At 41.2% G+C, this 144,179-nt stretch overlaps 1 protein-coding gene across 2 annotated transcripts; it reads left to right on the forward strand.

The window, feature by feature from the left end:
• The first annotated feature begins 4,623 nt into the window (after positions 1–4,623).
• Positions 4,624–110,399, forward strand: MPPED2 (metallophosphoesterase domain containing 2). Of its 2 annotated transcripts, none has more exons than XM_065636357.1 (7): positions 4,624–4,703; positions 9,565–9,808; positions 43,548–43,729; positions 63,857–64,082; positions 104,060–104,175; positions 106,862–106,975; positions 110,215–110,399. In XM_065636357.1, exons 2-7 carry the CDS (start codon positions 9,681–9,683, stop codon positions 110,331–110,333), a joined length of 885 nt encoding a protein of 294 aa, XP_065492429.1. In that variant the 5' UTR covers positions 4,624–4,703; positions 9,565–9,680; the 3' UTR covers positions 110,334–110,399. The 2 variants fall into 2 exon arrangements, with proteins under 2 accessions (XP_065492429.1, XP_065492430.1); XM_065636358.1 differs by lacking the exon at positions 4,624–4,703 and adding an exon at positions 5,770–5,860.
• Positions 110,400–144,179: the final 33,780 nt, after the last annotated feature.

Here is a 144,179-nt window from a genome sequence, read left to right on the forward strand (position 1 = left end):
GACGTCCTCCTCTGTCCGCAGATGCTGGCAGAAGACTGGAGTTTCACTTGCTTTTGAGAAGCTTCTATGGAGAGGCCATGGATTCTTCCTGAAGATGTAGGGTTTGCCAGAGTGTCAAACCAGGTTAGTGTATGGGCCCATATTTACGAGAAAAAAAGTCAGATTAAAAATTCGTAACGGTAGAGCTTACAAAAAACAAAAGCCAAGAGGCATTTTTTTTTTAAAGTCAGTTTTTAGGACTTAATTAGCTGCTAGTTCCAGTCTGTGATTTTCTTAAGGGAAAGAAGCTTTAAGAGCTAAAAAAAACCCCAGTGTCTTCAAAATTTGAATCCTGTTTTTTTCTTGGTTTGTTTTTATATCTAATACTATGTTTTTCTGGTTTTTTTCATGTTGTTGGCCAGCAAAGGCACTGTGACTTATGGGATAGTTTTAATCTATTCAACTATATTCTGCAAATTTGGAGTGTAGTATCTGCTCAGTGAGGCATGAAGCCTAAACTAACAGTTTTCTCTGGTTGTCCGGTTGCCTTCTGTTCCACAGTTGCTGCAGAATTTCTACTTTAATGAGAGCAATAAGCCTGGTAAGATAGAGTTTTTGGCAGAATCACAGTGGTCTGTTTGAAATCTGGAGAGTCTGGTGACTTTCAGGGTGGATTACTACCAGTGGATATCCACCGGATCAAACTCTACTTTCTTAAAATGTTAACACTTCAAAATATACATTGTCTAGCACTGTAGGTAACTTACTAGCGCACCACCGTGCCCCAGTCTCTGCAGGATGAAATTGGCTTCTTTGTGCAATACGGAAGAGAAACCTCAGCACTCTGATCTCAAAATGGCTAAAAATCCAGGAAATACATGTATTAAAACAAGCAAAACCCCCTTGATGCTGTGTCCAAACTAAAAGATAAAACACACTGGCCCAACTTCTTCTGCAAGTGTAGCATGTCCTGTGCGGGTCTCGGTCCTGCACTGCGGACTCCGGCACGCTGGATGGTGCCAGCGTGAGCTCTCAAGAGACGGCGCTGTGGACCAGACCAGGGAAGCGATCGGCCTTTAAACCCCTTTTGCCTTTTTGGAAGGAGGCTTTTTTAAAGACCGAATTTGTTCTTTGTGTGCGGTTTGTACCCCTGAAGTATGGGAGCAGAAGTAAGTAGCAGAGGAGTGGAGGAGTTGTGGAAACACCCTTGAAGAAGCATTGTTGATAATTTTATTCAGTGAGACATGGCCTTGTAACTGTGTCTTCCCTCCTTCAGTCAAGACAATGGAATATTCTTGAGACAGCTTATTCTGAGAGTGCCCTCAACCATCAACATGCAGCAAATTGTGGAGCACAGGAATCCACTACATGATGTAGTACCTCCTGACCAGGTAGGACCTGTGTCAGGACAGTACAGTAACCACAGACCAATGTCATAATAGACAGTTTGAATGTTGTGGTTTATTTTTTTCTTTATTTTTTTTTTTAAATTCCTTTCTATGTAAAAGGTCACTCAAAAAATCTTATTATTTAAGGAACGAGTCCTCAGAGGTGGATTTTAAATTATACCTTTCTTGTGTTGCTCCACAAATACTTAGGGAAGATGTTTCCCAAAGCAAAGAGCAAAGGAAGATGGGCATCCGTGGTTCACTCTGGACTACCCTACGTGTGTCTGAAAAGTTGTGAGCTCTTTCTTGTGCTTGGCAAAAACTGGAGACAGTGGTACCTATGAAGTGTATTAGAGATGACATAATAGATTTTGAAGAATCTGTATGCTTTTCGTGATATTGTAATGTTTTATAATTTCTGACATGCATCTGCTGCATCTGTACATTAGATGATACTCACTTTGGGTTTCTAAAAGTGAAAAAAACCAAAATCCAGAGCAAACTCTGAACATGACTAAGGTTTCATGTATAACATACACTTTTAATATTATGAATAGGAAATATTAAGGTAAAGAAAAGCTGCTTATTCACTGGCCTGAATTTCACCCAACTAGAAAAAGCAGTCCTGCAACACAGTAAACAGTTTGTTTACTTTTTAAGTTTTCAATTTTTTCTCCGAGATCCTCTCATCAAGTGTGTATTAGTAAATACATGTTCCAGCCAAAATAAAGACATTTTCTGAACTTACAGGCTTGCATTTTGACGCTGCTCTTGTGAATTAGAGAAGAAAGGCAAGAAAATGAAACTCTTTTCCTCAGAAAACCCTTTAATCAATTTCAGAAAAATGGTGTTTTTTTTTCCTTTTTTTAGCAACCTCAGGGCCAACATGTTTCTAGGAGTACGTCTAGAGCTCTAGTTTCTAGAAGTACATCTTTGGAAAGCATATAGTTCTTGGGGAAACAGAAAACAAGTAGTTTGTTAAAAGTAAGAGTTTTGTTATGTGCTCTTGACAGAAAATGCTTCAGAGTTTTCAAGTCATACATTAAAAACCATGCTCCCAGTGACTGTATTACAGCTTTGTGTTGTTGCTGAACACGTGTTGTGAAAAAGATGTGGCCTTAGAATCAGGTCCCACTCTGGATTCATGTGAGCAAAACCCACATACCATCAGCTTTCAGGCCACATACCTTGCTTTTTATGGGGAATGGTGAATTAGGTAAATGCTTATTTTGGTACTAGGACACTGAGACACTGGGGCCATGTCTGATTTGTCTGTCACGATACAAGGAATGAGAAAAAAGGTCTTTGAGCTTTCTAATTCCCAGTCACCTACCCAGGCTCCTAACCTGTCTCTCCCCCTGTGCTAAAGCTCATTTTCGCAGTGCTGGGGTCTCCAGATGTGGTATGAGGACGCAAATACAGGAAAAGTCCTTCTGCTGCAGCTGCAGAGAAGGGATGCAGCAGGATCAGGATAAAACCCTCTCTTCACCCCCCATATGTTTATATTTAAGCTGGCAGCGGTACCAATGAAGCTCTCCTGTCCTCTTTGTGTCCCCAGTTGCTCATCCCGCTCCCTGTCTCATTCCAGCAGGAGCCTTTGTGGAGTTATGGAGCGGATCGGATGGGGAGACTGACCCACACCAGAACAAACTGCTTTTCCCTGCTGCAAACCGGATTGGTTTCCCAGGTGGGGTTCCCTGTTCTCACACCAGGACTATCCAGGGACAGAAGTGGGGTAAGTGGGCTGAATGCTGGATTGCTTATTTTACAGCAGCGTCAGAGTAAGTCAGCTAAAAATATTTGTGGAACTATGGCCTCAGACTCCATTCCAGGCAAAGATTCCCCGGAAATGTTGCTTTGATTTAGTGTGGAGGACGACTCATCTGTGGGCCATTTTGTCTGAAACAGGAATCTTCTTTTGGTGGTTCGCAGCACTTCTATTAAAAGGGAGAATTACAATAGTAAAAAAATCAGACTGAAAGGTCTAATATTGAATTTGGAAAAAACTTACACCGTTTAGTCTTTTTTCAGGTTTTTTAAAATTTATTTATTATTCGCCAAGCTTCTAAACGGGACAATCCATCCTAGTGCATGTCTCCTGGTGGATTTCTGTCTGGCAATACTGTGGACCCTTCTCATTGTTTTCAACAACAAAGAGAAACCTGCCTAGTTGCCACGCATATCTGAAGGTTGGCCAGAGTCAAAATTACTTATTTAAAATATGTAGGACACTACTTATTCTTAGAGGCCTGTCAGAAGCTTTTATTTTCTGTCAGCTCGATTACTGGAAATTATTTAGAATTTTTTCCTTTTCTTTTTTTTTTTTTTTCCTCCCCATTGTAAGTGTATGACTGTGGAAGTCCCTCCTTCCGTTTGCAGTCTTGAAAGTAAAAGAACAAACACCTCTAATCTTTACTTTGTTACTGTTCTGGCTGTTGACACAATTGCTGTGGATTTTGGAAAAAAGAAAGAAAAGAAAAAAAACACACCACAACACCGCAAAAAAGACAAACAACAACCTCCCCGATTCCACTTCTCCATAGAAAAGCCCCAATTACCCTAAGATGGTGTTCAGCCTCAAAGGCTGACCCTACGGTAGTGCTCCTTCATGGTTTTTTTTCTGGTTGCTGCGGTTAGCTTATCTACAGGAGCAGAGCACCGCATTAATACCTAATGATGAAAGGTGCGGGAGATGTGAAAACCTCTTTCGAGGATTTTTTTTTTTTTTAATGTTGTTGTTATTTATTTATTATTTATCTAGGCAGAGGAAGAGCCGAGCAGCGATGCGCGGTGCCGGGCTGCGTGTAAGCGCTGCGACCCGGGCGCTGCCCCGCGGCGGCGGGGGGGGGTCCCGGCGGGTTCCCGGTGCTCCCCGCCCCGCTCCCCCGGGGCCGTGGCAGCCGGTACCCCCCTTGACCCCGGCTGGGCAGCAGAGCCGCTGCTCCTGCCGGCCCTTCCTACCGGCTCGGCGGGGGGAGGCTGTGCCGCACTTGGGAAATGCAGCAGCGATCGCTCCCTCCCTCCCTGCCCGGGGGGGTGAAGTGCGAGGCAGCGGGAGGAGCTGTGCGTGTGTGTGTGTGTGTGCGCGAACAGCGCTCCGTGGCCGCCGTGTTTCCTGGTGCGTGCTCCCTGACCCCAGTGGCAGTCCCGCTCATTGCACCGCGCCCGCCCTTGCCGCCGCCCCGGCCCCGGCCCCGCACCCAGGCCGCCGGGCACCGCCGCGGGGTCGGGCGCAGGCTCTGCCCCGGCCGCGCCCCCGCAGCCCCATGGAGCAGCCCCGCTGCCCGCGCTGAAGGCATCCCCGACCCGCCCGCAGCGGCAGCCGGCGCGGGGAAGGTGAGCGGCCCCGGGTCGGTGTGTGTGTGCCGGGGGAGGGGCGCGGCGGGGGGCAGCGGCGCACAAAGCGGCGGGTTAGAGGTGCCGTGTCATGGACGAGAGCGGGGCGGGGGGGTGCGGGCAGGAGCTCCGGCGGCGGCGCCGGGGCCAGCCTCCTGCAAACAATAATGAGGATAAAACCGGCCGCCTGCTCTCCCTGCCTCCCCGGGCGCGACCGCCCCGAGCCCGCTGGGTCGGGTCGGGTCGCTGCGGCGGCGCTTCCCCGCAGCCGAGGCGGCTTTTTCGGCGGCGCGGAGCCAGCCCGCTCTGCCCTCCTCCCCCAGGCCGTGCCCCCGCTGCCCTCCGCCGCCCTGCTCCTCGGCCGGGGTGGAGGCGGGGGGCGGTTTGCAGCGCTGGAAGTGGCCGGGGGGCGGTGTGCCGGCTCGGGGTCGGGGCGGGGGGCGCCGCGGCGGGGCCGGGAGGGTAGGCCGGGGAGCATTGTGCTGCCGGGGCCAGCGGCAGCCCCGGCGGGCGCAGCGCCGAGCAGCCGCCGGGGAACGGGGACGGAGCTCCCGGAGCGGAGGGACCCGGGGGTGGGGTGGAGGCGGGGGGGTGACACCGCAAAAGTACGGAGGGTAAAGCGCTTTGCTTTGCCGTTCCCCGGCGGAGTTTTCCCTTCTCCGTTTCGCCGGCGGGAGAACCCGCTTTGAAACCCTGATCCTGGAGGCCTCAAGCACTTGGAAACCTTCCGGGGGTGGGGGCGAGATGCGGGGGACGGCGCGGTTGGCACTGCCGGAATAAAAAGCGGCGGGCATCCCCCCCCCCACCCCGCGGCTCGCTGTGGAGTTTATTGCATCCCTGCTCCGAGCATCCTCCCTCCCCCCAGGAAAAATAATTTCGGTTCTGTGCGTGTGGTGGGGTGATGTGAACTTTGTGCGCCGTGGCACGTATCGCGCAGAAATTGCAGAAATGCCCCCCCCGGAGTGGGAAGCCGGGGGGGCAGGGCAGGGGGCGCGGGGCGGGGGCTGCGGCACACGCCGGGACGGGGCCGCGCCGGAGCCATTGGCCACCCGGAGCCATCAATCACCGGGGGGGCGAGCCCGGCGCCCCGCGGGGCCGCGGCCGGGGCGGCCCGGGAGCCGGCGGCGGGCGGAGGTGGGCAGCGGCCGGGAGCCCAGGTATGGGGGCTCGGCGGCGGGGGGAGTCGGGGTCCGGCTCCCCGGTGCCTCCGCCTGGGACTTGGTGGGCAGGCTGGAGCCCGGAGTTGTCCGCGAACTGCGGCGCAGCATCGCGGGGGCTGTGCGGACAGCTGTTAAATGGTCCCCGCGGCGCAGGGTGGTGACCTGGGACAAACTGGGGGTGCGGGGGGGCCCCGGCTTCCGCGGGGGCTGTTGCAGCGGCCGGTGGCCGCGCTCCGGGTGGGCGTAACGTGTTTTGTTGCTGTGGCACTGTCGGGATAGTGGCTGTCCTAACAGAAGGTGTTGACACGGAATTAACCCTTTCCCTCTCCTGCCGTTCACGATTCTCTTTGACACCGCGAGACCAGCCAGAAGGCAAATCTCTGAAATTCAGATGAGGAAGGCGTAAATATTTTATTTGGTGGGAAATGGGTTTTTCGCGTGCGTGCGGAGCTCTCCGTGAAATGTAACGCTGCGTTTTGGAATTACTTGTCTGCGCTTATTTCCTGGTAGTTTTTCGACACGGCAGTAGTGTGCTGGTTTAAAATGAGCTGCGCCTAAGTTTGTGTCAGCCCTTTGAGCAAAAAGTGCCGGTTTGTACCTGTAAAACCGAGCAGATGTGTACAATAGCACATCTGTCTTGCTGTCGGTACGTATCCACACGGGAAAAGGATTGTTCCTCCCAGGATAATGGCTGTATCTGGGATGCTAAAAGAAAAAAAAAAATCTTCATTTAGGTTTTTAATATAGTCATTCTTACTTAAAACTGCCACATAAGGCGTGGAAGATATTGCGCGTTGTTTGACTTGACAGATGTGAAAAATAACGCAACTTTCATTCTTCTGCGCTCATCTCCTGTATGTGATCTTCAAAGAGTGGTTCCAGTTGGAGAAAGAAGAATGGTACTGATTCAGAGTAGCTTTTTTCTTTTAAATCTTGGGCCTGAAATAAATGTTTTTAAAGTTTTGAAGTGTTCAGCTCCTTTTTGATATTTTCTTCAGAGAAGTTCACAGTAAAGCAGGTAATAATTAGCTACTTCTGGTAGGCGAGCTGTAGTAGTCTATAGAGCACTAAATGGAAATAAGAGGATTGAGACAGACGCCAGCTTCAAATGTGATGTTTTTCCAGTCCAGCATTTGTTGTTGAATTTCATTTTAAAAGGATGCTTTGTTCGGCTTTCTCTTAATTTAAGTGTAGAGATTTATTCTTAAGATTAAAGATTGGGACAATGGGAAGCAATTGCAGCTTATATACTTATAATCTTACTGAAAGTCAACTTTTATGTATTTAATACAGCTATTCAAGTATCCTCTTATAATTTGTTTTATGCTAGTTAGTTGTAATTTCTTGCTGTAACATGGATTGTTATAAACCTTGCAAAAATGCTTATTATCTTTATGTATAATTCACTCTTATGAACAAATTGGATTTTTTTCCATGAGTGAACTATAATATGAAATTTAATGTTCTGACCTTTCTAACTGAAAATAGTATGATTTAGCTTTTCGGAAAGCCCGCCTGTATTTTTGTTGTTGGTTTAACGTGTTGTTTTATATTGTAGCTTTTAATTACGAAAAAATAACATTAGACGTGTAATTTTCACACTGTTTAATTTATGCAGATGCTAAAGTTCTTGCTGTGTAAAAGAAAAACTTAGTTTTTTTTCCCTGGGAGCTGTGATGGGTAGCATTCCTGTTAATGACAGTCATTTCTCTTAACAGGAAGATGTTTTAATTTGTATTTACTTTTCAGTGCAGGGCAATTATGCTGCTCTGTGTTGCACGCTCTTTCGCAGCTCACATCTCAAAAGAATTACAGTACTTGGAACAGGACTGCAGTTTGAAGCAGGTGTTGTGTTTTACTGTTATGCAAAATAACCCTAAAATATAATTGTAAGGGAAATTAAGGAACCAGCTGCAAACTTGGTCTGGTAATCACTACATTACGATTTGTGAGCAGTTGTTGCACACGTCTGACATCATTTCTAACGCAGCAAAGATTTGGCTTAATCAAGCTCACCTTGCTGATTTTTTTACTCCTGAAACTTATGCTTTTTCTTACAATAGGGGATTAGTGCAAAGACCAGGGTGTAACCTTAGTTATGGAGGTGTACTGTCTCACTAGTGACTCAGTTTTTAAATGGGAACTTAAGGGGTTAGTTTCATCTTCATTTTTTTTTTTCCCTTCAAAGAAGATGAAGGATAGAACACAATTACTGGAATGAAGGTTGCAGAATGTCTTAACCCAACTAACATATGGAAGCCTACATAGGCCCGAGGTTGTAAAATAGTAAAATAAATGGCCTATAGCAGGCCATCTGCCATTTGCAGGGCATTTTTATCGTGCTTCATGCCAAACTGGAAATTAGTCTTTGTATTAAAAATATATTTTGAATACAAATCAAAGATTCCAAATGTTTAACGTTACACATGGCAAACACATTTCTATCTGGGAGCTAAGAAAAGTCCAGGAATATCACACTGGGAAAATATTGCTATTTCGATGCTTGGGGCTGAAGTCATTCTCTTTCCTGTCTCTTTGTCTTCCCAGTAAGCACCGATTTACTTCTGTAAAGTACACACCAGATATGACAAATCCACTATTGTGTGTGACAGCTAAAGGGGAGGATCAACTGATGCAAAGTGTCGTGATTTCGTGTAAGTCCTTGCAGCTGGGATGGCGTGCCCAGCTGAGGATCTACCTCATAAATAGTGCTTGTAGAGAGTTGCTCATCTTGAAAGTATTCTTCGAGCATCAGCTGATCAATTTTCACAAAGTCCCTCTGAAAGGAAGGCAGCTGAAGTATCCTCAGTGTATTGATTGAAGGAATTGAAGCTCAGATTCTGTGCAGGGAGCTCAGCAGAGATCAGGTTTGGGAAGTTTCTGGCTATTGGGGTTGTGCACATCGAGAATGCTTCTGGTCTTAATGCAAAATACGTTTAAGAGCACTTTAAAGAAGTGAAAGATAGGGATGCGGAGAGGGAAGAGCATAGTTCTTTCATCTTATGCAGAAATATTTATGTGTAAAATCGCACTTGAACCTGTCAGATAAATCATTACTGTCTGGTGATGAATCAAAACCAGTTTTGTTGCTAGTGCACTACAACATGGATATTTTGTTAACGTTGTCTAGGTTACATTCTAGCCTTTCTCTGGACAGATAAAAATTTGGGTTCAGAGTTATTTGGGTATACCTTTTGCTATGCAATTGTAAATTTCCCTGCTTTGTATCAGCTTCTCATAAGTCTCTCAGATGTAACTTATTTTGTGAAGCTAAAACAAGGCCTTGAAAACAAGCGTGTGTATTTGTGGAAAGCCATTTGTCCTTCAGGAAACTGGGTCCACTTGTTAATTTTCATGGTTGCAATTAGCAGGAGATGTTATGTGAAATAAAGACTAGTAAATGTGGAGTATTTAACGGGAGCTTTCAACACTTTTTTTTTTTTTTTTTCTCTCTTTCCTGAAGAGAAAGCCTTGCTTTAAGCATTCATACTTTGGATGTATTTATTGATGTTGGTGTTAAATGATGAGGTAATTTAAAAAAAAAGTGAATAGTAGAGCTTAGAGAGTTAGGTGATGGGTTCATCAAAAATATAGAAAAATAAATTTGAACGGGAACCGAGAGAGGATAGAATAATATGTCTGTGTATGTTTCCATCTCCTTTGAGTTCACAGCCGGGTGTGCTGTGTTTCTCTCCTGGCAGAGGCCCGCGGAGTTGATGAGGAGCTGCTTGGCGTCGGGAGCTGCTGGGAACACGATGCCCAACCCCGCTCCTGGCCTTGGGAAGCTGTGAGCTGCTCATGTCCATAAGGAGGAAGGATGGCTCATGGAATTCCTTCACAAGGCAAAGTTACCATCACGGTGGACGAGTACAGCTCCAACCCGACGCAGGCGTTCACGCACTACAACATCAATCAGAGCAGGTTCCAGCCTCCGCATGTGCACATGTGAGTATTCCTGGCGTTGCCTTTGTGTGTGTCTGCCTGTGCGCTGGAACTGAGAACTGCTGTGGAAGGAGTGGGTTGAAAGCTGGAAAAATTGGTTAGTCGCATTAGCTACTAGGCAAAATGGTTGTCACATTTCTTACGTGTTTGAGAAAGCCGGCTCCATCATCTCCTGGAGGTAACTGCTTCCTGAGGCTCACTGGGCTTTGGGAAACTTGCCCCAGCCATGACTAACAGGTACATTTTCTGAAAGTTGTGTCGCTTGAGGGACCCATTGCTTTAAAATTTAAGCTCCCTTCCCCAAGCCCTTAACACTTCGGCTGCGAAATAGGCCTAACTGGGACTAATTGTCCCCCCCCCACCCCGATCACTGACTCCTTTGTCCCGGTGTGTGCCGCATGCTGCACTCCACTCCCAACCGCCAGCACAAAGGGGCTGCCCATCACCTCCTCCCAAGTAATACAAATGCTGCGATAAAACCACGTCCCTGGGCTGAACTTAAACCAAGCGAAGCTTGGGCAGTGGGGACCTGAAGGCTCCTCACCTCACCTTGTTATTCCTGGGGATTGTGTGACCCGCAGGATCATTCTGCTGCCCAGTACCAAGGCACAATGGTTTGTGTTAAGAGCTAAGTACCAGTTTTAACTCTGAATTTCCTTCCCATTGTTTAGTTAGGTTTGATCTTTATCGCTTATTTCTGTAAAGGTTCTTTTTTTTTTTTTTCTTTTGACATTACTAGACTGAAAAGCACGTGAAACTAAAACAAAGACATCTCTTGACCTCCTGCCTGCCATTGTTAGTCAGGATTTTGAACGATGCCACACTATAGAATTTGATAAGGTTTTTGCATAATAAGGGGGGAGAAGTTGTATGGTACTTCATTGCATTTTTGTTATGTAGAAGCCTGCCGGAAGAGTCACAATGTAGGAGTTCAGCACCTTCTAATAGGATTTCATGTGGTTACAATCTTCCTAAAAGCAACTTCAGGAAGGATGCTGAAGAGTGGCTGTCATGCATGTGACTTGTCAAGGTGGAAAAAGTTTTCATTAATTACATTTGATTTGTTATTACAACGATCATGTAACCCTTCTCTTAGATATATTTCCATTTCTTGAGTCACTTTTCAGACCTTTTGTCAGCAAATTTCCATTGCATGTTTTGCACTCCAGGCTGCACTTCTAAGTACAGATTCCATGCAGAGACTGATTCAGAGCAAACAAAAGAAATTTAGAAAACAGTTTTAAAGAACCCCTTCTTGTTGACATTGATTTCAGTGAGGACTGATTTTAGGACCAGCTAGGTGTGGCGTTCTACATTGTAAAAATTACTTATGCTTTGTTTTGTAAACATTTATACAGCTACATCCCTAATAATTCGTGTATCTCATAAAAAAAATTGATATGACGGATGTCTTAGAAGGTATTGTACTTGTTTAGAGAAATTGTATAATTGAAATAAATACTGAAACTGTAAAGTACAATACAGGGGTAGTGTTTGAAAGAATTTTTAATGGAAACGCTACAGCTTTCTTAAAATCAGTAATTTGGTTCTAAGGAAGGGTGTGACGTACTGAAGGGGAGATCAAAATTTAGAAAAAATGGAAGGGGTTTGGTCTCAGATTTAGGATGGAAGCAAAGAAAACAATGTTGCAGTGCAGGAGATGAGTTCAGGTGTAGGTCTGGATGGCGAATGATGCCTTTAGAAAACCAGTTGAGGAAAAAAATGGCAGGATCCTACCAGGTATCTGGAGTTGTGAATAGAGGAAAGCAAAGAACTGAAGATGGACAATGGCTGTGGGTTTGTGTGATGGGAAGCACCGTAGAGTTATTTCTGAGTAGGAGAGACTAGAGCATGTAGTAGCTTCTGAGGAGCTCCTTACTTGTCTTGCCAATGTTTTGTAATGGAAGAAGGAATTTCTGAAAGACTATGTCATCAAGCAAGAAACCTGAGTGGAAAATTGGTAAAAGCAGTATTAACAAAGAAACTGTCATATTTTTTTACCCTGTTGTATCTTTGCTAGTGCCATATTGCTGCAGCTGCCAGGCTCGTTCGATTTGATATTACAGTCTGCTTTTCTTTTTTGCTATCTTAATGCATGCATTTTTTTTTTTTTAATAAAAGGGAGCTTGAGGAGGTTTTATTCTCTTGTGAAAAATGTATTTAAAAAAATAGTGAGATGATGAAAAATGAGTAAAGCAACACAGGAACTGAGCATTATGACACGTATGTGAATAGCAGGGCGATATATTGCTACAGGGTCCTGCTGCGTGCCATAAATCAGCGGCTGGGTGCAGCTTAAGGACAATGTTCTTTCCTAAAGGATTTTTTTTTTTTAAGAGCTTTCTTTATGGATATGCATCTTCATGTGCAAAGATGAGAACTGGATTCTTGGTGTGTACTGAGACATTTCTGGTCCTAGTATCCTTTGGGCTGGACTCTCAGAGTGAATAGAGAGTCAGTGGAACATCACCAGTGTACATCTGGCGGTCAAGGCACCGCTGGCGTTGCGCTGCCTCTTTCGTGGGACACGTGTCCTGCGCTTTTTCGACCACTTTCATTTTGTGCCTTTCACGTGACAGCGTCATGTAGTTCGATCAGCAGGGGTACAGTTCTGTTTCATCACCTTTATATGTATTTTTACACCAGCGTTTTTAAGTGAATCCGTTTACATGTACTCTCAGGTAAATAAGCGTGTATTAAAGCTCTCTTTGCTTGGGCTGGCTGTGACAGCAGTTTTGTCTGTTACTTAGGTATAGTATGAATTTTGAATCAGTTTGTCCAGTCTTTGTGTTTTATTTCTCTACTAACTAATGTTTGAACAGGTGTCCTAAAGACAATTTATACTGCACGGTTATTTTGGATAAAGGGATATCATGTTAAATTAGTCATCTTGGAGCCATGCTCCCCTCACAGGTTTCACTTATTTTCTGGGGATGTTATAAAATGTTTGTATTTGAATGCTAAGCCACATTTACTTTCACTTAGTTTTAATTAACTGCATCACCTTAGTTCCCTGCTTTAAAGGGCAGCTGCAAAATAATAACAATTATAATGGGCCTGCCTTTGCTTCTCAATGATAATTATTATTCTGCAAGTCTTCGTACTTTCCCTTTTTTTTTTTTTTCAGGAATTGTGACTTCAAGAGGCAAATGCTTCTTGCTTTCTTGGTGTAGTGCTGCCAAGTGTTACGTTTTGTGGTGTGGTTTGTTTTTATTTTTTTTGTGTTTGTTTTTTTTTTTTTTAAAAAGACACTTGTAAGGCTGTTTAGATCCTTGAGATGTTTGTTCTGTTTGAGGCTGTGGTCAGTGGTGCCCAGGACAGCGGTGGGGCAGCAGCAGCGGGACACGGGGTGGGGACAGGATGGGGACAGGCAGGAGGAGCTGTCGGCTCCAGGGGCTTCATCCTGTGAAACTACAGCCTCCAAGTAAAGAGGGTAAAAAAAATTTCTCCTATTGCAAGCAAACAGTAGGAAAAAAGTATAAATTACTGAAGATAATTGAATTAATCATTTGATTAGGGTGTTCCCCTTTTTTTTGTAAGGCTTATATATATATATATTTTTTTTTTTAAAAAAACTCTTCAGCTTTACAGCAGCTACCGCAGTGGGTCTTTAAACCATTTTAATTTAACAGGAATTACTAAGGCTCCGTTTTGGGGAGTCTTCCCATCTCACACTTTTTTTTTTCCCCCTCAGTCCAATGGAAAGGAACAAAAAAGAAAGTGGGACAAATCCAAATGGAACATTATTTACTTATGTTTTAACCAGAGCGAAAAAAAATCTTCCTGTTTGGGTACAACACGCCATTTACTTTCACAGGGTAAAAAAAAGGGGAGAGTGAAATAAACTTTGTTGTGGAAAATGCGGGTTTTGACAGACCCAGCTGGTGAGGGAGTTTTGTGGAGATAAAACTACCTGCAGGCTGAGCCTTTTAGAGTTCATTAACTCTCCTCTGGTCTCAATGACTTGGTGGATTTTTTTTTTTTTTTTTTTTTTTTTAAGGATACTTGGAGTACACATTAAAACTTTGGTATGGCTTAAATTCCATAGTAGGGGAGTAAGAAAGATACGGGTTTCTGTGCCAGAGCAAAAGTCTTCTAAATGAGTTTATGCATACCTGGAGATACATTGAACAATCTGTAACTGTATAATTTTACTGCCTTTCCTGTACTGGAGTAATTCCCCATGTGAATATTCTTATTTTAAAGCAGAGTATAAACAGTGTTATATATTAGTAGAACTATACATGTATAGTTGGCTAAAGTATTTAAATGTATGACTATGTGTAAATGTGTATATATAATAATAGTAATATAAGAATATAGCTGTAAAATCATAGAAGAAAAAACTTTGAACTGTGATGAGACCTTAAATTGTTAAAACCTAGAGATCTTATTAGACTCCTAACCTTGAGAAACAGAAGCTTGCTTTTTTTTTTTTCTTGGGGAAACCATCCTGCATTTAATAGGTTTTGTGAAATCCCACTGAGATTAGTGGGAAATCATGCATTTGATTTGTAAAAATCTAAACTTTTGTTTCATAGAAGATGTGTGATAAATATTTAAGGGGAGGGGAAGGATTTGGTATTAGTAGAATACGAACTCATTTGACATTTACAGAATGGTGGGGCTTGTATATGTAACAATATTGGTTTGAGAGAATACAGAAATTCAATCTTAGGCTAGTCAGCCGTACCTGGTGTGACTGGGCAGGTTGTTTCACTTGATACTGATGCGACAAGGGCTCATAGTTTTGGTGGAAATTGTTGCTCTGTCCATTAATCACACTTATAAAAGCATACATAGCTCATAAGCACCTAAGTTCATTATTTTGTTTTCTAAATGAATTGAAAAAACCAGTACTCCTTGAAACAATCAAGTCACATTTAAGCTCTAGTAGTGAAAACATGAGTACATTGAACAAGTGTCGTTAAAACTTGAATCCTACGTTCGGACACGGGGACTTTTACTGGGGTCAGGGCTCACAGTGGGTCAGCTCGCAAAGCTTGTGCAGGTTTGGTCTCCTGTCCCTCAGTGACACGGGTGGCTACAGAAACACGGCGCTTCACAACCCGGGTGGCTACAGAAACACGGCGCTTCGCAACCCGGCGGTGAAGTAGAACAAACCTGTTTTTCTGAAGCTCCTCAGCAGCTGCCCCGGAGCAGCTGAGCTTTCCCTGCAGCGGCCCGGGGATTCCAGCAGAAAGGAGCGGAGGAGACAGCTGGAGGTGAGAATCCTTCCAGCTGTCCCAAATTAAACACAGGGCCATTAGCTGGTTGCGTTTGCTCATCCTTCTGATACAGAACAATGGAAGCTGAGCTGCAAAGGTGCCGATTTTAGTTGTCATTAAGAAAACTCCTTTACTGCTGTGCATGTGGCTGTGTGAGCTAAGAGCTCTACCCATCTTAATGATTTTATGTTACTTATTTTGCAAATATCTAAGCATAAGTTCTAAACTTGAATTTCACATGTAAAACGAGAATAAAGACTTTTTCACGAGGATACACTTAGATTTAAAGCCTTTTGAGATGCTGGAGTGGAGTATGGTGAAAGTGAAGTGTTAATACAGTGGTAATACAAGGCTTGGGGTTTGCAATTTTGTAATTAAAACTCAAATTTAGGCCCCTTGTATTGTGTGTATGCATTGTAGTCATAATATGCTAATCTCTTTGGGAAAATTTCTTAAGATTCTGACCTCCCTTTTTGTCATTGTAAAAAGGAATAATACCAGCCTACCTTTAAAAAAATGTAGTGATATCCGTGGAAGGCTGATGCTGTAAAACTGCCGATATTATTATTATTATAAATGTAGGACAGGCTTAAAATAATTTTTTGTCACGGTCACTCTATTAGTTACTATATTTCCAGATTGCCCTGTCCTAAGGTGGAAGGCAGGTCTGGTTTAAATTGGTGATAAACCCCTTTGCCTCTAGTGCTGGTGGGAACAGGCTGCCAGAACAGTCTCTGTTCCTATCAAAATCAATCTGTCAATCAACCTCAGCGTGAGTTACCGGCCTCGTGTGATTACCAGGGGCTGTCTGCATGTAAAGCGGTGCCTGTGGGTTCCTCGCAGGGCTGGGAGGGCGGGGGGAAGTTCTCGATGGACAGACAGACTTCAGCACCGAACCTGCTGCTCCCCAGCTCCCCGTTCCGCTGCCACACGCTTTGCCACCTCCTTGGTAGCGTTGGCAGAGGCTGTGAGGCTGCTGTATAGATCATAGCACTGACGTGGTCTGAGTTTTATGTCCATTTAGTGGTGTTTTTTTTTTCCACAATGAGCTACTTTTGGTGACCTCTTTGTTGTAGCCTCACCAGTGGTGGGCGACAAGGGTGAGCTTACGGACCAGCCAAGGGTAGGAGGAGATGGACATTTCTTTACCTTCTTCGTTGATGAAATCACGCTGTTAAAACAACACCTTGGAGAGTCAGTCTGGCCTCTGTGGTAAACCCTGACAGGGAGAAAGAAAGAAAGCAGGTTGTTTTTAATGCATGTGTATGTTAATGATCTCTTATGCTGTATTAATCATATAAAGACGACTTTAATTGTAAAGGCCTGTTTCAGTAGCTGAGCTCTGTAAATGGAAAATTTCATTACATGATCTGATTCTGTTCCTTTAGTGGTCAGTCACCCTGAGGGACACTTGATGTAGGGTTTCATGTCTATGTACAATACAGTGTGTTCTTATCTTCTGGGAGGTGTGTGATGGGATCTGACCAGGAATGTTTTCTGCACCAGTAGTTTGGCAAAAAAGATGGATATACCTTAAAATCAGGATGTTGTACTGTCACTGAAAGGTCATCTTTTTTTTTTTAATATCAGGGTAGTAGAGACATTCTTGTGGAAGCAGCAGATTCTTGCTTTCGTGTAATGCTCGGAGGATGAGAGTGCCATCTGTCCTGTGGAACAACTTCTAGAGCGGAGATTTCCAAACGTGGAGTTAACTCTTTACAAAGTTTGCAGGCCCCACACTGGGAGTCTCATCGTAGAGTTTTTGGCTTGTGGTTTTCTCCCACTAGCAGAATGAGGCTGGTCCTCCCTGCCAGCAATGATGGGAGCCTGTGTTCCTTGTGACAGACGGCTATTCCAAGCCCAAGGAAGGTGCTACACCTACCTACCATGCATTTTCTCATTTTAATTTACAAACCTTTGTTAGAATATCTTGTTGGACAAATAAGCAAAAGGAAAGCCTTGTAAACAATGCAGATTTTAGGGGTCTATGTTATATGTTAAATTACTATATGCAGCTTACTTATGTTTGATGCAGAATTATTTCAGAAGTGCTGGTGATGAACATTGATTTTGTACTGAATGTCACAGGGTAACTTATTTAGTTTACATTTCCAATCTTAAGCTACCAGAGGTGGCTTAATTTCCTAGTCAGTTGCCTAGCATGGGTATCCATGGAAAAATGTAGAAATGGAGATCCAGCATGTCTCCTTCCCAGAAAAGCATCTGATGGGTTTTGGCTTTCAATTCTTAATGTCCTGGCATAACTTGAGAAAACCAATGTGCTTAAGTATAATAGAAATACAGTGAGGCAGTGGATTGGGAAGGCTCCTCAGTCGTGCATGATAAAATCATTCACCTTTTAGTTCATGCCAGATTTTTCCCAGTCCCTATAAAGGATTCCAGCAAGTTGTGAGTTTTTGTCCTTGACGTATTGGCTTGTTGTTTCCAGTCGTTTGAATCATACTTGGCATACGTGTTGTAGTTTCATGGACATCATTGTGATTGTTTCTGCTTGCAGAAGGCCTCATGCTGGCCTTCTGATTTTTTTTTTTCTGTAATATTTGCATGCAGATAAGTGGAAAAAATAGAGGAAAGAGGAGGGAGGTAACTATGCTTGCATAGATGTCATAGAAGATATTTCAGGAGATGTAAAGAGCTTGTTCTTTGCTGGGATTTGGAAATTCAGGTCTTGCCCATTTACTTTTGGTTTTGATGTGGGCCATTCAGATTGGAATTTTTAGGTCTTACATTGCAGAGGGTGAGTTTCGTGATATTGTGTGTGATTGATTTTAATTATAAAATGAGGCGGCTGTGGCCAAAATGTGTGTGTTTAAAACACTGAAGTCAAACCAATTCTATCCTGTAATAAATGTGACTAGACTTCATTGAATGATTTTTATTTTGATGCCTTTTTCAAACAAGACGACAGTGTATTATAATCTTGTACCCAGTAACATGTACAGTAACTGGTAACAGCACCAAGCGGTTAGAGCAGAAAACAGCAAGCCCGGATTCCAAACAATAAATTTTAGGTACCTGGTATTGCAGTCATTTTATTTCTCTCGTGAAGAGTTGACCATAAAGCGTGATCTTAACCTCCATACAGCTGGAGATTTCTCGCGGTGCTGTATGTGTCCTGCAGGATCTGCTGTGTGAAGGTTGGCTGAAACAAGGTGCTGGTGGGTCAGTGTTGCTGCACACAGCTGGAGCTTTCGGGGTGGGGGCAGAGGAAATGGCTAGAGAGCAAGTCAACCTGTAATCCCCACATACAGTCGTCCTCTTCATCACTCTGATGGATCAAGCCCATGTTATTTTTTCCCTTCTCTTGTAGATCAGAATGCTGTCAACAAGACTTCGCCTGTGTACGCTCCACTGACAGCAAAACGCTTGCCCCTATTTTTATACATCCTATTTCATAGTGGGCGTGTTGTCTAAATTTAAATCGTCACGTTGAGGGGAGAGACAAATAGGAAAATCCCAACTCTCTCCTGTTTTTACCAAAATATTTTTTAAACGGTTATGCTGTGTGGTGTCTTGCAAGATTTGTTTTTTCCCAGGTTGTGGATTTCATATTCCCTCTCTTCCTCGCATGCTGCTTGGTAGTAGGGCTGCCGAGATTCCTCCCCTGGACGCTGACAAGGAAAAAACAATACTGGAGGCTTCCTTGCAGCAGAGTCCCCACTTACTGTACTGGGCATTAACTTATATCCAGCACATTAGACTTAAAAGCACAAAGCCATTAAGTGTAGCGCTCCCTTCCCAGGAGGGCAGCAGATGGGGGGAGAAGCGGGGAGGGCAGGAGGAAGGAGTGTGATAGAGGGACTTTATCTGATGTATTTGTGAGCCAGGAAACTTGCTATTTACCACGTTTACAATTTCTCTGGTATAAGGAATTGAATGTAGTGACTGGGATCATCAGGGTCAGCACATTACTCCTAAATGTTTAGCTATTTTATCAGTTTATGGGAAGGAAAAGGTGCTAGTCCAGTGTATCTTCCCTCGTGCTCCTTTCATATAGGGAGCACAAAGAAAAAAGTCATTACTTTTTAATTACTCCAGGCTTCTTTGTTTCTTAAAGCACATTCACTTTTGGCCAGCAGTGAGAATTACCCAAGGGTTATTTTCTTTCCCATTAACGGTGGGATCGTAGTTTTGGGGAAAAATCATTGTTCAGAATTAAAATTTCATGTGGTCCAGCATATTTAATAAATAGGAGCCTTGTCCTGTACTTGTTAAATGCAGTGATTAGTGACACTCTTACTGATTCCACTGGGACAGGACCAGTCACTTAGAGATGCCAGATTAAGTGGCTCCCTCAGTTTTAAATTATGATTCTTTCAGGGACTCCTTTTCTCTGGTTGTTAACAATGTATGTACAAGATTATGATAATTAACACATATTAAAGAAGAGGGAAATTTCATCTTGATGGCTTATTTATTTTGCAAATTTCAAGTCAGCCAGGCATTAACATTTCCCTACTGGTGGAAAGGAGAAAATAAATTTAAACTATATAAATACGTAATTATACATTAAAAAATATATATGTATATAGAACTTGGATGTAATAATTTAAATTACTTGGAAGTTTTTGAAATAAATTGTTTTCATTTTGATTATATTTGTTTTGACATTAGTTTGAATTTTTTCCATCATCTTTTGTTTTTAAACAATGGTCTTTACCACTTTGAAAGGAAGGCATGTTTATAAGAAGAACAAATTTTATTCTGTCGTTATTATTCTGTACCTTGAAAGTTTCCACTTTGCACACTGTCTTTGGGCTACTGAGGGAAAGTTATGAGTCGTTGCAACTTCTCAGATCTTTTGGAGGTTTTATTTTAATTGTTTGCACAAAATTCCTAGTTTTTCTGCTAGAAACGTTGACCGTATAATGAGGCTGCACAGATCTAATACTGTAATACGTGTTTCAGACACCCTCTGAGAATTAAAATGATGATGATAATCCTTTAGGGGTGGTATATGATTATTTTTTTTTTTAAATTTTCTTTTTCTTTTTGGCACTGTCACCTTTGACTATGTTCTGCTGGGCGTCTTTGCGTTGCTGCTTTGAGAGTGCTGCTGTGTTAATGGAAGGATCACACATACTGTTCCTCTCAGAACCTGATATATCATCTTGGCAACAGAATGAAGACCTTTAACTCTTGGAGTTTTCATCATTTGTTGTTAGTTGTCCGTTACCATAAATTTTATGCCTTCAAGAAAACAAGTCATTTTAAAAAATTTATGTAAGTAGAGTAGAGTCTTAATTTTCTCTGAGCCAGAGGAGAAGGGAAATCCTGGCATTGGTTTCAAGGAATTTAAATAGTCTGTGTTTGGGGGTTTTTGTTTTGTTTTCAGGCTCATTTGTTTTAGGTGTTATTAATACAGAGCATATTTTCTTGAAAAGAATCTTTGCATTCAGTCTAGATTGTCAAGAGGAATATTAAGATGAAAATTAACTTTGGATCTCCTGTCTTCCTTGATAGTCTGTTCATTCCATCATTTAATACTGTGATATGCAAGAGTCACTGTTTTCAGTCAGTATTTCTCTTGGAACGTTTTAAAACTACATTCTACAGAATGGGAAAGACCTTTTATGAATCATTTTATTCAGTGTTATAGAGTTAGAAGTTGTAAACTGAAACACACAGAGTCAGGAAGTTGGTAGATGTGTTTTTCTTTAATTAGTTCAAATTAAATGGGAGCCTATAAAATATTTGATACAAGTGGCAATTTTCTGGCTTTTTAGTTATAAAGAGGCAATACAATTTCTTTAGGGTCCAGACACTTGTCCAATAAATGTGAGAGGAATGCATTGGAGGTGACTAATATAGAATAAATGGAAGATGAAAAAGGGATAAATGATTTCAAATGCCCAGAAATAACCAGAGATAAGATGTCAGCCTGAAGTATAGTTCTTAACACACCTTGCACCTGCAGCTGTATTTCATTTGTTAAGATCTTACCATCTGCATGTGTGTTTAAAGGCAATTTCGCTCTAGCATGAAGCGTAGCAGGAATACACGGCACATTATTGCTGCAGCAGTAGTATCGGAGTCTGTCTTTCGGGTTCGTATGTGTTTTATTATTTTCTGAACAAAAGCTGTTTTAGATTTTGAGCTTGCAGGCTTGTGCCTTGTAGCCGTTCCCCAGGGAATCGGGCAATGCTGACCAAGAGGCTGCACGTTAACGTACCGAGGCAAGGTCATCTGAACCTTTCAGTGCTGTGCCCACAACCCAGCGCTTAAAAGGCACTTTTTCCCCCCCCCCTCTTTTTTTTTTTTTCCATTCTTTACAATTTTTTCTTCTTTTGGGCTTAGTGTGCTTGTGAGCAGTGCCAGACAGTGCGCTGGGAACAAATTCTCTTTCTCCACGTGTGCACGCAGAGCTATTGTAGTTACTGTCAGAGCTTCCCTCATAAGTTCCCACAAATGACTCTCGTCTCTTACCTGTGGGGACTTCACGTGGAAGCGGGAGGGTCGATTAGTCTCTGCCACCGTTCAAACCGGAGTTTCTTCAGAGAACACCAGTTGCCGTGGTGGTCTTTGTTACATTAATGTCTTTATAGCAACTAAAGCGGAGTCCTTTGTGGTTTTTTTTAAGGCACTAAACAGCTGTCAAGGGGTAGAATTTCTGTTTGTTTAGGGATAGGTTAGACAATGAGCTCTAAATGAAATATTGGGTATCCTGCTATCTACCCCGAATCATCTAATCTTAAACAATATACTGTGTGTTCATAGGGCATGAACAGTGCTGACAAGCATGTTCAGAGAATTTATGGATTTTTTTCATCTCTATTTTCCAAGCAGAAAAAGGCAGAGAACTAAGTTAAAGTGTTGGTTCACTAGTGGTGTAACTTAAGTATATATGATATATCAGCTACAATGTATGGCTGCTGGAGTTGCCATCCCCAGCACGGTGATTTTCGCACCCTCCTGAAGGCTCTTGTCCTGCAGAAGGGGCAGTTGAATGGCGCATGAAAACGTTCCTGAACTGCTGTAATTTGTACGTCAGTGTATTAATCTAAATGAAAATCAGCTCCAGCTTACTTGAATACTTTGACTTGAAACAGATGATAGTCAAGAACCATGTTATGTGGGTGGCTGTACCTGGGGAGAAGTATTTCTTCCCGGAAAGGGTTAACAGGCTGCCCAGGTAAGTGGTGGAGTCATCATCCCTGGAGGAGTTTAAAAGATGTTTAGATGAGGTTCTTAGGGACACGATTTAGTGCCAGAGTTAGGTTATGGTTGGACCTGATGATCTTGAGGGTCTCTTCCAACCAAGATGATTCTATGATTCTAAACGTTTATCTAAATTTTGTGGTCATTTTTGGTCTAGTACTATGGAAGGCTTGTGTTACTGTACATGTGACTACAGATGTGTCCACCTGTGTTCTTCGAGTATGACGAAGCTGAGGTCTGTTCTCCATGGACATCACGTGTTTCACCCATTGTCCATTTGCAGCTGCCGTAGGACAGGATCTCCAAGTTGTAGCAGGCATTGTGGCGACTGCATTAGTTGCAACATGAGATTTTAGTGATGTCGGTTCAATGGTTCTTGCAGATCTCATAACTGAAATGGCTTTTAAAAACAAGTGGGTATGGTATTAAAGCAGTGACTACTTAGGGTATAGGAAAAGAAGAATTCTGATGCTGTTACTGATGTTCCTGCCTGTGTTTTTGAAATGAAGTCTTCTGATCTGTTACATAGCTACGCTTTTTCCTCTGGGGAGCCTCGGACATGTCTTCTGCAATGTGTGATACTTAATCAAGTTACGAGTTCAACTGTACAAATTAAAAAGAAACCTTATTCATTAACGCCCATGTATCTTTTGGTAATTAGTAAAGGTGGTATGGGTAATTACAAAAAAGACTTGAAGGTAAATGGAGACATTTTAGTAGGTTTTTTCCTCCACTGCGAGAATCTGACTTTGCAATGGCATGGGCGGACACCAGCCCACATGCGCAATCTAAGTAGGTCTGGATTCTGCATTATAAGTATGCACTGGATACAGGGGAGAAAACCAGCACATTCTCTCAGGATGCTGTTAGGGCCAAGCAGAATCTCATTAGGGACAACTTCAAAGATCAGTTCCTCAAGTCCATAAAAACAAGTGTAAATTATCTTCTGTGAGCCTGCTGTTAGCAGTTGCACTGTTACATTATGCATGATTCCAGACTGCACGTGGTATGAACAAACTGCGCTATGTTAGCGTGTTTCATTTTTATGCAAAACCTGGCAACTTTGCTATTTATTGGTGTTGTTTTGGCTAATATACTATTTGACTTAAAATTTCCTATTAGCTGTTCATAGTGACACAAGGTTTGAAAAGGACTTCTGAGGTTCTAGAGTGCTTATGTTTTTACAGAGGAACAGCATATAGACAACTCCCTGCATTGACAGCTTTACTTGCTTTCTCATTCTTTTGCTCCCCGCACTTAATAAGAAGGTGTCTGATTCTGACTCTCTTGGAGTGAATCTTGAAGGAGCTTCCTGTGATGCTGCTCTGCTGTACTTGACCTACATGTTTATGAAAATACTAAGTATGAAAATACTTGTGCTTTCAGTGAGCTACTTACTCCATCATATACATATGTAAGGCCCATTTGTAATTGTGACTGGGGAAATGTTTTGAAATAGCCAAGTGCAACCTCTGTGCACGGAAGTTTTGTCACAAGTTTCAGTGGCATCAGGATTTTCGAGTGTCTCTTCATTATTCTTGCAGAAAGAGTAAGATGCTGTGGAGTATTTTCCAAAACTGACCTATATTGCTAAAAAGGGCAAATTATCTTTTAAATTTTGTTTTTCCCTTGTGGTATTTCTGCCTTTTTTAATTTGGCTTAATCACTGATGTAGCCAAGAGAAGAAAACATCTGCTTGTCCACCTAGTCAAGGTTCACCACATGTTAAACTCCGGAATGGGTCAGCAATCTGATTTGCACTGTGGTTTCACAAAGAGCTGCAACCTGGGGCTGCTTTAAGCTGCTCAAACTAACATCCCTTCAAACATCCACTGTGGTTTGAGAACTGGTTTAAGCCACTGCTTGTTAAATTCATCATGACAATGAGTGTGTGAAGCTGTGGTTTTATGAGGGCTTTTTTGCCCTGGTGTTTTTTTAAAATTTTTTTTATTTTTTTTAAAATTTTTTTTGGGAGGGGTAGTGTACTGCGAGTTTGAATAGGCCTCACTCCTTTGCTCTGCTGTTCTGTTCTCCCACGTGTATCTGTCTTGTATATGTGACATATTGGGAATTCAGAATAATCCCCTGGAGTGAGAGGAAGAGAAACTGTGTGTAGCCCAGCTCAGTTCTCCAGGCTTTCTGACCATCCGTCCCTGCAGACAGTTGTACTGGCACAGCTGGGGAGATGGGAACCAGACTTGGCGAGAGGGGACTGGGAGCAGCAGAGGTTGGCACTGGTGCTGAAAGCGAGGTTATCCAACGGTGTACCTGCACTGATCAGTAATGGCCTTGTGCTTAATGTATGGCTGACTCTGAAGTTTGTTTGGAGAAGTACTTCACGATGCAGATATGAAATTGTTGGTTTACCTGTCTTGTGGTGTCGAATGGTTTAGAGTTCAGTGTTCAGGTGAACTGGTAGTATGAACCCACGTGGGACTTTTGTGTTATTTCCAAACAAGACTTAAACAATTTCTCACCATCGTTCAAATCTGCAAGAATAATCTGAGAGAATTTCAACATCCCGAAGGGCCTGAGTGCATCTGTGGCCATCAGTGGGGACTTGACTTTCTGCAGGGCCAGAGCAGCGCTTTAGATCTTGGAGGATGCTGAGCTGCCGACTGTCCTGGTCTCTGGACCTTCCCTGGTGTGCTGGTTTGACTGAAAATGAGTTAATTTTCTTCATGCAGTTAGAAACCTTTCTTTTTCATAGCTAGCATGGTTATTATTTGGACTTCGTTTGAGAACAAGAGACAACACCCCAGCACAGAGTTAATGTTTTTAATTGCTCTGGTCTGAGAGCCAAGGATATTCTGAGCTCTGCCCACAGGTGTGAGGCATCAAGGAAGGGGGGCATGGATGGGGCAGAGCTTGACTGACATCCAGAATGATGAATAAGAGTGTTCCATCCCATTAGCATCATGCTTCAGATTTAAGGAGAGTTGGGATCTCTCAGTCTCTCGCTTCCTGCTTTATTCACTCTTTTTGCCGGAGCTGGAGGAGTTCTGTTTGGGACGTTTAGTTCAGCTTTGTGCCATTTTGCAGAGGCTTCTGGGCCTTGCCTTTTATATTCTATTGCTATTATATATATGTATATATATGTATATATATGTATATATTTACTAGTAGTGTATTAGTAATCCGTTATTTTATTAAACTGTGTTTATCCCAATCCAAGTTTCTCCCTTCCCTTTTGATTCTGTCCCCTATTTGAGGGGTGGGGAGGGGGTGAGCGAGTGGCTATTGTGGTTGTATTGCTAGCTCGGGTTAAGCCACGACACCTGGTCCTGAGGCCCCTGGGAGCCGCAGACAGCCCGCGTGGTCCCACTCCATCTGCGCTCACGGGCCGGGATGGACGAAGGATGCTCTTTGCCACGTGGAGCCTTGGACAAGATGTTCTGCCCTTGAAACCCCTTAATCCTCATTTAGAGCTCCTACCTGTGGCTCCCCTGGAAGAAAGGGCAGTTAGGCTGAACACAGGCCAAGTCTATTTTAGTGAAGTTTGCTAGTGTAGTTTTAATGTTAATCATGTTAACAGATCCACCTAATGAGGACACAGATTATGCTGGTAAAAAAGCTTCTACTCTTTGACAGCAAGCAGCCGGATGGAGAACAACTATGGAAGATAAAGGCTTGCTCCTTCCTGGGTTTGGGTTTTTTGTTTTGTTTCATACATACCAGGTCTATTACTGTTACAAAAACACAGCAAAACTAATTTTCTCTAACTGACATCACTTTCTGGTGCAGAGTTGTCTGAATTTTAATGAAATTAAAAAATGTTAAGTTCTTTACTCTGGAAAACTCCCAGCCGCTTCAGCTGCCTTTTAAAATCTAATGAGCCAAAAAGCCTCCTTTAATTTTTTTTCTGTGTTTAAAAAATGAAGGAATCAAAAAACCCACGTGGCATATATTTGTTTCTACATGTGTGTATGTATGTACATACGTGCAGAGCCGGTGCTTACCTGTTGCCCAGAGGGAATGTTTACATGTGGTAATAGCTTTGCCATTCCCTGGAAGCTTTTGGCATTCTTTTGACTTCGATTTCAAAGCCTTTAAAACCCTGACACGGTCTGTTTTCTCACTAAGGAATGATCAGTTGCATTAGTCGTTCAAGACTGCGTTGGGAGGAAGCCTTCGTTTGACATCATTGTTTAGGTCTGGCTCTCTGTCTGACCACAGCGGAGGATGTTTGAAATGGCGATAAGAAGTGGCAGCGATAGCCGTGCTGTAGGGTTACTGGGAGGGCATGGAACAGCGTCTGGCCATTGGGCTTGAGGGGTCTGATTCGCAGTTGTAATGGGTGATTGAAACGTTCTTCTCGTAGAGTTGGCAGTTAACGTGGCATTCGTGTCAGTGCGTGTCCCTCGGGAGAAAACGAAGTGGTTGTAGGAAAACAAAAAAAGAAGTCTGTAAAACTGAGCAGAGCATAACTCTGTTTTTCATATACTGCATGGTCACTTGCTGCTTTTAAAGTTCAGGTAAAGACATGAGGCCATGAAAGGCTACAGTTTTGTTCATGGAAGATATATAAAAATGGCGTAACAAAAAAGCATGTCTGGTTGGGACTGAGATGCTGGGAAGGAAAGGTGTGAAGGTTGTGAAATATAGTCCCGTAGCACAATAAAGAAGCTCCAGTCAGCACTCTTGTTATCTTAATATATTAAGTTAATTGCTTTTCTGTTTTTCTTTATTAGTTTTGTTTGTTTGCTTTTAATTTGTGTGTTTAGGAAGACTGTTTCCCAGCCAAGCCAATACTGTCTCTAACAAAAGCAGTCCTCTAGAAGTCAAACATACGATGCAAGATCAAACCATGTCTGGAAATAGAGAAAACTCTTGTTAGACCAAGGAGTTTCTCATTTTTCACTTGTACTGGTGAGCTGAATTGGCTTGTGGAGGGGCCACACGACTGGCAGGGCTAGTCCAAATCAGCAGTGGCAAGGTGGGCACAGGAGAGCAGCTGGGTCTAGATCTAGGTCTAGGTCTGCACCGCTGTCCTGTGAATATTCATTCCCTCCTAGGTCATGATGCCTGAGTTGGACATCTCGACTTGTAGTACTGGCTCAAGACAGTTGTCAGCGCAGTTGTGCTGTGAATGGGATTGGGAAGAAGTTTGACTGAAAATACACCTGGAAATGAGGAGTGGTTGGGAGTGGCTGTGACCAGCCAAGTGTCTGTAGGCTCCGGGTAGAGGTTCTGGGTTAGTGGGGAGGAAGAAGGTCTTTTCTCCTTTTTTTTCCTTTTTCCTGATGAGTACCCATGAAATGGCTCATTGCTCACGTTTTACACTCTGACTTTTAAGGAGGGCTAAGTCCGTGCTTGTGTATTTTACACTCTTAGCTTACAACAGTGGCCTTTACCAGATCTGTGAATGGGATGGATGCTAAAGGCGATTGTCTTGATAGTCTTCCTGATACAAGGTGTGATCTCCAGTGGGTCAGAGCTTGGTGGGACACTCATGAAAGAGAGATTCGCAGACTGGGAACCATCAGGGAAAATCTAGGAGACAATATGTCTTCATGGTTAACAGTTTCCCCTGTTTCGCTTAGTGGTATGAAAAAATCACAGCGTACTTTACGCAGTCAGCAGCACTTCAAAACAGAGAAGTGGCTGTACATTGAATTATCCCCAGGGTGCAGCTTTGACATCTCGTTAAACTGCTGACAGGCCATACTTAATGTCCCAGGGCTGAATTCCCTTTTTACCATGCTGCAGTTGTCCCTCCACGTAGAACGCGCTTGGACGGGAATTGCATTTTTGCCATCGAGTCAGAGACCTTGTTAAATTCCTGTGAGGTTAGATTCCCTTCGGACAGCCGGCTTGTCCCTGGCGAGCGCAGCCAGGCTGACCTCTGTTACCGAGGGCTTGGGGCTGCCGTACCAACTCCTGGCAGGTCGCCTCGGACCGAGAAATAATTCAGTGGCAAGTCTGTAATTCAGACTATTCTCTGGACATGGTTATTGAGCAAAGGTCAAGGGCAGAGTGACTTACTGGATCGCGTTTGGGGTGTGCGTGTGCACAGAGGGAGAGCAGCTTGTAAGGAAGGGTGTCATGACACGGTGAATGTCATTGATCTACGTGGAAAAGTGATTGTCGGCTGCTTTAATTAGCTGTTTTACAAAAGATATACACCTGTGCTTGTTAAACTAAGTTTTATTTGCTGCTGTCTTGGTGACACACTAAAGGGTGTGCAGGTATCAAATCATAGTAACAGCAAGGTGAGAAATGGTCTTTGGGGAGATTGTGACATTTCAGACAAGAAAATGTCATTTGGGTGGGCGAGGTAAGCATAGCTCTTTGGAACTGCATGATTTTCTCTTCATGAGTTAAAGATCATCGTTATTTAAAAAAAATCTAACATGTTGCTTGACAAGGAGAGAAATAGATGTGATCCTTGTTACTATAGGTAATACCAGTGGAAAAAAAGCAAGTTCGAGAGATTTCTTACGCAAAAGTAGGTGCTACTGGAAAGCCTCTGAGCGCGTTGCCATTTGGTTTCTACAGCCGCCTGCAGACAAAGCCGTTCTTGAGGACAAGTTTAGAGCAGTTGATTTTCCAGAAGGCAGAATGATCAGAGCCCCTTAATTTTAGAAAAAGCCACTTTTGCCCTTTAAAGGGGTGCAGTTAGTCTCAAGTATTCACAGTCTGCAGAAGATAAAGGAGCTCCAGATTTTCTAGGCCAAAGTAAACCAGCAGAGGAGAACTAGATGGAATAATCAATTGCAGAAGGGATTTCTGGAACAGACTGGAGGATCTTGCCAGTTTTGCCCTTCAAGGCAGTATTAGTTATGAAACCGTCTGTAAGCCTGTTCTTGATTGCCAAAAAGTGTGGAGGGAGGAAGGAGGGGAAAGGTTGCAGGAAATTAGTCACTTTAGCCAAAGAGCTGAGAATCTTAACTGCTAATTTTGTTTAATGTAGATGACTGTTAAAGAATCCATGTGAACAAACTAGTTTCCCTCAGCTCACGTTCTTGTATGTGAAATCCTGGAGATTTCAGTGGCAATGCCAGAACGCAGAAATGGAAAGAAAACCTAAAAACAAATGGGTCCAGACGTAAAGGGAAAAAATGGTTAGGACAGCTGTTGCTAGGTTTTACAAGTTGTGGGCTTTTTTTTTTTTTTGTCTCCTTGAGCAACTTACTGATTTAGTCTGTTTCCTTCCTTAGAAAATACCCTCATACTTCCAAGTCTGCCAAAGATGCTGTGAAATTTTAGTTAATACCTGTTACAGAATGTTTAGTAGGGATTTCTTTTTTTTCCTGAAAACTTATAGAAATATATATTTTTTTAAAAAATTTGCAGTTCCCCATAGCCTTGCTGAGCTGTTGTGGAATTCTGTTGTACTGTGTACCTGGAAGGTATCTTTTCATGCTCCGTAATGACAGGGAAAAGAACTGGCATTTCATTTGCATACTGAGAAAAATTACAGTGGATGGCTAGGTGGGTGCAATTTTGCTCGTATTCTTAGTCAAAGCAAAAATGGTTTTGATTGTTTAAAAAAAACCCGACAACCCACCCAAGTTAGTATAGCTGAGGATGAGTGCACCCTGATATTCCATATATTTATGTATTTTGGTTTTGCCAGTTGGTCAGTTTTGCTGTGAATTTTTAAGTAGCTGAAGCTTTCCTTAAGTTTTTATTACTGGAATACATACTAAAAACTTTGAAGTTTCTTTTCCTTTTATGTACTAAGAGGAGTATGAAGATGAAAACCAAGTGTATCCATATAGGGAAAGCGATTCAGTTAGTTCCTACAGAAAAGGCTGTTGTGCAGCTGGTGCTCTGAAATTCCTCCTGGTGTAGACATTCGTATCCCGAGGAAAAGTGCTTAAGCTAAATCAGAAAACAGGACTGTGTCTAATAAATAGACTCCTGGGGGAGTCATAGGAAAAGCTATGGTACTTTTAATTCACGCAGCCTGGCTTACTTCAGAGTAACCTCCTCGTATTCTCAAGCTTGAAGAAAACTGAGGATAAATAAAAACAATGAAAAATATTATTTTGCATTAAAAAAGGTGTGGAGTTGTGGGGGGTTTTAAAGTGTTTTTTGTTTGGGTTTTTGAAGTGTTGTTTGTTTGGGGTTTTTTGTTTGTTTTTAGTCGTTTAGGTTTTGTGTGTGAGTTGGTTTTTTGATTTATAGTTCAGGGGAACTGCAGCATGATTTAGCTTATTAATGACAAGTTTTGTGGAATTAATCTCTGTGCATGACACCTTGTGTACCGCTGACTTTAAGTATTGCATTATTCAGTTTGTGCCTTACCAGCACCCACCACAACAGGGTGAATGTCACCCTCCTTGGTTATTCCCATCTAAATGTAAAATGATGGTTTCTATTTGTTCTGCTGCAGATAGATGTTTCATAATTTTTACATGTCTAATGCGTTGGTTGAAGTAATGAAATTCTGTCTTTCGTTTTGAAGTGTAATCAGTGAGATTGCATTTGCATCGCTTGTAACTGAATCACGTAAGTGAAATTACATTGCCCACATCTCATTTTGCATCGTAAAACGTTATGTGCCGCAGCTTATTTTCCTCCTTCCCGGAGCTTTTCAGGGCGATATTCTTTCTCTAAATTTCAAAGCTATAAAAATTTGCTTTTTTGTACTTGGCTTAGACATTACTTTCTGCAGTGCCCTTCTACGTCTGCCACGTGAACCAAATTTTGATGGTGTGCAACATACGGCTTTGGAAAGCAGCTAGTTTTCAAAGCTCTCGAGGTCTTGTGTTCTGTTGCATATTAAGTGATTACTAAGTAGGTTTGTACAATTAGCAACAACCTCTGAGTCATATGTGATAATACCTTACTGCTGTTCACGTGTAGAAACTGCATCTGGAGGGGTTTCAGCTTATTTGGCTTTGGAGTTGACTTGTAGATAATACTGAAATCAAAATGATTCTGTTGTTCTTCCCTCTTTTCTCCTGCCTTTGTTACTGGCATAGAAGCGAAAGTAAATGCATTTTTAAATTGAATTTTCTGTAAGTATCCCTGAGGTAGATTTCTATCTTGGCTATAATTCATTTTTGGATTTATTTGATTTTTGAGGATACATATTTGGAAATAAATGGTTTAACACAGTAAGAATAATTGCTAACTGCAGAAGTCAGTAACAATTCTCATAAATATGAATGTCCCAGATATTCCCACTGAGGACTTTTAAGTCATTAATTTTTATGATAGAAGTATAAGCAAAACAAAAATGTTCTTAGATAACCTATAACACTGTGGTTGCCCACAAACCCTCTGCCTGTTAACTACATTATTGATAAAACCTCCTGATCGTATATATGGCAGTGTTTCTCATAATATTTTCTGAATGTGATGTGTGTCAACTGCCATAGACAAGTTATAGTGATGGTGCAATAAAAATATTCAGTGCTGGTTTTTATCCATAGGATTTTTTTTTATTATTGTTTTCTATAAGAGGGCATTGGTGCTGAGTTCAGCAGTCTCTATCGTGTAAATACTCATTGCTCAGGAGAAAGTGTATGAGAACACCAAATCATGAGCAAAATTTGAAGAAGAAAATAAAGGGGTAAAGAAAACAAGTCAGAATGAATTGTGCATTTCTAAAGAGTGTCTCCAGCTAAAGCTACATTAATCCAGTGTTCTGCTAGTGCCAACGTGAGATTTTATTCCCCTCCCTGCTATAGCTTTATCTACCAAGCTTTTTCTCCCTCAAACTAGTGTTTGTGTCTTGAAATATTGTGGAATGTATACTATTTGACCTGTGGTTCCCTTGTCATAAGTTGTTTAATACTGGAGAGAGAGAAAAGAGGGAGAAGGCTATCTGGTATAATCTTTTTAGCTGGGAATGTATTTGGCACAATCTTTTACAAATAAAAGAACCTGCTTTCCGTGTCTAAGGTACAGCGCACCATGGCCCCCTCCAACCTGGTCACCAAGGAATTCACAGCATGTTGTCGATTGAATCCAGTTCTGTCTGCAGCTGGGTTTCATGTTAGACATGTATGTCAGGGAGACGATGTTGGCTGTAATGAAGACAATTGCACTGGAAGGATAAAGGATAGAAAGATAAAAGTGCAAAATTTTGTCCAGTAGATGCCCAGAGTCAGCTTTAATGTTTCTGTGTCTCCAGCAAAGTTACTGCGAAGGGTTGAGAGCGTATCTAAGAGCAGAACTTGATTCTGGTAATTTTTTTCCCCTACTTCGAAGTAAAACATGCAAATACATATTTTCTATATATCTGGAGACTGATTCAGATCTCTCACCAGTCTAAATCTAGAATTCAAGTTGAGTTTAAGATGACTGGTGTCAAAATTTGTGGCAATGGAATTACTAGGAGTATAGAAATACCAGGCCAGCTGCATGACTATGTAACATGAAAGCTTATGTCATTTCAGTCAAGCATTTTAATGTACAGAGCTTTTCAGTGACCTGGACGCTGGTAGGAACCTGTATTGTGGTGTTGGTAGAAGCTACTTAATCTCACAGAATCACAGAGTGGTTGGGGTTGGACCTCTGGAGATCATCCAGTCCAACCCACCTGCTAAAGCAGGGTCACCAGAGCAGATCACACAGGAAGGTGTCCAGCTGGGTTTGAATGTCTCCAGAGCAGGAGACTCCACAACCTCTCTGGGCAGCCTGTTCCAGGGCTCTGGCACCTCAAAGTAAAGAAGTTTCTCCTCCTATTCAGATGGAACCTCCTGTGCTTCAGTCTGTGCCTGTTGCCCCTCATCCTGTTGTTGGGCACCACTGAAAGGAGTCTGGTCCCATCCTCTTGACATCCACGCTTGAGATATTTATAAACATTGATGAGATCACCTCTCAGCCTATTCTTGTTAAAAACAAAGACTTAACTTTAGAAGGAGAGCTAAATTGCTGTCTACATTTTATTATCTTCCCTGCAGAAAGTTTCTTAAACCTTAAGACAGGGTAAAGGCTGAAGCCTTTGACAAGGGCTGATATAATTGATATAGATGAGACTGAGTGGCAAACGGTCTTTTAAGACAGCATAGCTATTATGATGATTTTTATTCAGTAGGAAAATAGTGTTAAGTGTCTGAATTTCGATGGGAAGCATTTTACTACTAATATCTTCAAAAAGTTTGTTAGAGCTTAGATGCAGTAGGGAATATACATCGTAACAGAGATGGAGTTTGGTACTGGTTCAGATCCACAAATGGATTTTGTAGGTAACATACAGTGTCTGCCCATTTACTTCCTTAAAACAGTATCTGATGCTGCATGAATGCTAAGAAATTTCTTTTTATTTGAGCTCTGTGTTCCACTCTGTTTGTTCACCAGTCTTCTAACATCAGTGGCAATTTCATAGGCGTGTTGATGGCACTCTGAGCCCTTAGTAACTTAAAAATGGGAACCGGTGGTGTTTGCCCAGCGTGACTCGTCCTTCTTTTGAACAGGTTTCTTGGACTCAATTCCATCACCCCTGTGGAAGTCAAACCATAAGGCAGAGCAGCAGAGATGCAGGATTAGTGCTCTGTTTAGGAGAGGGCTGACACTTCACATCCCTGGAGAGCGTGATGCGTTCAGATCGGAAAGCAGAATGATTGAGAAGGCAAAGTGCAGAGTTTCTTACTTGCACTGTATAGTTAACTTGTGGATTAAAGAAGAACACTTGCATTTCCTGAGCTGTGAGTCAGTGAAATTTCAAGTAATTACTATACTTTGGACCAAGTATATATTGGGGGGAAGAAAAAAAATCAGAACCAACCTCAGGTGTTTCTCAGCAAACACTCCAGGCTCAATCCTGTAGGTGGTTGAACACTATTGGTTTCTGAAACATGAAGATAGGTTTTAGATTTCATTGCAAATTCTGCAAGATAATCAGTTATCCTCAAAATTTTGTATGACTTCAAGTCCAGTTGCCTTATTACATATGAGTTGTTTATTGCTGAATTTATCACCTCCAAGAAAAAGTATTGAGTTATGCTTATGAATTCTGTACATTCTAGGACACTCCAGATTTCATTCTTAATACAAATGGGCATAAAAAATGGAGTATATTATCTTATAAAATTATTTTTTTTGACCGAACCCTGTGATTATAAGTCCTCTCATTAGTTTGCTACATCTGTCCCTCTGATCAAAATTGTCCTGTTTTCTGAGAAAGACGGCATTTTTGATATGTCAAGTTAGAGTAAAACCAATTATATTTAATCTGTCCTGGAGATCTGCCTCTCTTTGGTTTGGGTTGTTGGTAGTTGGTTTGTTTATTTGGGGGTTTTTTTGTGTGTTTTTGGTTGGGGTTTTTTGTGTATGTGTTGGGGGGCAGTGTTCTGTGGTGTGTGGTTTGTTTTGTTTTGTTTTTTTTAAAAAACTGTTTTACTATTGAAGCAAGAGCTAAAGCCTTCTCTGTGGTTGCCACCCTAGAAGTAAGTCCCCCCCGTTTTCTGACTCATGAAATTGAAATAATTGGAGGGATACTACACATGAATTTAGCCTTACTCCTGCTGAAATCTAAAAATGTGAATTTTTCCAATCTCATTTTCCTTAAATTAAAATTGGATGTAAATTCTCTTCTCTTTGGGGTTTTGGATGCCAGATCATATTTTGAGTATATTGAATGAGTAGGTGTTTGTAGAGCTTATAGTAGGGAAATAAAAATGTGCCTTTGGTGTGGAGAGCTTATTGATGTACCTTCCTAGTAGGTGCAGTTTCTTCAGCAAATGAGTTCTTTTGGAATGGAAGGAAAGTAAAATTTATAGCAGTCCCCCAAGGACAACAAGGAAAGAATGTGGGAAAAGTGCTTCTTAATGACTTTTAATTGAAACCATACCAGCACAAAAAATGGTGATTTACTGTTTTGTTTAAAGCAGAAACTTGTGCTTGGACCTTAGAGTGATGCTGATACTGGTGTTTGATACTGTTTTCAGTTCTGTTTTGCTTTGCTAACCTTTGAAAAACCACTGACACCTGAATTTTAGAAGGTATTTCATCAACTAAGAAGAAGTTTCATCTGCAAAGGGATAATTAATAGGATTTTCGAAAGTGCCCAAGCAATTCAGTTTCTGAATTCCCATTAATATCAAAGGAGGTTAGGTACTTCAGAAAAAAAGACCAAGTGACTACTTGCCCCCAAACAACACCATAGAAAATGTGGATTTTACCTCCTCCTGGTTTTATTACTGACCAGAATCTGGGATTAAGAGAGTTCGGACTCTTAATTAGTTGAGGTTTATATTGGGCTGAGAGGATGTATTATTATAAATTCTTTATAAAGGAGGGTTTTCTTAAGTTTGCTCAAATGATGACAGTGGATAATGTAGGTCTTTTCTGTTTAATCTCATAAATCTCACTGGAAGTAAAACAGCTCCAAAACCTGTAATAAAAAGATCCATCATTTCCCTGCAGCTGTAATTGTTGGAAACGTTAGCAGTAAGCTGCTGAATGGTGCATTGAATCCTCCTGTGGGTTTGTAAATGTTAATTTTTTTTTTTTTTTTTCACATTGCACCGAGACACAATTAATGCAATTTCTGAAGTAAATATCAGACCTCTGTACTACAGTTTCCAGAACTCTCTCTAAGGTTCTGGAGGTTCCCAGAAGAGGTGTGGCTTTCTGGCTAATTTGGGGTAGTCTGTTGATAGATACGTGTGCTTGTATAAATAAGATCTACCAGTGAGAGTGTTGAAAGCGATTTGCATCCCTTCTAGTCAGAGAAGAAACCAGATGTTTTCTTGGTGTTTGACCATACTGGAAGATGGAGTCAAGTTAACAAAAGCACTAATATGTGTGATTTAAACGATTAATGGCTGGCTGCAGCCAACTAAAGCAATGCTCTATTTTGGCATTCATTGTGTTTATTGAGAGGAAATGAGTATTTGGCTTTGTGTCATTCAGCGTGTGTTGTATCACAGAATCAGCTCTGTGCATGTATACATTTTTCTGGCTGGAGACGTCTGAGTATCTACATGTTGCGCTGAATTTATGCTGTAAGAAGTTGCAGGCAGTCTGCCTGTCATTGGAGGGTACAACACGATCAGCTAATCTACCTGTCCCCTTCATCCAAGTTTTTGTAGTTTCACTTTCAAAATCAGGAGATCAGTTATGACTAAGAGAAGTTATCTATTTGCCAAACCATTTTATAAAATAGTCACCACAGCTTCAAAAATATTTATAAAAGGCTCATTCTGTTTGGAATTTTAAAATTCAAGTTATGAAGTGATAACGGTTCCACCTGGAGGGGCCACCGTGAGGTCTCTGATACGAGGCGGGTGTGCCAAAGGAGCTCCTGGAAGGGCCCTCAGAGGTACCGAGGTGGCCCTGTGGACATCGCTGCCCTGTGGTCATGGCTGGGTTTTCCTTTCCTCCCCGAAGGCGGGTGTTGGGCTGAAGCAGCCATTGCCACCACCGTGACGTGCTGTTGCTGGAACATTTGCTCTGCTGGGTTTCCTTCCAGTCCTACCACCCTCTTTGGCTTTTTCCCCAGTTTGGTTGCTGCCCTGTTGGCTGAGGAAAGCCGTGGTAACCTCTGGTGTCTAGCTTTACCCATGGGTACTAGCATTTCACGCAAGAATATGAAAAAGGTGATTGGCAGCTGGGTGTGGTATTCTCCTTCACCTCCTCCACCCTTTTCCAGACACATACTTTTAAATTTTAATCAGTTTCTATCACTGGGCCCTCATGTAGAGTCATTTAGGATTGGGATCTACAGCCGTGCTTGGGAAACCAGCATCTGCCCTGTGTTGAAGGACAACCATGGTGAGGTGGCGCGAGGAGATGAGGACGCGGGGCCCGTTGGACTCGGGGAGCAAAGCCAGCTGGTGGGAGCAACTGGGGAGACACAGCCGTCCATGCTGGGGCCATGTCGATCCCAGTGCGGGTGGCTGAGCCCGCAGCAAAGGAGAGAGTGCTGGGCAAAACACATGGGACCTGGCGAGTCCTCGGAGAAAAGCCAAGGCCTTGGTCACCATCCCAACAGTCTTATAGCCTCCCATAGTGTAATTTGCCTTTTTTTCTGGATTCTTGTCATGCAAGAGCCTTGGTCTTGACTGTGCGCTGTTGGGTGTGGTGTGTGATGGCCCTTTAGGGGTGTTTTGTTGTGGTGAACAAGGGGATGCACTCGCTCTGTCACAGCTGGGCAGCTGGTGTCCCCACACCTGCATCCCGCAGCTGGAGCACCTGGGCAAGGGGAGATGTTGGGTGTGGAGATGGGTGCTGTCACGGCGATAACTGTAAGAAGTAAGAGTGCTTCAGCAGAGGGAAAAAGGAAGTGCCTGGATCTTCCAAGACACCTTACAAATTTGGGGAACCGCATCCAGAGCCGCTGTGGGAGGTGCAGTTGCAGAGCAACACAGGCACGGAAAGCTTGGGCCCTGGTAGCTCTGGAAGACCAAGGCAGCTCAAAATATTTTGAGTAAGTTCTAATGAGGAACAGGAGCATGGTGTTTGCTCTACACTTGATACTGGAGTTTTATTTTTATTCTGGCTGATAGTGTATGAAGTCTTTAGTATCGTCTCATATCGGCCCGCTCAACTAAACTAAATGACTCTACATTTTGAAACTTAGGTTAACCTTATGAGGTGAAGATTTTAAATTCAGATGTTAAATTTTTGTTTCAAAATGTAGACAGACAGTTTGATTTTGATATAGTCCCTCTGGTCTGTGGCATTGGTTCTAAAATTATGAATTTGGCCCCATGTTCCTGCGAGATTTTTTTTTTTTTTTTTTTTTAAATAAGAACAACTACACATCTTTTATTTTCATTCAATTTCTTCAACATCTGCAGGGCATACAGATGCATTTCATGCTTTTTTCTTCAACTGAGCACCCTATTGATATATTTTAACAAAAATAATTAAGCCATAGGTCTCACATGATCACCCAATTCCAGGACCTGGGACTGGCTCTTAAGTGAATTAAAAAATATAACAATATAACAAAGCTGCAAGATTTGGCTATAGTAACAAATACTTGAAGTACCATAGCAAGGAGTTTTCACAGAAATTGCCATTATTCTCTTCTCTTGAACTTCCCATGCCTGAGGGAGCACGGGTAGAGGCAGAGGTATGAATTCTAAGAGAGGAAAAAAAAATATAGGAAATACATTGCTTTTGTTTTCCGGTTTCAACAAAATTGTCTTTTGTTGTCTTAGCTGAGTAGAAGGAACTAACAGCACTCAAACGTAAGCTTTTAAAAGTGTTTCTGCAGAAAAAGTTTGTCTATTAATCCTAAAATAAATATACCAAGCTAAATGGCTCTTTGAAAAAGTATTTGGTTTACAAATTTTGAAAAAAGGAGTAGCAGGAAGAGTGAAGATTTTGCAAGCAGAAGCTAGACTGGAAATAAATACAACTCTGACTATTCATAGCAAGTGCAAGTAGGTGTTTTTGTAAAAGCTAGTAATATAGATATGTTTTTAATTTAGAATAGTTACTAGATAGCATGTCTCCAAATGACTTGCAAAACAGTAGAGGAAGTGCAACAACACATACAGATTTGATGTGGTACAGAGACTTCAAAGTCTGTGCTTAAGTCGGTCTACAGTGAATGCTAATTTAGATGTCATAAAAAGCAAACCCACAAATTCAGTCACAGATATAACCCAATAGAGAAATTATTGGGAGATGAAAGGACAGCATACGACATGACAGAAACCTGGGAAGGACATGGGCCCGTATGTCACGGGTCTATTCATGCAGCTGGTGAGCTTAGGAAAGAGTAAAATTATGTTTGTGGCTTCTGCTCTGACCATTGACTTGTTCACCTGTAGCAAAGCCAACAGAACCAGCTTACAAAGGAATGGACTGTAAGTAGTAACAGTGCTGGTTTGAGCCGTAGGGTTTGGAGGGGGTGGAGGGATTTTTAGCATCTGTAAATGTTTTGTCAGGCATAGGTGCTGCATTCATCCGAGTGATTTATGCGACTTTAGGAACTGGAAATTCTTCCTGGCTTAATGCTTAAGATTTTTATTCCATCTTCATGGATGAATTGGTTTCTTGGGAATTGTCCTATGAGGGGGGATTTGTGGTCTGCATATCTCAAAACCCAGGAGAGTAGGGAAGTGGAAAGGCTGTGGGTTGAGCTCTGGAAGCACAGGCGTTCCTGGGGACCGGCTGACCCAGCCAGAGCCCTGAATTTTCAGCATTTGCACTCAACCCGTGCAGAATTATGCTTTGGAATCAAAACCTGTTTTCTTTCAGAAAAATGGTGCTTGTGTCTTTTCTAAATTTTCTTTGAAAACAAAATCCTGGTGTAATTCTGCCTGCAGCGAAGTCTCTTGGAGGACTGCACTGCCCTTGTCTCTCAGAGGTACTTTCGAACGCTGCTGATTTATAAGACATCGCTATGAGTAACTAGTATAAGCTTGGGCCAAAATACACAGCTAACCTGTGTGTTCATGGTATGATATCCAAAGTCAAGGCCTTTGCCTCCATGCACCTGAAAGGCCCCACATTTTCCTCCTCTGTGGGTTGCTGAATTCAGCCCTCCTACCTCGCTGTCAGAATCCCTTCAATAACTTCTGCATTGTTGATTGTTGTTTGATTATTTAATCTCAGCTTTTAAAACATAAAGCCGTGACAAAATTTGTGGTCTCATTAGTGAGACCTGAGCAAGGCAAATCAGAGCCTAATTTATGTTGCTGTTTGATTCGGCTGCAGCAACGTGAGAGGAACTGTGAATGTGAGATTTGTACTTGAGGGACTCTAAATGAGAACAACTGGTGGTAAGGGCAGTTTAGTAAAGCCAAGTAATACTCTCATAAACAAGGTCCTTATAGAAGTGGATGGAGATAACTTTGTCCCTTCTGATTCCTAAACCCTTGTCATAAATGCGTTAGATGTGACAGATCTTACATTATTGTCATGGTGTTGGAAAGCAGTCATTGCTCAACTGCCTGACGGGATTTCATTCTGGGTCTTACATAAACTTTTGAAAAAACGCCTCAGTGCCTTATTTTCTAAGGTGCAATATATCTTAGGAGAGATAAGTACCTGTTCACAGCTCTCTGGAAAGGAAGGTAGATGCCCAAAATAATTTGTTAACTAATTTGTCGTGATACTTGGCTATTTTGTTAGGTTGTTTTCCATTTCCTGATTACTATATTAATCCTAATGTATGAACGTTTAAATTACTCTGGAATAACATTTATTGCATCTTTCCCTGGGTATGCTTTTCCAAATGCAGCATTCAAATAATCCGTGAAGTGTTTCAGTCTGCCAGCTCAAGAGTATTGTATTGGTGGTGATGGGGAGTGTCAAAGTTGGCTGGTTGCGCTGTGTTTGGAGCACATGGTGCAGAATACATTGAATTTCTTAGGTACGCACTGATTCAGCAGAGACCGGTGGTGGGCAGGGTTGGAATAATTTTACCTCCTGAGGGTTGGAGGCTTTACTATTACAGAGCTTTTAGAACTGCCAGTGTGTAACGCCCAGATGCTGGGTGGTGAGGTGGGCAGACCGCAGCAGGACGGATGGCCGCGAGCGGCACGGCGCCAAAACCCGCGAAAGGGTCGCGCTTCACCTCCCGCGGCAGCTGATCTCGCGGGGTCAGAGGCCAATCCTCTCGTGATGTAGTGAAAAGGAAAAACCTTGAGTTGCTGTTTGCCATACTCTAGCTGTGGATGAAAAGAAAACTTGAGCCTTTAGGACTGGCAATAACACCGCTTCTATTAAGTTTCTGTCGAAGGCCTATTTTGAGCAAGATAAATTGATGGGCTGAACACAATAACCTTCAGTATCTCACTTTCAAATACTTAGTAGGCAAGTGCTACTGAAGAAGTGAAGAAATTAAGCTAAGATGTAGGAAAAAGGTTACTTGGCAACATCATAGTGTTTGTAAAAAGGAGAAAGGAGGGTCAGGAACTTAATGAATTTTTATTATAGACTTCTCTGTAAGTAAGTTATTGCATGAATAGAAAAATTCTAAAGCAGATTTTGGTGTCACACTTTTGATGGGGATTGCCTAAAGCAAACCAGGGTTTGTTTGGAGACAAACTGCAGAGAATATCCAAAGCTTAGCTGCTGTGTGTGAAAATTGGACTCCCCAGGTAGTGCTGGCCATGGCTCATGCAGAGACGTTCTGAACAAGGTATGTGGTACCAGTGTAAGCTGGTGTTCGTTTTTTGTGTTGTCTAGAGAGGAAATGTTAATTTGGAAACCCCAGTGTTTCCTGTGGGACATATTCCTAAGAAGTTTCAATTTATCTTCTGTAACTGGGAGGAAGACACAAAAGCACTGTGGCCTAACATTACGGTTCTGCCCAGCTTGCCAGTGTGATTTGAATGGTTAAGTGAGTTTTCCTCTGTAATAATAGCCTTATTACTTTCTTACCCTTGCAGAGAAGGAAAATCCATGGATTGCTGGCATGCAGATTTTTGCGGTGGTAGTAGTAACCAGTTGTATGGCTCAACTAATAGTACCTGGTGCTTTTGGTGGAATAGGAGGTGCAATACCAAAACCAATAATGTTATCTACCAAAATGTCCCTTCCCATCCTCTCCAGTCTGCAGTAAAATCTGGTTTTAAAGTAAAGACCATATTAAAGTAAACATCATCTTGTAGGGACTGAATTTTGCAAATTAATTCAGTGGACCATGGCAAACAAATGTGGTACATTACCTATGGTAAATACAGTTTGATTGGAAATACTTCGTTACGGTACCGAGGAAAACGCTGTCTAACAAATAATATATCTCCCCCGCCCCGCCCCTGTGCTAAAACTGTAGCTTTTAGTAAATATTCTACCAAATCTAAAAGACTCAGTAAAATCTTGCTCTATGTTCATGTGAATATATTTCCATTGGAGACCAGTACATATCCATGTAGAGTGTGATTTCTGGAACCACTATAAATTCCCCAGTGTGGGGAGCTGAATTGTTCCCTGGAGGATGATTTTCATCTTTCTTACCTATGTAGGGAGCCTAAGTTAAGACACTGGTAGAAGTTTACACACAGTTCAGTGTATAGTAAATACTAATTTAGTTTACTAAAAAATACAGTTCGTTAAACGAAGGCCTACTTTAAAAGTCTTTATTTTCTTAGGATTTTTGCTTTATTTTATATTACTGGTCTTAAACCCTCATAGTTGTAAGGAGATGTATGAAAAACAGGATAATAGTGATTTGTGCTAGTTACTTGTTTTTCTTTTCAGTATGGAGGGTAAAACTAATAAAACCTGTTTAATTTTCTTCTTTCTTTCAGGCACCGATTTTTGAATATCTACTGTTATGCAAGTTTTTCCCAATAAGTCTTAGAACAGCATCATTTTGGGTGCCTTGAAATACTTAGGGCTTGGTTTCAGTGCTCTGGTGATTTGAGATGTGAGGGAACCATTATTCTGACATAACTCCTACACACCTCATGTTTTCTAGCTGAAGCAAAGATCTAATCATGATCAAAGTGGCACATCAGTGGAATGGGCTGAAGTTTTGTAGAATTGGGATGGGGTTTTCTGTGGTGTTAATCCAGATGCTGTGCTATTAAAATGTTGAGCAAATCAAATTACAGTAACTCTGCAGAGAAATAATTCCTGTTACAAAGTAGGCAATTGATTGCCTTGTGTGTTTTAAGTTATTCTGTGACAAATCAGAAGTTCTAACCACTGAGTATGCATAAAGCGCTTCCCCTTTTACTTTTCTTTGTTCTGCTTAAATTAAAAAAACAAAAATGAAAACACCTCAAAACCAAACTTAGTGTGTCGTTGATAAGATCAAACTAACAAATGTAGCTTGCAAGTAATCAGTTGAACTACATTTTTTAACATCATTGGCTATAGAAAAAAATGTTTTATCTGTAGTTGCTTAGTGCTCTACCACATCAGTTCCTGACTTGATAGATTTTTGGGAAGATTTTGTACGAGAGCAAAACGTTGTCGTTAGGCTCAGTTTTGCAATTTCCAGGCTTCATCAAAGCGCTCTTGAATGTACCTCATTGTGTGTAAACAAATACTCCTGCTGGGATCTGTAGGTGTGCCTGTGCCCTTGAACAAAATAGATGCTAAGCTGCTCAGCTCAAGTGAGAGCGTGTTGCTGGGCCACCTGCGAGACCTGTTATTAATGGCCCATGTACCTGTTCATGTGAAAGCAGATGATGGAAAAAAATACATCTGAATTCAAAGTCTCTCAAATCTGTTTTTTCTGATGTTTAAGTTAACTTTGATATCATAAACTGGCCACATCTTGTGTATTTTTTTTAAAATCTTCCTTCCTTACCAGGTAAGTATTTAAGAAGCACTGTGGTCCTTTCTGGATTTTTGGCAGCGTTGCATTAGAGTCGTTTCTTTCAGCATGGTGTGTGTAAATGTGTGTGTGTGTGTGCGTGCACGCTTACGTAGAGATGAATCTGTGTTGATACCTGAAATAATAGACGTGAGGGTTTTAACCTTGTAACTGTTACGAGATCTTTATGTGTCTGCTTTAGGGTCGACCCTATCCCATATGACACTCCAAAACCAGCGGGCCACACGCGATTTGTCTGCGTCTCAGACACACACTCCAGAACAGATGGCATCCAGATGCCTTATGGGGACATCCTTCTCCACACGGGCGATTTCACCGAACTGGGACTGCCCTCAGAGGTTAAGAAGTTTAATGACTGGTTAGGTAAGGAATTACTGCGTTTTGGTGACCCCAATTAACCTCTCCTGTCCAAGTGTCAGTCACTGCCTCCTAATTCAATTAGAGCACTTGAAAATCCCCCCCTACCCTTGCTTCACTTGTCCTCATGTGATGTGCTGTTTCTAGCCTCAGTATGATTCTGTTAATTAAGACAAATGTAGAGACTTTGCTGTATTTCTGCATTATCTTGGGCGAATAGATCCTGTCATTCCACAGCAGGACTGTGTAGCCTTCTGTGTGCACTGGGGGGTGGTGGCACCTCATATGAACGCACACAGCGTCCTGTTTGTTGATGCTGAGGGGTTTTATGTCCACAACCAAAAGGATCACTCACATATTTTGGGTTTACCATAATTGAAAGCAGTGCTGAAAGCTACAACATATTTGGAAATGATGAAAGCCCTTCTTCCTGCAGTACAAGATGGCAAAATCAATACTATTTGGAAGAGGATAATTTTTTGGGGGTGGTATTCACATGATTGCCCGTTTGAGTTAGAGTACTGGCAATTTAACTTCGAGTGCAGGCACTCAACGCCTCTGTGGTAGAACACCTGCTGTATTCTGCTGTATTTGACAGCAGTGCCTTGATAGCGTGTTGCTACAGTTGAGGGCAATGAAATTGCAACAGCAGAAAACCAAAATGAAGGAGGGGTACTTGTGCAGGATGCTCGTGATATAAATGCCACTGGTAGGCTGGCCGTGTACTGCCAGGTCACCACTTGCACTAGAAATGCTCAGAGATGAGGGTGACTCGTGCAGGTGATCTTCGAGAAACGTTAGAATGAATTTACAGCATTATTTAAAAACCTTTGAAAGCAAGCTTTGTTCATCATGCTTTACATCCATCGCTGCTCTCTCCTGCCTGCTGTATGGTGGCCACATCTTTACATGCCTTTAATAGCATCATTTTATTCCATTGGAGTTCCTTGGCTGACCCTTCAAGAGATAAGTGAAGAACATTTGGATTTACAAAAGGATGTTTTAAATAGAAGAACTTCCAGACTCTGTCTTTTCGCCCTCCTTTGCATTTTCTCCATACTGTTGTTTTATCTTCCATCTGACCCCCTCTGATTTCCATAGCCCAGTTCTAAAGAATGTTTTTCCTTTTTATTGCTGCACATGTGGGACTTGGGCTTCCAGATACTGCCATATTACTATAATTTAGTTTTATTGTTCTTATTTCTAGGGAGCTGTACTAGATTTTATGGGCTCAAAACTCTCTCTAGGAATATAGTTGCAGGACTGGGAAGTAAGATATGGTATGAAAAGTAGGTGGGTATGTACACAGGTTGAGGGAAGAGACACTGTAGGATTCATCTTCCTCAACTTTTGTGTGTTCTTTGTGATAACCTGTAGATGCTGGTGTTGTGGAGGAGGAGCAGCAAGCATCAGAAGGGCAGTGTTGAGGCTGCACAGCTGCTCTGGGAGCGGGCGGTGTGGTCCTACCTACCTCAGTCCTGCTCTTCAACCAGGTTCAGTTCTTACCGGTGCCAGGCAGCTCCAGGAAAGGAATTGCTTTCTGGAGAGCGTAGACCTCCTAAGTCTACCCTGAATACACTCGTAAAAGCGGGGTCTGGTTGCTAAAGTTCCTCTTTGGACCTCGGATCATTTCACAAGTATTGTTTTGATACAGCCAGAGCCCATGCCCAGTGCTTGGCATTTGAAAACGCGAACTCTGTACTGCTGAAAGCCAAAGCAAATAAACTGCTATTGGATTTTCACCCTTTCACAGGGAATCTTACGGTATTGGCAGCCACTTGGCATTCCTTGTATTTAACAGGTGTTTCATGATGATATTTTATCGCATAGATCCTTGGTTTAATATTCTTGACAGAAGAATTATAACCCTTGGAATAGGTTTTGTTCCAGCCTCAATGATTTACCATGGGGCTTTCTTAGCATATATATAATTCTTGTAGGAGTCAGTATGGTGTTTATTTCAGAAAGCAGATTTTGTGTTCTTTGGCAGTCAGTGTCATTGAAACTGGAAGCTTTGACTGTGAGGACCTGCCGGCATTGGCCTCAGGCATTTATATTTCAGGTACAAAGAAAATGACTTTTTGTTATTGCATTTTATTTTTTTTTTTTTACATGCACAGAGACCACTTGCATTTTCATGTATATGACAATACCCGTTATTAGGTTTCTGCCATAAGGTGAGGCAGCAAATTGATTCCCCAGAGGAATCTTGTTGGTGAATACTTGCTCTAGTGCTGTCCTCTCCTCATCTGGAATCAAAATGCTGTGAAGTCAGGCGTGCCCTCTTGCCACTTTATTTCAGGCTCCTATCTGCAGTTGGGAGTAATCGTGCTTTACTATTTACTATGTATATTCTGAAGATTAATACCTTCAAGGCTGTGAGGTGATGGCATGTAATAGTTTAAAAAATATGTACCGATGGCAGGCAGGATCAAGCAGGATTCCTTTTTCTTCTGCCATATAGTAGGAGGCATCTTTTTTTCATCGTAGTTGGTAGGAACCTTGTTCCGAAGCAGTGCACTGAGAACTCCCATCCCATACAACATTGTCCTTATGGAAAGGGGTTTCATATCTTGTGTGTGCATGTTTTTCTCCACCGGCAGTCGTGCTGTAAAGCAGTAATGAAGATAAGGCACCTCTATCATTCATACCTTGAGGGAGAGAAGTGAGATCAAGGCCGGTTTTGTTCTACAGCTTATTTTACCTACCCTGTGGTAAAAAAAAACCAGGACATCATCTCCACTACGATTAGATAGTGGGATAACTAAGACACAATAACTGTCCATAATTTTCTTGGCAGTAAAAAGCCAAGGGACAAGTTAAAAAATGACTATTCTGAACACCTGCCTCACTTGTCCTTCGCTGGTTGTTACGTGTGCCAGAGTTATAGTTACACAGGACTGAAAGCACTTCCATCAGCCCTACAATTCCATATTTTATGGATCACACATCCCTTTGCAACTCTTCAGGCATCTCACCGGAGAAAAACGTTGAGAATTTTGACCATCCATTTCATTAACAATTATCCTTGTCTGTGCAGCCGCATCACGGAACATGCTTTCTACACCCTCATTCCTGCTCCTCCTGGCGCTCAGCCCTTCTGGCAACTTTTACTGATTCCTATGGTTTTTTTCCCTTTGGCTGATAAATTTTCATTATTGGTTTTGCCTGAAAGTTGTCTGGGCTCATACATTGAATAACCTCTGTGGTCACTTAGTGATTACATACACTGGCTGAGGTAATTTATTCGCTTTGTTTTGGTGTGAACATGTCCCTTGGGTCTTGTAACTGCTGTAATCACTTGACCTTAGCGACTGTTAAATGCTTTAAACACAGTTATTTTAAATTTATAATTGTTTTCATTAAAAATCTTTTATAGTAACTTAACTGACCTTGCAGTAAACACAGCATTATATGCTGAGGAAGAATTAAGACGTTATTCTAGCCCAATGTATCTCCTACTGAATGTTTCAACATACTGTTATTATCACTGTTCATATTTTTCTCATCCATTCTCCTTCAGTCATATATGGGAAATGAAATACAGCAATATCTAATTATAGGTCTGTCTTCATAGTGCAATATTTCCTTTCCTGCATGATGGGAAGTGATTGAATAACTCATAAGAGCTGAAGAGAAAGCAGAGATAAATTTGGGCAGATAGATCTTTAATGAGTGCCGATGTGTTTATTATACTCAATTAGTATGGGTTCTGATTGCGCATATTCTTACTTGTGTGAAAAATTTGCATCTGGTTTTGTAATTTTTGTCAAATAGCCAGTTTTGTTCTTTTGTGTCTAGTGGTTATCTCTTACTGTGTTATTTTTTTTTTCTTCTGTGTAATATTTCTAATATAAGGCATATTACTGGATGAGCTAGGCAAAATTCTGTAGTGATAGATACAAGTAAATCCAGGAGGTGAAATTACTGCTGGTTAATGTCTGTGGAGCTGAGAGTAGCATTTGGGTAGGTTTTTTCTGAGTCGTTCTGGAATTTAGTGACTTGACTGTTTCATGTTTTTTCTTTCATGCCTTGCTTTTGTTTTGAATGCATGTTTCTTTTAATTTCAGTGGGAAAATGACTTGAACTTTGTGAATGGTTTAGTGGCCAAACACATATGGGTTTGTACTGGAACAAGTATTTCTTTACCTGTAAAATATATATATATATCTCCTTGCCTTTAGTATAAACATTGTTGATAGAGCTGAAATAAAAAATTACCTTTTTTTTTTTTTTTTCTGTGGTGTAGTTCCTCTATCAAGTTACTTGTGAAAAGAACAATTATACTGTTCTGACATGGAGGTTTTCTCGTTACACCCTGCATATATGGATGTGGTCCTGAGAAATGTATTGTCAGTTCTTTTAAAGTTCATTTTTGTGTGAAAGTTTAGTTATTGAAAATAGCAGCTTCAGCTTGGAATTTCTGGCTGTTACATGGAATAGGTAACGAAATGGGAAGAGCACTGGAAATGTGGGGCTGCCCTCGGAGGTACGGACAGACACTTGGTTCCAGTCTACACTGAGATTTCTGCATTCATACTGTAGAAACTTGCAATTATATCCAAAACTGTAAGCCAGACACCTGCCAAAATAGTGTTTGATCTTGAAGATAGTATAATTTAGTCTGAAGGAAAAAAATGAACTGTAACAACATAGTATAATAGTAAGATCAAGCTCTTATCACTGTTTAAAAATTCAGGGTCACATTCCTCTTGTATCCTTTCTCTGTCTCTCTGGTCTGGCTCAGTTATTCCTTCATTTTATCTGGGCTCCATCTCCTTTCCAGGCATATTTCGTATTTCATTTAGGGTTTTATGTGAGTGTGCTCCTTTTGCTACTGTGCACTGAAAACAGTTCCATTGTGATGAAATATTTTTCTTGAGAACTTTGGCTCCTTAAAAGTGTTTCTGATGTGAAATATTTTAGCATCTGACATGACACTTTTTTTTAAATAAAAACAAACCAGTAAGCTCTAAATTTCTTCCAATTCAGATGGATATTAGCTCAAAGGATTCTGAACTAATTTAGAACGAGAAAGAAGCTTATGCATATTTTAAAGTAAAATTATGATAATAAAAACAAATCTCTTCCTGTTTTTATAAATGGATGTAGTTATGATTTGTGCTTTTACCATCTGGAGCATATTTTGAACCCTATATTGCTTTACTTCTTATAGCCAGAATGAATAATTGACTAAACAGAAAAAAACATTTTGATGAACAAAACTCTTAGCACTTGAAAAAAACAAAACAAAACAAAAACATTCATTGCAAGTGAAAGAAAATGCTGAGGTAGCTTTAATCCTGTAACGTCTGAGTTTTGCACAGCTGTTCCGGGTGAGAAAGAAGCAACTCCCTGGAAAGCCCATTAGTCTAATTTTGAAAACAGCTCTGTTTTCTGTCAGGAGCTGCTTTAGGCTTCAGACCCTGGAATGGGATACGCTGATTTTCACTAAGAGGTTGAGCTGGCTGCTGGACAGAGGTGACTTCTGGTGGTGTCGGAGTCCTGCTGTCCCTCTGTGACACCTTTAGGAGTTTTGGGTGATTTGCAGCATCCAGAGCACGTTGGCCACGTCCTTCAGAGATGCTCTGAACTGGAGAGCGATGGAGACCTGCAGGTGCACTGACAAGATTGTACAGACAGTTTTATTGTGTCTGCTTGTTAATACTAGTTGCTAATAGATGCTGAATGAATATTTTGAGTTTGGAACGTATTGATGCAATTTCTTGGAAAAAAAGCTCCACATTTAACATGGTGAAATCTAGAGGCATCTTCCAATATTTTGGTTTGGTGTGGGGTTGTTTTACTTATTTAGTTCTCTGGGATATGTATCTCACTCCATCTTTATGGTAATGAAGTTTTAATAAACTTCTTTCAAGTTTATTTAGATCTTATTGCAATATCACTACTTAAGAGTATTTCCTTTTGTTCTAACTAGAACTGTGTTTAATGTCACTATTAGATTTTCATTTGTACTTAGTTTTAAATTCCCATATGGCTTGACTAAATTAATCATCAGTGCTCAGCTTTTATTTGCATACAACTTTTTTAGTTACATTAATACTAATTTTAATTTTTTTTCTTCTCAGAGGAATACAAAAATAATTTGAATTTTGCATTTTTTTCGTATTTATAAAATAATGAGAAGGTAGAGCCATGTGGATTTTTGGCAATAAGCTGCATAATCATATTTTCCTGACGTAGCAATTTACAGTGAAATGTGAAAACAAAGGTGAAAAAAAAGTGCAAAATTCTACTTTTATGCTATGGTTTTTATAGCTGCTGCTTTGTATTTTTCCTCTGGTCTGAGTCATGGATGCTTTGTAGAAAAAAGAACCCTAGAAGTCTAACTTGTAAAATAGAAAAAATTGTATAGAAATGAGTGTCAAGATTGTGAGCATTAAATTTCCACTGACTGAAGTGGAACTTGTGCATGAGGAGCCGTGTAAGTTTATTCATACCTGATCTGTTGTTTCTTGTTTTATTCTTGTTATTCCCCGCAACTTTTCATAAAGAAATTTCACAAGAAGCTATCTTTTCTCTCTGATAATGGCATGCAGAAAAACTGAGGGTTTTTTTCTAAACTGTAGGCACTTACTAGAGATACACTGTAAAATTCTCTATACAAGTTGTGTACTACCTGCGATGATCAAACCAAACAATAAGGTGTTATTTGACAGCCTTAGAAAACTTGGCTCAGGTGAAATGTGCTTTCGAAGAGAATAATGTTCTGGATTGAGTGGCTCTTCATGTGTTTCAACCCAACGTATTCATTTGGTAATTTTCAATGAAAGAAGGGAGCCAGCAAGCACTGGAAAGTATTGCTCAATTCTTGGGCAGGACTTTCAATCACGGTAATTGCTCAGTCACTTCTTGGATCTGCTTCCCTGGACTGATGTTTTCTTAAACCGGGGGGGGATGATCAGGCTTCAAATAACAAACCATAACCAAAACAAATTTATAAAATACCCAAAATAATTCTTCCTTTCAATTCCCTCTTTCCCGCAAATCCACTTTAAAACAGAACAAAGATTTATGGTTGTTGTATTGATCAGGCATGAAACAAGCGATGCCAGCCAAATACAAAGTTTTACAGACGTTGTCATCAAATTCTTCTTCCAGCATTGCTGCTACAGCTGGCTATCATAATGTGGGAATGATTTCAGCGGAAAGTATGTATTTTTTGTACACCTGCAATTTATTTGCCACTTACAATTTAAATATTGTATCAAAAATACAAAGTGCAAAAATGCCTTTCTCCTAAGTTTCCACGTCATGCAAACCATATTAACACTATCGAATTGATAGAAGTTGTTTTTCTGTTAGAGTATTGCATTCCTGCTTAGAAAGAACAATGGTTCGGGATGGAGGAGTTGCTTTGAGCAGAGAGAGGTTGGGGCTGGGGGGAGAAGGCACTACAGATTTTAGTATAATGTGTAGTGTTCAAAGAAATTTTATTTCATCGTAAAGATTAGCAGGCTGTGTAATTCAATTTAAAGCTGGTTGGCAGTGTCCTGTCTATTACAAAGCTTTTTTTTTTTTTTTAATCACCAGTGGGGTTTTTTTATGTTGCATGCGACTACAGAACCTAGAGACAGCAGGAATGATCTTTGGTTTTGTGCTTCCCACCCCTTCATCTTTTCAGTTCTGCATGTTAGGAAATGTGTGAGATTACCATAAGCTGAGCTACAAAACGGCATCTCAGTGAAATGCCATCCTGCATTTTTTTTTTTTTTGACTTGTATAAAATGAGTTTTTTTATATCCAAACAGCCACTGAGAGTGAAGATCTGCTAAAAACATTAGGCTGGAGGGGTTGAATCAAGCTTAAAACTCAACCGTTAGCATTTATTCACCCTGTTGCGGACGTTACTATGCTGTAGAAAAGCAACGTGCAGCAATTTATGTTAATGCAAGGCTCGCAGACCTTTATCTTACAGTAATTGCCTATACTAGGGGGTTAATAAATGTTCCAAGAATTACTGACTTAATTTTTTGTTAAAGAAAAATAGATTGTTGTTTCTTGCTGGCTATAAGCAGCCTGCATGGCTTGTTCATTAACCCTCTTGCCGCAGTGGGCTGAAGCTGAGTATTTCAGCGCAGACGCATCCTGTGTGCGTTTTGTGTATCTGGAACGATGAGTTTTGGCACAAAAGGGCTGTGAAAGAAAGACTCGTGCAACTCCACCTCTCCCATCCACCTCCATCATGCCTGGTAGAAGAACCTGAAATCTTTATTGACTGCATTTGGGGAGTATATTGATTTCAGAGGATGGGTGTTATATTCGTGAGCAATCTGGTACCGCTGGTGGGGAAAAAAAGAAGAGAAGGCCTTTTCCCTGAGCTAAAGGAATTTGTGTTTTCAGTGTGAATAATGGTGCTTGCTCCGTGGTGTGGTTGCAAGACCCACAGGCAGCGTCTTCTCGTGGTGGCCGTGGCGCAAGGCCGGGTCCCATGGTGCCAGGCCGCTCTCAAGGTTTGGCTCACGTGTGGGACGGTTCAAGGAGGCCCTTCCACAGCTTTGGGAACTGAGTTTCTCAGGACTTGAGGCTGTGTGGAGGCTCAGGTCGCTTCAGTGCCTCGTTTCTGGAAGGAGTCCAGCGGCGGGCTATGAAGATGATTTGGGGCCTACAGCACCTTTCATATGAGGACAGACTGAGAGAGCGGGGTCTGTTCAGCCTGGAAAAGAGAAGCTGAGAGGGGATCTCCTCAATGTTTATAAATATCTGAAGGGTGGGTGTCAAGAGGATGGGACCAGACTCCTTTCAGTTGTGCCCGACAATAGGATGGGGGCAACGGGCACAGACTGAAACGTAGGAGATTCCATCTGAATATGAGGAGAAACTTCTTTACTCTGGGGGTGCCAAAGCCCTGGAACAGGCTGCCCAGAGAGGTTGTGGAGCCTCCTGCTCTGGAGACATTCAAACCCGCCTGGACACCTTCCTGTGTGATCTGCTCTGGTGAACCTGCTTTAGCAGGTGGGTTGGACTGGATGGTCTCCAGAGGTCCCTTCCAACCCCAACCACTCTGTGATTCTGTGATTCCCTGAGCTGGTCTGGTCTCTCTTTTCTCATCCTGCCCCACTGCTGTGAGGTGATGGTTACCAAACCCTCACTTACTATTGATGGTACATTTAGTAGAGAAGGAACAAAGCAGCACCAGAGGACAGCAATCTAAGGAGAGAGGCAAAAAAAATGCAAAGCCAACACAGAAGAGAACAAAATAACATCAAACTGGGGAAGAGATGGAGCCTACGAAGAAGAAGGAGAGAAATGAGAGCACAGGGATGTAAAGTAGTGGAGATGCACAGGGCTTTCCAGAGCTTCATTTCTTCCCAAGTTAATAAAATTAAGAAATGAGAGCTCAGGAACACTCTGTACTTTAAATTTCCTGTAACTGTTGATAAGTGAACCTTAAAGACCTCAGAATTATGTACGTCTTTTCTAACGAACCAGAATCTTTAATATTACAGGCCAGGCTGGTATCAGAGGGCAGTAGCTACTCTTCTCCTGAATGTTGCCATTAACTTTTTTTTTTATGTGACCAGCCACAGAAACATGGAGAGTTTTAGTTTAGACCAGCTGCAAATGGCAAAAAATTACCCACATTTCCTTACTTTTATCTGAGCCACTCTCTCTCAGACGTTACTCTTAAGGCTTCTCACTCCCTAAGCAGCATTTGGCTTTGCCTTCACTTCTGAGAGATGAGCAGAACGGCTGCAAAGCAACCGTGAGGTTTCCTGCATTTTTTGTGCAGAAGGTTTCTCCTGAGCCTTGTGGGGAAGATGTTCGTTCCTTCTGCTTTCCTCTGTCCCTGCCGCAAGCTTTGGTGGTTGCTGGGAATAAAATAATTTACTTGGAGTCATACTCATGGTTCTGAGAGTAAAGGTCCCGGACTAGCATCCCCTCATAAAATCCCGTGTGAAGTAATTCCCGGACTAGCGCTGTGAGGAAAGCCATTCGCCATTTCCAGTCTCCTGGCTGTAAATGATAATCCTGTGCCATTAGCTGGAGTATGAGAGCGGGGAGGGATTGCCCGGGTACCGACGGCTGAGGGGCTGCCCGGCCGAGGGGTTGCCCTGGTGCCACCATCGTCCCCGGGACAGAGGGAAGGAAGATCCGTGGCTCTGGTGACTCTGGAAATCTGCCTTAAAATGGGTCCCTGCATTTCTGTGAGTTACTGGAGAGGATGTGCATGTGGTTATAGTGGAAGCAATATAGCCATTCATAAACAAATGCTTCTGTGAAGCCAGCTGTGAAAACAATGGTGCTTGCCTTTGGGGTGAAAGGGCAAAACCTTAGCAGAAAGGAGTATAAATAAGAAATAAATTGTTACCTTTGTATAAGTGACTGAAATAGCTGTTCTCTTACTGCTTTGTCTTAATGACTAGCTCTGATTAACTATAGTTGTTGCTTTATTCAGCAAAACTTAAGGTCTGCATATCATACCTTTTTATGGCAGGTTTTTCATTACTTTTTTCCTTTTTTTTTTAAGTCAGGAAATGATGGCTAAAACGGGTAAATCAAGAGACCTTACTCTGCAGAAAGCACACCGATGAAAAATTGCAAATGCTTCATGCCCCAACAGTTAATGATTGCGTTTAATTACAGAGAAATATTTATTCATGTACCAGAATCCTCGGTGTGCTTCTGCACACAAAAGGAAACTACAGATGCTGCATCATACAGATTTTGCAGCACCTTGTGAAAATGTTACTGTACATTCAAATGCACACATACAAATACCAGAAGTCTCACATATCCATTGAACTTGATTTAAAAACATTTCAGTACCTTGGTAGGTGAGGTGCTTACTATTGTCCATATTATAGAACAGAGATGGCTGCAGCAGAGTGCTTGTAGTAACCAGGGTAGGAAAGATAAGAGTTTCACCTGAATTCCATCACAAATACTCAGACTCTTTATATTGCAGAATGGAGTTTACATTACATATACTGTTTTTCATTTGTGTGTTCTGTCCTCCTTGCTCTGGAAGGCCAGTTAAGAGGTATTTCAGCACTTAGGTTTGCCCACTGAAATTCAAAGAGCAGCGCCCTGGATTTTTAAAAAACTTCAGTCTGAGCTGTGTGTCCTGAGGTCCTGGGATGATGTAACATAAATCATTTGGTAATTGAAGTTCTGCAAAGCCACAAGAGAGGAGGTGGCAAGAAATAGTATCGGGGTGAGATGTGGAACTCAGAAATCACTGGCACCAATTTCTATCGTTACTGCTCTAGACCTTTATCGGGCTTAAAGTTTCATTCTCTCTGGTTTTTTTTAGTATTTGGGCTTACTATATATGCTTAAACTTACACACAAGGTATCTGAGGCTACGTGCCATTCTGCTCAGGCAATTCTAGATCGCAAGGAAAAGAAACCTGCATAAGAGGAATTCAGTTCTTTGTAATAACATGATAGAGCTGAACTGGTTCGATTGTCTCAGTTAGTAGCTAAGAAACCTTTCTGTGGGCTGGGTTATTAAATGGAATTTCCGTACATGGCTCAGGAGATTCCTGGTATCCAAGTTGATCTTGAAAGACTATACTGGAATGTTTAGGTTTATTTAGAATAATGAATTTAAATGTGAGATTCAGAAAATAATACCAGAGGTTCATAAAGGCCTGCCTGAGTATTTTTAGCTGACTGTAATTTCTGTTTATGTTCTCTGTGTACTTCAGTTTTTATTCTCTCTAAAAATTTCAGGACAGGACCATGAAAGTAGTTCTGAAATATAGTACATAGTGCTGTCAGATGAATATCGGGCTGCATCTAGAAGTGGAGTTCAGTTCAGGTTTTAGATTTCTCCTCTTCCAACTTTGAAAAGGACGAAATAATTCCCAACAAACATCAGCATCGCCATCCAAAAGTATGTTTAAAAACACCTTTGAATATCAAAGTTGCTTCCTATACTTATATGTTTACAAGTAAAACCACAAAAGGTGATCACAAGGTGAAATTTCAAAAGCAGCTCATTGCTTTAGCACACTGGAGAGTGTTACATTCTCAGAGTTATTAAAAAGCCGATGTCCTGCTTTTAGATGGCAGTCCATGCTTTTAAAATCTTTGGGATATTTTTAAAAAATTATTTCTACTTTTTCCTTTCAGTTTTATTTTCTTTGTGATTATTCTTGCTGTCCCTACTTATTACTTTTTCCCTTATCATTATAGGAATTTATCCATGTTACCTTAGTACTGGTAGTTAGTTAAGTCTGAGCCCCAGTATATTTTGTAGCTCACCAACAATGTACTCAAAAATTATGGTTTTGAAAGGAAGGATTTCAGTTCCATGTATAAAAATTGAGAAGTTACGTGAAATACACTGTATTATAGGAAGAACATTAATGGTTATCAGAAGCTTCTTGTTTATGTATGTAAGACTTTTCATTTTATAAGAAACACTCTGATCACTTTCCTGGGGTAGAATAAAAATGAGGCATTTAGAGGGATTTTTTTCAGAAATAGTGACCAGACTTTACCAGGCTGTGAGGTAAAGGGAGGCATCTGCCTCCTGTTTTCTGCATTTCTAAGCCTCAAAGACTTTCGTTTAAAAATGAGAAAACAAATAATGGGAACAAGTTCAGAGAGGAGGGAAACAGGAGAATGGTTTTGGTGGTTAGATATGTTTCCTGGTGGATTGATTTATTTATCTTAAGGTAGGTAGATATTGGAAGTATCCAGGCAGAGGTGTGTTTTTTCAGTCCTGTGGACAGACAGAAAAGAAGTTCTCACGTAATGGTCCCTGGCAATAAGGCAGAAAAACTTGGGGCAGAATCTAGATCTGAGTCCTGCGTTTGTAATTCTCATTTTCTTCAGTAAGTTTTCATTCAGTAGGTGGTACAGAATTGACATCCAGCCTTGTTCCTCTTTTAAATAAAGAATTTGCTTTGTCTGGAAAATCTTGTCCTTAGCATTCGCTGGCCTTTTGCAGTGTGAAAATATATGTACGTGAAAATACCAAGACGTTGTCTCTGATAATTATGATTAGCTTAATTACTTTCTGTGTAATTGTTTCTCAGGATGACCTTCTTTTTGATGGCTTTTATTCGTTTATTGTGGAAAAAAAGACTTAATTGGAATTGTAAATTACAGAGACAAAGGGCATGTTATGGGAAGGAGGTCCAGATCTGTTTGTGTCAGACCGTGACTGTTGGTTTTTATATTCTTAAGATTCATAGCGAAAAATCATTTAAATTGATACAGTATGTGCGTGCACAAGGTAATATCAACAACCAATATATTATTTCAAAATCTGGTGAGTTTCTTTATAGAGGATTAGGTTATATAGTGGAAGGACTCCGAAAAGAAAATAGAATTGTGTATTGATGCCTTTAGAAATATTATTTGAGGGCAATAAAATGTTCCCTGAAATTCCCTCCTGAGTGGAGAAAATGGAGTTTGTTTGCAGTAATTGCATTTTCTAGCGTTTGCTTTCGCACTTTCCAATATGAGTTAAGCCAATTGGAACCTATGATTTCGTTTTGCTTATTGGCAAAAGTACCATGTAAATTGATCTGTGATGCATTTATAGAGAATGCTTTGAAAATTTTGAAATGGAGATGGTTTTTTCTTATTAGATTTAGATAGTATTAGGGTTCATTTCTATATTTTAGCCTAATGTAATAGTAACCAAAAATGTTCTTTTTCAATTTAGTCTTAATCAAGTTCCAGGAGAACATTTCTACTTAGCCCCACTGGCACTGCGAAGGCAGAGTTTATGTTCCGATTCTCAGCCCTGGTATTCAGAATTCAAGATCAGAGTCATTTGAAACCACACCGAGCTGAAATCGATCTAAAACTTGTCAGCCCTGGTACATTAAGATCTTGATCACAAGAGAAAATGTAAAATTCTGTTGGACAAAATACAGCATATTTCTATGTATTTGCAGTAGACGTGCACGATAGACCTTAAACTATGGGGGCCTAGATGCAAATCTCATTATAAGTGTAAGTATAGAGTAATTCTGTTTAGAGGAACACCCTTCACCTCTGCCAGACAAAAGATGTTCTTGCCTGAAAACCTTAGATGTTTTCCCAAGTGAGTACTATTTCACTTAAAGAATCTCTTTGAGAGCATGCACATCGCACCGGTGCAGCTGTGTCAGTTCTTCATCTATTGCTCTGCTATGGGGAAGGAACTACCGTTTCTGCGAGAAACATTTTTAAAAATGAAGGGGAAAAAATAAGGCTATCGTGATTTGCAGGGAGGCTGTTGTTTTCAGAATTTTTCTGAATTTAAAGGGAAACTTCATAGCTGTCAGCTTTTTAAAATTAGGTGATTTTTTTTTTTCTTGAAAGCTCCATCTTTTAGGTTAAGTAATTACAAGCCTGAAAAGAAAGCCTTTCCAGTGACTAACAAGCAGAGAAAAACGTGCTGCATCTGTTTAAAATTCCATAATTTTAAAGTCAATTTGGGGGGGACTTTTTCCACCTAAAGTTGGCAGTGCTGTGAGCTGCAAAATCTGGAGGCTTTGTTTGATTTGAGGTTAGACTAAACAAAAACCTCGCATTCTATCTGTTTCAAAACAAATAAATGTTATGTATTAATTCGTAAAACTTTAGTGAAGCTCTCTGTGTTTCAAGAAAAAAATGTTAACAGTAGCCCAGTGAAACTCAAAACACCTTTGAGATCAAAACCCAACATATATAATGCCAGAATAATGCCGAGGAAGACATGGAACACCGAAGTGAAACCAAAGACGGTCGTTCATGTTGTGCTACTTTTTCTTTTTCTTTTGACGGAGAGGAGAAGGATATTAATCACAAACAGTTACATTAGAATAATGTTATGGATGAGACATAAATACATAAAAGCAAGGACTTGTTACCAGTGTCAGAGCATCGTTAAATCAGTCCCATAATTAACTAGGTTCTGCTGTACACGGTTCGTGCTGCACTTGGCGATGTTGCGGCCCAGTTTTGCGCCAAATTCACCATATTTACCTGTGAGAGAGAGAGAAGGAGCGGCAATACTCGGTGATTCTGCAGGACCAGACGCTCCTGGGTGCCCACAGAGGTTCAGTAGCTCCTGTGCCTGTGGTCACTGGCGAGGACCGTGTCTGCTGCCGTACCTTGTCACCACATAGCCGGATGACAGCTGCCGAGGCCAGATTCCCTCGATACTTCCTTGCTTTCATGGGTTTATGGCTCACCCTTGGCGTTATTGTAACGTAGTTTTTTGTGTTTAATGTTTCTTAGACTTGGTTTTCCATTGCCAGCATGGAAGAAATCCTAATGCATGAGTTTCAGAGGAGAAGGTAGCAGTCTGAACCTGCTGTGTGGCTCGATCCGCAAGTGTGAGTATTAACGCTAGAGCTGTCAGGCCTTGTGAAAATTAATGAAGCCTGACGGTTACAGAGTGAAAGGTCAGAGGCAGAGCTTGCACTTACCTAACATTGCTGTTTTGTTGTGTCTAACAGCGTTTTCAACAAAGAGGAGCTTTAATGTACAAGCTTTAGATTTATCACAGGAATTCAAGGGTCTCAGCCTTTGCTTCTCCCTGTGCTGTGGTCTCATGTTTTCTTTGCATAAAGGCAAAACAGTTAAACTTTCATTCATCTACTCCTCTTGCTGTGTTGCCCATGTGTGTTTTGCTTCTATTTTTCCTCCTACAAAATTTTCTTTTGGAGGGAAAAAAAAAAAGGCGGCATTTGAACTGACAATAGTTTAAAAAGCTGGTGGAATACTTTTCATCAAGAAGATTTTGAGAGATACTGTGCTTCAGTTCTTTGTACTTCTTTAGAAGCATGTTCTGGTTTTGTGCATGTTCTGTCTTTTATTTGCCCACTTTTTTTGTTTTTAATTCTTTCTTTCTGTAGATTCACAGAGAGGTAAAATGCATAGAAATTCATGGGTTATGTTTTCAGCTAGTATGTTGGTTGATATTAATTTTAGGTATTGCATTTGAGGACATTATGTGGAGGCTGTTTGATTAAAACAGCAAGGATACTTTTCACAGTCAGCTGGTCGGTCTCATCCTAGAAAAGATGTTTGTTTTTCCTTCCTAGTTTTGGATCTCAGTACCTGCAGAGAAGTCCAGTTTATCGTTTGAAAGCTTGAGTCTATATAGCTGTACTTACACAGTCTAATTCATTTGTCGCTGCCGAAGGAGAAATCAGAGCCTTTGAGATACTCTTTCTTCTAAAAAGCCAAAAGCAGCCTGCATGTTTTGCGATTGTGCCGTAAATGCTGGGAGGAGAGAGTGAGCATGGCCCTGAGGTGCAGTGGGCTTTCCATGAAAAACCTCTGTGGAGTGTTTGTACAGAGCTGCTCACCAGGACCAGGGTCTGCTGCTCAATTACTGCCTGTCAGTGGGCAACTGACAGCAACTTGTGCTGCTGTGGGGACTGGAAGTCCACAGGAATTACACAAAATCTGCTGTTCAGGTGTGTATCTCTGGACGTGTACGCAGTTGGTTATAGGCGAATGCTCCATGAGCAGTTTTGCACGTTTGAGGCGTATATGGTATACCATAAATTGGAGATGATTCACTTGCACAGGCATCTTGCTTCTACAGATTTCCTTTTTGAAGGGACTATGATTTGTACTTCAAGGTTTCTTAGCCCGTTTCTCAACGTACGGCCACAGGATCTATGAGACTATGAAATGGGCATGAAAACACTTCGCATTTCCTGGAAGTCTTGTGTGAATAGTTAATGCATGCATATGCGTATTCAGAGCTTCACATTAAAAGCGCTTGCATAGTGTTTGTTTGTAAATACAGGTTTCTACCACTATATAGACAGATAGTGTCACATTATTTCTTATTCCCCTACTTCCCTGTGAGCTTTGTAGGTAACAGTAGTCAAAAAATAATGTGATTTTCTGTTTTTATGGGGACTCAGCAGTTAACATTCACTGCCAGTCAGACTCCTTTTCGTGTCTGGCAGCTCTACAGAACTCGGGTTGTGTGACTAAATTGTATTCGTATGAAGCATGCCATTAAAATGAGAACGGTTGTTCCACAGATTAAGGACTCCTAGGATCAAGTACTTAAGGTGAACTTAAAAAAGCACTGGAACACCTACTTATATAGGTTAAAAAAAACCCAACGCTTCCCCCCCTCGTCCTGTGTAATAGGTGTATTAAAAGTGTTGTTCAGCTGACACTTTAAAGTGATGTGTTTGCAGCCAGCAACAACACAACAGTGCATCGGAGGCAACACTGCACCAACCGAGACTCTCTGATTCCCTTCCGTAAGTTCACAGAGTCATAGAATCGTTTCGGTTGGAATAGACCCTCAGGATCATGGAGTCCAACCATAATCTAACACTAAACCGTGTCCCTAAGAACCTCATCTAAACACCTTTTAAACCCCTCCAGGGATGGTGACTCCACCACTTCCATGGGCAGCCTGTTCCAATGCCTGACAAGCCTTTCCGTGAAGAATTTTTTCTGAATATCCAACCTAAACCTCCCCTGGTGCAACTTGAGGCCATTTCCCTTTGTCCTGTCAGTTGCTACCTGGGAGAAGAGACCAACCCCCTCCGTGCTCCAACCTCCTTTCAGGCAGTTGCAGACAGCGATCAGGTCTCCCCTCAGCTCCTGTTCTCCAGGCTGAGCAGCCCCAGCTCCCTCAGCCGCTCCTCATCACACTTGTGCTCCAGACCCCTCACCAGCTTCGTCGCCTCCTCTGCACTCTCTCAAGTATTTCAAGTTGATTCATCAACTGGAGAGCCAAGGAGCAATCAGTAAGAGTTGCTCACCCTTTGACAATCCCGTATGGCGGGTGTGGAAACCTGATGGCGAGTGGAAACTTAACGGTAGACCAGCCTGAATGAGGTGACGCTGCCATTAGGTGCTGCCGTGCCGCACATGCTAGAACTGCAATCCCAGCTGGAATCAAAGGTTAATAGATATCACTAATCCGTTTTTCTCAGTCCCTTTGGCATCCAGTACACCTGGAACCGACTGCCCCGGGGTGGAAATGCAACCCTGCCATCTGCCATGGGCTGGTCCAGACTGCGCTGGAACAGGGTGAAGCTGCAGAACATCTGTAATACGTTGATGACATCATCGTGTGGGGCGACACCGATTTTTCAAATCTATCAAAATACGTGGGAGAAAGTATAAAACCTGAACATTTATCCAGTAAGATGAGAAGTTCTCTCTGCTAAGACTGGCAAATGTTGATAACTTGGCAGAAACCTGAATTTAACTTCTCCATCCTACTTCTCTGAGAATTTAATCACATCTAGCTTGTTTTGGGGGATTGATAGTTATGACAAGTGTATCAAATTTCATGCCAGTGGTATCTTTTATGGTTCCTGAGAGAGGAGAAAATAGCAATTTTACCTTATGCCCAGGAGTCACAGAGAGCAGGAATTGGAGGTACCTGCCACATTGAGTTTTTAAATAAAAATGAATTGTAGAGCAGCATGTAGCAGAGATGGAGAAGGGGAGGGAAGAGGGAAAGGAGTGAGGCATAAACTGTAGAGGAACATTTATTGCATTCCCCCAGCTTTTAATCTAATGCAGCACTGTGGAGAGTTATGAATATGTATGATCTGCACTTTGTTCAGATGTGAAGTGTCTATGGAGATGTCTGCTTGGTTTTTTTCAGGGGATTTATAGCTTTTTGTTTTTCTATCCAGAATTAACTAATTTTGCAAAGATGATGTTCATATACATATCTTGTGTAATTCCTGTTTCCTTGCTGTAAATATTAAAAAGCAGAGGGTTTTGACTGGTTCCCTGTAAGTCTTATTTAGGCAAAAGTTAATCTTGTTGTAAATATTTACAGCTTTACTTTGAAACTTTTTTTAAAAAAATACCACAAACCCAAACAGTTTTGAAAGTTGAAAGGCAAGTTTTGAATTAGCGAAACCACATCTATTTAGGAGAACTGTATTCACAAGAAATATATAGCATCTGGTTCTATGTTCCTTGGGACAGATGTTGGGGGTACCAGATCTGGAAGATGGACCCATAGATTTCCACATACATTTTGCTGCCTTTATGGGGGAACAGGGGAAAACAACCACAAAAACCGACCAACCAAAAACACCCACACAGCAAAAACAACCTTTTCTAAATGATTATTAGGAATAAACACCAAAGCGAATGATTTGGTATAAGACTAGGGAATCAGGCTTATGGTGAAGATGGTAGAAATTAGCTTTGATGCAAAGTCACGTGTGATTTTTTGACAAGTCACAGTGGGCCAGATTTTGTAAAAGAACCTATCTCCTGTGAAGACAACACGGTATGTGACCATGTTTTTAAGAGGGCTCAGCACCCAGTACATTTAATGCGTATTTGGAAGATCTGGCATTCATTTGTACCAAGTGCTTGAAAAATCTGTCCCTGAACTGCAAAAATCTGGCTCCGTGGGCCTGATCCATGTCTTGTTCCAAACAAGGCGAATAGTTGCTCTGAACTGGGATGATCCGGCCTATGATGGTTGTCTCTGACCCTCGCGGTAAATGAATTAACCACGCTGCCTTTTTCCTGCCTTCTGTCTTATTTGCCTGAGTTTCACGTGTACTTCTTACAGAAATGAGATACTGCCATAAATGGAATAATAATGATAAAGCGAAAGTCCACTGCGAGTAAATTGGAGCTTTGGAGAATAGGCTAGATCTGGAATAAATGCCACTTGAATGCAAATTAATCCAAATAATGGCATAATTTAAAAATAACCAGCAGCACCAGCAGCCTAATTCTGTACCCCAGGCGCGGTACCCTCACGACATAGTTGTGTACTGGGGTGTGTGACGCCCTCCCTGCAGGTTTCTCCTGTGGATTAGGACTGGGGCTGCTGACTGTGACCCAGTCCTGTCAAGGAACTGGTAGGACTCAGCGTCACATCTTCTGCTGATCTAAATCAAGGTGTCGTCAGCTGAAAGCAGGGGAGCAGTGGTGTTTTATGCCACCTTTGGAGCTGCTTTGGTGCCTACCGGCTTGTTTTGTTTAACTCTGCAGTGAACGCTTTTAATTTTTTTGTTTATTATTGCTTCGCGTGACGCTGCTTTACATTTTAACACAGTTTCATTCAGTGGAAGAGAAGCAGTATTAATAACTTTTGCTCACAGATCTCGGGTGTTTCATTCTGTCGCTGCTAGCTGTCTACTTATTGTGCCGGCAATGCTGGTGTGGGAGGAAAATGTGCTAATTAAGTCCTCTTTTTTGTTATTTCAGGAAACCTACCGTATGAATATAAAATAGTGATTGCTGGGAATCATGAACTGACATTTGATAAGGAATTCATGGCAGACCTTGTTAAACAAGATTACTACCGCTTTCCCTCTGTGTCCAAATTGAAACCAGAGGACTTTGACAATGTTCAGTCACTCCTGACAAATAGTATTTACTTGCAAGATTCAGAGGTAACAGTTAAAGGATTCCGAATATACGGTGCCCCGTGGTAAGTCTCCATTTAAACTTTCTTTGCTATGTATTACTTGAACCACGACAGGAATCATTCCTGTTGCAAGTGCATGAAGCTGCTTTGTTGCATCGCCCTGCAGAACAGTATCACACTAAGCTGTAAACCACTCGGAAACAATTGCCACCTTTTTTCTGTGGATAAATAGGTTATATTTAGCCACGTGTGTGAAATAAGAGAAAAAGAATTGTAATAATGGAGGAGTCAATATCCAGTCTGTGCTCGTGGGTTAACTGCAGTGGCATCTTAGTATGTATTGGGGAAAGAAGCTCCGTTATATGGTATGTTTAGGTAATTATGTCTGCTGTGCTAATAGATTAGCATGGTAGCATTTAACACTCACACAGCACAAGGTTCAACGCAGCAGGTGCTTTAAGCGTTGTTTCTGATCAGTTCTAGGCATTGTTTTCTTTTGCTTGTAAAGTTGTGATAATGAAATTTCAAGCCAGTTTTGGTCTCATTCCACCCTCTATGCGAAGTACATGCAGGAAAAATTGCTGTCGAGTTTTGTACTAAGGAGAGTCTTCCTTGTTTTTTCTACATGTTGTTTAATTGTGATGGGTGATAGCTCTGGAGTCTTGGGTAGCACTTGTTTTAAATTCTCCTGCTAACAACAGCCACAGTCCTTTCAGGCTCTACCAGAAACCTGAACTTCAGTGACGGTGATAATCATTACACTACTTGGCATTCTCAATTGTCAGCTGAAGTACTCAGATGCTAATTTATGCATACCTATAAGAAGGGTTTATTACAAGCTTATAACTCATATTTTTGATGTCAAGCTTGCTTTAAAGGTGAAAGTAGGAGAGGAAGAGGGAATGACAGGGATTGAACCAAAGAATGGGGCAAACCTGTACAGATATTAGAAATTTTCTTCTTCTATTAACTGCGGGCCTTGGTGATTCATACAACACCACAAAAAATGATGCTTCTAAAAGTGCCTTTTTTTTTTTTTGTCAGATTGTGTACATTAGTGCTGGCTGGAAAACTGCGATCTAGCTCTGCGTCTCACATTCTTGACTTAAGCTACTGAGGTTTTTTTAATTTAAGTCATAGCCTTTAGCTAGTAGTTTAAATCAACCTGACGTTGCTTACCTAAAAAACCAACCAACCAAAGAAAAAAAATCCACCACCTCTAAATCCTGCAGTATCAGCTAATTGGGAGAGATAGTCTTAATTCAGGTTAGGAATCACCTGTTAAAGACATTTCAGAGGATTTTTTAAATTTGTTTTTGCTTTGCTTTGTTTTTTAATTAGTACTAGCAGCACATGACACCCAGAAGACTGGGCACACTTGGGTAGCGTAAGGTGGATTTGAGACTTGCTGCAAGTGAGCAGCTGTGCGAACTGGAAGGTTTGCTACTAAGGTTAAGATTGCATTCAGCTTCTTTCATACGTACATCTCAGACTCAGAGGGCTTGTATTCTGCAGGCATCCAATGACCGCAAAGCGGAGGCATCTTTTCAGATTTATTTGGGGCAGATTTACCTGGACTCTTTATTACAGAGCTACTGGGGAGATCCAGAGAACACAGAGTGAAAGTCTAGGGGAGAGAGAGCTTGGTATTCTGAAATGGAGAATTGTGTCATATGCCTTTACGTTTACGTTTATATGTAATGGCAAAATGTAGTGATCTTTTTTTCCCCTCTTTCGCTTCCCCAATCTGTAATGACAATCTGTTACCCTCTTGTCTCCAGCTGCATTTTGCAGGTGGATTTAAAATGTTTGTTCTGAAATATTAAGGGATGCCACCTCAAGGACCTGAGTTGTAGTAACTGCAACAAATGTATGATATGTATTCTGACCTAGTCATGGAAGACAAATCTTCATCATTCCTCCCTATAATCCACTGATAGCTGGATTTTTCCAATTAGGGATCAATGGGAAATAAAACTAGATTGCTGGAAAGGCACACTGAGCTCCCAACAAGTGCAGACTTCTCTCATGAATGATGTTTCATTTGTGTTCAGCTGTGAAAAAATGATGTCAAAGCATGTTTTGAGCAACCGTTGATGTGGATTTAGGGCTATCATTTTGAATGTAACTTTTTAGGTCAGCTAGTTTGTGTTTGGAACATAGAGATGGGGTATCATCTTTTCTTTCTCTCTTTTTTTTTTTTTTTAATATAATGACAGTTCCTGGAAAATCTGATAATTCAGCTGGTTTCCTGCATTTCAGTTGGTCTTTGAGAAGAGGGTAAAGTCACATCAGATACAAGCAAAATCTGTTCCAAATCTGTTTTGTGCCTGGAAACTGAGACAGAATGATCACTTAGCACTTAAATTTTTCCTCCTTCCCCTCCAATCACATCTCACTCTACTACTATAAATCTTCAGGTTACCCCAAAGGAAGAGAATTTGTGGGGGTTTTGTGTGTATTCATGGCCTCCTTCCCCCAATTAGTTCTGTCACAGAAGTGGAACACTGGTCATTAACCCAGAAGATGCTCCAACTCTAAAATGAGATAAGTTGGCGTGTTCAATTTATGTGCATTTTTGTAAGTATTTCCAGAGGGAAAAAAATTCTCATTTGCTGATAAAGCTACTGGTTTTAATTTAAAAAGAGGGATCAAACCAAGAATAACAGCTGTGATTCTGGAGGGTTTCAGGCCGTCATGGATTTCTAAGAAGTAATTGCCAGAAGACAGGGAAAACTGGCTATAAGTCATCTATCTATTTAGAAAATGTAAATTGTCAACTCAATGTAACTACAGAAAAGAAATATCAGTCCATATTCATTACATGTTATTACTCATGGTACATCTGAAAGCTTTCTAAAGACCTGAGAGAATTCAAGTAGTGCCTCCTAACTTACAATTTAGCAGAGTTTGTATGTAGAAAATAACTTACAATACACGGGAGCATTCATGTGTATTTGCAATTGGAATGGGCGGTGGTGCATATCAACAGCCTCTAAGGAGCAGAAAATTTGAATTTAGCCTGATGGTTCTCAGCATATTAAATGGCATTAGCTGGAGGGGAGTTGAAAACAGAGTATCAGCCCCTAAAAGAGAAAAGAGCAAGAGTGGGACGTGAATCACGCTCTGCTCATTTGCAGAGGTGGAGAATGCAGCTGACATTTTCACACCTTAAATAGGAGATTCTTTGTACCTTGAAGGAGCAAAATGGCTGAAGGTTTTCCGTTTGGCGTGTAGATAACAATCCACAAAAACATTTCCCTCCTTTCTCGTCCTTCTTTCTTTGCCCTATGAACCTGGCTTGTTTGGTGGGAAAATAATTGATAGTTTGTACTTTATGCGGTCAAATCTCTTAAAGATTCCCATGGAAACATTTTCTCCTTTGGAAATTTGAGATTGAGGCTACTTATTGAACAGGACGAAAATATATTAACAGTAATGGGCATATGAATTTTTAAATCTTAAAACTCCCTTTGTGAATTGTATGTAAGTATAACTCATACTCGATGTATCTGTAAAAGCGTAGGAGAGACAGTCTGGTTTTACTGCAGCTTTGGGTGCTCAATATGTATCAGTGAATATATATATGTTTTATTTAAATTCGAATGTTGTTATTTTAAAATACCTGTGGTCTTTGAGTTATATTTGGAATTGTTCATCCATCCTAAGGACCGAATTTACTATAATGTTGTGGAGGTTTGATTGCAAGTATTCTAGCAATGTCTATTTCTAATGAAGCTTAAAAAACGTTAAAACCACCAGAGAACTGCGGTAAACTGGAACCAGAATTTGTCTAAAACACATTTTGACAGAAACAATTGTTCAGGGAGAATGTTTTTCTCTCTTTTATTTTGTTCTGCTGTTCAGGTCTTTCAGTTCGTTTGAGATACAAAAATAGTTGAAATGAAAAAGTATTCTGATAAACTTTATTTTGTGTGCGTAGAAATTTATGATAGTTAATTTCATGAGTAATGACGCAATAGGCTTATTTATGGATTTTAAATTCTGTTCTCCGTAAAAATTCCACAAAAAATGTCACAAGCCATAGGTATGAAATAAACTAATAAAGCAATCATTTGCATTATTTTTAGCTATTAAAATATGTCAGCAAATTGCACCCATATCTAGCAGAGTAAAAGTGAAACTACAGACCCAAGACTTTTGAAATCTATATTTGATTAAATAACTATAGATAAATCTTTTTGAGGGCAGAAGATGTTTAATATAAAAGCTAACTCGATATAAATCAATGCATTTTAATGGTTAATGGAATCAACTTTTTGAAAATAACTGAAAAGCACAAACGTAAAAGATTAAAATTGACTATTTCAATAATGACTGAAACCTTCGTTTGCATCATTGTGATGAAAATCAGTTAATCCCACACGAAGCTCTTCCCTTGGGTTGGGACCAGCAGCGTTGTTCCGCAATATCCTGCACGTTTGTCGAGTCGTGGCTGGTTCAGGTCTCAAGAACAGAAGCACAAAGCTGGCCTCCCAGTGGCTTTTAATGAATACTAGTGGGTTTTTCCTACGTCCAAGAATTTGATCTGTAGGGTGATCTCGAGGTCAGGAACAGACGTCTCGCTATCGCTCACCAAGGCTTTCATGGGCTTTTTTTAGTAACTCCAGAGGAAGGGCCTTAACTCCTTTTCACAGGCAAAATTTTAATTGGCATAGGTAATGCAGCCTTAAGAAAGTATAGACAGGTTCAATCATCTCCTTTAAAAATAATGTTTTGTACGATTTTTTTTTTCTTTTGCCCAGTGGAAAATTCAGGGGGGTTCATCAAATGGTTTTCCATAAGTTCGAACTTACTTCTATCATTCTCATTTCTTTCGCTGCTTCATTTGCAATCGTATTTTAATACAAGTAGCTCTAAGTTAGTACATCTCCCTTCTCCTGCTCAGTGTTTTCAGACTTTGTGTTTATCCTGTTAGAAAAGCATCAGTAGGTTTTTTTTTTTTTCTTTTCAATTATAAGTTTTGTAATGCATCACGGATTTTGCTGACAGTCTTCAAGTTCTTGAAATAGCGAGCAAATTAACAGCAGATATTGAGCGTGAGGACTGGAAAGCCAATTGGCAACTCACGTGATAGCATTCAGATATACTGATGAGTTGGAATAGATCTCATTTCTTTTATTTTCATAGTCTTAGTTGGCAATTAGCTTGCGCCTGAAAAAGGGAGGAATAGAAACAGCGACTACTCAGCAATAAAGTTCTTCATTGCTATTTAGCAGTGAGGAAACGAGGGGGAGAGTGGACAAGGCTGCTGGTTGTACCAGTTTTTCAGGAATTCCATATTTATGCGGTCGGAGTCAGCAACCGAGAAAAGTATTGGCAAAGGCTGGAGTCTTCTGTCTGTGTGTTAAACAAACACAGCACCACTGTGGCGTGGTTGTGTTTAGAGGTGCAGGCTTCTGTTTCATTTTTCTTGGCATCGGTCCTTCAAGTCTCTCGTTGTAGGATTGACTAATGTATTCCCCCTGGTCTAGAATTGCCGCCGTTTGTTTACATTTTTTGCCTTGTTAGGAATGTCGTTGATTTCTCTTCTGTGTCCACATCAGATTCACTTGTAAGTAAAAAATGGTCCTGTTTACTTTAAAAACTTACCTTTTTTAAAAAATAAATAAATAGTGGAATGTTTGTAATTTTGAATATGTTATCTCACGAGTAATTTTTAATACCATGATGCTAACCTGTCCTAGCTAATTCTTTGGAAAGCTCTGCATCCTGGTGGTGGGGCAGATCATGTGAAGTCCTCACCTTTCCTTCAGGCCTGACTTAGCAGGAATAAGAATTTTACAGTGTTCACCACTAGCGTAACACACAAACCGTGTCTTTCCGTGGGTGGAAGTCTAGCCAATTAAAACAGACATAGAATGGTGGCTCTCCTAACTCTTTTGAATCTTTCCTAGTGTGGAAGCAGGGGTTTGAATTCCTTCAGAGCCGTACCAAACAGATGATGGTGGGAATCCGCTCTGTGTCTCTAATTCCTGCCCCATTTTCCTGGAGTTCAGGAGGTGCTGCGCAAAAAAGCAAAGGGCCAGAATGAGCATGAGCCGTGCTGCTGGGGGGCTAATTCCTTATGGTGGTCTCCTGGTCATGGGTTGAAGTGTGATTTGCTCAACGAGGTCATTTTGGTGTACAAGTCGTGCATACAAAACCCACAAGTTGTGCTTGTGTTTGCAGTTTGGCTTTGTTTTGGTGGTTTTTCCACTTGCCAGCTGTGCAGGAGCAAGAAGTTTGCTTTCCTTGTGCTGGTCACTGGAATAACACAGCGGCGAATGTGGCATTTGTGTGCACTGAGCAGGCTGAAAGCACTTGCACCCAGCAAGGAGTTAGGAAGAGTAGGGATTAACTAGAACACTACGAAACTCCTGAAATTTTCAACTCAGCTGCTACAAACTACATCTTGGGAGGAGATCTGAACCCCCTTAAAGAGTGGGAGCTGGGGAAGGAGGAGGGAAGGAAAGAGTTAACGCTTGTGGAGATACACGGTTCCTTACAAGGTTGGACTCAGTGTTGTGTGGTGATACTTGCTTGAATAAATTGTTCTGTGCAGCTTTTGCACTCCAGGGCTCCTGCTTTACCATTTTCTTCTGCCTGTGTGTGCCGTACCTCTTTGTGGTGGGCTGGTGCAGAAGGCAAGAAAGACAAAACTGCAAATACCGTGCTGCGAAGGTTAAGTGTAAAATTATTTCACTCGGGGACAACCACTTTCACAGTAGGAGACTGGAGAAGTAAGAGCTTTGATGAACTGACATCAGAACAGATTTTTGTGTTGGATTATGGTCTTCCAACCTCGTTATGTTCTTTATTCGTTGTCCCCATGTGATATACCCAGAGCAGGACAAAGTAGGGAGCAGCTGGATGCTCTGAGTGACAGGCAAAGGGGCTGTTGGAGGATGTGTGGGCTTGGCTGCTGGAGCACAGAGCAGGAGGAGGTTCAGGGCTGTCTGGAGGAGCTGATGAGCTGGAGAAACCAGGACTCCAGTGAGGAACTAAGTGGGAGATCAAGACTTTGCCGTAGAGGAAGGTGGAATACACGAGGACCACATCGCTGGAAGGGTGAGGCCCATCCAGCCCAATGTGCATGAATGTGCATGTGTGTGTGTGTGTCCAACAGCGTATTTCGATCCAGACAACACCAGCTTCAAAGCACTGGATACATGGAATCATTTCTAAGTCAGGAGTTGTGACCCTGAGTGAAAAGAAACAGCGTGAGCCAATATGTTCACGGTGTGTCAGTCCACACTGGAAAAATGTAACCAAAACCCCCACTTCAACAGGGTGCCTAAATGTGCCAAGTTTGGGACATGGGTAGTTTCACCGGCTCAGTGAGATTAGTAATAAGCTTTAATTCATTATATAATTATCACTTAAATACAGATATACATATTAAGAGCTTTGCTGAATTAAGCTGTAATTGGAAAAATAGGGATACTTTCACGTGTCTTTACAAAATGCGTGAAATGAATGAGATGGGAGGTGACGTGGGAGAAGGTAGATCTTGTCCTCTGCGCTGTCAGCATTGTGAAACAGGTGGAGTCTACAGGTGGTTTGCTTCATAGTTATCTACTCAGGATAAACAGGAAAAAATTGTAGGAATTTACATTGCTTCAGGTGGAGCTGGTGATAAAGCTCACATGATGTGATGGCGATAAAGTGCAATAGAAATAGTGTTTGAAAAACTGTACTTGGTTTTAATAGAAAAGTAAGTCAAGTAGCAGGCAACTAGATTTTGTTAGCTCCCAGTAAGGGTAAGATTTCTCATGACTGTCTTCAAGGTGATTTGGGTCTATTTTTTCAACCTGGATGATTCTGTGATTCTATATTTATCTAATACTTATTGATCGGAACGCTAGGTTCACCATGATGTGTATAAAATGCTTAAAGTAATTCACGGACGCTATGAAATAAAGCAGAAATTGCACAAGCACTTCGAATAAGAGAACACCGATTGTGAATCTGAGCATAGACAGAAAGGTCAAGAGTGACAGCTACATTCGTCAGATTTTCATGAGAGTCTGTTCAGTAGAATAGATCTGGCACCTTATCTGAGATGTGGTCAACCCTCATGGATTCAGTGGAAAATCAATGACACTGCTGGGTGTTCATAACCGTCTCTAAAATGTTTCGGTGCTAGTCTGTATTATGGTTTGTGTGCATCTGAAGTATGGCAAATGCTGACATTTCTGACTCTTCTAGTTAAATATCAAAATCTTAGTATGGCTGAGAGCGATGTTTGTATACGTGCACACCGAAGGCTTAAGCAGTGGTTTACAAGCAGCTTATTGTCGTGCCTTCATAGCTGCGGCTGAGTTGCACACACCTGTGAGTACAGAGGCCTCACAAGTTGCGGTTCCCTCCTACCACCTCAGTGAGTGATCTGGGTTATCCAAAACTGCCTGCTCCAGCACAGCCCAGGGCATGTGATGTAGCCCCAACAGGTGAGCCGTACCTGCTTATCAACTCTGTGTGTGCATGAACACCTATCGTTTGGCCAGTCTTGCTAGAACATAGTCGTCTTTTAATGTACGGTCAGTGGCATTAATATAAACTTATATCCCAAATAAAGTTTGTCTTGCGTTTGTTGTCTGCCTATCCTCTGGATAGCATGGAATGAAAATACTTACAGGGATAAGTTGCTACAATTTTGCATGAATAAGGACTTTGGTTTACGATCTGCATGTATGGTGTATCTGGGAAAAACTCATGGGAGTTGCCACCTATTAACTCCATTCAGTATTCCTCCTCTTTAGCATTTTGTATAAAGCCTCTGTAAACAACTTGGTATCCTCTGGTATATGTGCTTAGCTGTTTGCATTACATACTGACAGACACGTCATGCCTGTGCCTATGGCTCCTTTGGCAAAAGAAATAAGGCTTCCTAGAAAATAAGCTCGTGTTGATTTGAAATCATCTGACAAGTTTGTCATCATATTTCTTTTGCAAGTAATGTTGGGAGTACTTGTGTATTGTACCTGCAGATCTAACAACTTGTCTGTCCTCTGATTCTGGAGAGCTCTCGCCTTCTTATGCTTCAGCAGCATTTGCTGGGTGGGTAGGACTGACAAGAAAGCTGTATGGTCTGGTTCCTCAGAAAGCCCTTTTATTTCTGTACGTATGTGAATCAGTGTATCTTACCAACAAAAGCTGATATTTGCAGCTGCTAACTGTATTGCGTTCTTGAGTAAGTTTTATGAGTTTGCACCCTGAGAATATACTTATGGATTGTGTATCACCTCAACCTTTATATAAAAAAGCTTTATATAAGAAGGAAGGATGAACCTTTCTATCTCCTTTTCCTGGCACAGATTTTAATGCATCTTGTTTCCAAAACTGGGAATGTAATAAAAAGAAGTGCAGGAAAGGTGTTCTCCTTAACACCTCTTGGTGTTCCATCTGGGCTGCTTGGAACACTTCCATGTCTTGCATCGCAGGAAAATGGAAGAGAAAGGCAAACCGAATGGTAGGCTGAAAGCTCTAGTCCTAGTGTGTTCCCATTTTTAATATGGGATGCCCCAGTACACTGTAGTCTTCAGGGTTATGGGTACCTGAATTTGATTTTTCAGTTCTTAGTAAGTTTGTCTCCCTCTTCTGTTTGTGAATATAACACAGATTTTATAGTTGTTGAGAAACCTGGAAAATACCATTTTAAGAAAGAATGTCTTCCATTGCCTAACCTGAAGATCCCGTTTCATAAACTAGATTCATAAGGTTCAAGAACGGCATTGCTTGTATTCTTGTGTGTATAGCACTGGAAGAGATTGAGCTTTTGGGAAAGCTCAGAAAATACGGATAGAATTCAGATAGAATTCAGTATATTATCTAATCTTTCTGTAGATAAGGATGTATTCTGAAATACAAAGGATGAAATCCATCCTTCCTGGAGTCAGAAGGACTTTTTTTGTTTCATTCAGGATTTTGGACAGCTGTTCCCATGCGTTCAGTGCCACTGGCTCTCAGTGGTACCTGCATTACTCCGAGTTCTGGAGGAGGCACAGATGCAGCATTTTGTGTTGCCGTTATCTTCACTACATTTTGTTATAGCCACTCAAATACTTTCAGAAGCAGATAAGTAGTTTTCCTCAGAGGCATGAATCTCTTTGAAACTAAATGCAAGATAACGCACATTTTTTCATGACTTGGAGTTTTGCTCATGTTCAACAACAATTAGAAGTTACGCATGAGCTACATGGAGTGAGAAGTATAGTTCTTGCAAATTTTATCATCACCTAATCTCAACAGAAATTTAAGTAATACTTAAAGCGTGAGAGGAAAGTATGCTTTGTTTCAGAGAATTTTGTTGTTGTTTCATAAATTTTGGAGTTAAAATACAGATAAAATACTTAGAGATGCAGAGGCTGGTCGTCCATCTGGAAGTGAGCCGCTTCAGCACAGAGCAGCAAGATCTCCCCGTAAGGATGTGCCTTTAGCTGATAATTACTAGCAGTCAAGCTACCTAGAGCGTACACCTTTTCTTATTTATATTCCAGTCCTGTAACCTCCCCTATTCTCTTGTGCCTTTGTTCTATTAATCTACAAAACAGGGCTTGACTTGTGATTAGTCCTTAGAGGTTGTTTCTATTAATCAGGCTGCAAAACAGGTCCACTTGGATGTTCTGTTGCAAGTGCTTAATGTGCTTTCCTCATCAGTCCGCAGCATAGAGCTGCCAGGGTTGGCTTAAATGGCAATGAAATCAGTGATGTGTCTGCTACACTTCCTTTGTGTTTATGTCTTGATTCTGTTGCTGTAGGATGGGGAAAATAGAAAGAGGAAAATAATTGCAGTCCTATAGAAAATTGCTTAAGTTAGTGACGTTTGTGGCTACATGATGCTAGAGAGCAGCTGCAGGACGGACCTTGTCACAGCAGAACCGCTCGTTAGGTGCGTTTTGAATGAGAAGAGCCTGCCCCATCTTTACATGCAAGAATTAAAATTTAAGATTGAACACAGATAGAGGGCTGCGTTTTAAACGCTGATGGAGTTTTAAAGGTAAATCTATCCCCATAACACTTGGAGGGCCATTTAAGATAGTGCATATTTTTCTGCGCTAGGTAGAAAGCCAGACAGTTTTCTGCTGATGCATATATAAAGAAAAATAATTTGAGTTGGTGGAATACAAACAAAAAAAACCCTAAAGTGAACTGTTCTATAACACTTCCATTATTAGACCTTATTTTAAAATTTGGACAATAAACAGCATATGTAATGAGAAACTAATCTAGTTTCACCATAGTAGATATTACTAACTATAAAAGTGTAATGATTTATACTTCTAATTAAATAGAGTATTTCCTCCCTGTAGGAGGAAAGTTATCTATTTTAAAAATGTATCAGAAGAAACAAACCAGACCCCTAGTTATTTTTTCTAAACCGTTCCTTTAATTTTATTTTGAAAAGTTTTTGTTATGTTGATTACGTATTTCTTTGCCGGCTCAATAAAGCCTGTCACTGAAATAAAGAACTTGGGCTGCTGTCTGCAAAAAGCCCAGGCCCTGAGGCGCAGGGTTCGTCTCAGCTGCAATGCCTGGTTTTTTTATGTATGTGCCTCAATTTTCTCATGCACAAGCTTAAATTAGTGGCCTTTGCAAAACGGGGCCATTCTTGACTTCCAGCGAAGTCCACCCCTGAATTCTTGCTGGCGGTGGTGAGAGCTGGTCCCTTCCCCATTCATGCCATCACTTACTGGTCCCTCACCCCTTCATGGCATCATCGAAGCGCTAATTTGAAAGGCTTTGTGCTGCATCACCCCCAGCTACAAACAGCGTCATTATGCTGGGCTTTGTCTGGTTTTCGGGGCCTGAAGCGCAGAGGTGAATGCCCAGGCGCCACCTCCGTCCCTCAGCCGACGCGGTGCAGATGTGGTGCAGATGTGGTGCTTTCGGTTGTGCCTTATCCTGACACGAGCAGCCGAGCGAGCGGCTCACGTGCGCCCAGGTGAGCTGTTCCATAGCCATTGAGCAGAAGGGGTTCCCAAGCGTATTGTGCCTTGCAAATTCATCACGCCCGCTCTTGGTATTGCTGGCAGAGCTGGAGCTGAGATTCTGGGTGACCAGGTCATCAGCACCTTGTCCCTGCGGCAAAGCCCAGGTGCTGGCCTGTCGAAGGTGCCCTATGGTAAAGCCATTTTTCAGAGATTTGCAGACTAGCAGTAATCGTCGCTTAAATTAGTAATATTTTATGCTGTCCAAGGTGATTTTCTTTCCAATATTAGCTGACTTTGGATAATACTAGTTCAAAGCCACCACAGTGAAATTTTATAGATATTGTTCTTATGTCCCCTAACGTGGTTTTCTCTAGTTCAGTTTTAGTCATTTAATTTTCACTAGCTATTTCTACTGGTTTTCTTTCTTCTTTTTCCTCCCTCCTTACATTTTCCCAGTTATCAGGGAAATCACTCTTCGTGCATTGATTCATTTCAACCAGAGTCTGGAAGGCACGGAGAATCAAATTAACTAATATTTTACTTTTGCATGTGATTAATGCTAATGCTTACAAAGAAGAAAATACTGTGATTTAATTTTCATTCTCTGGTTGATTCCCAGTGATTTGATTTTGCAGAGGGTTGTCTCTGCTTATTGTCTCTCATGGAATCGTTGAAGTTAAAGATGGAAAAGACCTATTAAGTTATTCTGCCATTGCAGGTTTGTCTCCCACACTGTATTTTTGAATGTTTTGCTTGGTTTTAATGAATGAAGAAAAGGAGTTTTGGTTAATTCCTTTTGAGGTTTTTCCTCAGTGCAGTAGGTGTTACTAACGGGAACTAATATTCTGCTTACACTCTTCCTATGTTCATTTCATTACAAAAAAATCCATGTTGTACCATACTTGATGAGCCTAAAGGTTTCTTATACCTTTAGCGATGTTTATATTCTTGTACCTTTCAGACCATGTGCCAGTTACATTTATATAGTCAGTCTTTGTAATCCTTCCAGATATTTGTCTTTTGCTCTATTATTTCTGGTGAAGCTTTTTTTACATTCCTGGGTGTTGGTTATTGGTTGGCTATTTAAAAAAAAAAGAGTAGAGATACTGGGTTAGTTGCAATACTCCTGTAGGATGGTGACTGTATGTTTCATGGCCTCTGCAGAGAGTCCAGACGTGTATCACGGTGTCTTTTCGATGTCTTGCGATGCCTCCGTGTGTGTAGCCCAGATAACTTCATTCTTTTTCCCGCTCATGTTGCAAGCTCAGACATCATTTGATGTCAGCTGCTGCCCTTAGGTCTTTTGTTTTAGTTTAACGGCTTCTGGGTTTCTTCCTCTCACTGATTATTTACATTTTTAAATTCTTCTCAGATGTATTAGCCTGCGTTTTTTTTCAGAAGGGAACCCATTTTCTTCTCTCTGTCTCATAACCTCCTCTTGCATAATTTCTTTCCCCACTGTCATGTTTATAACACCTCTCACTGTATCAAAATCTGTGAATTTAATTAATGTACTGTTTGCCCATTCTTCCAGATCATTAATAAAGATGTTAAATAAAACTGATCCTAATACCAATCCCTGTGGCAACCCACTAGCACCTTCCTTGCGCTGCTGCAATCTGTTTGTTTATAGCCCTTTAGCCACTATTCAGCCCTGTGCTAGTCCTCACGGGCAAGGCAATTTCAGGGTTTTGAAAAGCGATTGTATCACGTTTTGCTAAAGTCTGGGATGACACAATCTACTATATTATTTCAATCTACTGACTTGACTGAATTTAATAAATTTACAGAAATTAAATGTCATGAAATAGAGCTTTGGTTTTGGAGCACTTTAAAATTGTAGCAGCTGAGTAGCTATAAGTCTCCTTTCTTATAACAATTACACCTCCTCCACCCACCCCCACCCCACTTACACCGTATTTTTATTCTGTGCTGAATTTAGACTTACTAGGAGATAATTCTTAGTGTCAGTCCTTAATTCACGGTGTACAGATCAGCACCATGTTTTCACTGCTTCTGCAGTGTCTGATTTTAAAAACAAAAGTGCTCCAGGTAGAATTCTTCTGTTAACACTTTGGGCTTTGAATGGTCTATTGCTTGTTTGTCAAAAGTTATCATGGGCAGAACTTTGTTATTTTGTGATTTATACATACATATATATGTGTCTATTTGAAATTCCATTGACCTTTTTACGAAAGTAACAGTAAACTCTTGCCTTAATTTTAAGTGCACACTTTCATCCTTGAGGAATTTGTAAGATTTATGTGTTTGCTTAATTTCCACATAGGCTTAAGCGCTTTCTTCTTGTGCCACTTGGGGGTTCGTATCATTTGGTTAGTAGCCCACTGAATTTATATTTCATTCAAATTCGAAGGTATTTTAAATTGCAATAAGAAAATCTTTTGCTTCATGACTTTTTCCATTTACATTGCGTGCATCCGTATGAACTTGAATAAGTTCCGTTGTCAGCAGATGAATAAAAACAATCTTGGGAAATTTCCGTTTCTTTTATGTATGTTTGGCTTGATTTTACAAGCTCCATGCAAAAATAGATTTTTACATTATAAAGAGTTGTGGGGAGAGTTTATTTGTCACAGCTTGGTTGGAATGGCGTGCTGTTCAAATCACAGCTGAACCGTCATAACTGGGAAAAGAAAAGGTATTAAAATATGGGTCACAGCCCTGCTTTATGACTCTGCTAATCCAGAGCTGTGGTAATATAAAACCAGAGCGCTTGTTGTTACCTTTTGGTTGGAGTGGGCTGGGGAGCGACCTCTCTGAGCCGGGATCTCTTGCTTTCTCCCTGCTGAAGGGGGACAACTGCTCCAGTGACACTAAGCAGCGAGGTGCTGTATTAAATGACTTCAAACACAGTGATTTCGATGTCACCCTGCAAGCATTTAAATCCCACTGAACTTGGGGAATGGCTGCAACGCAACGTAATCTCAGTTCCACAGTCAATAATACCAGGTCTGAGCTCTGCCGTATTACCCATTAATAGGGATTTCCTCCAAGTCGCTGGGTTTCTGGTTCACTCCCCAGAGCAGAGAACACGGAGTGTGTGCTAGGGGGACACGGTTGCTCCTGCATTTATGCTCCAGATTTTGAGCTGAGTTTATACTGGGTGGATGTTTTGCATCGTGTTGCTGCAGTGCTTTGGTTTGAAGTTTGGGGGTTTGATGGAGTTTTGACCTAGTGCTAGGTATGCTCAAATGGGATTTACTGTCTTGTCGAACGGTGGCTTCAGGAGACAATTAGTGCTTCTGCTAATAAAGAATAGTGAGAGGTGGGAGTGACAGGTTTGGTGTGTGTCTATATTTCTGTAAATGTAAGGATGTCCCGTTTGAATTAAAATGCTTTCTGTATAAAGCAGCTGACGGAAATTGGCCAGCATATATATATATATATATATTTTGTTGTCGTTGTTGTTGTTGTGTTGAACCCTTGGGGAGAAATCCATTAAGAAGTTACTATACCCTCCCATCAGAAAGCCACATGATTTGCACTTATGCATGTATGTGAAAGGTAATTTCACACAGGTGACTGCTGTGAAATAATTTGAATTCCTACATATTTCAGAAAGATAAGTGGGTAAGAGGGAGAATACGATAAATGCATTGGTTTCTTCAGGAGCTGAACTGTTGGGTCATGGCTTCTTGCTGTAGAGGACAGAGAGTGCTCTAGAAAGGTGTGCATGGTTTGTGAAAGCTGGTTGCGTATGCATGTCAGAAATGGCTTTCAAATTAATAGTTAGCACAGTTACTACACGAGTAGAACAACACGTATCATCAAGGAGATCTAGTCCTTTGCTTCTTGAATGATACTGTGCTTGTGTGCATCACAGTTTAATGATATGACTGTTCTTATCTATATTAATTGCTGCAGACTGTACTAATTGGTGGAACTGAATTTTTGAGGTTTGTTTGCATACTGCTGGGCAGCTGCTGCATGTGCCAATGGTGCTTCCAGTTTGAGAGCCCCGGAGGCGTCAGAAGGATGGAGGATTTGGTGGGGAACAGGGAAGGGGAACCCCAGCTCTGACACTGTACGAGGAGCAGCAAGTAACTTGTTTCTGTCCCTTAATTTCTTCATCTAGAAGATGAGGCTTGTAATACTTATATGCTTTCCTTACTGCTTGCCATTTGGACAGTAGTTTCAGCATGTGAAGCGCTGTGAAAGTGCCAGGTATTACTGCTAATTTATTTTTAGCAAGGTGATCCAGCACAAGGTACTGAGCGGATGCAGGCTGAACTTCCATGAATGATTTCGAAGGAGCCAGCGGGACCGTTTGCCTGCCTGAAGTTTGTGTACTTGCTTGAGTGCTTGGCTGGATCATGGCACTGGAAAGCTAAGGAGGTGTCTATTTTTTGCAGGATAAGAAAGGGCGTATTTGAGATACTGTTGAAGTGGAACAGAGAGCTGTGTTACTTGGGGTAGGAGCTGATAACGTGTGATTTCAGGACACTTGAAGTCCTCCTCTCCAAAAATGGGGGGGATAATAAAAACTGTGCGCTGAGTTTACTTCCTGAAATTTCTGTTTGGGATGGTAAATGCATCACTCGTTGATAAGAAAAGAAGTTTATTAAGAAAGATTAAAAGAATGCAGACAGGCTTCAATCTGTACCACAGTACAGCGGGGTCAAGGATAATAAACTGAATTTTTTTGCTGGAAATGCTGTGCTCTCTTGCTGCCATCCGAACCCAGCAACGTGCTGGCTAATGTGCCGTTAATGCAGAAGCCGTTCCCAGACCAAGGCTGTACTCGAATGTCTGTTGAGAACTTCTTCCCAAGGACGTGATGAGTTGTGTAAGACCTGGCCGTCCCAGCCCTCCTCTCTCCACCCCGAACTCCGAGTCCAGCCCATTTATTTTCCACAGAGCTGTTAGGATGTTGCTTATTTTTCCAATAGACCCACCTTGGCGCTGAGTGTCTGTGGGGAAGGTAATTAGACTTTGAAGGAATTTAGGCCTTCATTTGAACTTGGGGGTGGACGACACATAAGCACCTGTGGGAAGAAATGCACCTTTGTACCTCACAAAATAATCCTAATATTCATTCCTACCTCCTAGTAACCGCCTCCTGCTCTTTATTTAAAACCAGACTAAAAGTAGAAGATCCGATCTTCAGTCAAAGGGACTTCCCGAGTATTTGAGAAGAGAGTCCTGAAGTCCAGGCGGTGAAAACCGACACTACTTCTTACCTTCTATCAGAAGCGGTGTTGAAATGTAGGGTCTGTTATTGTATATTTATTCAGGCATCAATCACAATCAAGCCTCCTGCGAGTTCATCTGTAAGGGCATTGTAATCCTATTTTTATCAGTTCCTTCCTGTACAACAGACAGTTAAAATAGCATGAGTAGGGGGCAGAAATATCTTAATGGCTTCGGTTCCCAGAGATATCGGTGACCGGAGGAAGAGTTTTGCCGAAATTTCTTCCTGAGCTGATAAGGTGGATAAACAGGGGCGAGGTGCAGAGTGAGGGCACGCGGTGGGAAGCGGAGCGTTGGGGGGCACCGTAAAGGAGCTGCGGAAAGATTGGATAGACAGGATTTTTATGGAAAAAAACCTCGGGAGCAGATGGAAAATAAACGTTACTGTTTGTCAGGTTGCCCATTTGTAAAAGAAAATGTTTAATATCTTTTCAGGGTGGGCTGTTAACTTTGGATGGTATGCTACTTAGTCTGAAATAACAGCACAGCTTACTAACATTACATTTTTATTTTACATTTTTACATTTTATATTTTTTGTATATGCATTTAAATTTTTTCTGGTTACAAATTGATGAACTATGCTTTTTAAACTTTTTTTTCATTAATTCAAGCTGCCTTTGGATACGTATTATTAGAATTAATTTTTGAATGAATACAAAGAATGGTTTAAAATTTGTTCTTTTACCAGAATAAAACTGCCTTAGAACTTCTAAATACATAAAGAAAAAGTTAATTACAGCAAATTTTATCTTGTAAGACCAACTATTACCTTTGTCTCAGTTTTTAAACTGGGCTTTTGTTCCTGGTCAAGCTGGTCTTTCAAGATTGAAGAGATAATGGACCTAGTCTTTTGTACTTAGTTTTTAGTCATAAATTGCAGGTGGCACCTTTGCTTTTCCAATTTCAAGTCTTATTTATTTTTCCATTTTAATTAAACACCAATATAGACTAATTGTATGAGCTCAAATTAAAAAAATATATCTTCTCCAAGAGACTTAATCCTGTAAAAAATATTTTTCAGCAAACTGATTCTCAGAGCTTATTTGGTGATTTCTGCCAGTTCAGTGGCTTGACTTTGAACTTCAGGAGCAATTAAACATTGATGATTTTAATATATTATTGTAAGTGTAGACTTCATGTGGGTAGTTACAGATTGAGAGTAAATATTAAAAATAATTAGCTGTCCAAAATAGTAATAGTGTAATCTGTATAAACTAGAATTCATTATGTAAAAACCTCAGACAAAAATCCATGTTAATTAAATCAGAAATATGAGTTTGTCTCCCTACCACCGTTAGTCGTTGTGAATCTTAGAAATTTCTGCTGCAAGTCTGGGATAAAGTTGCTGAAGAGAACAGAGAAGCCACATTTCAAGCTACTTTTCTACTTTAGAGTATTTTTTCCCCCTATTGTGCTAGGGGTTGCAGCTGCTTATGACACTTAGTTTTATTTTAGTTACACCATATGAGAAGTTTATGCTAACAGTGTGCTGAAGATTTTTGAATGGCATTCCACCATGTTTTTATTTTATTTGTTAATTATCCTAATTGTGTATTCTAAAATATCCTTTCCCACGGATACTTATTTAAAATAAATTGCACAAGAAAGCAACCAATTGCTAAAGTCAAAAATAGTTTTGGAGACTGAATGCCTTTTGCAAACAAAAATTGAGTGAAGGCATCAGGGTTCCTCCGTCGCGAATAGCAAAAATAACAAGTAATAAGGAGCCATCCCACTCATTGCAAACTAAAACTGTACAGGTAGTAAGCTAAATGTCAGTATTTCTGTATTTCTGGAGTTGCTTGGTGCTCTCTGGAACGCACCAGACGCACGTTGGGATGAACATGGTGACCTTGGTGCTCCTCACCAAGCCTGGAGAAGCTCCTGGGATGGGTGGTGCTGGGTTCCGTCCCTTGGGGCTGCAGGTAAGTCTTCCCCAGGCATCTCTCACAGGTCATCTTGTTTGCCTTTTTTGTGTCTGTAATGGGAGTTCCCTGTGTTTTTCAGCCTACCTGTCCAAAGCACTGGTCTTTCATACAGAAGCGTCATGCATTAAAAATCTTAAATAATCATTTTGTAGCAGCTGCCCGTACAACATGAGCTATTAAATCTTACCGTTCGAGGAACAAGCTTTGGTTCAAGGAGAAATCCTGCACAGTTAGAATAACTTTTTCTTTCGTTGCTGTTCTTATTGTCCTTTCAAGAAGTATTAATCATTTTCTGGAGGCACGGTATGTAAGTTAATTTAAAAGTTGGGCTGGCTTTTTTTTTTTCTCTTTAAATGACAAGGAGGTAAATATTGGTGCGAGCAAAAGATGTTATTCTAGCTGGAATAAATAGTGGGCACGGAGAGGGTTGTGACTTTCCTATCACGGTTTTCATGTAATACTTGTGATTCTAATTATCCTGCACTTCCCTCTCACCCTGCTCTGATGGTCATATTTTTGGTGAATTCATTTTACTCCAGCAAAAGCTGACAAGCAAGGGCAAACTTGGTAAAGGCGTAGAAAATGCTTGTTCTCGATATTCTGTCCCAGCAACTAGTTTTTGTCATTAGCGTGGTGATCCTTTACAACAGCTGCCCCGGGGGTGGCCGAGCAGCACGGGGAGCTCCCCAGGCTCCGAACAGCTCAGACGCGCCGCACTCCCAACCCTTCAGGATTGAAAAGCTGCTGTTAAAACTTGAAGCAAATCAGTTTACAGGCTGTGGTTTCTATGCTTGATTTCTCAAATATGCGATGAGGAGCCCCACTAAATTCCAGTGTGAGAAATTTCATTTTCTGTGAGCGGATCCTCTGAATACTTGTCAGTAATTGTGCTTGTGGAAACACAGCCTTACTTCTCTTTCTGCTTCCTCACTGTGTTTTCGCCATTCGCCTCTACTTTTTTAGATTTGATTCTGTGGGGATTTTGTATAAGTAATCAGTAACGTGCCTCTAATCTTTTGTGTAAAATTTTGCTAGCTCTAAAGAAGATGGTGCTTTGTAGGTGAGGAATGATCCAGAGCCCCCTTCATCTTGGATATTAGGAAAAAATTCTTCACATAAAGGGTCGTTGGGCATTGGAACAGGCTGCCCAGGGCAATGGTGAAGTCAGCATCCCTGGAGGGGTTTAAAAGGCATTTAGACGAGGTTCTTAGGGCCATGGTTTAGTGCCAGACTTAGGTTATGGTTGGACTTGATGATCCTGAGGGTCTATTCCCACCAAAACAATTCTATGATTCTGTGATCTTTGACTTCAGTGAGCGTTTGGTCTGGTCCTTCTGATAACACCTTTGTGGATTTTTCCAGCCTTCTAGTATAATTATCATTAATGAAATACGTCTTGCAATAACTCAGCGGAGAAATGTCTTGCTGATAATCATCTGGAATTAAATCTTGGTACAGTTTAAATCAATGGGCTCCTCATTTCAATGTGAAATGAAGTTCCAGTCCCTGTAAATGACTGTCAAATGTAGGATGAGAAGACAGAGCACGTCGTTCCCCCCAAGAGAGACGGGGGCTCTGTTTTGATATATTCTGCACTCAAGCAGAAGTTACTGTACAAACCTTGCATTGTATGCCTGGTATTCTCCAGCTAAAATTAGACATTTTGCTTGTAGACGCTTTGGTAAGCATATGTTTAAAGGTTAAATGGTAGATTATAAAACAAAGAAAATGGCAAATGGTATTTACCTGTGCGCATACATAGCTCTTGTAAGAAAGCAGACCGACCCGAGTGGCTTTGGACAAGGAAATGGATTGCAGTGGCCGCGCAATATTGATATAGCAGGGAGAAGTGTGTCTGGATTTTAACAGGACTGGACTAACAGGTTGCAGTGATTTTTCAATGTGCTAATGCCAAAGGAGACTGACTTGGCTATGACGTAGCATCTGATTTTGGTGCTGTGTTATAAAACATGGCACTTATTAGATATACTGTAGTCATCGTAATGAACTATCAAATAATTATCTCTGATAGTTACCCTACATAAACTGATTTTCATAATTTAATATGCTAAAAAAGTGTATCTGTTTCCATGAATAGTGTGAGCAAAAGGCCTTGATAACGAAGTAATTTTCTCTTTGGGAAGAACAGAATCACTATCTAAAACATTTCTAGGAAATATCTCAGGGACCATATAACATATCAAGTCCAGTTTGGAATCACCATTTCCTACAGCTTGAGTTCAACAGGAGTTAAAATATCTTTGCATAACACGAGTAGAAGTTACAAGTGTTATTAGTGCCTATTTCATCCTGAAGTTCTGTTGTCAAGGATAAAGTGCCCAAAGGAGACCGTCATTGCAGCTATATTCGGAAAAGTTAAATGGATGCTGCATTTTCCACAGCGTAGATGTTTTCCACTATTTCATTGTATTATTTTAAGGACTTCCTTACATTGAGTAGTTATTGGTTCATTAATAGATCATCATTAAAAATTAAAGTTAGGGATGAAAGCCAGCTCCCTCTGAAATCAGTTCTATAAAGCCAAGATTTCATTTCAAAAGTTAGTTCAGAAGACAAAAGCCTTCCCAATAAAAGGCATGGCCAATATCGTTTCATACTAGAAGACTAAATAAATAGGGAACCCGTACAATTCCAGCTGCTTTTCAGCTTTGCTGTACATGTTGGATATGTAAACATAACTATTTGAAACTGTGTGAAATTCTTCCAAATTTCTTAAAAAGTATTAAAACTTTCACTAAATAATTTTAATTCTAAAAATAAATCGGTTTCAATTTGTGTTTGTGATACAGTCCAATACTATCACACTTTAGAAAGGCAGATGGGAAGGATAAGGGGAAAGCATCTAATCTGCACACCACCTTTAGAATAACCCTATTTATAGTGTGGGCTGAAGATGGAGAGCTTTTTAAGTTAAATTGTGTGGACTTGAAAGCATCAATGCTGAATATTTTATGTGAAGCTTGTCAAGGGCCTTTACTAAAATAGCTTAAAAGCAGTATCACAGTTGCCTCCTTATAAGCATTGCACACTTTCAAAGAAGAAACATGTTGAAGGGTTTTCAATATTGCCAGCAGTCGGTGTATATATTTTTTTAGGTGTCAGATTTTATATGCTGTATATATATACATGCATGCTCACGTGAACAAACACCTTTCTCACCACCTTTTTACGGAAGCTGTATTTTATATAATGCATGATGTTCCTTAAGGTGTAATAAATGTGGTTTTGTTGGTTGGTGGGGTTTGGTTCGTTGGGTTTGGGTTTTTTGTTGGGTTGGTTTGTTAGGGGGGTTGGGTTTGTTTTCAGGGAGTTGAAGGTTTGAGGTGCTTTTTAAAAAATATTTAGAAGTTGAGAGTTCAAGCTAAGCTAAGTTCAGCTCCCTTTTTAGTTAAAGGGGATAGAAAGCAGCCCCTGGAATCCATCTCAGCTGCTTTGAACATCAGCCTGTGAATTGTGTAAGTTGAATTACCCTCTGCAAGGGCTTTTCTCTTTCCATTGCCCATAAAGGAGCCCAGCAAACCAGCTTGTACCAAACATTTGACTTCTGAATGGCTAGATTTAGCTGACAAGGCCTCTAGTATTAATAAACTTGTATTCACTGTACCTAATAATAACAGGTCATGTTTATTCCTGATGCATTGTGTGAAGGGGTAGACTTAGTTCAGTGAGGATATCGTGACAGTGATTTAGACACTGAAAAATGTTAAGCATTGTGGAAAACTCATTCCTGATGACAGCAGGCAATAGCTTGTATTCTAAACTTTGCTAATTCATCTATCTGGATACAAGTTGCAGTAAAGCAATTAGTCATTGAAACAGAAAGTTAAATACTACTCTCCCTTTTAAAAATTCGTATTTACAAGCAGAAGTTGAACTGCTGCAACATTTGATGAGCCAAGTTTGATAAGGACTTGTATGTTTTGACATGTCAAACTACTTTAACATTCCAGATCATGCTCATTTTCTATGCGCTTTTAAAAATTTGATCATAATTATGTAGCATGTAATATAGCATATCTTGTTCATATATGTATATATATATATGGAATGTATTATGCATATGTGTGTGTGCATGCATAGACCTACTGGCCTTGCCTTCAGGGGGTGGTGAGGCCATTCCTCTAGTTTTTTGTTTGTTTTTTAAAGAGTATTTAATTCATGCCTCCTGCATGAAGAGGGCTTTCCGAGCAACTTTTTTAACCACTAGAGTATTGAATAAACCGAAGTCACCACCCATAGTCCTCTGCTTCCCTTCCCCATCTTTCCCCCAGCAGCACCCAAGGGACGGTAGGCGATGGAAAGGGCTGCGGCCGTGGCTCTCCTGGGGCAGGTGATCTCCTGGATCCCTGGAAGAAGGAGCTTTCAGATGTATCCCCACTATTGAGCTCTGAAAATATATCTGCAAAACATGGTATATCTCACTCGTATCATCTCAGTCATGGAAGATTCTGAGCATTTGGGGCCTCAGTTCTGTACTGTTAAAGAAAGTAGTTGTTTTTTACATCTTCAGGGGAATCTAGTCAAAATGGGGTCCAGAACCCTATTTTTACCCTACCTCTGCTACTCAAAAGTTCATTTCTAATTATTATAAGAGAGACCGTGATGACCTCTTTTCTTTTACAGAGAGGGTATTGTGATAGTCAAAATGATTTCTTCTGAGGATAACGGCAGGTGAAGGCTGAATAACAGCTTGTATCTGAGAATGGATGGCAGCAGGGCCTTATAACGAGGGTAGGATGTGAAGTTTTGAAGTGGATGTTACTAATAGAAATGCACCTTTCCATACCTTCTGTGCTCTCAGAAGCAAAGCAATATCAAAGAGCAGAACAACGAGAGATGACTTATTGGAAAATAAATCATGGGTGAAATTTTGAACATTGACTTCAATGAGACCAGGATTTCACACGCGCTGATACGGGTGCTGGATGTTTCTAGGTGGAGGTTGCTGCATACAAATGCTCGCTGCTCCTTTTTTAGCGTTGCTTGGAAAGTTATTGCGGTGAGTGGCAAGTCTTCATGTCTCATCGAGGTAAGGTAAACAGGGGTGTTATTCAGAGTGAGCAGTTGCCTAAATAAAAGAGAGTAGGCAATATTTAGGTGTTAATTGATAATATAAACCCATCTATTTTTCTTCTAGTGGTTACCAGCTTTATGACAGGAGCAAGCCTACGTAAAGAAGTAGCCTTTTAAAGGCAGAAGATTATTATTTCATTACAGCAAGAAAAAGAGATTTAGGAAAGAGAAATCCAAGGTCAGAGTTTGATCCTGAAGTTGTCCTTAGAACAATTCATTCTAGTTAATAGAAATATAAGAGTAATGATCAATGTTACCGTGGTCTTCTCCCCACTGTCACTGAAAGGATTCTGAAATCCCAGTGAGCAGGAGCCATCATCTCTTAAGCAAAAGTTTTCTGAAGAGTGCTTGTTTTATTTTTTTATCAATACCATCCAAGCCTCAGTCTGTTAATCCACATAAAATCTGTATTATGGCCACATGGCTTGCAGGGGTTTTATTGTTGTCAGTCTCTCACTACCCTCAGTGAGATAACCTATGGTAGTAAAGTAAAAAATACTTGCAAGATTTGGCCTTTACTGGTGCTTTTTAATAACGTGTGTATGTATACACATACATGCATGCATACAAAGTTTTCTTAACTCGTGCTCTGTATTTCAGCCTGCATGAAGTCACATAGCAGAGCTTACCCCTATTTCCATTAATACCTGGGAGTGAACCCAGGGCCAGGGGCAAAAGTAAATGTTCACATTTGCCAGGCATGGTTCATTGGAGAAACCAGCTCTGTTGTTTTCTTGTGCCTTCGCTCATCTGTCATTGTGGCAATACATAGTGGCATTTCAAACTGCTAGCATGGAAATAAGATAAAAAGTGTTTGGGACAACTGGGAAATTTCATTTAGACAGAATGTCAGACCCTAGTCTCCAGTGAAAATACCGTAGGTTTACCATGTCCAGCTTTGCGATATCATTTGATGTGAAATTAAATCAGAGGCCAGCCATGAACAGGAAAGCAGTTGAGCCTGTTCAGTTTCAGTTTGTCGTACAATTCTGGTACCCCTGATCTCCATTCCTTGCAGAAGTTACAATGGCTAAACATTTATAAAGGTGTTTCGAAAGCATGATCCCCACTGAAATGTCTTTTAATTGCTTACATTACCTTGAAGTTTGAAAAGTGTAAGTTTCTAAAAACCTTACTCTGGCCTTCATTGTTCACGTGGGTCGAGTTCACACTGGCTACCAGTTATTTTGCTTTGCACAGTAACCTAACACTGATATTTCAGGACAAATAGGCACCAGCGCGGCTCCTGAATGGGTGAGTTACATGTATTCATAAGCCATTCCATTCATTTCTCTGACAGAGAAAAAAGGGTAGGGCTGCTTTCATCCTGCTGCCAACCCTTTTATCTCTAAAGAATCAGATTTCAGGAAACCTTTCTGCCTAAGTCAAAATTTCAAAGGTATCCTGTAATATTTAAAAAGTTTAGCATCTTAATTCTCATAATTTTAAGGGGAATGTTTCTTTACCCACTGCGAAGACAAAACAAAGCAGCCTCCCCAAAGCAAAACAGAAACCAATGAGAAAAAGTAAAGCAAAATGCAGATTTGGAGATGTGGGGGTTAGTAAAAATGTGTTTAGTATTACTTCACTTCCTACTATTCAGGACAGCACATTGTTAAAACTGATGCAGTGTTTATATACATTGTGGTTGTGGCTGTAGTCGGGGCCATTGTTGAAGGATGTTATACAGACATTTATCATAGTGTGTCAGTAAGCCCATTGTAAAAATGTCCCAGCAGTTAAATGAGTCTTAGATTTAATGAGGCTGTAAGAAAGGACCTGGTTTTTTTACCATACTGTAAATAAGGTTCCTTTAGCAATGTCATTGGGATTAACATGTAGATTTTCCTTTTGTTTCAAAATAAGAGCACTATCTCCATGAAGTTAGGCGATTTACGAATACACTTTTACAAAGCCTTGGAAGAAATAGTTGCTTGGTCGTACTCCAACTGCATAGTGATACCAAATGAAGGTGTGACATTATAAAAAATTCAAACCTCCCCCCCAATAAACTAATAGTACAACCTAGGTAATAAAATCCTAACACTAATAAAATATGTTATTAATGGCTAAGTGATACATTGTCAATGGCAGAAAAACCTTCTTTAATACTTTTTAAAAAGATACTGGCTTAACATAGTTCCAAATTTGTGTGCTACTTCATATGCTGGATTGAATTTAATACATGTTTTTTAACACTGCTGCCACTGAGAAATGTGAAAAGGAGGCTCGTAACCATTATTAAGATTTTACCCACCAACATTTATTTTTCTTGTAGCTGTGAAAGAGCCATTTAAAGCCCCAAAAGGTAGACATTTGGGCCACATATTAGCCTTCTGTATTTATTTTCAATCTGACATATTTTCTGTGAAGTATAGGGGGGCATGCCTTATGTTGTTTAAATTAGAAAGTATGAAACTGTAGGGGGAAATAAATGTGATTTCAGCCATTAGAAATAACATTGTCAACAGCAGAAGATAACGAAGGGAAGAGTCTCTTAATTATTCTTCATATGTTTCTTTTAGAGGAGGGGTGAATTTTTATCTGTAAAGCTGCAGTTTTGACGGTAAAGCTTGAAGTGAGTTCTCCCATCAGAGAAGCAGGTCCTGTCCTGAATAACCAGTTCTGATCCCAGTGCTACCATTCTCCAGTCCCCTATTTGTGCTCTTGAAGATTTGAATCCTGTAAAACCAAACAACTTGGAAATATAATTTTTTTGGACATGGGTGATGTCAACGATCCCATCTCGTTCTCACCAGTACCCCCAGAAAGGAGCACGGAGGAGCAGGGAAGGCTCAGGAGAGGGTATTGCTGGCTTTAAGAGGAAGATCCAAAAGAAGAAGAAGATTATTCAGGGTGAGGATATTTGGATCCATGGCAGCAGCCATAAACACAACAGCTTTTTTCTTCCACGAAGAAAGATTTTGACCTGGCCAGGGACGTGCATGTCCCATCGGTGTCCCAGGTTCCCCTTTGGCAGCACATTTCCCTTCGGCTGCGACATTTGCTGCTTAAACCTTTCCGGGGGCATTGCCGGGGACGTGATTGTGAGTGCTTTATCTTGCAAGAGTAGATTCCTGCAGCTCTCGATTTAGAAGGCTATTTAATGTTAGCTCTCTATTCATTTGGAAATAATGGTGTTGGGGGAAAAAGAATTAATTAAAATGGCTTCAGAAAGTAGTTAATTATAAAGCCTACCATGGCCCGAAGTATAAAATACATTGCAGACTGAGAAATCACGTAGGGGTGCATTACTAAAATAATTAATTTAGAATTTTACATATATCACCCACACAGCAAATGCCATGGCTGCTGCTGAAATGAGTCCAGTGCCCTTCAAAAACTGTGAGAATCTCTTCTATCTCCCACTCACTCCCTTTTAGATGTGCTTGTTTTCCTCTTTACTATGGGCATGCTCTTCGTGTTAAGAGCATCAATTTTGTGGAAAGACTTTGCATAAGAAATGAGGTCTTCACCATGTTTATTTTAGCATTATCATTGCGTTTGGTGGGGCTGGGGTTTAACTCGTTGGGTGCCTGATCTAACCCAACTGCTACCTGTGCATCTGGTGCAGCCTCCACATTGATCCGGATCAGTTAGTGTCAGCTCTTAAGCTGGTCTTAGACCATTTGCAGTCCTGCCAGGTCTCTGAAAGGATAACAGTGATGTAGGGCCAAATCACTGGCCTTATACCACCATGGGATCCCATCAAGGCAATCCTTTACATTCAGCATTGTTGAACCCACTTGAGCGCTTTTCTGTGCTGGCGCCACCTGTATTTGCCTATATATGCCAAATGGAAGTTACATATTGCAAAGCCTCACCTTTAAGTGTAGGAAAATAGCTGGTGGGTTTTGGTATTTGGGGGTGAAGGGGATGGTTTGGGGTTTGGTGGGGGTTTTTTTGCTTTAGTTTTGAAGGAATGAGAATGTATGCTGTGCAGGCTCCTGTTTTGTGCTCACATCCAAGCTGTACCTGCTCTCCGGTACCTATCAATATGCTGAGATTCTTGCCTCTTGTCAGTCTAATTTCTAGTTGGTGCAGGTTCTTGACATTCAGCGCTTTATCAAACATAGGCTGCTTGGCACCTATTACCACTGATCTCAGCATTGCTAATAAACAGCAACATCAAGGCCATATTTTCTGGTTCCTGTCAGACCAGTGCTTTCCTGGGTGAAATAAAAGTCCTATTAACATGCTCTTCCTCATTGGCTCTGACAGTTTGATTAATTAGGCCCCCTCTTTAGATGACCTCTGCACTGACACGACAAGGAGGTGAATATAAAATGAATAGTTTGCCCACATAATGGCCTACTGCAAGTTTCATGTTTTTATCAGATCAGACTGAAGTCCGGGGCCTGTATTAAAACCTACAGTGTACAGCAATATATGGCTGTGGGTTATGAACCACAGGCTTTACAACATGGTTAAAGAATTAAAACCAAACCAGTCGTTGCCATTCTGATATATTGACTTCTTCTCTAAGAATGAATCTTTCCTTTACTCTTTTGACCATACAATACAAATCTAATTCATTTACATTATCAAATAAAATGACCTTTTGTTTTCAACAGATTTTTTTTTTTATTGCCAGAAAATACAGTGTGTTAACTCTGTGGTTATTCAGCCTCCCATAAAATACTAATGTAAGCCATTATTCTAGTGCCACTCTATTTAAATGTCAGTCTGCCTTTCTGTTATAAACCACCAGTTCATAGGCTTGTAACTCAGTAAAAAATTTACTTTAGGTGAGAACTTGGAATATGAGCTCACGTCTTTTCTTTGGAGGTGTGTTTTTTAAAAATACGAGTATATACGATCCCAGGGGATGAACATGCAATTGTGAACCCATAGCACGGCATTTATGGCACCAGAAACATCTGGTCGTGCCAGGACGTTGCCCACCCAACGGTGCCTCTGGCTGGGGCTGGTGCCCAAGTAGGAGGCAGCTCAGGCTTTTTGTAAAACCAGGAGTTTTGACCTGTGGTCAATGAGAAAAATATCTTCCCTACCTCTTTTTTTTTTTTTTTTTTTTTTTTTTCCTGCTGCTTGCTTGCACTTAATTATGTTCTATTAACGCTCCCTTGAGGGGCATTAAGTGTTGCATGTTGCCTTGGAAAGATGTGGGGGCCAAAATCCTCTATCTATCCAGGTGAGAACTTTGAAGAGCATGAACAGCATTTTGTTGATCGAGTGGAGTCACTGATAGTGAGGTAAAATATGTTGGTTTCTAACTGAATTTTTCATGGTAGCTTTTTTCACCAGAAGAGTCAAGTTAGCTCTCATTCAGTCTGTGGCAGTCTGCATCTCCCACAAACCTCTTTGAAGGGACGATATGAAGGTGGATGAGCCTAAAATTAAATGTTGTGTAAACTGACCTGCATGTAATCTGAGTGCCTTGTTTAATGATCTTGAAGCCAACAAAAGGAAGTGACCCGTGCTTAAACAGATCCTTTTCAATTAAAATAATGCTCCTTTTACCTCTGCGAAGCCAAATGTTCTCTGCAGTCTTTTGAGCAGCTTCTATTTCATTTATGACCCTCTTTTTTTTTTTTTCCCCCTCAATCTCTTCTGTCATTTTTTTTCTTTGTGCTCATCTGTTGATCAAGTAACTGCATTACTTTAATTGATTTGCTAAATTGGCTCATACATAAGGCAGCTCCTCCAGGTAATAACCTGCAAATTTTAGCTTATATTACTGGGATCATGCTTGAGCACTACAGCAGTTGGAGTTTTCTTTGGTGTTGGGAGTGCATCGTGCCATTTCTTCAAGTTATTTGCTGGACTCCTGACAGAGCAACAGGAGATAAATATATTTTTAGACATATATATACGTACATCTGCACAAGTTGTATGCATGTAATCTCAGGTATAGGATTTTTGTATGTGTGAACTTTGTTTGCATACAAGTCTCCTGAGGTTGCCTGAGCTGAGAAGGTGTGATAGGTGTTTGAAGATCCATAATCACCCTTTTCCCTAGGTGACCTTTTTTTTTTTCTTTTAATTAAGTTTCTTCATTGACAGAATTACAGAATTTGACAAATTAAGTAGCAATGGTTTTGGATGAAGACTGGACAAGAGTTACTAACTTTCCCTTCCTGCAGACTGCAAAGTATTATCACAGTTTTCAGTAAAGGTGAAATTTTGAGTAGGCCAGATGTTAAATTTCTACACAAAGCAAAGTCTCTAATAAATGAAGAAAATGAACCAAATCTGCATATATTTTAAATAAATGACATTTCCTAAAACTTATGATTAAGCAGTAAACCAGTATTATTGCTTAAAGTCCAGCCATGGTATTTTATACCATACCTAAATGCCAAATAAGCATTAATTGTGACTCTGGAAACTCTTGATTGTTTTGGCTGTTTTCATCTGGTTAGCGAGGGTAAGTGACTTGACATGCAGCTCCAAGAATAAGCTGTAACGGAAGGTAGCGCAGACTTCAAACAAACAAGAAATGCTGGGAGCATCCTGTGGCCTAATTATAACTAACCGTTTCCATTCTTTTCTGTACATTTTCAGAAGATTACGTTACAAGTTCCTACAATTAAAGATCGTGAGCTGCGTGTGCATGGAAGACGAATACATGTGAACCTCATTTGGTTTTCTTACCAGGCATTCTGGAAAGTTTCAGTTTTGTCTTGAAGAATGCTAAGCTGCGTTTTGAGCAAAACATAAATTAAATAGCAGTGGTATTTATAGATAAACGGCACCATCTGGCAATAAACAATCTCAGTGTCTGATTTTAAATCATGGGAGTAGATAGAATTAATTGACGTATTGTTAAAGTCTAATAGTGAAAATCATGGAGGGCAGCATTCTGTGTCTACTACCTGATTCACTTTAAGCAAGTCCCTTAGGCATATATTTTGGCAAATTTATTCTTGGTGTAGTCAGCCTAATTCTACACAGTACCTCTATAAACAGTGCTCTATCTGGACCGTTCTGAGGCCAATTAATTACTGCTTGCACTGGAAAAGATTTTTTTTTTTAAAGCCTTTGAGTTCCTGTGATTGTGAGGCAGGTTTGTACTTAGTGGGGCTTTTTTTGTTGGTTTTTTACTTTTGAGAAACAACAAACTGCTTTGTTAACTCTGGAAATTAGATGGGGAAGAGCAAGGGCAACCCCGACATCCAGAACATAAGGACACAAAGACCAAAATCCTTTCATCTTGGTTCGATGCGCTAGAGCATGGAAGTGTGTTACATGGAAAGCTCTAAAGCAGTGCAAACCCAAGACCTGAGTTTAGCTCTGATGTAAACCTGCTGTTTGAGAGACTTTATAATTTGGCTTAATTTTGAGTCCTTTTTAGGTGCGTACTAACCATAGTGATTAAGAGAAATGGTGTTGGATTTCATTCCCAAGGTGGCTCAAAACATAGATGTGACATCTAGTCGGCATTCCTGTAAGCATAAAGTGGGAAGTCTGTTGTTTTCAGGGGGTTATTTTCAGAGAACAAGAGAGTGAGAAAAATCAATTTCTTTCAGGTAGCCCCACTGTTGCTTTTTCCTCCATCATCCGTGGCTGGGGTTTGCACCATGGCCTATCGAAGTAGTGATACCATCTGCTGTTCCCCTTCAGTTGTTAGTCCGGGTTCGAGCAGACAGCCTGCAAGAACTGGAGCTGGTCCAAGGGCTGATGACGGGTGTTTGGGGGGGCCCGTGCTCCCTCTGGGCAGCACTGGCCTGGTACGTGGGCTCGGTGGCCAAAACCAATCCTCTGGGAGAAGAATCAGCTTTCACGGTGATGTCATGAAGTTATACATATTAAGAGCAGTACAGGTTGCAGATGCAAAGTTATGTAAAGATACTGAAACACTACGTAAAGATAAGTGTCTGGAATTGCTCTGGTTTGTGGCTTCGGGATTTATTAATGAGTAAGTGATCATGTTGTTCTCTGACCAGCAAAGCCTTTTGGAGGAGCTACAGAAACTCTCTAGTGATGCTAAAGAATTCTGGTTTAAGTAGCATTTGAAAATATGCAGTTTCTAGAGGCTGTTTCTTAGAAGCAAGAACCAAATTCACCAGTGGGGCAGGCAGGCATAACTTCTTTCAAGTGTTTTATTTGTTATGCTAACTTACACCTGGCAACGTTTTTTTCACGATGCAGTGAAATGTAGCTTACTTGTTTTAAAGGGAGCTGTCTTTCAGTTAGTATTTTCCAAATGCTGCTTCTATAAATATATAAAATATTCAACAGAAAGCTACTGGATGTAATTACACCTGTACAGATTTTGGTTTTTTACATGTTGAACACATGCATATGCTGGCGGATCGAAAATACGCACACATACGTGTGTGTGTTGGATGAGAGGTCTTTCCTTCCCTTTTGCTTTTGCTTCACTTTGTGTTGTCATTGCAGAAACAGAGCTACTAGTAAAACCCTCTGCCAGATCTAAATGTGTTGGAAGCTTTGTCAGTTCACATATCCTGCCTGGATAAAAAGAGCAATGTATAAAATTAATTTAAGATGTAATACAACTAGCAGATTATGATCACATTTACTAAAAGAAACCAAGAATCCAAGCATCATTCTGTAACAGGCACAGCTGTTAAGCAAAATTGATTCAAAACTTCAGCCAGCTGCTTTTTTTCCTTTTCTTTTGTCTTTGCCCCTGACCTGTCCCTCAGAGTGGACATTTGATTTATGTTGTGTTGAGCTTTGAGGAGCTCCTTCCTCTAGATAGATCTCCTATGATTCTCTACGTTTCTACAAAGACCACAAAATTCTACCATAACATTTTGAGAAATTCCATTTTTTTCAATCGGGCAGCATCCTTCGACGCTTCAAGGGCGCACGTACTCTGCGCAGGGATGCAGTGTGGGAATGAAGGGACGAATGCGCCCGCTCTAGAATGAGAAGCAGTTCTGGAAATCGGTCCAGTGTGATACTTCATTGGCCTGAGCTGCTCCCATCACCGTTCGGGGAAATGCACGGTGACGTATGTACTGTATGGACCCAGCTGAGGCTGGTGCTGCCTTAGCCCGGGTCTGTCCTTCAAGCCATCCTGAACCATACGCAGCACAGAAAGATGCGAGGTCTGATACTTCTATTACTAGGCCTTTGTAGTTCTGTTCTTGTTAAAAGTAGAATGAAATTAGCCCTTGAGTCAAGTTTAAATTATTTTCATATTTTTGGGATATTAAAATATCTCCCAGATCTCATTAAGTAAAGCCCTAAATAAAATACTCGCAATACAGTTGGGGATTGGAAAAACCTCTCAAGATTTGGAGGAAATATCCTCTTTGATGAGCAATTCAGATACTTGAGCAAAGGTTGTCCAAGTCATAAAGTCTAAAAATTCATCTACTCCATTCTTCTTCTTTCTAGTATGTGCTGGTTTCCTGGTGTTATCCTCTCCTCTGCTTCACTGTATATTCTTTCCCCCTGTCCTCAGGGGCCCCTGTGCTTTGCATCCTGCTGTCCTCCGTGTCTTGTCATCTTCCAGGACATTGCTGGCATTATAACCTCCTGCATGTCTGCTCCTTTGGCCTCAAGAGTCTGAAACCCTGGCATGTTTTTGTGTGTGTTTCTTTATGTGACCTCCTTCTTTCTTTTTTTTTTTTTTTTTAAAGTCTTCCCCACAGAAGACAAATTGTGGTGGTCTGGTGTTGTTAAGTCAAAATATGTGAACTGAGCAGATGTTTTATATTCCTCCTCCAAAATGCACCACTAACCATTCAAGATGGAAGATGCCAGTGGTTTGTGGGGGCCATCAGAGAAACCAAGCACTGAAAGGTATCCCCAGAAGTCGTATTAATTAGATTTGGGGACCAGAGCTCAGTTACCTGTCAATAAAACTTGAGCAAGCCTGGAAGCAGCAAGGGAAAAATGTGTAGAGAGCGGGAGAAGGAAGAACTGCAAGATGCATAAGGGATTTCTTTTCACATACTGTTTTCAAGCCATATGGGTGGCTAAAGCTGCACTTCTGTATCTGTCCCTATTTCAGGTGATAATCCAGTCCAGACCAGCACATCCATGGAACGTGCTGGATGGCAGCAGCTCTTTCTTTCATACTTCTCAGAGATCCAAGCACATTCTAAGCTAAAATCTCCGTTGACCGGTTTGATCTGAGGTAGCAACTGAGGACAGCTCGGTGCAAGGGCTGTTCCAGGTCACACTAGCTTGTGGTGACAGGGTGGTTGATGCCACTTTCCATTGTGAAGAAGGCTGCTTTGTGGAGAAAAGGCACCCTGTGGACTCCTTCCCTCCAAACACAGTGGGGGCGGGGGGTTTGTTTGTCAAGTATTTTGTCATTTAAACAACCAGCAAGTGTTTAGCATGTAGTTGTAGTATGTAAGTCGAAAGAGAGACATAAGACCTGCAAAAAAAAAAGTAGCAGTCGCTGTTGAGGCTTCAGGTTTTTGTAATGTTGTAAAAATAGCAGAACTATGTTTTCGAGACTTCCTGGCTCCTGTGCAGGGCAGTAATAAGGAGATATATACAGTAACAGGGCTAACACAATCACAGTACTGGTAACCCACTTTTGTGAGAACTTTGGGTCTTCAAAGATGCAAGGTAAACAAAATCTCAAGGAACCAGACCCCATGGCGCATCTTTTGGTTGCATATTATTGACCTCACTTTCTAAATGGGGCACTGAGGCACAGCAGGTAAATGCTGGTGGGAATGAAATGCAGCTCGAGGCACCTGACTGTGCCTTTTACTGATAGCACATTACATCTAATGAGCACATTTAGGAAATTATTTATTTACCCTTTAAGATTTCCTGGTTGTTGCCACATTAAGAAAAAAGTATTTGAATATTCACTGTAATAAGGAGCTTAGCAACAACAAAAAAAGCTTTTGTAGCATGGAAAGCAAGGAGCTCTTACATTATAAAATGTGCTTCCTTGATACATTGTGTGCTTGCCCTGCTCAGCCTTTTGTTTCTGTGATGACACACACTCTCCTCTGCCCCACGCCACGGTCCCTGTCTGTGCATCCCCATGATCCCTGTCTGTGTGTCCCCACGGTCCCTGTCTGTGTATCCCCACTGTCTCTGTGTCCCCACGATACCTGTCTGTGTGTCCCCACAAGGCACGTTCTGCCCAGGGGCTGAATGGAGATGGGCATGTGTGGGTTGCTCTACCCCGGCAAACGTTTGTTCAGGGCAGAGGGATGAGGACTGGCAGGCTTTTTATTTTCTGTGCACAAAGGTCCCTGTTTTGCCTTTTTGTTTTGTTTTGTTTTCCCCCCTTTGCGGTTTGTTCTCTGCTGCAGCTTTCGTCTGGGTCTGTAATAGATACTTTGGGGATACATCCTATAACTGAACGAGTGGAGGAGCGTGTATCTGTGTCCTGTCCCACCGTTTTTGTTCTGCTAATGGAACTGTCTCCTGCGTGAACCAGCTCTGTGTGTTCAGTTTGAATGCTGACAAAAATAAAGAGCATTTCATTATTGTTACTAGTTGTGTAGAAGCGCTCCCTGCTGCGATGCCTTTTAGACACCCCCTCGGCTGTTGTCTTGTGGAAGGAAAGAGACTGAGATTTTTGCCTCCTGTGCACTTTACTCATTGGATTAAGGATAAAATTGAAGCTTTCCTTAAAGACTTGGTAGCCTTAAAAATGAATGAATACATGAGATTAAAAACCCGTGAGGTAATTTATTTTTTCTAATCCTGTTTAGAAGTAATGATTGAAATAAATGGATTTACTGGTGAAAGTAAAGGAAAAGCCTGAATCTAAAAGGTCTCATTGTACATTTTCCTTTTGAGTTGTTGAACTCTGAGGATCAGGTAATTAAATTCGTGAGCCAGAGAAGAGGACGAAGTAAGTAGTAGGAGATACCATCCTTAAAAAATGTTGACGTTCCGGAAGGAGTTTAAATTCCTGTATCACCTGGATGAACTTTGCCATGACCTTGTGTCTCCTGCTTCCACGTGTGACTGTGTTGCAGTTGTGGTTTTGTGTCACAAAACAATGCTCCGTCACTGTGCACTTTTTTTTTTTAATTAATAGTAAAATGGTAAAACCATACAAAGTTGCTTTGGAGAAGAGAGATCCGATCACGTGCTGAAGAGGCAGCTCTGCCTTTGCACACAGATGGATTTGTGCATCTTGTCAGGGGATTCTCCCAATGCCCCTGCAAAAGGGGGTGAGTTTTGTTGGAAGCTCAAGATCCCCTCCTCCTCGGTATTATGTCAAGTGATGTCTGCGTCTCTCGCAGCACAGGGTGTGAAGATAATAACGCAGCCTACTGCCCAAGCATTCTTCTAGTCGCAGAAAATGTAACTTCCAAAACGCCAGGTGGAGGGGGATCAGTGGGGATTCCTGCGGAGAAATGAAGAACTGACGAGGGTAACGATGGGCCAGGTGTCTGCCTTTCAGGAGGATATTCCCTGTGTCACATCTGGTGCCAGCATAGCTGCCAGCCCTAAATGATAAGTTAGCTTTGCTGTCAGGAGAGCCAGGGATCAGGAATTAGCGTGACGGTTTGGTGGCAGGTGAAGGATGCTGCGACGTGCGGTTCTGATGAGCGGAGGCTCAATTAGGTTCTCCTGGACATGGGCTGACACGCCGGGCAAGCGGGAGCTGTGTCACAGCGTGCGGCGGGTACGAGGGAGCGTTCCGGTCCGTCAAACGTAAAATGACAAAATCATTTGTAATCTCTCATTACTAATCCCTGTGGTTTTTATGTGCATGCCTCCCGTGTGGCACTATTCAACATTATTTTCTTGCCAGCTACTTAAAAATGAAGTATACTATTAATGTGCTTAGGAGTTAACGGAAATCTTTAGCTCAGAACTTCATAGGAAAGAAAACTAGGTCAGATCTTAAATGTGGTTACTGATGACTAAATAGCCTGTACTAATTATTTGCACCTGATTGGAACTCACCACAGGTGGATGCAGCCCAAGTTCATTATAGATGTTTCTTCCTAGGTATGAGGTGGTTTCTCCCAGTAAGTAACCAGCTCGAGAACGTATTGCAGAAGGCACGTAACCACGTGCACAGGTTTTTTTCCTCTAAATTATTTCGAAGTTGAGACGACTCTTACGTATGCAAAAAAGGGCAGTAATAGGAGTAAAAAATCCCAATCTGATAGCCCCCGGCAGGACGCCGCCTGCCCAGGCTTTGTCTCTCCTGCACGCGTCTAAAGTTTGCTGGGCCTGAGCAGCTCCTCGTCTGTCCCCTCACGGGATTCACAGCGCATCGGCTCCATTTCGTCTGCGCTGCAACGCGGCGTAGTGCAAACACGGGGTGACCTTCCTTGTGATCTCATCTAAACTTGAATCTGTGCCATAAGGCTGGTTTTCTCTTCTCGGCGGTGTTCTGGACATCTCTTTCCTCTTGGCGTTCTGGCGAGGCCTGAGCTGCCTCAGAGACGCGGAGGCCGCTGACTCTCGGTTTGCATTTTTGGGGCGCAGCGCTCTCATTAAACGTGTAGTACAGGTTCATGTTTTAAATGCCTGAACGCTCAGTTCTGTAATCCAGGCGGTCTTCCAGTCGTGCCATCTCTTCTCCCCGACTTATTAATTTCGTATGAAAATATTTGTTGTATTAAAGAAGTACTTGACCGTCTTTTCTGTGCACATGCTGTATCACAGGGTTGGTTTCTGGAAAGTTTTCTTTACAAGTGGATTCCCATGTGGTGCCTGTTAGTCACAGCTAATTACAGAGGCTGGTGAATGAAGAATATATAGGAGCTCAGGTTCCCCTCCTCCTCCCCCAGTGCTTCAGAAGAAAATAAAATAAAAAAACCTGCAGACAAATCCAAGTTTTTCTGTGGCTGTAGTCTCTGAAGAGCTCCAGAGAGATCAGAGATGTGGTTTCACATTTCAGGTTTAACTATGGTGTAATAACTACAGTATTATCTGCAGGAGAAATGCAAGTGGGGAAAGAATCATTAATTGACAGTGAAAAGTTCAACCAATGTGCTGTGTGTTTGGTTTTTTAAGCAGCTGAATGTTTAGCCAAACCATTATTTTAACTTTTAACTGCAGCCCTGAAGGTTACGATTATCTTGATATGTTAAAACTTAGGAACATTATAGGAAAGGAAATTTAGATATGTGTTTCAGAAAGGTCAGTCACAGAAAAGCAGAAACACGTGTGATTTAGGTAAAGCTGAGACACATGGTTCAGTTTTAATTCAGTTGCCTACAAACCTGTGAGGTACGCTGACCTTACTTTACCACGTATTAACTTCTGTAAGTGTTTCAGTGGGTGCAGAGCAAGCCAGCAGTGAGAGGTGAAATTTCATTGCTACGCACATGAGGAATCCAGAGCTCACATAAAACGTTTAACTAACATTTAATTTTCCTGCCTTTTGTTAGCATTCATCTGACAAGTCTGCTAAGTTGAGCAAGTTCTTATGTATGTGTAGTGTAAGTACTAGCAGTAGGACTACATGGGATATGTCTATTATTTGTTACTAAGCACCAGTGACCTTCCTGCTCTTGTATTATCAGCGCCTGCTGTTTCCCCATGCTGCTGATGGTCAGGAATTCAGACCATACTTATAATTCAGTATATGCTCTTCAAATTATTGTCTCCAGAAAACAAAATAATTTCATTACAAAAAATCAAACTTAGAGATGCAATCTCAGCAGGACATTTCCACTTAAAGGTGTATTTCAGGCTAAAAAAATGCATTATTTAGAGGGTGCAGGAGGCAGATTGCATAATGAAATGATGTAGGACTCTTAATGTCTCTCTTTTAACAACCTGGTTTGTTTGTTTGTTGTTTAACAACCTGGTTTGTTTTGTTTGTTTTGTTTGTTTGTTGTTTAACAACCTGGTTTGTTGGTTTGTTGTTGTTTTTCTTTTCTTCCTCCAGTTTTAATTTTTTGTTTTCAGAACTGCAGTACCCAGAAGACTGCAGGAGTAGCTTGAACTCTCAGGAAGGTGGCACAAAATGATGAGGGCTAGGGCAGGAGTATCCTGTCTGGAAAATGAAACAACCCGGTTTAAATCTGTTGCTTGAGCTCCAGGAAACACACACATGGATTAAAACTCTTAAAATTGGTACAGTCCTAACAGCTGTATAAAAAGTTGTTAGTAGAAGGTGTGAATATTATATTATCTCTTCAGAACAACTGGTCAGTGGACCTACCTGTTAAGGAAAGGTTTATTATAATATACCTGCATCAATATGATTCAGTTTGGGTGTTATACATTGAAAAACTACTCCTAGAAGGTCCACTTTCCATCACGATGTGCTTGGGTTGATGGATAAACCGATGTCTCAGAACAAGATGCAATGATGAAGGAGGCTGAGGATCTCAGTTGTCCTTAAGAAATACTAAATGAGTTTTAAAGTATAAGATCTCTTTTTATAAAGTCATTGTGACACTAAATACTGTGTGATCGCGACCTCTAGGAGGCTTGGGGGTTCAAAGCCAAGTTACGTGGCGGTGTTCTGATATTAAAAGTGCTGAGAAGGAGCAAGTTTGAGTTTACTGAAATACCACCGTGTGGACGGTGTGTTTAACCACAGCATGGTACAGCTTTCCCGTTGGACTGTAACCCACCGGCTGCCTTGTGCTGCCAGAAATTGTCTCTCGCCTCCAAAAAACTTCTGAGATTTTTGTTTGTTTTGGTAGGTAATGTGAGGTAGGAATTCTTATGTCTGAACATCCCCAAACTTTGGAAAAAAAGTTTTAGATTTAGACTTTTTTTTCTTCCTTTTTCTCTGGTGGATAAACACCCCCCAGGGCTGAGTACTCTTGAAAGCACATGGACTATTAACCTAAATTCAAACATATCTGTGTATATCTGAACCAGTTTGTTTTAGAGGCATCCTCTTCAAAAAGGCTGTCTGCAAGTAATCTCTGAAGCACAGAAAGTATTTTAATTCAGAAAACTTGGAGAAGGGAAGAGATTTTTATTTTACACTGATGCAGTTAATCTTATTTTCCCCCAAAGGACACCGTGGTTTAATGGATGGGGCTTTAACCTACCCAGAGGTCAGTCTTTGCTAGACAAGTGGAACCTTATTCCTGAGGGAATTGATATACTAATGACACATGGACCTCCCCTTGGTAAGTGAAACAAAAGCTGTGTGTGATTTTTTGCATGAGAATTTTACTTTTAAACTAAGCAAAATTAATAATGCTTTAAGCTATATTGTAATTGCACCCTAACTCAAAACTATTATTAAAGCCTTTTTGGAAGAATTGTAAAGTGACGATTAGGCTTAGCAGATATGTTGAGCTTCCTGGTATTTTTAAATAAAAATTACTTTTTTTTTTTTTCTTTAGCTCAAGCTGAGGAAGATCAAATATCTCATTCCATAGGCATTAGAGTTCTGCATTTTATTTAAACGCAGTATTCATCTGACAAGCAGTTTCTGATCTCATATGATTTTTTCAGAGACTGACTAAAACTTTTTAAAACATTTTTATGCTACAGTGACATGTTTTCTTAAGGTTTTAGAGTATGCACTCAAGAGTATATGGTCACATATTCTCCTTGATAATTTTCTTGGAAACAGAATAGGTAACAGTATTTTTAAAGATATTGATTGGCTTGTAGCAAATCTGTGAAGGGACAAAATTGTTCTCAGTTAATTATTCCTTACTGATACTAATGACAGATGAGCACAAGTATATGAACGCATAACTTGTTCATTAATTAGTTGAAGTTTTTCATTTAGTTAAATTTTGCTTGCTTTGTAAATGTGAGTAATTCACCGGTTACCATTTTAATTCTAAACTTTAAGTTCTAAACTAAGTTCTGATGGTCTCAAAAAGACACTACAATGGTCATTCAGCAGCGGCAGGAGCACTCAGTTTTGGCATATCTAAAGTTATTAAAGCCCACACTAAAACCATTTGAAAATTCCTACTATGTTTTCCCTGCCCTGTACCCACAAGATAGTATCACATACTATTTACTGCTTTTCTTTAAGACACAGTGTGGCAAACAGTCTAGGGCCATATTTTAAATATTTCAGTTGGTTTTACAACAACTAAGCATCGACCTTTTATAAATATGGTTTATCAGGGTAAGAAAGTGTGTCAATCTTTTCTTCATTACTGTTAGTGTTAGTGGACTGGGATTTTTTCAGGATTTTGGTAAGCTCTTGAAATCCAAAGGGTCAGATCATCACATGACCACATGGAATCACTGACTTTTGGGATACTAGTGAATATAAAAAACAGTTAAAAGGTCTCAGAATTACAAGGTGCCATTATAACACAGCATTTAGGTGCTGCCGGGCTGGCTCAGTGCTCTCATAGAGCTTCTCTGTGACCGTGGAGTCAGGAATTCATGCACATTTATGTTTTGTATCACAATTAAGTTAAGAGCCAGCAATCTAAGCGAGGCAGGGGAATTACAGGAAGTTTTTGACCAGCAGTGTACTTACGACTCCTTTTATATCCTAGTTACTCTTTTAGTACTACTTGGAGAATGTTATATGATGATCTGCAAATTCTCTTTAATCTTACTAGAGCGACCAGCATGCTGTGGTAAAAAGGCAGAGATGCACCATCCACTCACAGCGAAGTGCACCAGATATTGAAAAACACCACTTTGAACAGCATTCTTTTAATCTGCTTGTTTTCCCAAAGAAGCAAAAAACCCCACGAGCGTGGTTATAATGTTTCATGGGTGCTGTTTTAAATGGGTTGCTAATCCATCTGCTCTGAATTGGGTTCATATAGAAAAACTGTGACGCTGCAGACACTAATGAGTGCTTTAATTGAATAAACATACTTAAATTTTGGTTTTGATGGAGATAATGAAGTTCAGTTTCAAAAGATTGGCACTGTATTTTAGCTACAGACACATATTACGTGTTAGTACTGTGCCTAAAAGGAGGGGGTCTAGCTCTCAGCCTGCATTATAATATTGACAAAATACTGCTTTTAAGATTAGGTAAATATTAGTGGATGTAGAACTGTAACTGGACTCTTTTGTTCTCTTCAAAATTCAGTCAAGTTCATGTCACAATATGTTTTTAGCACCTGGGATAAACTTGGCACAGGGTGTGATTACTTTAAAGTCGGTAGAATGGTGCTGCAGTTGGATGTGGCTCCTGAATTCCCATTTACTCCTCCTCATTCATCTTGCCCTGCTGATCCGTATCAGTGCTAGTCCAGGCAGCGGACTCCTCTAATAACTGATGTCAAGTTTTCTGCATTTTCCCATATTTTCTGTAGGACTGAGTGACAACGTAGTCAATTAGCACTAGCTTGTTGGAAGCTATTTTTCTACATCGCTTGTTGCTGGTGACCAGAGACTCAGAAGTAACCTGACATTTGCAGACCGTGGCAATTTATGGGAGACTGTATTTTAAATCTTTGGGCTGACAGAGGTATCGAGTCATAGATAAGCTGGTCTTCCTGAGGTATTTTGTTTCTGGAGTGACTGTAGCTGGCTTGGGAAGCTGGCTGCTGTAAGAGCCAGGGGAAAGGGAAGAAAAATCGGCAGCAGTGCCGGGAATAAATGTCCCAGGGTTTCCAGGTGGAAGATGAGTTTAAACCTATAGTTTAAAAAACCAAATCACATCCAGAAAAATATTAATGCGTATGGAGGGAGGAAATCTTAAGGAAGACAAAGTGACAGTGAAACATTTCTTAAAAGCCATTGTGTGCTTTAATGGGGAGGTTACGACTACAGATAATGTAATAAACCTTCCGTGATTTATGACTTCCTGAAAGACTACGTGAAACCTTACCTGAATAACGAAAATTAATCGTATTGATTGCGTTTTGCCTTAAGGTTTTCGAGACTGGGTTCCAAAGGAGCTGCAGAGAGTGGGTTGTGTGGAACTGTTGAACACGGTGCAGAGGCGAGTACGGCCCAAACTCCATGTTTTTGGTGGGATTCATGAAGGTAAGGAGCAGCGCTGCTCCCCTCTTCCAGCTCAGGCTGGTTTCAGAGAAGCGCGTTTCGATGGTGTGTTGAAAAAGATGGATAAGGGCATATTGGACTAAAGTAGGTGGAGATTTGAGGGGAGCAATTGCATGCAACAGCACTTTGTAAATTTATGCCAGAATTAAAAAAGACTGTTTCAGGAGCATGTGCTACATTATCCACCTACATCTTTCACTGTGCAAAGGTCGTTCTATACAGGTTATTTGAAAGCAATTCAAATTTTGACAAACTTGGTTAGAGAAACAGATGAGACTCCCCACACTTGCATGCCAAAAATGAAAATCATCCCCATTATTCCAAGCACAGGAGCCAAGAAAAGTGCTAGAAAAAAAATCGAAGACAACTTTATGTCTCAGCTTACCTCCTGGAAAATGAGAAAGGAGGGCATCTTGAGTCAGACATCAGGTGGAGAGACTGCCAGAACTCATTTTGCATACATTTCTAAAAGCGTCCTGTAATACAGTTCATACCATGTATGTAACCTTCCAGCAGTCTCGTATTTTAGGAGAGATATTTCCCCACTGTCAGTAGCAGAGCAGGCAGAGTGTGAAGCTTCAGAAACAATAAGCTGAGTTTGTGGCAGTGGAAGAGACGGAGAGATTAAATCCATTTTGGAGATACTTAAATATTTAATACAATTTTGTAGCTTTCATGTGGCTAAGAGACAAACACTAGGAGTTCTGCCTGAGAGAGAGTGTAAGACTTTGTGACCCTAGAACTCAAAATTACACATTAAATGCTTTATATTGTCTCCCCTGGAGGTTTCTCCATTGACTCTAATTAGGTTCTCCATAGGCTTAAAGATTTGGAGGACTTCATAAAAGAAAAATAAAAAAGGGACAGCTTTCTCAACTAGTGGTGTTGGTTTTTCTGAAGCCCTTGTGACTTCGTGCGATGAGGTTTTTGCCTGGTCTCTGTAAATAAAGAGTTTATCATGGAAATATTGACATGACCTTAAGTATAGTGGCATGAATAGCAGTCTTTTTATGCACACAGGAAAAGATTGGATATTTTGTATAAATATTAATCCTTGCATATTAAGCAAATATGGCAAAACATGTGAATAGTCTACAGCCTTTGTGGGCATGTTGGATGATGAAACTTTTAGTCGTAATAGTGTTAAGTAGTGGGAGAGGAACGTATTTTAATATACAGGATCGTTATGATGAGAAAAGCACCGAGGAACCACATGCAGCACCTCTCATTTAAATGTCACAGGAAAGGTGGTCACGCATATTCAAAGTGAATGTTCAGATATATTCCTACAAGAATACTAGCAAAAAAGTTAAAATTCTGTTTAGTACTTATGCAGAAGACATGAGAACTGCTTGTTTCAGTACAGAAAGAAATAGCCAAGTGTTAGGAGCATGATCAACACGGCAATTATTTCTCATCCAGCTCCAGCTGAGGTGAACACGCACCGCATTCCATTAAACGGAGGCTATACACGCATTTTAGTGATGCAGGTTTTTTTCCTGGTTGATAAGCAAGAACAACCGCAAACAAGGTTTTTCCCACCATGAGATGATCTAAATCAAAATTGCCAGCCTAAATAAATAAAGTAATACAGGCGGACAGTGCAGCAATTCTGAAGTGATTACTCTTTCTGATAGACACCGTGGGTAGCTGTATTTATCTTAGCTTTCAGACAGCAGTGATCTGTACTGTATCATAATGGTTTAAAAGAAAAACATTTTTCCCCTGTGGGTTAGCGATGGGAAGTTCTCTTCCTCCATGAAACTCTGATTTTTTTATTTTTTATTTTTTTTTAAATACATTTGGTGCCAAGTCCTTCCTAGATTTTTTTCTAGCTTCTTTGTTAGCTTTCTGTGGATGTCAGCTGAAAACAATGGCAAAGCCTTCTCTCACCTTTTGCACTGGTGGAACTGGAGCCCCTGTCTCCTGATCATTGCGAGAATTTCTGCAAGAGCAGAACTTCTGCCTTCTCGATATCTCTGTAATTTTTTTGTCATCCCTTTTCTCACGTCATGTTTGCTGAATGAAGGCTCAGGTGTGACTCGATTAATGGGTCGCTATAGTTTGTTCCACTTGCCCAAAAATCGCTGGACTGCACAACCCTCCGTTATGTCCTGTTCCTGTGTGTTGCTGGCCAGATGTTCAGAAGGTAGAGGAACGTCTTCAGCATCCTGAAACTGATCCCTTGTGTTATGAGGAGTCGAGTCCTTGCCATGCTGAAAACCCTGTGATTAGTATTCATTGTTTCTTGCATTTTTATTTGGGAACGAGTTATTAAGATCCTTTCATAATGAAAAGCGGTCACGTGTTTAACCTTGACCTTCATTTTCCACTTAAGCTGAGGATCATCCCTTGACCTCCAGTGCTCAGTTGTGTTTATAGCAGGAGATTCCCTTCCTCAGTCATGATTTTCACTGGTAGATAACATATGTATATGTATATATAGAGATATAAAGTAAATATGTATGTGTGTGTATTTTTAACGTGCCAATGAGCTTGTGAAGTTCTGCAAGCCCACATGAACACCACCTTGGCAGTCCTGCGACGAGGAACTGGATGAAAAGGGCCAGCATGGGTGAAGCTCACTGGGTTCATTGCCCAGAGAGGGGTTTTTGTAGTTGCAACCAAAGTTACTTCTAAATGATAGAATAGTTTGAGTTGGAAGGGACCTTCAAAGCTCATCCAGTCCCCCCGCCCCCCGCCATGAGCAGGGACATCTTCCCCCAGCTCAGGTTGCTCAGAGCCCCGTCCAGCCTGGCCTGGGATGTCTCCAGGGATGGGGCATCCACCACCTCTCTGGGCAACCTGGGCCAGTGTTTCACCACCCTCAGCATAACAAATTTCTTCCTCATGTCAAATCTGGTCTTTTTCTTATGGCAGACATTACAGGCATGTAAAATGCAGCTCACTGATTAAGTAATTAGAAAAAGTATGTGTGTGGTTTTGTGGGTTTCTGCTGTATCCAATTGCAACATACGCTTTTGCCCGGGGGGAAGAAGTTTGTACATAAAACAAAAGCGTGAGTTCTTATTTCAGATACACTACATTGTATTTTTTCAATCAAGCCTTTGTGGCAGCTTTCAAAAGCTCATATCATTTTGAAAGGGATTAATTTAATTTTATTCCCAAAGCATTGATCCCACAACAAGCTTTCGGCGCAGCTGCCCACGGGCAGTATCGTTTCTTTACATTACAGTAAGTGTGACACGTTCTCCCTGCAGGTTACGGCATCATGACAGACGGTTACACCACGTACATCAATGCTTCAACGTGTACAGTCAGCTTTCAACCAACCAACCCTCCCATTATATTTGACCTTCCAACCCCTCAAGGGTCATGAAGCACTACTGCACATTTGGAACTGGGGAAGGTCTATAAACTGCCATTTTCTAATTATAAATCTTACATTCTGTTACATGTTTGTTTCTCAATTGGGGGGTGGAGTGGGGGAGGATTTGGGGGGACCACGGAGTTTTTGTTTTAGGATGGGTCTGGGGGTTTTTTGTTTGTTTTGTTTTAAATTGCTGGTACAAAACAAACAAGAAGAAAAGTTAGAGGTTGTGCTTTTTGGAAATGCAGCATTCATTTGAAATTGATAAAGCATCGTGAAATTGTAAAATGAATTTCGTTTTTCAATAAATTTGCCATTGTAAATTGTTACAGTGTTCTCAAAAGGACAGCCAAGCTTTCTTTTAATAAGTGAGAGACCTTATTTTAATATTATATTATAAGCTAAAAGTAGGCAGCATTTAAAAACACCCAAATTTGCACAACTTATGTTATTGTCGGGGTTTTTTTAAGTGTCTTTTTTTTTTTCTCCCTAAGTCTAAAAGTTAGCTTTTCATCTCTGTTCATATCAAATTTTTTTTAGTCGCACAAACAATATTTTGGGGTCCATTTACCTCTTGATATGTGTGCATGTGCTGAAACTTGTTTCTATTAACAGTAGAATGCAGCAAGGGGGGAATAGACTTCTCAGTTGTTTGTCCCTCCCTGCTTTGTACGTTAAAGACTGATATGGCCACGGCCTGTATGTGTTATCTACCTTTTATTGTTTGTTTTTAAATTATTTTAGCTTTAAAAGACTGGGGGTGAAAGCTGCAAAGAAGCAGGTATTTCATGCAGTAAAAAAAAAAAATGTAAATGCGGACTCCTTTTAAATATGAATTTATATATATATGTATTTTTTGTGCATTATAACTAAGGTAGGATTTAATATTGCCAGTATAGCATCTGCAAAATTATGCTGTACAGCACATCTAAATTATGAAGGATGTGACACATTTTCCAAGTGCTCAAGGCCTTCAAGAGCCCGAGTTAAATCTTTGTCGTAGTTCAGGCATGTATAGAGTCAAATGGATACAATCAAGCCTAACTAAAATAAGGCTTAGTTGTCCTTTATATTTAAATGTTCTTGTCTTTTTTATTTCCTTTTTCTTATTTTGCACTGTGTGTAAATGCAATCTCGCTAGCACAAAATATTGTTGCAGATAGTTATTTCTGTTCTGCCACTGTAAATGCTATTGAGCTTTGTTCTGTTTTATGTTACCTTATTAATGGAATTTAGAAAAGCAGTTGTTTCTTTAAATTTATTGTGATATTACATCTAGCGGCCTTTATATGCAAATAAAATTGCAAGATTTTTAAATACGTGTTTTAAGGGAATTTTGCATTTTTCTGTGGCATTAACAATTTGGGAGGCAGTGATAAGGGTAAGTAAGAACTTCTATATTTCTCAATAAATTTTTATTGCTTACCATTCGTAGGATGTCAGTTGGGTCAATAAAGCACTCAGACTTTTCCTTCCGTTTCTCTGCCATCCATCTTTCCATTCCTTTTAGATAGAAGAGATTTTGTCTTTGGACGTTATAATTCAGTGCAACCAAGTTTGTGCAGTTAGGCCTTGTAGGGGACTATTCTCGACAACATGAGGAAAAATCGATGAGGCAGTAACCTTTGTACTTCTCACTGGTCATTAGTGCCGTGATTCAGGTGCCTTACGCTCATCCACTGTGGCTTAAGAAATGAATAGTCATAGGTGAAATAAATCACTTTTAATTTGGATCTCTTCTCTGTTTTGTGGCTACAGCAGGATCCATCACTGGCAAGAGAACTGCAGGGGCTGTGATTTGGTGTATGCCAGTAGAATGGCAAACACGGCAGGACCTGCTGGTATTGCCGCAATACAGTTAAGTATATAATAACAGAATCTGTTCAAAAATAGAAGTTATGGCTGCAAAAATCCAGTTTCAAATGTGAGAAGATGAGGAATTGTTTTCGTGAATCTGCACCTGCAGTAACATGAAAAAAGACCTGAAATTTTCAGATCTACGAGGCTGCCGTAGCACTGGAACTATTAACAGTGTTGCATGTGGAATTTCTTGTCAGGTGTCCTTATGGAACAGACAGGCACCTTCACTCTTTAATGGTATCTGTCCTGCCTTGCTTGCAGTGCTGGTTATTTTATCAATTGGGCCAAAGCGAAAAAAAAGTCACCAAACATCAGTCCTTCCTTTGGGTGGTAGATGCAGGATCTGTCTTGTGGAGTTGTTTTCAACCAGTGATGGCAAGACTATGGAGTTGGTTTTGGCAACCACAGCTGTTTGCTGCATTTGAGGTGGCTGTCCTTCCTTACATGGTGCTTTCTTGGAGCACGTGGAAATTGTGTATAAAGTGCACTTTAGATCATCCTCTTTCACTGATGTGTTGTTTGTTGTCACTGCATAAGGAGGAAAGATCTGTCATCTGGGATGCTTTGTAGTGCCATGAACTTCCAGACGAGCAGAGAAGAGCTGCTCCATCTGGATTGCTCTCCAGCCTTCTGAAGGACCTGACTCCACTTTAGGTATCTGCCTCTAGTGAAAATTGCGTTATTCCTAAAGCAAAACTTTTAAGCCAGCAGCTTTGTCCCAGGATTTGCCTGAGTCCAGCCAGGAGTCTGCCCTGGGTAAGGTTGGTAGTGAGACAATACCAGAAACGATGCCTTGGAGAAGCAAAATCTGTATCAGACTCTGCAACAAACTATAAACTGGTGCATGTAGCTGTAGATGTCCTAAAGGACTATATCTTTTGGTTTCAGCTGTTTGCTGTGTGCCTTTTGGGCTGTGTGGTGCAGCAGGTGTGGTTCTGCACTGGTAAGTGGTTCTGCACTGGGATGTGGGAGCCTGGATTTGTAACAACAGGCTGGGACTCTGTTCTTCCATCTAGGCCAGGATCAGGCATGGTCGCTGCTTCGGCACCAGCTGATGTTGGTGCTGAATACAGCTGTTAATTTAGAGAAATACCTGATCTTCAGCGAGTTTTTTTCCTCTCTGGCTCTGTCAGCTGCCCCTTCCATACTGCTGGTCGTTCAGCACTGAGCTTGTTCTTCTCTGTGGCAGGATCTTTTTGATTTTATTCCCTCTTTTTAATTTTGTTCCCTACATTTTCCTGCGTCTTTTTAGAAACAGATCTACCTTTTCCTCTTCTGAGAAAGCTATCATTTTGGCTCACAGCAGTTACAAAAAAACCCAGGAAAACATGAGCAGTTTGGCATTTTTTCTTTGTGTAGTCTTTAGAGGTTTTGAAACGTATACGTGTCTGCCTTTGCTGTCACAGGCAGGTAATTTTTTCCCTTGCTGGATGTCAGCCATATCTGACAATCGGGGTAAATGGGACACAGTTTGATTTGAAGATGTTTGATTTCACAGGGAGGCAAAAGCATGATGAATCTGCTGCTTTTCAAGGATCCTTCAGTACTAAAAGTAGCTCAGTATCTATATGCAGAATAAACCTTGGATAATAAGTCTTTCTCCGGGGTCTGATCCAAGCCCATTGAACTCACTGAGAGTCTTTCTATTGACTTCGGCTGGCTTTGGATCAGACACCTGGCATCTCTCTGGATGGTGTTTCTGTCTATTACTCATCCTTCCAACTGGAGGAGATGCTCCCTGGTTAACATGCAAGAACCTCTTGGCAGGAAGAGGCACCCACCTATTCTAAGTGCTGAATCTTTCCAAGTGATTGATTAACAGCAACGCAGTCGATTAACCTTTCTTCTTCTGAGAGCAGCTTTCATCTAGTCATCTCGCTGAGGCTGAAAGCAGTCAAGGCCTTTATCAAGGGAGGGCTGCAGAACAGGGTGTTCCCCAGAGGTGATTGGTTCCCAATTCTCTCTGCATAGTGAATTTAGTGAATTCAGCAGACCTTGGGGTCAAGCATTTATTAGGCTAAGAGACTGTCAAATCAATCTGGTCTACTGCAGGCAAGTTCTACCAGGAGAATGGGTTTTGCCAAGACTCTGTCTAAGAAATAGATTGATGACTAACTCCTGGTTGAAGCTGCCTTTCTCTTTTCCATTTTCCGTGAATCAGATTTTTTTCCCTTCACTGACACCAATATTTTCTCCCTGGACAAATTTTATTAAGGAAACTCCTGGAAACCATCTATAATTTAAGTCTCAGGGAGACTTCCAAACTCTGTAGCCCTTCCATTTTGTGTTAAATTGACCCAAGGGTTTTCTTAGTTTAGACCTTAGTTTTGACCGTACCCGATTGAATTACGTTTCTGGAGTTTTTACCACCCCCATCTCCCACCTTACCCCCCCCCCCCCTTTTTTTTTCTTTTTCCCTTACCTTTATAATTTCTAGCAGTTATAGACTATCAGGGACCCTGATGTTCCCTGCCCAGCATGATAATTTCTTACTGGAAAGAGAATTGTAGCATTGTAAAAGCTGCATGGAACAAACCCTGCAACACAGCAGAGTATTTTGTCATTCCTCTATTTTGAGATATAAATCCTAACTTCCTTGTAGAGTCAATCCTCTTTTGCAGTAACCAGTCTTTTATGCAGCATCGTTTTTAATTTACATTCACCTGCTACTCGGATGAAATGGTGTTATGATCAGGCTTGGCAGCTGTGTCACTGTCAGCCCTTGCAGGACACCCTGTGCACTTCTGCAGAAGGTCCCGGCCATCAAAGCACTGACTGACCTACAGAAGCACGAAGAAAAGGACTCTAATAAATGAGTGCAGCCTGAGTGCACCAAGGAGGGCTAAAGTCGGGTTCTAACATTTTCACCTTCAGTTCCTGTTGGCCTAATCAAGAGAAAATGCAAGAAGTCTGAGTTTTAGCGCAGTAAATCAGTTTTCAGTCACCTATATTGATTTATTTTTTCCCCATCTAGTTATTGCTTTCCATACGTCTACCTCTGGCTTCAGCCAGCCAGTTTCGTAATGATTCAATTAAGATGTGGCTACGAGGATACATTTTGCTTTGTTTTACCACTACGTTTTTCTGAGGAAGCTTTCCTCAGGCTCCATTTGCTTTTTGTTGGTCATAGAACAGAATCAAGAGGAGTCCTTCATTTTTCTTCTAGGCACCTTTTCCCTACAATTCTCATTACAGAATTTAGTCACTTATTTTGTGCCTAAGGTTTACATGCGTGGGAGAGGGTCTAACAAAAACACGTGTCTCAGTTTCGGATAAATGAATGAATGGTGTACATTCATTTCTTCCCCAAACAGTGTGTAATATTTGTCTAGGTATAATGTTCAGTGGTACAAGACGACCCGTCATCTTCATGAACCAAGGAGTAAGGACTGCAAGAGTCCTAGTTTAGATAGACTTTTAAACTACAAAATGTTCAAAAGTTGACTCGAAAGTATAGACTTATAAAGCAAAAGACTTAATAAGTCTTCCTCAAACCCCATTAAAATGTATTTTTGTACTACTGTTCCTATTAATGTGGCTCAAGCGTGTCAGTCTGTTGCCCAGGGCTTTCAGTGATTGACTGTTAGAAAAGGAACAACACAACAAGTTTGGTTTTTTGTGTACTGTGCGCAAGTGTTCTCAGCTTTCATTGTCGTGAGTAATTCAGCAAAATATTTTTATTTTCTGGCTGTAGAGGTTCCCTGCAATTAGAGGGAGAGTGTAACTTTTTGTTAATTGTCAGTATATCTAGTACTGCCCAAAGTCGATGTGGATCTGGTTGGTTTGGGAGCTCGTTATGCACATAACAAAGGATCTCCCGGGTACGGCTGAGTCTAAAGGGGCAGGATGCTGAAAAGGCAGGAGAAAAGGAGTCTCATGGGTTAACAGATTGAAAAGTGATCAGCTTGCTCAGGATCACACAGATCTCGCAGTCCTAAGAACTGAATCCACATCATCTGAGCAGCGTTAGAGGTCTTTAATCACAGTTTTAGATTTTGTATACTTTTCTTTGAAAATAGATGGAGAAACCAGTTCCTTTGTTACTCCAAGAACAAGGCTGCTCTTACGAAAATCATCCCAAAAACCCGGACCACAGGCTGGCTTGTGATAGGGGACACTTCCAGCTAGACAGAAAACAAAAACCAAAGCAGATTCCTGCATTTTTAATCGAACTCGAATAGAGGGAGGATAAAAAAGTGAAACCAAGCTCTTGGTAACAGAACAAGCAATCTCTATTAGATGCACAGCAAAACTTCTATCAATTATCTTAAAGTGTTAAAGTACATCTTCTATTTTTAATTCAGTGGGCAAATAAGTGATGAATTAGCTTAGTTCAAACTCTCTGAAGATGATCACTAGCATAGATTCTTTAAAAGGTCCGAAGCAGGTACACAATCTTTACATTGCTGTAAGATACAGACTGCAGCTCTGTCTGTAACAGCACATCGTTATTGGCTTTGTGTTATGAGGTATCTAGAGAATTTTGGAGACAGCGTATTTGAGCATTGTATTGACATTACAAGGCATCTGGCTAAAGCCCAGCTCGGGCTGGGAGAGTGGCAGTTCCTAAGAGGAGCTAAATTGTATTGATTAAAGTCTCCTAATCAACAGAACAACTTCTAGTACAAAGTAATATTGAATTTACTGTAGACTAAAACCCACAAAATACCTAGGCTTATTATTCATAATCAATTATACTAGATATAAAACTTTGAAATTCAATAGCTATATCAGCTTAAAATGAAACTCGAGTGGTTTCTTTTTATCTTTGATTTGGGTTTCTATTATCAAACTGGGGCCAGATTTTCAGATATCTTTACATTGCCAGAAATGTTTGAAAAATCCTATAGGGCACCCCATCACTTTGGTGGCATATAAGTCTTTCATCTTATGGTGTCTAGAAGTATGTAAAAAAAAAATACTGGTTTTGTGACATTTCCTATGCAAAAATCTTAACGTGTTGCTCCAAGATTTCTTTGGAGCTATTACAGTTACCCATTAGACTTAAGCACAGCGGGTAACTGCAAATAAAATTTACTATTCTTGGTATAATGCCCTACAACAAACAATCAGCTATGGAAATACCGGCTCGGTAATGCTGCAGCTCTGATTTGCATGGCAGCGGCACTCCAGGGAAGGCTGAGAACTTCTTGACGTGTCCGACATTGTAAGAGATTCCAAGTGCATGGTAAGAGTGAAGTCCAAGTCAAGCAAGAATCAAGGAAAGCAAAAAGCCGCTAACTATGTTATTCTTTCTTTCGGAGGAGCCACAAGACAAAAATAAAGGCAATCAGCCAAAGTCACACCGGTGACCTGTGGCCAAACTGGGGATTGAATCCGTATTTCCTGATCCAACAGCTTTTGCTGCTGCTCCGCTCCCCACAGCTTTTGATTTGGAAAGATCTCACAATGAGAATGAGCCAGCTTCCTAGTCTTAACTCGAAGAAACAAAATCATTTAAAAATGCATAAAACCATTCACATTAAAGCTATAATTTGAACTAATGATAACCAATGGATACCAGAAAGGGCATTCTAAAGATACACTGGATTTCCAGGCTTAAGCACATAGGCTATAACTACTGGAAATGTTAGACAAATGTTATTTTGTTAGTTACTTACTGAAATCTTTCTTCTTCTGATAAAGCTTATGATGTCGTGTATCTAGGCCAGGAAGGATTTTAAGACCATCTCACCTCAGATATTTGACATGGAGGAATGCTTGGTTTGGTTTTTGGTTGGGGTTTTTTTTGTTTGGTTGGTTTTGGTTTGTTGGTTTGGTTTGGCTTGGCTTGGGTTTTGTTGTTTCTGCTGTTGGTTGGTTTTTTGTTTGTTTGGGGTTTTGTTTGTTTGTTCTTTCTTGCAAAGCAGTTCTCAAAGCACTACTCCTTGGGTAGGACTTGTTCTTTGTTGAAATCTTAATCCCAGTTTAATTTTTTTCCAGACCAGCCTGTTGGACTTCCGTACGCTGTGCAGTAAATTTTTTTCTTAAACTGTGTTTTGATAGATGTAGCTCCCAGCTGTAAAGACACGCTCAAATGGTGGGGGCAGGTAAGCGGCACGGCTGCACTGATGATTTAGAGTTTGCCGGCTTCAAAACGGAGCAAGAGGAAAGCTGCTCTGGGTCAGCAGTCGTTACATTCCGTCTGTGATGTGCTTTCCCGACACGGTGGCGCTTGAGGGGCTGCTTTGTTAGCTGCATTACGAAGAAAACAGACTTTTCCAAGGAATGAGTTATCTATCTGGAGCGTAGTAACCAAACGCAGACAACCCCAGCTGTGGCTTTCGCTAGCATCGTTTACAGGCCTGAATATTTGTATAAATGCCAATTAAGCTGTGGTAGCATTATTTGTCACAGAAAGCTTGCCCGTATAATGAAAATACCTCGGTTTCTGTTGCCGGACAATTTGAAGACCACTTTGACTGCAATAAATCAGCCTTGCATGATTACAGAATTGCGTTAAGTAGTTTCAGCAGTTCTGTGGATCTGATTTTATGAAGCTGGTGATGCTGCTTATGTGGGTGAGGGATGAAGGACGAGGTGCTGTGAAATCACTGACGAAACAGCAAGACCTGACAGGTTATAAGAAGAGCACTTCTGTCTGATGGAATAACCTTAGAGACCAAGAATATGACAATGGAAAAAAACACCGGAAACGTGTTTAGGAGATAACACAAAATTTACTCCCTCCTCCAAATATACATTCAAACAAGAACATCTTGTCCAAAGTAAGTCTGACCACCAGCAATTATAGCACTGATTTTAGAAATGAACATGAAACATTGTTACATGTGCCTATGAGTCATCCTATGGATTAATTTATATATTTATGTACTGAAATGACTGTCTTATACTTTTGTAGCCTCTAAACATCAGCGTGTAGCCGTGCTATTGTGTGTTTGTTGCCGTACGCCCAGGCCAGCGCTGTGGAGAGGACCTGATCCATCCGCGGGAAGAAGCAGGTGACACGCCATCTAGGTCAACTGGTTCTTTTTCCTTCGAGACAGGATAGTAGCTCTTCACAGCAAATGAAGCCTCTCTAATCTCCAACCATTGTCCATTTACACATGAGTAAATAGGTTAAACTGTTCATACAATGACGGAATCATACTGAAGAGTAATGCGAAGTGGCAGTAGCAAAACTGAAGAGCAGTCCATTATTTTCTGCTCTGGATAGTACCTGCCAGCAAACCCCAGACTGAGTACAGTGAAATGCGGTTATTCAGAACAGAGTCTTGCCCTCGTTCCCCCTGCCCGGGGACACCAGCGCTCTTGCCACAGCCCTCCAGAGCTCAGCACAGAAATTCAGCGTTCTCTTGCGAGCGAGGACCCTGCCCCAACAGCTAAATGGCCATAACGGAGCAAGATGTGCCCGATTACACTGTGATTGTGTCTCTGCATAAAAGAAGAGTGAGTTTCATCACATAATTAGTTCTTATCTTCCTGCCTACTTCTTTGTGGTTTGGGTGGTACAGTAACCTTTCAATCCTACGGCACGGCAGTGTGGTATTCTTCTAAATAAGCATAAAAAAAAAAAAAAAAAAAATCAGTATTGCTCTATCAAGCAGGAATGATTAACTGAGCTAGGCAATTTCTCATAATCCCTTACACTCTAGAAAGCTGCTATGATCCTATAATAATCACTGGACGTTATCTTTCCATTTGGGTAGTTTGTCCAATGTAATTCAGCCAGGACTTATGGCTCATCCCTACTGTAATAGGTCACCATATGCTTCACATCTGGTCCTACAAAAAAAGCCATATTACACATATGATGGCAACTATTTTAGGGGACAGTCTCCAGAGACCCATAAGTGTGACTAGCAGTCTTGACAGTTTAGTGGTTTTATTAATCAGCATTAAAACCTCACTTTACTGTTACAGGCATAATTACTACTAGTTCAACTGATGACTAAAATAAGCACTTTCATGCGTCTTGTTATTTAGTGAGCTGATATAGCAATTTTTTTTCTAAGATGTAGGCACTTAAAACAACCAAACAAAAAAAAAAACCAAGTCCACCACTTTTTCTCATCAAAAGTTGCTGGACCAAACTGATCTCATCAGTGATGGCAGAGCAAAAGTGTGTTTAATCAGAAAACAAGAGAAGGATGTAGGCTGCTTTGTATTTATTTTTCCCAGAATTCAGATCTCTGGTTTGTCACAAGAGAAAATTCTGCATTACCATTGCCTGTACTATCTGAATATCTGCTGTCAGGTGAATATTTCAGTTTACAATTGGGATCTAACTCAAGCCTTATCTGAGAGGGAGGAAAAAAGAAAGAAAGAAGAAAAAAACAAAAAACAAGTACATCTGCTCTTGCCTCGCACATCTCATCCTGGAACCCACTGCGATTTAGAGCTTGAAACATTTTATTTTCTATAGGTTTACCATAGAGGACTAACACTTGATACAAACTCTTTACTTGAAGTCTTCCTAAAAGGATAAAATGCAGGAGCCCGGATTGCTCACAGGCTGCCGTCTGCAATTCTGTGCATGTGTGTGTATTATTCTCCAATGTCCTAAACCACTTTTCTTAACCTCCCATCCTCTAAATCCTCAATGACGGGGGGTATGAAGGGTGGGCAAGTATGTTCTAACTTTCAATAGTTCAATAGCACTGGAGCAGGCTGCCCAGGGCAGTGGTGGAATCACCATCCCTGGAGGTTTTTAAAAGTTGTTTAGACAAGGTTCTTAGGGACATGGTTTAGTGCCAGAGTGAGGTTATGGTTGGACTCAACGATCTTGAGGGTCTGTTCCAACCAAAATGATCCTATGATTCTATATTGTGAGACAGCTGCCTGCAAGAAGTCAGCCTGGCAAACCGAGAAAAATGTCCTTAAAAAGAGCCAGAGGAGAATAATTTGGTTCCCTTCTCCGTTACCCACTGAATCAGAATTCATCCTCTTGTCCATAACCCACAGCTGACAGCTTTTGCCTTCACTGGCTCCAGGTCCTCAACCTTCGGTAGGAGTTCCCCATGACCCCACCAGCAAATGAGCCAGAAAAGGCAAACTTAAGCAAGATGCTTTTAAATTCCCTGCTGAAAGAGTCACTTTCCATCAAATTTAGTGAACATTTGGGGTTTCTGCACCTCAGATTCAGTGTAGCAGCAAGGTAAATATACTACCTTAACACCTGACAGATAAGGGCTAATTTCCAGGTGGTTCATTGTAATAGGAAATTTTCTATAAGTGCTCTGGAATAGTGGACGTGCCTCTGCTCTGTGTATGTCCTGTGGGCGTCTCCTCAAGACCAAATAATTCCTTCAGCACTTGCAGCCCAAATTTCCCCTTTCCCTGCTGATGGGCAGAAAGTCGTTCCATTCTCCCAACACGAGAGTGAGCAATTTATTGTGTGTTTGGTGGGCAGATTTGAATACTCTGCATGGCAAGCTATGATGTACCCATTTTAAACAAACTATGTTACAGCTACAACGCAAGGAAAGACGTTTATCTCAGGCACTGCAATTAAACTGGGTTTACTATATATCCCACTTTCAAACAAGGTAGATATTGGGGTAAATGAGCGGGGATGCTGGCCCAGAGCTGCACCGTGAGGTCCCTTTAAAGGCCACCCGCTGTCTTTCCTGGCTGGCTCCCTGTCACGTTGGAAACCGGAGCAGCAGGCATTGGAAATCCCTTGAAAACTGTCATTTTTCGACCTGCCAGGAACTGCGATGCTAATCAGGGAAAACACGGGAGATGTACTGGATTCTTCGCATAAGCGGGTCCCCAGGGTTGAAATATATTTTAAGCTTGGGCTTATTTTTAGAGTGTTTCTTGCTGTTGTTGTCAAACCTATGCTAAAGCAATTATTGCCTGTGAGGGTCACCTGGAGTTCAGTATTAAAACTCAGGCAGAGCAGCCTGCACAGACTCTGTGGCTTAAAGAAACAGAGCAGCTTCCTTCTCGCCTCTGCCTTTTTTTTTTTTTTTTTTAATAAGAAGCAGGTTTGAACCCTTTTCTTTAATTGCATCAAGCCATTCTGCCAGAAAACTGGTCCTGGTTCCCTGCCCCAAGAAGCCAGCTCCCTCCCCGGGTGCAAAGCCTGGCCTGGGGCAGGGTGGCAGCTCCATCCTCCTGTTTGCCCGGCCCCTCAGGGCTGTTGGACGAGCCACCATCAGGTTTCAGAGCCACCATCAGGTTTCAGAGCAACCCGCTATTTTGACATAGGTCTAAAACAGATGAAACAAGTGGAGGGGGCTGTCCCAGTGAAAGCCTGCAGCTGCATTTTGATTCTCACATTTTCGAACTGAAACACAAACAGTTTTCTTAAATAACATCATTTTTGCATTTAGACGAGTTAAGAGACTAATTTTCCTACTCAGTCCCTTGGCTGGGAATTACAGAGTAATGCGAGGCAGCTGTTCCTGCATTTGAAAGCTCCAGGACTAAGAAGTTGCATGGAGAATGGAGCCCGTGCTCGGGAGGAGTGTGACGGGAACAGCAGGGATCCTGGGCTGGCTGCTCAAAGGAAAGACAAGGATTTTATGGAGCTGTGTCAGAGCACTCCGGCCACCCTCTCCCCCACTGAAGGAGAACTCAGCAGCCCAGGTTAGTACTACGTTTCTTGTGTGAAAGCCACGTTCATTGCTTTTCTCCCTGCTATAAAAGGGCAGAATGCATGTGGGGCCGGTGCTGTCCCCAAATGCGTTATATTTCGACAGTTATGCTCCAGAAAAAAAGTAGGATGGATGTAGTTGTTGTTTTAGAGAGAGAGGAAAGATTTTAAAAAAAAACAAAACCAAAAAATCATAAAACTGCTTTCTTTAACTCATGCACTTTTTTAAAGCAGATTATCAGCTGCTGTGAATTTGAACACAGGGCTGAGGGGCTAAACCGCTTCATTTAGAGCAGCTGGTGGAGGGCTGCTTTACGTATGTGTGTATTTTTATATGCATGTACACATACAACGTCGTATTTTTTCACCTTTTTCTGTGTTTGTGTGTATATATATACACACACCAATAATGAAAGCACGTTGATGCTTTATACGTTGACAAGCATCCACAGGTGTGAAGGCAGCTGCTTTTATGGGATACATACACACACACACACAATTTGAAGGCTGTTTTCATTATACTCAACCAGGACAATTTTTAATAACAGGGCTCAAGAAGTTGTAAAAGAGATTTATTTTCAACTTCTCTGTCATTCATGAAAAAATGCCTGCTCACAGATAAACCTGTTCATGAACTTAAAGAGTTGTGATTATAGGCGATCCTCAGGACAAACCTCTTAGACAATGTAGAAATGCCAAAATTTTCATCACAAATGGATTTTCTGAGGTACTGTGGAACTGCAGAACAGCAGGTACCGGTGATCCTGCACCCAGTGGAGTCACAGGTTTTGCTGCAAGTCTCAAAACTGCAGCCGAGCTCTGGTACTGCTAATGCTAGTCAGGCACAAGGGTTTCATTTCGTAACAGAAAAGAAACGAAACCAGAATTCTCGTACCAGCTTTTGATGGAAATTAATACATTTTGTTCTCTGATCATGATTCTCATATTTAATAATGAGAAGCATGTGTACTAAGTGAGCGCAGCAGGATCAAAATAATTTCCTGATGAGAGACTGAGGCCTTCAGGAAAGGGTCAGTCTTTATTGCCTGTGAGGGTGCTGTCAGCATAAATAATTATCATGAACTTCAACTTCAAGCAGTCAAACTTCATCGGATTGAAGGAGCCCCATTAAATGCTCAGATTGTCCTTAATTTGATCTAGTGCAGTCAATTCCTTGGGGAAAGAGAGACTGAAAAAAATCAATAGAGCATCGCAAAGGAAGCCGAGGTGTCTTGGTTGTGTCAACCAGAGGAAGCGGAACCATCGAAGGATGGCGTTAGTCTCAGATCCGCTGAGACGCAATGGAGATAAAGCTCGCTGAATGTGATGCTCGCTGAATGTGACGCCCGCTGCTCAGAAGTCCAGTTCCATTTATTTATTTTAATCTCCACTCATCACTTTCTTCAGAGGAGATACTGGAATACTAGACATTAAAAAGGAAATATCCTGGATTTGTGGGCAAAACTAAAATTGAAATATAACCCACTAGGGTCAAGCTTTAATTTTCATAACATTTAGACATATTTAACTATATTTCTGGGACCTGTACAAACACCCCTTCCCCAAACGAGCCCCTTTTCCTACCCTATATATCTTGCGCTGTGTGCTCGTTCCATTCCCTGTTACGACTGTTATTAGAGGGCACTAAAGAACTGAAATAATTGGCACAGATTTTTCGTTAGAACGGCTTTTATCTCCTATGAATTAAGAATGACCCTCTGTTACCTTGTAGTTATTCTTTTAACCAAAGTTTGTATTGAAACATTTCTAAACAAAAGAACAGCTTGTGGTAAGCAGAGGGGTTTTTTGCTTTGTATTTTGATCACAGAACTGTGGGAAAAAATCAACTAAAAAAAAAAAAACCCAGAAAAATTAATAAAGCCAAGGCCATTTATAAAGCAAAATGCCTTTTCATTTGAAAGCTCTCAGTACCTGCCCATTTACAGGAGTGGGGATCACACGTGTGCTTCAGACATCCGAGTTTTCTACCAAAAAGAGAATGAGAGAAGCTGCTTCTGGATTATGCTTCAAATAACTAAATTCATTTAGCGTCAGAGATATTGCAAATGATATAGACAAAGATTCTACAAAAAGATTTCACGATATTTCCCCTCCTCATTGCTGGTTGAGTCTTGGGAAACTTGGCCTAATTCAGAGCAGGAATAACAACCCCTACACGTTCAAGTGGGCTTCAGCGGACAAAAGATGCCCGTTTCCTACTCCTGGGAGGTAAAGAAAGAAAACAGGCTTTTGTATCGCTGTAGCTTTTTCCCTCCAGCCGGTTCAGAGTGCACGCTTAAATCTGCAAAGGGAGGGTGCCCAGCGTTCCTTGTCTTTTCAAAATAAATGAGAAAAACTTCTAGCTTGCTCGTCCCAAGCAGTCACCTTTCTGCACAGCAGAAGATGGCTTTTGACTGACTGACACGGCAGGTGCCGCGGGAGCCAAGACACTTCTGCATTTCAACTGAATGTTGTCACTACCAAAGCCTATTATCTAGGGTAATAAAGTTTAAGATTAAGGGGATTCTGCATGTTTGTGTTATTCTCCACAAAGCTTATCTTCTAATAGACCAGCTGCTTTATTGCACTTCGCCCACCCCTTCTCATTGTACAGAGAAGCCACATGTGTGAATGGGAGCGCGCTGAGGCAGACCTTGGCTACCAGCTGGAAATATCGTATCACCCTCAGACCCCGTCTGGGAGTTTTAAGTTCCCAGCAGTTGCCAGCTGGGAACGTCACGTCTTCCACCTTGCCCAGCAAAGCACATCGCGTTATTGTCAGGCTTCTGCCAAGACCATAACCTGGTTGCGTTCCCACTCTTCTTCTTCATGACTTGGGTGCTCCACATGCAACCGCCCTGGCTCTGCTGGCCCCCCATGACCATGCCTGCTGCGTACTGGAGATGCAAGTGTTCCGATGAAAATATCTCCTCGTTCTGTTCTCCGGAGTACGCCCTTGGAAAAAGAACGTTAAACATCTGTAGCAGAAAGTACTCAAATGAAACTGCCAACCATTCATCACTCTGAGAATTTATGGATGTCTTTCCCTCAAGTTTTAAACCTTGCATTCACTGAAGGCCACAACATTGAGGTATTATTGCCGCATATCTTATAACAAATGGACTCAACTAACCTCAGGTTTTGGGGTGGAGGGGCAGGGAGAGATGCTCTCTGTCACTGTCCCTCCCCTCCCTCTTTTTTCTTCTCTAGACATATCCTAGATGCGTTTTAAGAAATAGCATCTTACCAGGATAACATCCTGCCTTCCTCACAGCATATGTGTGAACACTAAAATAACGTTAGTGTTTCGCTTCTGATCCGAAGATATTGGAGTGTTTTGGAGGGACAGGAGCGGACTGGAGGAACGGGAACCCTACAAAATTCAGTGAGGATAAACGCGAAGTGCTGCACTTTGGAGGGGCTAACCCTATGATACAGTGCTGGGGAGCAGCCACGCTGCAAAAAAAGCGGTGGGTGATGGGAGGCAGTGAGCTGACGATGAGCCAGCAGCATCAGGCTGTGTTAGATACAGTGCAGCCAGCAGCTGAAGCGATGAGACCCCTGTCCTGGGCACTTGTTAGACCCCCACCTGTAATATTGCATCTGGTTCTGGGGCCTCAATGTACGGAAGATGAAGAAACTATGAACTACAAAAACTATTTGATCTGGCTTCTCTATTACCATCCAATTCTGCAACAGGAACGTCCTTAACAGCCTCCCCGATAATGCAACGAGGGGAGTACAATAGTGTGTCAACCCCAAAGTCCCCGTCCTTCATTCAGGGCACTCGATATCAGATCTTATAATACCTTATATCTCCAAAATGAAGACTACAGCTGACAGTTTTAGTCTTTGGGGATGACATTACCTTGAATTAGCAGATAAGACTGCCCTTAACTTAGAAATCGAGTCATCTTTGGGTTGACATAGCAAAGCCAGAATAAACTGTCTTGAGGTTTGAGAACAGCTTCAAATATCACTTATTTCCATCCCTGATTCAGACACGCTATCTTCATATCGGCTCAAGAAAGCAAGCGCATCGAAGATCAATATACTTTAGGGAACAGCTGGGAGGAAGAGAAGAAGAGTAATGGCGAGATGATTCTCATGTTCCTTAGGGGCATATTAATATTTCCTTGGCCACAAAACATAGATCATAGGTGGTTTAAACTCCAAAATAAGGCAGGTCTTTGTTGCAAGATGCATAATACTTGTATGAGCTGGGAGACCTGCAGGGATCTTGAACGGGTACCAAACATTTATTGGGAAAACAGGAAGAAAGAGTGGCAACTGGGAGCCCAAACAGCCTGCATGGGTGGGAGGGCTCAGGCTCTTCTGCTCTGAGGCGTTTGCAACAGCAATACAGGCTACGAAACGCAGGCAATAATGTGCCTCGCTCCGCAAACTCAGAGCCGTGGATAGAAAGACTCGGTGAGAATTAACCAAATATCAACAAAAAAGCCAAAAGAATATCAAACAGGAGATTTTCGCTTCAGTGATTCACTTTTGGGAAAGATCTAGCCGTTCTGACTAGAAATTGGGATCAGAGCGCAGAGTGTCGATACACTATAGTGGCAATACCACGGTTCACACTCCGTAAGCGGCTTTATCATAAGGCAACAGCACTTAATTTAGCTCTTAATAAAAAGTGTCAGAAGATTAAGACCAAGCTGAAGATTTCTACTGCCATCCTGGGATTTAGAGGTTATGCTGAAATCATTAATACAACCACTATTTGAACTCTTTTGATTACCAAGTATTAAATTCATCCATAAGTACATAAATCCTAGGAAGCAGGAAAGCAAAGCTACCCAGCATCGACGGTCCTTTTTCACTTGATTTTGTCATCATTCCCTGTGGTTGTAACATCTTTCAGTCATCACCTGAACTGCATAAAGAACCAATACTACAGTCCCTCCCTATAAAATGCCATCTTAAATTCTCTCAGAAGCTCCATTCTCTTCTTTCAGACTCAGAGCATGCATTAAAATCCCAGAACCTGCTCTGAGGTTTTTGGTGAAGGACAGTCCTTTTTGTTTCATGCTATTATCTTGCTAGTGTGTACGGCTTTTGGATTTACCCCTAAAGAGTTTATTCTGTATTTTATTATGATGCTGAGTCCATGGCTCCGAGTACTTATCTGCTGGCAGAGCTGATTTAACAGAGATGTTCTGGCTTGAACATGCCACCGTAGTAGGGCTGGTTGTAGGTCCAACGACCTTATTCCTGTGCTGTGGTGATAAAAAACAAAGCCTTTCTTCCCTGGTTTTTTTTGGTTGCTTGCTTTTAATAAAAACGGATGGCTAACATAAATACCACCCTTTAAAGTCAGAAGACCTCAAACCATTTATTAAAACCAAGTCTACATTGGAAGTGGATGAGTTAGCACAGCAGTCAGGGAACTCTAAAAGCAATTTTTTGGATGTTGTTTTAGAAGTTCTTAAGAAATATTTCTGAATCAGACAAAGGATTATGCTAATGGCCCTGCTGAGTTGACACTGCCTTCCCACAGCAGCAGCTTTTAAGACAACGACCACGTTTTCTTCTAAAAACAACTCACTCATTAAAAGAAAGACCTCCAGAACACACCAATTTTCACAGAGAAACAATTCCTCTAATTATATTTTCTATTCTACTTTAAGGAGTATTTGGATAAAACTGTCACTCCACAATATTATACCATTGTTTCATATCGTCTCTTTTCACATCCTTTTCTACTCTTAAAATGAAGATTCATCTGAAACCTCTACTTACGACTGCAAAGAAGTGGTGTTTGGGGTTTTTTTTCAGTGCCCCTCACTGACAGCTCAGGTTAGATTATGGGATCTCTTTGGAGGTGAAATGGTCTTAGTAATGCTTTCGACTTTCATTACTCAGCCAGATTGTGGAGTCTATCAATTATACCCACATTGACATGCTGGTGAATTAATTGGTGCATTTGACAAGGACAGCTATTACCCCGTGTTGTTCTGTCAGCTGGGTTTGATATCGGAAATTTGTCAACCTTCCCCTTCACGTGAGCTGCTGAGGAACAGTTGAGTAGATCAGGCGAGGACATTGCAAGATTTTTTTTTTTTTTTCCCCCTTGTACAATCTCAACAGCTGGTGATAACCTAAACCCTAAATAAAATCACAGACATTCATAACATCAGTAAGCAAACCACATGCCAGACCTGCACTATAAAACAATCTCCTGTCTGGGCTGACAAAACGTTCGAGGAGTCAGAAAACTAATTTCTTATCAGAAAAGTTAGCACCTTTCAGTAATGACTTTCTACGTGTCCTTCAAGTGCCAGTTATTGGGTGGAAGTATTTTAAGTTTGTCTGAGTTTGAGGATTGGCGGTTACGAGACAGCTGATGACTTAAACTTCACCTCGCTCAAGATCAGGGGCAAGATTTGAGTTACAATTGGGTGTAAATAGCTCTGGGCACGGAGCACCTTGCTGGAGAGCTGTGCTGCTCACTGCCTAAGCTGCTCCATTTTGAGGCCGTTCCTGATAGTTCCTCATTTTCTTTCTTTTCCATGGCTGCTCGTGAGAGCTCTTCCCTTGCCTTTTAAGACCAGATTAGAGAATTACTCTGAATTTTAACAAAGAAAACGACATGCTCCCCCCTGGAGCTGGCAGAGACTCGCTGGCCCCACAGGCACGGTTGGTCTTAGTGCTCCCTCCTCCAGAGGGAAACACTTCGACTGGTCCCCAGTTCAATGCGGGATCGTTCCTTTCTCGGGGAAAAGCAAAAACCGAGCCTCGGCTTTGCCCCCTCCGCATCCCACCAACTGGCACAGAGGCAGAAACGCCCTTGCAGCCAGCGGTCCCTCTCTGAGCCTGATGGGACAGCAATGAAAATAAACTTATTCTCACAGCCTAAAGCAGCTTTGACGTGAACCCTCAGACATGTGACTTCACTAGGTCTAGAATTTAGCAGCAGTCATGCTCAAAAGTTAATTGGTAAACAATTAGCATATGTTGAAGCTATTAGAGAGTCAAGACTTACAGCAGCTCTGTAAAATGGAAAAAAAAACGAAAAAAAAAAAGAGCCCAAAGCTTCCTGATTCCCCAACTCAACAAACACGTAACAGCTACTTGGCTTTCCCAAGGCCACATGGCAAATCGCAAGTGTAGTGGAGAGAGAACCAGGTGCTTTGGGACATTCCTTCAGCCACAAAGCATGCATCTTTTTTTCATGGAATAGAATGATTTTATTTTTTTTTTAATAATAATCTGGAGAACAGGTTATCAGCATCCCTTACCATAAGAATGCAGACATGGATGGACTTTCAGCTGAGCTCTGAAGGGGACTAAATCCACGTGGAGACGGGTGTGTGTGGCTGGTGGCACCATGAGGGCAGAGCCCAAGCCTGACAGGGGGCCTCTCCAGGCACTGCACGGAACTCCTCCGGTCCTGTATTTTGGAAGACAGCACGCTCAACAGAGCTCAGCTCAACAGAGCTCAGCTCAGCAGAGCTCAGCTCAACGGAAGGCTGCCCAGAGCTACATGAACTGGCCAGCAAAGGACAGCTGAGTCCCCATCCCAGCACTTTCCTTCAAAGCAAGTGAAGCGTTTGTCTCCACATAGATGGTCACTAGAAGTCCTTTCTCTTACAACTGTGGTTCCCTTCCTTGAGAAAACACAACAAAGAGGAGCTGCTCCCCTCCACCCGTTAGCCAGTAATCCCTGGGTTAATTGTTGGCCTTGATGGGATTCCAGCACAAGACGGGTACTGAAGTGCACAGCACTGAAAATCTCAGCAAACTCTGGCTATGCCAAGAGCATTTAGAAAGATTTATTGGGAGACGCTTAAACACCTAGAGGGTTAAAGCACAGTGGCTCGGTGGTACGAGAGCAGGAGGATGGAGGTCTCATTACTTCCTAGGCAGTTAGATGGTTAGGGGTTTTTTGCACTTTCCCACCCTCCCCACACTAAGAAGCTTTTAAGACTGTGTTTCTTGATATTACTCTTGCTGCTCAGAAGACCAAAAAGGACTTAATTTTTAAATATGGTCAAGACCATGGCATGGCGAGCCATTGTTATCCTGGATAGTGTTTGGCTAAAATCTTCAAAATGTCAAATGACCATATTATCATTAGATCTGGAAATTACTGGTCTTTTAAAAAGATAAAAATGCAGCCAGGTTTTTGATAGTAAGTGGTATACAGTAAAGATTCAATCATCCAAAGCTTGGTGAAAAGGTACATAGGAAATGCTGTTACAGTGTTTGTAACTATGTCGAGGGGAAACAGCTGTAACCAGCTCATTTATTTTCTTTAGCCTGGTCACATGTTGGTGGACGGCAAATTCATTTTGTCCAACACACAGACACACGGTTAATGACAAACTTCTTCAGCAGCTAGTCCAAGAAAAATGAAGTTAAATAAGTAAAGGTCTTGTTATAACACATTGAAAAAACTAGCAGAAGGCGATCTGGCAGGCTCGGTCCCACAGATTCTTGTAGGAAAAATTTGTCTCATGAAAGTCAGTTGTTCCATTTACACGACCAGGGGCTGCTCGTGTGTGCAAGGGATTCCAGAGCTCAGCTGCAGGGCTGCTGCCACTGGAACGAGCTCTGTGATACCATAAATAAACGGATTCCTGGATGGGTTCTTATTCTGCATTTCATCCCAGGAAAACAAGATGGGGGAAGAATACAAGCGAAGCAGCTTGCTTATTCTTTCTACATCTAACTGCAAGGCTGGGAAGTGATAAATTGTTTGCAAAGAGCTGGAAATGTACAATGGACAAAACATATCCCGATCTCTTCAGGTTCGGTGGTATCACCTCAGAATTCAATGGATTATTTAAAAAGATGATTCAATCAGCGATCAGAGAAAGCTGCGAAAATTAAATGCAGTTTAATGGTGAAAAATTTCCATTTTTGAGGCACTACATTAAATTATGCAGCCGTACATCAAACCAACTTTCAAGTCAAAGTGACCTTTGGTTAAGGTATATTGAAATAATCTTAGTTTATGAAATATCTGTTAGGGGAAAAAAACCCAACATATGACATACATGAGTTTTGCCATTACAGATACTCATCTTACTAAACTAATAAATACAGCATTGTAAATGTTCATTAGCAGCAAAAGAAGCCCAGGGATACACACAGTTAGTGTGATCACGCTGAAATGTCAAATTACCTGAGCCAGAACTGCAGTAGGAGATTTCTTTTAGAAAAAAAAGAATGGCCAAGTAGACATAGATGGTAAGATTACCTTTGAAATGTTTTACTGTAGACCTAAAATAGCTACCCAGCTTTTTTTTTTTTTTTTTTTTTTAAAAAAAAAAAAGCAAAGAAGAAAAAAAGAGAGTGAAGGGGAGGGGGGAAAAGAGAGAGAACATAATTTCAAAACCCTTAGCTTATTTTTAATTTATAGCCCTTGGAAAAAAAATAAGTGGATAGCCCAATCATTTATATGCCTGGGCAAAAGCAATACATCTATATAAAAGTACAGTGATATATTTCTGTTGCTAGTTTAATGTGCTGCTCTGTGCCCTGCGTGTTCTGATTCATTGGAGAGCAGCAATCATGTCGACAGGAGCTGTTCTTCAGTTCCCATCAGCGACAACTAAAGGCCAATTCAAGGTTGTGGTGGGGTCATGAATCTCACATAGTCACTGATAGAACAATTTCCCTTCTGCGTGACACCGTCGGTGGGACACAGAGGGAATATACGGCAAGGACTGCTGCAGGTATGTCTTGTTATTCCCATCCCTCTGCTCCTTCCCCCCTGCTCCTTTTTTTATTTTTAATTTTTGTGTTGCTAACAAGGAGCCTCTGGGGAATACAGAATCCATCAGTGGAAAATAAGAAGAGGGGAAAGTTCTAAGCCTTTGAGAAACCAGCATACTCCTGGCCTCTGCGCAGGACAACTCAGCAACATCAGCTCAGTTTGAAAGCCGGATCCACCCCAAGAAAATTAGAACTGTATATCCCTGCCAGTCTTGTAAATGAGAAAGATGCTGGACCAAACTCCGCAGTGATTTCACCTCTGGTCCCGCACCCTTTGAATTGAATATAGAGGCATTTTTATCTGGATGTATCCCCACCAGAGTCACTATAATTTTGCAGTATGAAAATAAATCCTGAGTTTTGTCTGACACTATTGTTTTTGCACGCTGAAGCCCGTAGATGATCCTTCCAAGGGACTTGGCATGTGCTTTGAACAAGTCACAAAAAAGAAGAGCCAACCCCCGCTATTATTTCTGCCATACATGTCCCAGGGAGAGCAGATTTTGGACCAGATGAGTAATATTTCATTCTCACGCTGGTATTAGTCATCCCGAGATTGTACAGTTAATACTGTGTGGCTCAGCCCTGCAAATGCTGACCACCGGCCATGGGGCTGGTGTTGAGGAGCAACTGCGTTGCAGCTGATAGAAATACCTGATGCAGTCAGCTTTACACCTCAGTTCTGCAGACTGTACTGTTTTCTGCCTTACCTATTGGAAGCAGCAGACTTGGTAAAAGTGGTTTTGCAGATTTTGTTACAGAGAGACCACATAGTACTACAGTTCATTTGCATTTAATGTTAAAATGATGCTAGAAAGAGTTCAAAATCTAAAATAATCAGCTGCAGCAAGGTGCATGGTTATACTCAATGCTTTTTGTTTCCCATGTATCAAAAGCCTTGGTTGTATCTGCAGTGAATATGGATAGGTCCAGGCTTTTCTTTTGACCAAATTTTCCTCCCTCGTGCATTATCCTCATTCACACCCAGAGCAAGGCTGTGCTGCAGAGGTCTCTGGAAAGGCCATAACTGAACTTGGCCTCACTGAGGCTCAAGTCCCCCTTCAAGAAGCTGAGCACGGAAGGGCTGAAAGGACAACGACCCTTCCTGTTCACATAGATGCTGTTCGATGTGGGTACGGGGAGCTCAGGGGATTGAGATGCTCCCAGGTCCAGGCTTTCCCTGCTGATACAAATGCAAAGATGTGAGAGAGAGAGCTGCAGCAGTCCCAGAAAACATGGGGAGCCCTGAGATGATCTCTGATCTCTTGGGGATCTTCCCAGGTTTGTCGTGAACATCTTGTAAATGAAGTTTTGCCCTTCCTTTAAAATAAGGCAGTTGCTTCCTTCTTTTAAGCAGGTTCGAAGCTAGATGAGCCCCTGTCTGCCCTTCCCCTTCGATACCAAAAGAGTTTCAATGATAGTTTACCTGGAAATACAAACACAACACAATTCAGTTATTGAAACAAAATTTGTGTCCTCTTCCTGTCTTTACTGCTCTGGCCTTTAGCACTTTTCAAGACCATTGGCATTTCACAGCTCAGTGTTAGGAAACTTCAATGCACCTTGGCTTGCACATCTGTGTCAGGACCCTTAGCCCAAGGAGCACGGGGGTTTCACACAAGTTGGGTGATGGAGCCAGCACAGCCTCAAGCCCCACTGAGCCCTCAACACATCCAATAACGTTATAGCGAATTCAGATGGTGTTTCGGTGGCGTCCCTAGAGCCAGCACACAGGGTCACAATCACATCCCTTGCACGACTGGTATTGTGAATAGGACCTTGGTGGAGGCTGTGGTGAAGGACCTTGCTCTGAGCACTCTTAAATCGGCGGGCAAATGTGTTGGAGGAGGTCACCTGCTCTTTCGTGGTGGTTGCTTTCACGGGCACTGCTCGTGCATCTGCTCACACACACTGATATTAAACCACAGACGGTGAATGAGCTAAACTGTCCCTTTTTCTGGGCCAGTGATTCATCAACAACACACAAAGCAGCTTTGCTTTTGCCCGGATTTGGATGGGTCTGTGAAGCTCCAGACAACCTTCTCGACCTCAGAGACGATCCTTCTCGGGCTGAGGCCCGTTGGCAAAGCCAAGCCTGAAAAGTGATAGTGGGTCTGTGTATATGCTGGGGTATTAATATAAGGCCTCAAAGCCCAGAGTTGTTCCACGCTCACCAGCTGCAAATACTAAAATCACGGTGTTTCTGGGAAACACTTTAACCAAATGAACGGAAAGCTCAAATCTAAAAATACAGCTGTAATTTACAATTCTCTTTAACAGAATTGTATTCCTGCGCTTGTTGTAATCAAAGATATTTATAGACAGTGTAGAAAAATGGACTGGAAATTTGTGTTTCTGAATAAAAACGAAGAGCCGTAAATGGAAAGAAAAGAGGTTGTGCAACAGTCCTGCTGAAATACAGGCTTCCCCAACAACGTCCCATCAAGGATTTTAACTCTTACCTACTAACTCTTGACTGTGGCTCAGGCTGTCAGCTGGACACAGCTGTGTCTAAGTACGTGATTTCTTTTTCACTCTTGTTTATACTGTTGTAGTTGCTCCTCATCAAACTCGCTGCAGATAATATCACGGCATGCATTTGAACTTGAAGATGAAAGCACGTCTTCATCCTTTGACTGAGCAACTTCCTCGAGTGCGTGTGTGGGCATCTGTCACACCTCGAGTGAAGAAAATGGAGAGGCATTACAGTTAAAATTCCATTTTTAGCCTTTCTTTGGGCAGAATGTTTTGCCATATTGATTCCACTTGTGTTAAAAATTCCTCTCTGGAAATGAGAGGCTTGGATCTGTCTCATTATTTTAGATTTGAGCTGGCAACTGAGTTAGTATTGAAATGACTTACACACAAATCACATTTCCTGTGTTACAAATAACTGGAGCAAAGCGAGTATACCAACATTAATAATTTACCTTATGAGCTTAGCTCCTTTTTTCTTTTTTTCTTTTTTCTTTTTTTTTTTTCCTGAAACTTCCACAAGCAGATTGCAATTTCCTCCTATTTATTCATTATTCAAATTCAGTCGACAATTTAAAAGAAAATGTTTACCTACCAGATAGCTTGCATTTTTCTTCCGTTTTCACCACTCAGTATTTGTGACAAAGTGTTAGTCACAATTGTGTAACTACATCACATAATTTCTGTCCCTCAGCTAAATAAAAATGTAGTACTTCTGGGAAAAAGTACTGTCCATGTGTCTATAAAAAACCAAATTTCCACAGTCTCGTCTATGATGTCTGAATTTTATCTACATTCATTCTCACAACTCAGCTGCTCATTTGTTTAGCAAATGATCATTAAAACAGGCAAAGCAGCTTTATTTTCTTCTCTGTAAAGAAAGAAAATACCTTTTCTCTCCTTCAGCAATCTTTAACTCCTGCTACTCAGTTCTTTCCCTTCCCCCTGGCTCTGCAGGTGCCCTTACAAATAAAAGGCTACTGACACTACCTGTCTTTTAGCTGATTTTTATTCACTTCCTAGAAGTGGTCCTTGGGTTTCTGCAGATCCATGGGTCACAAGTGGAAACCAATACTAAGCCAAAGCAACCTGGGGTATCAGGAGCTGAACAGTAAGTCTTTTACTGTCCTTCCCACTTCATATTTGGCTTTCATTTTTCTTACCCAGGACAAGGTTTTTCATCCCTTTCTCGTTATTTTTTATTGCTAATTTCTAATCTTATCCTCATTTATTGGGGGTTAAGGAGACATGAAGCCTGAACGTAGAAGCTTAAAGGTACCAGGCAAACCTTTGCCACTTCCCCCAGTTTGATTTTCAGGTAAGCATTCAGGTGTTCCTCACATTCTCAGAAATCTGCAGCGCCGTGATAGGATTTATTTCCATTATAGCTGGAAAGACAGTGTCCCACCAGCCCTAAGTCCTTACCACGTACCGCAAATCCAAGCAGAAGACCGAATTTGATCAGACACAATCCCCTCGTGCGAACAGCGTAAGTTTTTTCCTCAAGCCCCATGGGCTGTGTGGTTCCTGCGACGTGAGCCACCCCGGTGGCTCCCGAATATCTCTACCTTACAGTGAGAACAGAAATAAATATACAAAGACAAAAAAAAATCTGTCCTAGGAGGCAGCGTTACTAAAGCATACTTAGGAGAGGTTTCTCTCTGCTGCCTCTCTTTGATGATAGCATAATTTTCAGCTGTCTGCCACAGCGATCACGGAACGCGGTCACGTTGCATATGAAACCTGCAGACTGCTCTGTTAGACACCGTGACATTAAACATACCCAGCACGAGCACCGCGAGACCTACGGTGGGAGATGGAGTTCTACCAAAAAATAACCATTACTTATGGAATTAACGGGGTAAAGATGCGACGCCAGGTGACAGCTGCACGCGAGCTGTGGATCTTCTGTTGCTAAAGCGTAAAGGGTTGCTCTTCGTGAGAGCGAGCCGCGATTCTGCAGCTGTACGTGGCTGCCCCATCAATAGGGTTTGTCCACAGCGGCCACCAGCTGCCCCAGCAGGAGCTGTTAGATACCTCCAAGGTCTGTCCCACGTTCGGCTGGGCACTTAGCAGCAGCTGCTGGATCACAAAGCATATATGTGATTCAACCGTGCGAGAAGACGTCATTCCACGGAGGATTTCAGCTAACTGGGCCTTTGATGCCGCTAAATGAATGTCACGATTCTAACACCAGTTTGCACGTGTAGAGCCCTTAGAAATAAGCATTTTTCCGAAGCGGAGGGGCAGCGGGAACCAGGCTGCGGGTGGGAGGGATGTGTGATGGCAACCTCTGCAGCGGCTCTGGGAGGGCAGGGATCTCCTCTGCTCCATCTGTTCTGGCCGTGGAACCGCAGCGCTCCCGCCGTGGTTTTGGAGGAGGCAGAATGGATTTAGAAAGCGGCTGCTTATCGATTTATAGCCCTTATGCTGGACGTAGCTTTTTATTAAGGAAAGCAGATACTCAATAGTGTTAACTAGTAATGGGAATTGACTTTTCACTAATTGCACAGAACCCAGCATTAATACACTTTAATAGAAAATAGGCCTGTGCACTCCAGATCAATCAGAAAGTTTTTCCTGACTACGCTACAGATAAAGGGCTCCAACAACACCATGGCTAAATAAGACGTTTTATTTATTTCTTTATTATTCCTCCAGTTATCGAGATAAGCACATATCTCCAGGGAATGAGGGAAACACTTTAACTCAGCTGCTCTTCCTCTGTTTGTTTGCTCCATAGAGGTGGTTGTTTCCCGGTGTGCTATTCTGCCCCATTCACCGAGTTTGTACATGTTGGAGCTTTTTGTCTGCCTCAGGTACTGTGGGATGCAGGCAGAATAAATATCCTGGGAGTACGGTTGACATTAGAAACAAACTGATTTATCATTTAATAAATATAAATATTGATAAATAAGTATTATTTTTATTATGACTATAGGCTTGTTTTAAATGTTAACGTCATGAAACAAATTCTCTATGTGTTCAGCTTCGCCTGGTTTCTCACTAGAGGAGCAGAAGGGGATTAACAGCCATGCCCTCCCCAGCCCTTTGCCACCAGCCAGCCCTCGCTTCAACTCCTCCTTCGCTTGAAAAGTTCCAGCTTCCACCTTGCTGGGTTTCTCTCTTTTTGTCCAGAGAACATGTAGCTTCTGAAGTAATTTCTCCGTGAGAAGCAGGCTGGTGGTTGTTAAAAACCACCTCAAGGTGATCTCAGGTGTGCAGCCCCCAGGGCTCCGGAGCTGGTTGCTCAGAAGTTGCCATGAGTTTGGGGGGTACAGCAAAGGCAAGCTGGTGTGCTCAGTTACAAACGCGGCGTTTTTCACCCAAGCATTGCCACTCACTTTAAACATTTAACAAAATAAGTTTTGCTCCTATTATGCAGTTTACATTTATTTTGCACTCCTGTCAGCCACCCCCATAAAAAGTTGAAGGCAGAGAAAATAGGATCAAAACTCAAGTCACTGTCCCTCTGAAACTCTTGTAGAAAATTAGAATATGTGCTCTCACAGCAAATAGTGGTTGAAAGTGGAGCAAACTGGAGTCCTGGACCCTTTTAGTCACTATTACCAGTCAAATAAAGCAGCTAATAATGAAAGATTGCTGGTTTATTTCATGCACTTAAATAAGACAGATTGGAAAAAACCTTATTAATGCTTTGTGACACCTGGGCCTTATACCTGGAGACAGGTTCCTGCAAAAGGGCAGGTTTTTTCCACCAGCTTCAGCCTTGTAAAGGGTGCAAGTCCATGATTCCAGCTGAATAAAGTACGAAGCGCCATCGCTTTTAGTGGCCCCCCTCCCTTAGTGGCTACTTTTAGATTTCCCTTCAGCCTCCTCTGAGCCCGACAGAGAAACAAGCCCCGTTCCCCAAGGCACCGGCAGTGACACAGGGGCTCACAAAGGACAGTGCTAATTGATGCTTCATGCCAGTTAATGATGTATGCTCGTGTCATGAGAAAATCCTTTTTAGGTCCCCGTAGTTTGCACGGCTTGACTTCTATGGCCAGTCTCCCATCAAACAGACCCTGAGGAGCCAGGATGCAGCAACGCTGTATTTCTCCCCATAGAGGTGAAAGCAGCTCTGAAAAAGGGATCCTAAACTATAAAAACATGTTACGACACTGCCTGTAAAACACTACTAATATATTGTTAATACCCTATCCTAAAGTGAATTTATGCCATTATTACTCAGTGAGAAACCCACCTATACTTGTCATCTTTTCATAATATTGAGTTTATATGCAAAGAGCCGCTCTACTAGTAGTGCTGGACATTTGGTTTCTTCTGGATACCTGCAGATATGCAGAGTAATTTGCCCCAAAGGAAAAGTTTTATTTAGTAAGACAGGACCTAGAAGTGAAAGAGTAATGATTTCTGATCATAACCTTGGCTTTGCACTTCTAGTAGTTATCCTTTAATTGCATCACTCTATTTGAAATAGAGTTGTAATTGGAAAAAACAATTTGACAGTCCCTGATGCGTGCTCTGACATGCATTATTTGCTTTTTATTCAAATAGAAATGTTCTCCACAATACTATCAAAGAAAGGGGAAAAACAAAGCAAAATTGAAATGTCAGTAGCAATCTCTGACATGTGAGAAGCATCATCAATTAGTGCTGGATGGCAGGCAAGGGTTTTCAATTCACTTTAAAAAAAATTCAAATTGCAAGATTAGCGGAGTCAGAGGAAAGGAGAGATGTAAAAGGGGAAAAGAGCTACAGCTCCATTCCTCTAGGAGCTCTCTCGGTTACACATGGTAGTACCAAAATACCAAACCAGCTACAAGCTGTGATGAACTGGGTGATGAACGGGCCTTTCAGGTTGCATTGGAGAAGAAGATGCAGAAGGATAATTTCCAGCCTTCTAGTCAACTACTGAATAATTGTTAAGGCCAACAGAAATCAATGAAATGCAGGTTCCTTGCACTCATACCCTCCAGGACAGAACACCCACTTAGGTGGAAAAGCGGTTTTGCATCTTCCTCCTCAGCTCTTCAAACAAATCCACTCCGATCAGTGGCAACTTACACCATGCCATTTGCACCTTGTATTTCTGAGAGGTGAGCTCCAACTAGTTTGGCTGTACAACTACGTATACAGTCGTATAAGCACTTACATGTACACACACAGCTTTACAGAGATTTGGGAGAAGAAAAACTACCCGATGGGGTTCAGGGTCTGAATCAGCCTCAGACCTCTTGGCGCACTATACCCCAAAATAAAATGTAATTATTTAAAAAAATTAAAAATTAAACACGTTATGGATACAAAGTTAGTGGCCTAGGTTCTGTCATTCTGAGGAAAAAAATATTACTTAAAACCAAGAAATCAGTATATGCCCAGCCAGTACATGAGTAAAACTGTGGCTCAGCATGTTACCCCAGTTTGGGATGGAGGAACCCGGCTGGGATGGGGGTGCATGTCTGTAGAGCTGGATGTTGCAGTTCACTCGCACTGGAGGAGGAGAAATTGCAGACATCTTCTGCAGTGATTCCTATGATGGATGTCCTTTGTCAGCGGCCCTGCATTCTCATTTGCTCCCAGATCTAGCCCAATGTTTTACTTCAAAGAGTCAGCAGTTCACAGACAAGGAATTAACACAGGGGAGCCATAAAGCAGAGGCAGTTGGCACAGACTAGGCTGGATGAATTGTGCCTTTCTGTTTTTTTGATAAAAGCAAAAACAACCCCAAAACACGACAGTAGGAGGAAAGTCTTCTCTTGAGAAAAATAAGATTCTGGGTTTGCCTAGAGACATAAACAACTTTAATTAGTGTAAGTTAATTACTCTGTGCTTTCTACCTAGCCAGTTTATTATGACCGCGTCCAGCAGAAAGCATTTGAAAAGTCATCTATTCTTCTCCTCTGAGTTGGGCTGCCTGACCCCGAACCCATCACGGGAAGCCCAAATATTTGAGTCCAGATCCAGGCATTTGACACTTAACATTTCACAAGGACTTCAGGTTTCTCCAGATCTGGTTGTTAGGGGACAATCCTGTAAAGGTTACCCAAATATTTTATTTTGGGATCCCAACAACAGAAGGTGATTTTATTTCGAGCATACGCGGATGGTTGCTCTGAGCTGCCTTCCCCAGCGGCTTCATAAGATCTCGGGCACAATCTTTACTCCTGTGTCGGTGCAAAATCAGACATAACAGGTGAGAGTCAACGGGGTCTTTGTCCAAACAATCCTGTCAGCTTCAGCATTTTATCATGACACATTTCACTTGTGCAGAACCCATCTCTTTGCTCGGCCTGCTTACTTACCCACCTAAGTCATTGCACTGAAGTCAACAGGACAGTTCGTATAAACTCAATACCAAGACAGAACAGTTTGCTATTGCCCATGAAATACATAGAAAAAGCAGCTTGGTGGAAGAGTGTAGCTGAGATTTGGGGCTCCCTCAGTCATCTGAGGAGTTTGTACAATTTAAGGAGTCTGGCTGGAGGTTAGGTGTACTACACAAGTGTATTTAACGGAATAATAACTCTGATTTTCTTCTTTCTTTGAGGTGGGGAGGAAACTTCCAAGAAGCAACACAAAGCTAATAACTTAAGCCTAAACTGCAATATAATCACTCTAATTAATAAGATAACTATTAAGAAGAGGTGGTTATCAGAAAAAAAGGTTCTAGCAATATTGAAGTCAGCTGGCAGGATCCAGCCCAGCTGATTGGAAACTGCCAATGCCATCACCTGAGCACTACCCTGTTATAAAACAGAAGGGAAGGAGCATCTTGGAGGTTTGCTGCTGGTGGTTTTTGTGTTTGTTTGTTTGCTTGTTTTGGTGATGAAAAATGAAGTGAAGAGAAAACCTGTTCTCTTGAATACATCTGGATTATCCGGTACTCCTGGGAAGGATGAACTAGAACGTGACATACTGAATTTTGGAAACTTATTTTGCTACGGGAAGTCAGTAAAATCTGATTTTTCGGCTTTTAAGCAAAGCAGTTGCGTTAGTGGAATATGTAGTCTTTATATATACGTTAGATTTTGATGCTTTTCTCTTTTCTATCTGGGATGGACTCTGAAGAACACGCTTTGATCCTCAGTTACAGTTTCTTAGATGGCTTGTGAGGCCTTATGAACTGTGAATTGAGTAGGATCTCAGTGATTTCTCTTTAAGCAGCTTTTAAGTTCTGACAATTCCAGTAAGTGGCTCACTTAGGATGCTTAGCTGGCGCTTGCTGGGACTATTTTGTTCCTTTTTTTCCTATATGTTAATTAAATTGTCTGCTTTGTGGTATTAATTTGGCAGCTAAAATGAGCAATTTAAAGTAGGTAGAGCTATCAATTGAAATGCAAGAACAAATAGAAGAATAACAAGGTGAAAATCAGAGATGATCTAACAGAATTGCTTTTACTTCTGGTTGTAGTGTGGGGCTGTGCATGGACACAAGATCACTGTTTACTCTCAGAAGGTTCTTTCTCCGGTGGGCAAGATGGAGAATTGAGTTTGTTATGTGCTGATTGTTAATATTTTTGCTAACTAGTGCCTAGAAGGGCACGTCGTTTAGTGTGCTACACAGATCCCGTTTGTTGGTGAGAACGTGCGAAAGGCTGCCAAAGGAAGCTGGGGGAAGAAAAGAAGTATTAGGGCAGTTTTACTTCTGCTTACTAATAGCAGGAGACCCAGAGAAACTTTTCCCATGTCCAGCTGCCCCTCTTGTCTGTCTCCACCCAGGCCTGCCACAGCTTTTGTGAGGCGGCTTCTGGTTGCTATTGCAGCTACTCTGGTAAAATATTGTCGGAATATTTTGTCTGTTTGTCTGGGAAACAGGACACATGTGGTTCTTCAGCTGCATATTGCACACTGGCAGTAGCAACAGTGCAGATGTCAAAGTCTCCCGTTTTGCTAACGAGTGCAGGACCCTCCTGTGACTGGGTTTCTCTGCCTAATACTGAATTTCGAAGGGGATGCACAGGCAGAAGCTTTAAACCAAGGTTTCATAGTGAACACTGTAAGTTGTTAATGTATCTACAAAAAATCGTGTTGAGCTCTACTTAGAGAACTAACAATCAGCAGGGTATTTGGGGGGGGGCGGTGCTGGGTGACAAGCTTTTATAAAGACAAAAAAGAAAATAAATTTATCTTATTTTTAAGAGATAATCTTGTACTTGAGCCTGCTGTGTTTCAGCCTCACTGATGCGGGTAATGATTTCTCATCTTGGGCTCGATTCCTGAGTCTGTCCAATAATAATAAAATCCCCTCTGCTCAGGCAACTGGAGATGCATCTCTAAGAGGTGCAGCAGGAGCAGCTCATGGTTTGCAGTAAGCTGATGCCCTCTGCTGGGTATGAGAAACTGTCAAAATGTAAAACCCCAGTTTCAGAGCAGGAGAAATGTGTTTCAAACAAAGCCCCTACAAAAGGGTGAACTGGGCAGTTTAATCACAGTTTTTCACACATCCCCCTAATAGCTTTTAATATGTGCTTGGAGGAGAATTCTTAATTCGAAATCTAATTGCAGTGAATAAATATAAGAATAGTTCCTGTTATGGCTCCCACATTGCCAAAGATAAGATGCAACTTGTAATTAAAGATCTTCAAATATAAATATAATCCTTTTAATAAACAGTTCCTCTACTACAGTAGGATTTAAAAGCAGGTATAACTTAAAGTTGTAGAGAACTGTTTAGCCTGTTTAAATAAAGTTGTCATTATTATTATATTGACTGGTTGGAAGTCAGTATAAAGTTGAATAAAACTTCAAGAATGTTTGCTGAAGAATTATTGGGGAAAATTATCTGGATCATGAAAGACAAGCTACTGCATATCTGTATATCCTACATTCCACTGAAAAATTAGTTGAAAAATGCTGAATCTCTGCATTTATTAGGACATAAATATGACTGAAAATGTGGCTCTAATTTCAGAGGAGAACAAAATAATTGAAACTGGAAACTGTATGTTTATGCTTTTTCATGAGAGTAGGAGAACTCAAAGGCTTGAGTGCTGATTCCAGCAAGATGTAGCTGTTTCTGTCACATAACAAGTGACAGAACCACCCGAACACTTGACCTCTGTGTAGCTGTCACTGCAGGATTTCAGTGTGAGCTCTTGTGCCGTTGTCTATTGGTCTGTTCTGGCTAACACCTGTATGACAAGGCTAAAGAGAACATTAAACCAGGTTTAAAATCAGGTTAAAAAAAAAAAAATTACCTTAACTCTATTTTCAGTTTTCCTTTAGTGGCTTTAATTCTGACTCTGAGATTTATA

This window comes from Caloenas nicobarica, chromosome 5, assembly GCF_036013445.1.
Source record: "Caloenas nicobarica isolate bCalNic1 chromosome 5, bCalNic1.hap1, whole genome shotgun sequence".
In the NCBI taxonomy this organism is placed as follows: domain Eukaryota; kingdom Metazoa; phylum Chordata; class Aves; order Columbiformes; family Columbidae; genus Caloenas; species Caloenas nicobarica.

Coding starts and splice junctions, on each gene's coding strand:
- MPPED2 (XM_065636357.1), top strand. CDS start 9,681: ATGGCTCATGGAATTCCTTCACAAGGCAAAGTTACCATCACGGTGGAC. Junction 64,083..104,059: donor CGAATATACGGTGCCCCGTG/GTAAGTCTCCAT, acceptor TTTCCCCCAAAG/GACACCGTGGTTTAATGGAT. Junction 106,976..110,214: donor TTTTGGTGGGATTCATGAAG/GTAAGGAGCAGC, acceptor TTCTCCCTGCAG/GTTACGGCATCATGACAGAC.